A 124,537-nucleotide genomic window follows, 5' to 3' on the forward strand; every position below is an offset into this window, starting at 1 on the left:
GGGGAGTAAAGTCGCAGCAGGACACACTGCTGTTGTACCTCGACAGCGGTACTTTACTCCAGCTGGCCCAGTTACCTGGAATCCCAGGTGCAGTGGGCTAGTGGCTTGACCGTGTCACTTCCTGAACACAGAGTTCTACTGGAAACAAGAAAGCTTGGGATGAAGCCGTGACTCGATTACACCAAAGCACATACTGTACCCTCTCGATAACACTGGCAGAAAGGCTTTGTAATTAATAGCTGGCGGTTTCTTCATTATTGTTGCAATGGCAACCACACACACCATATAGAGTGCTCACAGTTGTAAGGTACGATACCATGCCTCAGTTTCAGTGTCCACCAAAGAGGTTTTTAGCAGTAAGCATGAAGCATTTTTCCTAAAACTGACACATAATGTAAGATCTTTAGCACACGGTTTTCTAATTAATCCGTTTTATTTTGGAATGGAATAAAGAAATTTTAGCATTATTATACATTTGGTTGACCATATACTATATATAAATAGATAATATTATCAAACAGCTTTGTGTAACACTGAACAATTGTAATTAGCACAGGTTTTGCAAAACTTAATACAAAATAATTACTAAACCACTACGAAGCAGAAAGAATGCATAACTCAAAAATACAGTAGAGATGATGATCAGGTGACATTACCTCAGATACAAACAACTGACAAAAAAAATCTATAGTTATCCACTATCCTGTACAAAGCTCTTTACTGGGGGTAGAAACCAAATAAATTCCTCAAAAGAAAACGTGTTACAGATCAAGTCCAAACTTGACAACTTTAATTTCACATCAGATGTTGTAGACTTTCAGAGACTCTCGAGAACACACAGTTAGGGAGTTACTGTAAGACTTTAATGACTGTTAATACATAAATTAGAACTTTATTTTGTATTGCACCGTGATTGTCAACATTACCACAGGCTTCATGCCCATTGTAGTACTGAAAATGCATAGGCCTGACCTTGAGAATCTCTTCACGTTCTCCTAATGCTTTTCATGCAATCGATTATGTAGTCAATTTTCAATGTCAGTCTATTCAGATAACTGCACTGTGAGGCATTGGACTGTACACATTAATTGAGCTCACTAGCACAAGTATGTATAAAGGGTAACTTGACACATCCAAGGTTGTGCAGTACACTCCCAAAGCTGAGTGGACACCAGTGGTGTTCATCTCAGTATGTGTAGTGCCCATCTTCTTATAAATTCAAGTATTGACCTTCTTTTTCCCCCCACTTAGGTCAAATTCACATGGTTTATTACAGGAGAAAAGTTAACACCCGCATATAGCTATTGAGCACAATAGATGTTCTGTTTATTATAAGATCGCTTGGTTGTAAGGTATTGGATTGGGCCAGCCCGATGGATGTTACCTGTCCAGGCATCGGGCAGAGGGATGGGGTTTTAAAGTGTGGCTGTGGAGACAGGCTTGTTGAGCTCTACCTTCCTGGCACTGTGGGTTGCTCATGGCTTCACCAAAGGATCTTCGTGAACGAGGACGTGCAGTCCTGGCTCTTTAGAGACAGTGGGTCTGCAGGTTTTCTAGGTCCCAAGAAAGCAACGGCTCCCAACGTGCAATTGATCCGTGACTGCTTGCAGACACCAGCACTATACCGCCCTGTTCCGGAAGCCTTTTAACACAGCGCTGCACAGGTCCAGGCCGTGACCCGTGCAGGAAAGCTAAATGGGTCCAATAAAGTCTCCGCCGAGTTCTTTCAACCCTGAAGTCTTGTGCAGGACAAAAAATCTGCCGGACAACTGACCTTGAGCAGCAGCCCTGAGAGCCCTGCCCTAGCCCAACACGAAACCTTTTCCTCTCAAAGAAATGAGCTGGTTAAGAAAGCTAAACGCCATTTACCATAAATGACCCAGGGGTGTCCCGAAGTTAACGGCAGGAAAGTAAACAGGAATGTTCTGTACCCAGGACGTTAACTAGGGAAGAAAGAGCAACATGTCCACTCTCACTTGTGTTCTTTGGTTTAACTTTTGGAAACCACTTGTTTTCATTATCGCTCATCGACCACCGTTTGAATAAGCCGGCTCACTTCAGGAGCAGACCGCACTGTAGTCTTGAGAGCATAGGCCACACGCTCTCTCCAACACCGCTCCAGACAGCAGCCTGCGTCCCAGGACAGCGCCCAGTCGGCGGCCAGGTCTTCCTACAGGCGACGGGGCCTGGCCAGTACGAGTACAACTGTGTGACCACAACTGGAGGTAAAGAGAGAGAAACCTGGAAATTACACCCTTTCGCAAGTCTGACACGCGGAGAGCTCGACCCAGGACACACTGATCAAACACACATAAATCTAAATAAAAATCATTTATTATTATCCTAGAGCAAAATTAGGTCCACCATGCCACTTCAATCAGTACTACAATTCTGGAGTCACCTGACCTTCGCAGGGCAATTCAGGTATAATATTTAATAAGAAACGACAGGGAGGGGGGTGGGGTCACACTAGTCCTCTCTTTCTGTACTTCATTCTCCATGCTTGTATTTCTGGGGGAGGGGGGGAGCTGGAGGGCAGGAGGGTGGGACAGTGGGCCGGGTCCCGTGTCTGACGGAGGAGCTTTCGGGTGTGGTTTCGCGGCGCGGTGGCCGCGGCGAGCCGGCGGCGCGGGCGAGCGTGGCCTGGCCTGGCCGGCGGGCCCGGGAGGCTGAAGGACAGGCCGTCCGGTTCCTGTCTGCGGTTGCTTAGCGCCGGTCGTCCTGCCGCTGTACACTTGCGAGGTTTCTTGCCACCGGGGGGGAGGGAGGGAAAGTAGTGAGGTAACAAAATCCGGTCCTGGAAGGAAAAGACACACGAGACCAGTCAAGGGGAGCCAAGCTTCCTCTCTGCCTTCACGCTCAAGACTCAAGGGCCGCTGCGCGGTGTGGACAGCAGCAAGTGTCCGAGGTCAGCGGGGTTTAAGGCCCCAGCATGTGACATCTGCGACCCGATGGCAGCAGAGCTGGGGGAAATTATCTTACCAGCCCAACACAGGACGCAGGAAAAGTCATAATGGCGACACATGGAGCCTATAGTAACGTGATTCCAGTCCTTCTTGTGCAGAATATTGTATCTCTAGGCAGTTTTCACAACACATCTGCTTGACCAAATCATTTTCTAAGCACCTTGTATACCTATAGGAAATAACAAGAATGCTCTCTATAGTCAACACTGCCCTCTACTGGCATTCAAAGGCTACAACCTCCCCTTCACATGCCAAGTTTTAAAGATACTACCAGAAGGGAACTCTAAAGCTCTGTAAATGTTTACATACAACATTAAGCACTCAGTGCTGCAATCAGGTAATTAAACTGTGGTGCGCTCCAGCCATGGCCAAATAAGATCACTGGTGATAAAAAGATAAAGGCATGGCTGTCTTGGGCCTTACAATTCTTCAGTGGCTCACTGGGTTAAACCGTTAGTCCAAAATACAGGATATGCCCTACAAATTGGAGACTGCCAGTTCAAATCCAGGCTGTGCCACAGGAATTTCAAGGAGGGGGTGTTGCAGAATTGACAGGTGTTGCTAAACTAATCTCTGTGGACCTGACTGAGTCAAGCTCCTGGGGGTACTGACAGAGAAGGCAATCTGTCCTTCACTTGGCACCAACTCTCTACAACAGAAATGTACTAATACTGACTTACCGCTCTGTGATACTCAAGACAAGAGCTGTTTTTCAAAAACAGTTTCTCTTTTGGCTAGATATTTCCTTTTGGAGCAGGCAGTGAAAGGAATTCACTAAGGGGTTAGGTTTCTAGGACCGGCGCAGACACGAGGGGCGTGTGCTTCAGTACCTGCTGTCTCACCGGGCAGCAGTGGACCCGCTGGACACGAGGCTGCCGTCACTGTTGGCCAGAGACTGCTCCTTCACCACAGGGTCTAGAGGGAGAGACGGCGCTCAGCATCACACCACACACAAGTCTCACTCCTGAGCCACAGACAGCCTGGGCACGAGAACACCTTACAAAGAGCAGACAGAACTGAAGGGCTTCTGTCCTTCCCTGCCCCCCACCACCTCGTCCAGTCTGAGGCACACTGTTAAAAAAAAATGGGTTTGCTCTGCTCATCCTGCTTCCCACTACCAACCACTGAAACAAGCTTGTCAGGATGAACAAAGGATCAACTCCGAGCTCTTGCACTGCTGCACTCCAGTTGCTGTCTTTGTGTTCTTATGCAAGACAAGGTCTTGTCCATAAAAGAAATGTTTCAACTTTACAAATTTGGAAATAGACATTGAAATCGCTTGTCCATTATTCAAAATAATAAGGTTGATTCTTCAAAACCAGCACTTTCAATTAAAACAGTCAAAAACGCCTGTTGCAGGCTTTCGGTGCAAAACCGCAGATTTGAACTAGGCTGGTAGAGCTGCCAAGTATGTTCTCTGTAGCAGATACAGAAACTGCAACCTTGCAGAGACTGAGAAGGAGAAGCTTTCTGTCCTTCAACCAACAGCTCTAAATATTCGGTTAACCCAACATGCTCTGTTAATTCTGACAAAGTGTGAGAAACCGTCAGGCTTAAACTGCAAAACCATAGCAACAGATGATGAGAGGAGACCTTCCCACAAACCAGGCGGTCTTCTCACCAGCTACCGGCCATCTGTCTGCATGTTAGGAGACCGTCTTCTGCAGAGCTTAGAAAGGGCGTTACGTCGCCGCACTGCGAGCGAGAGAACAGTGGCACCTCTGTGAGTCAGACTCCGTGAGGACAGGCAGAAGGAGACCACAGAAATTCCTTCTCCGCTCGCGTCACATGGCTGGAGGTGGGGGGGAGGGGGGGACAGAAAACTAAGGCAGCAATGAGCAAAAAAACTTGCAGCACTAGAAACAACACCTCCCCAGGTTGCCAAAAAAGTGACACCAGTTTCACTGTAGAAGTTGGCAAGATGTCTTAGTCATCAACATTGCTCAACCCATGAGGTCTTTCTGAAGGGTTTAGAATTACGCTCGGAGGCCTGGAAGCCTACTGCACACTTATCTCAGAGCCTCACTTTGCCTCTCTGCTAGTTATGGAGTGATAGTCGCATTCCCAAATGTTGAAGTCCAAAAAATTAATGAACAATCCCAGATATCGGGCCAAAGACAGGCTAAGAATAAAACAACTGCAGTGAACATGTTGTTTCAGTCATTAATAGCAACTCATTATTCATCCACTAGAGGGAGGTGTTGCAATCTGGCTCATATGCCTGGCTAAGCAGGCACCTGCCATCTAGTCTCGTCGGCGAAGGCTACAGCAGACTTGAGACTTCGCATAATACCATGATTGACCTAAAAACAGACCGGCCGCTCACTGCTAAACTTAAGAACAGCGGTGAACGTGAAACCGTTAAAGTATGCGAGCGAGTGTGAAGAGGGTGTTCGCATCGTTTCCTCCAATAGTTAGGGGTCGGGGGGCACGTCAAAAAGGCTGAAGACCCCTGGGATAGGCCTTGGCTGCGGAAAGCAGGAGGCGAGTGGACGGAGGCCCCAGAGGCCGGACTCACAGAAGTAAGGGTGAGCCATGGCCTCTGTGGCCGTCAGCCTCTGTTGATGGTCGTAGCGCAGCAGCTTGTCCAGCAAGTCGAGGGCCTCTGGGCTCACAAGGTGCTGGTTTTCCGACTGGACAAACTGCTCCCAGCGCTTGCGCGTCTGCCTGCAAGTCAGAAGAAATGTAAAAACCAGCGTTATTTTTTTTAAATAATAATGAATAACGATTAAAATTGTCTACCTACGCCCGAGCTTTCTGGATCAAGAGGACAAGTACATTCCTATACTAGGACAGGGAGCGCAGCAGCCATGAGGGAATAAAGGTTTCTGGTCAAACGAAACTCAGTGCTGCAGACACTGGCTGAGAAAACATGAAACTCAAGCAGCAGATTCAAGAGACAGACTGATTGCAAAAGTTACAATGCCTGGATGGATTGACCATTAAGAAAAAAAAAACAGACTTTCTTCACTCCAGGAGGTACTGCATTACAGTCAAGGAGCTGGACTCTGCTGTATTCTCATGATCGCTGGAGGAACACCAGCACAAACCTGCACTTTCCTGTAAATTGTCAATGCACCATTCCATAACACAATGGATAGAAATCGCAGGGGTAAACTATAGCCCACTCCCTTATTCTCGCCCAATCAGCAGGGACTGCCATCAGCCCCAGAACAGCCCATCAGAGATGAAGAAGACATGCACATCCTATGAAACACATCTATTGGGTTCAGTGCCTCTGTTTGCACTGGCACTGAACCTGCAGCGCTTGCTTGCTGCTCTGTCTGCTACCTGCATGCCCACACCTGACACACAAGCCCCCTGATGAAAAGCACACTCAGTCCAGCCCAGCAGCTCTGGGGGCTGGACTACAGAGACCTGTATGACGCAGAACTCACTGGCCCAGCAGATCCTTGAAGCGTGGGTCCAGCTCTATGTGGTACTTCCGCAGGTAACCAAACAGCTCGTCTGTTCCCAGAACCTTGGCAATGCGGACCAGCTGCAACCCCAAGGACAAAAACAGGTGTGGGAAACAAAAAGCATGAACTATCCCACCTCACAGAGTCTTCCTTTTTTATGAGAAATTATGCTTTAATTCTTAATAATGGAGATATAATTATGTTACATTTCATGGATGGGGAAAAAAAAAAAGAGTATTGTAATAGCAGGGATGAGTGTAGTAATTCAGATCCAAAATGAGTCATACAGGAATATATTTTGGGATCAGTATACTGTATTACTGTGCTGCTGCACATATCTAGATTCTTCTGTGTGTGAAAGGAAGTGTTTAAATAGCGCATTTCAAATCCTGTGTGACCCATTTAAGTGAAAGACCTGTCATGACTCTTTCAACAGTTAAGATCTTGGCAACTGGTTTCATAGAAAAGGGCTGAAAACTATTCCACTTCAGTTTGACAGATGTCAAGCATGGCATTCCACTCCAGCGCCCTTCCTTCAGAACCCTCGCTCTGCCCCCCTGGGCTGGCTGGCAGGAGGAACGCGCGGATCACCTGGTCGTAGTTGTCCTGGCCGTGGAAGAAAGGCTCCTTCTGGAAGATCATGCTGGCTAGCATGCAACCGAGACTCCACATGTCCAGACTGTAGTCATACATCTGGGGGAGAGGGAGGACAGGAGCTCACTTTGACACGCGCTCTGAGCCCTAGCCTCATCAGCGGGCGTTAGCCCCTAAAGTGGGCCGGACTTACCTTTTAGCACTCGGAGAACTAGCATGGTTTAATCTCAGCGATGGTGAAAGTTTTTTATTAACCAATCTTACGGATACTATTGTTTTTCATTTAACTGTCCCCATTACTCAAACTCTGTTGAAAAACTGTTCTTCCACTGTTCTTCCAGTAACGTGGTAGCCAATCTGTCAAAAGTATTCCACCTGTGGTCTTACGCTCCTCAACTCTAACCCCCTTCTCCTGACTTAACTTTAACACTTCTTATAGTGCAACAAGTAAATAAGGAACTCTGCTAAGCAAATAAAATAAACAAGACCCACCTGGTAATCCACCAGCAGCTCAGGCCCCTTGAAATAGCGTGATGCCACCCGAACGTTGTACTCCTGCGCAGGGTGGTAAAACTCTGCCAGCCCCCAGTCTATCAGGCGGAGCTGAAACAACAACACCCAGCCTCACTCGGGGCCCTTTGCAGCACCAAACACTGTTTAAGCAACATTTTGAGACCAAAACAAGCCAGGTTCCAGACGCGAGGATGCCCCTAGGGGCTCCGGGGCCCGTCCCTTCGAAAGCCCTGCAGGTGGCCCTACCTTCCTCATCTGGTGGTCAATCATCACGTTGTGGGGCTTGACGTCGCGGTGCATGATCCCCATGCTGTGACAGTAGTCAAGAGCCTGGAGGTCAGACAGGAACGCAGAGGCACGTTACTTCAAAACAGTGCAGGAGGTGCCAGCAGAGTATGACTGAAGGCACCTAAAGGGTGTGGAACAGGTCGCTGTACAGTAGTTCATAGTACAACTGTGCACCAGGCTCTCGGATCTGTGAAACCTTTCACACAGCCAGGGAGCATCACACAAATTCATCAACTGGTCAGAAGTGTGCAAAGCATGTGCATGTACAGTGTAGGCCCCAACACCAGCAGGGGGCAGCATAAACATCAAAGTCTCTCATGAGGCTTCTTTCCACCATCACCTATAATAATAATTCCTTACACTTATATAGCCTTTTTCTGGACACTCCACTGAAAGCGCTTTACAGGTAATGGGGACTCCCCACCACCACCAACGTGCAGCCCCACCTGGATGATGCGCCAGTCCGCTCCCCACACACCAGCTCTCAGTGGGGAGGAGAGCAGAGTGATGAAGCCAGTTCAGAGATGGGGATTATTAGGAGGCCATGGTTGATAAGGGCTAATGGGAAATCTGGCCATGACACCCCCCCACGCCAGTGATTCCTCGTAATGGGCACCACTTTTCCATTTCCTACTGTTTTCTTTAGCTTCGTGAAAACAACTCATGCCTTTTAAGTCACACGATGTTTGGGTCACTACACTGGTCAGAACTAGAAAGTTTCCGAATGCAGCGGATCAGCGGGCCTGGCCCTGGTCTCCTTACCTTCAGCAGCTCGTACATGTAGTAACGGATGTCAAAATCGGTCAACTTCTGGTACAGTTCCTGCAGAGAGGATGGAAAAAAACGGGATGTGAGGGATCAATATTTTCCTGCACTGTAATAGAGACAGGGACACAAAGAAACCAACAGCTTGAGGAACCTGGGAACCTAGGAAGGATGCTGGTGATGAGAAAAGTGTCACACTCCTAAGGAGGATATCCATTGAGGAGATCCAGATCTCATCACCCAGTGGGGCTTATTAATATGACCAGCAGGAAAGTGAATACAGTGCACCATGAAGCATTATCAGCACAATAATTAAGGAAGAGCTGTTGTTTGAAAAGAAAACGAACCCAGTATTCTGATTACACTACATATTCTACTAACTGCAAATTATTTCTATTATCTGATGAAAACATTATAAAAACTATCAAATTTCTTTTTAATAAATGTTACACTTAATTAGGAAAATATCACAATGAACACACCTACTGTGCTTAATTGAACTCATTTGTACAAAAAAAAAGGTCTGCTGTATAGTTAAAGCTCGTCTTGGGAGAAGAACATACATTTTAATTGACATGGTGATTACAAAGTTTAATCCAAATCACATCGTTTTCACAAATCCAAGAGATTTTAATTTTTAACTAAACTATTACAGTTTTGCCGACACAAATGCTAAGCAGCAAAGAAATAAGAACTGTTAGGAAAGGGAAGACAAAAACAGCGAGGCAGTTAGAACACTCATCTTATGAAAAATCACCAAAAACTCAAGAATAGCTACCTTAAAGTCTGTATTATTGATGTATTCAAAGACCAGCGCTGGTGTTCGGGACTGAAGAGAAACCGAAAAGAGGAGAAACAACACATTAAAACCATTTTGATAGGTGAACACCAAAGCCAAATTAGAAAAACAAAATAATTGCTGTAAAACAAACCAAGAATGATCAATTGGAAAAGGCACATGTTGGATCAATTTACATATAATGATGCCAATAACATCACCAAATACCCCCCCGAGGAGAGGGTCAGGCCCACCACGTGCGCCTGGAATGAAACCAGGCAGGACCTGGGAACTCGAGTGTGGTCTTTTGTCATTTTCCCCAAGTATGACACTTTGTGCTGCATCACAACTTTTCATCTGGCGGTAATGACTTTTTTCGTGGAAATTAGTTACCACCAAAAATCACAAGCCGTAGTGTGGTGGTCAGAGGTGTCCCTGGTTACTCCCATGTGCCCGGTGCCATTTCTCACGCTATGGCTAATTTCAGCGCACGCACGTGCCACTCACTAATTGTGATTATCAATAGTTTAGTGAACAGAACAGACTGCTACATTTTTGTCACAGTGTTGCTTCCAATTTCTCATTATTGCTGGACTAATCTTAACTTACGATCTCCTAGAAAAAAGACCCTCAGACCGTAACAGCAACAAACATTTTTAGTGATTATGTTTATGTTATGACACAAAAATAACGACTTTTCTTTTAAGTCCTGCACCTAATGCAGCTCGACTATCAGATCTCCTTCCACTGGACTACAGAGGTCTTACGGAAGGCTTTAAGGCCTTATTGCAAACTGGACTGGCTCTGGCAGTGTGGTGCGCTGGCCACTCACCACAGGATCCTTCACAGTGTCCACCAGCCGGATGATGTTGGTTCCGCCCCGCAGATTCTCCAAGATCTTAATCTCACGCTTAATCTTCTTCTTCTTGACGGGCTACAGGGTGGGGGGAGACAGGCGGAGGCGAGTCAAAGTGAGCCTCTCGGGAATGAGACAACATCGCATGGGAGGGACACAGCTCCTGCTCTTTTTCTTTCTGCACAACACAGGACCTTTTCGCCAAGGGGCTAAAGGAGACGGCAGATTACTGCTGAGAGCTGGGCCTGCGATTTGGAGAAAAGGAATTTTTCAAGTGCCACGGGTGTAATGCGTTAACAGATAAATCTGTTAAGGCTTATAGCCTCTTATAAAAACAGTGCAGTGCCTACAAAGCCCCTTTTTGTCAAGCAAAAAACTCATTATTACAGGCGGACAAACTGAACAGCGAGTATTTTGAAATAGCCACTGTTTAGTCAGGTCCAACAGAGAACATATCTCCCCCTTGGATATGAAATTGCAAGGTTCCAGATGGATATGCTGGTTCCCATTTATGAATCTGGATGGACAGATGCCTCCTGGGTAAGACAGCAACTCAAAGATACAACAGAGGTGTCCATGGTGTGGACCGAACTCAACTTCAGAGTCCGTCTTGCCTTTGCTACTACTTTAAAACAATTCTTTTTTTAAGATTTAAATTCTAAAAAGCTGGTAACAATATTCACCAAGAACACAGTTACTCAGTGACCCCTGAATTGTGCAGATTAAAGCAAGTACGCCTGTCACAGCAAAAAGGCTGCATCTTGCTGAGACTCAGCATGTGATCCATACTGAAAACCCATGTGGTGAAAAAGGCTGCTTTGAAAACAATCATGTGCTGATCCTAGCGATATTGGAGACGCTACACTTACGTCCCTGGTTTCATGCATTAGGACATATCTGAGAACAGTGAACAAAGAAATGTACCAGATCTCCAAGCCAGAGTTCAGTAACTTAAGATTCAGATTTTTCTACTTAATCAGTTCTGACTGAAACAGTTTAAAGCAAGTAAACTGTTCTTACAATTAGGAAAAAAACTAACTGTTCGATAGCAATGACAAAGTGGCTGCTCACTGGTTAGGGGAGAGAACAGAATATTTCAATACACACAAAGAATGGTCAAATAATCTGTTTTGGCATTTCTGTCTCAGCTGCTGATCCATAAAGATCTCAGAGACATTATGTCAGGTGCATAAATACAATCATGTATGCAAATAATATACATATTTATCTACAGTGCCTATTCCATCGGGTAACAGGAAAAGTAAGGATGGGTGGCTTTATTTGAGTGTTAGCACCTCTTAATTTTCAGGTCTGAGTCTTTTTAGGGCTCAGCAGCTAAAAGGTTAACCCAGGAGATTAGGAGCAAACTCCAATGGTCATTGTGTATTAAAGAAGGCTTGACACAGAGCCAAAACACTCAGCACACCGTGGCAGGGAAAATCAGATCTTCTGTGTGAAGATATAAAGCAAAAGATTATTCCCTCTCAAGCAAGCAGAGCTATAAAATAATTGATAAGACACCTGGCTTCCTACTGCAAAGTCCATCATTAAGAAATTCCAGGCTAATGGGACAGTTACTGCTAAAAATGTACCTGGTAAATTACAATCTGATTGGACATCCTGAAGAGTGTAAAGATGGTTTCTATCAAGACAGCTGCCATTATCAGCGTCAATAACCAGATGTGACCCATTGGGGAAAGCAAAGGGACAAACACATGACAGAAGGGTGCATAATGAGAAACAGGCAAGTGCAAATACCCCTCCAGTTTAATTTCAGTCTGTCTGTCCACCGGTCATCATACCGGGATCAAAGAAGAAATAACAGACCCAGATTGTGATTCACACAGTTTAAGGCACAGGCCTTATTTAAAGCAGAGGAAGATACATTTTTAATAACTGCTAAACTGACGTTCCCAGTGCTTTCAAATTCATCATCGTAAACTATCGCAACAAGTCTATTTGTCCATTTATTTAATCCGGTTCCTTGATGTTCTCTGTTTGCACTGGAAGGCCCCGACACTCCCATAAACACGATTACAAACAGCAGTGTGCAGGGACTACACAAAGCGAGCTGTTTGCTAGCTCCTGTTTCTCAGAGTCTCTACTGCTTTTGGCCTCATCAGATCTGTAGAGCCAGCAAGAATATTAATAAATAAATATACTGCATATATTTAAACACACAGAGGGTACGCATCAACCTCATTGAACTTAAGAAAAGTAAGCATACTTAATGAGCAGATATTGCTCTGTACGTTTCATTTTTTTCACCAGGGCGGAAAACTGTTTCCATCCATGAATTGATCATGTGGATAAGAGTGATATATATAAAATCTCTGCAGCAGTGTGGATCTAATTAAATTCAGGATGATGTCTGCTGTGTAAAGACATCAGCAGTGCCGAGCTGATGGAACAGCTAGAGACATCTGGAGTTTTTTAACATTTCCCTCCTGATACTGTGAGACAGGTGTCAGACAGCAGCAAAACTGCGACTCTGCAACAGTGCAAGTAAAAAGGAGATGCAACTCTGCCAAGCAAATCTCAACACGAAAGGCGGAGCGGTGATTTCAGCTGCAAGCACAGGAAGGTGCAGTCTTGCTGTCCATGTAAGAATCTAATCTTAGGAGCAGGAAAAGACATCAGTTTCCCAGATTTTCCTGGGTGAAATATGGATCAGCGAACAAGATTTACATAATGGCACACAGGAGATTACTGACAAAGTGAGGCCAGTTTAACCATTTGGCCCCTTGCGGTTAGGAGTGCAAAGCTCCAAAAACCACACACACAAACACACACACAGACAGTAACAGCACCACCCACCTTCAGGATCTTCACCACCACCTTCTCGTTGTTGCTGATCTTGATGGCCTCAAACACCTCACTATACTTCCCTCGGCCCAGCTTCCGCACCAGCTGGTACTCGTCCTGGTTGCTGCGAGGAAGCAGAGGTGGGGATGAACGCAGACCGGGGCCGGCAAGATCACTTCCCACCTGGGCTGTACCTGTCCCCACCAGCAGGGGGCGAACCACAGGTGGGGGGTCCCCATGTGCCAAAGGGGCTCGCTTTTACTCCACTGCCTCATCCGGACTGCTCTACACTGCTTTTGCCAGCACTTACTAATGGCACCTCAGGGAGGTGTCGCAGACCCCAGTTAGCAATCTTGCGCAGCCTGATGTTAATTTAAAGCAAATCCCAGAAAAATTACATTCCGCAAAAACAGTCCGCGGTGTTTAATGATCAACTTCAGTCTAATCGACTCATTCGAGGACAAATGGGGGGGGAAAAAAAGGTCTACATAAATATAATCCGTGCCTAATGATTTATACTGTAGTAATCTAAATAATAGACTTACTCTACAAAAAGCTGTCACAAAGCCAAACTAGCAGTGAAGCTCTGCACAACTCCGGTCTTAAAAGCTTAAATAAATACAGTTATCAATGCATCACTCTGTTTTGGGTGATCAAATTATATTGTGTTGCCTTATCTCATTAAAGGACCCTGGAACCCAGCACCGCCAGTATCTCTGGAAACCGACACAAATCTCAGAGCTACTGAGATACTGTGTGGCAGTGTAGGTTATAAAAACATCAAATAACAGCAATCCGATTCAAGTTAGGATTGTTGCAACGGCGTATAGCATTTCTCGGCTTCCAGTTTTTACAGAAGGCAGGTATTTTGTTGCGATGGTTTTGGATGCTGCCTAGAACACTGCCGTCCCCACTGAACTGGTACACAGCACGCTAGATCGGAACCAGGCTGTGGTGGCCATCTTCCACAGGCCAGTTCCTTCCTACGCGTTCCCATGGTAACACAAAGCGACGACATTCATGGGGAATCACAAAGGTTAATATTATCGCTCGTTATTTCACAACTTCAGACTTCATACATACTCCACTCCAGGCATAATACAAAAACTGTTGCAAGCCACATTTCGAACAACAGAACCAGAGTCTGGCTGGGACCACAGGCAATACAAGCCGAGTTGGGTCATAAACTGTAGCTCCGTTTGCAGCATTTACTTATCAACTCATAAGTAAATGCTTCATTAAGATGTACAGATACTAATAGTAGTAGATGGCTCCCGTTTACTATGTAGAAGTCCAGAACAAGCTACCAAGCCAAGATGTTGAAAGCGATATCTTGATTTCTTTCAAGAAACAGAAGGATGAGATCTGTGGATGAAATAAAGGGCTACATGGGTCAAATTGGCTGCCTCTTGCTTTTAATATTTATGATGTTCTTAATCATTCTATCGATGAGATACTCCTGATGAAGCAAACTCAAGCTGTTCGCTGCTAGACAAATGCAACCATTTGTGTTTTTAAACCCACACTGCCCCTGTGCTCTAATGTGTGAAACGAGCCACTTGAGACCTGAAACTCATCACTGACCGAGCAGTCAAATGCTGAGGAACCACGTGCACGCTCACTGAACTGCAGCTTCTCCTCGCTGTGCTAGTTCCCACTCATCAGGCACCCCTGTCACAGCTCACACCATCAATATATCGACTGTACACATATATTCGCCATGCACACAGCTCTTGGCAAAAAAGCAACATCCACAAAGCCCTCAAACCAACATGGGGTCCCTGTAAAAGTCAATATATCTACTTACTGCAGAACTAGGCCGCAAATCTGGTCATCTGCGCTTTAAAAAGCATCTTTTCTTCTTTCGCAGTAGCAGTAGGCTAACCCACCCCACGCTGAGAAGAATTTTGTCACTTCATCAACACCAGTGCTCTCTGGTTTGACATTCTCAAAACATCCAGGACACTTCACAGGAGAGGCGACCCTCACAGGATTCTCGCGACTCTTTATACACTGCCAAGCCCCAGCTGAGCAGGAGGACTTCCTGAGAGTCAGGAAGCAAAATGGAAAGGAGCACACTGACATCTGATCAGCGCTTTGTTTTTTTTCTGTGTGCCTTTGCACAAAAACTTTGTGGACTGGTCAAAATCTCGCAAGCCCACTGCCATGTTAAAATGAGCACTCTTTGTGATCACGTAACACAAGAACCAGACCCGAACCACATGGATAGAGCAGGCACACTGTTCTGGGCCTAATACACAGAACAGCTGGTGCAGAGAGACTACACTACAGGCACAAAAGTAGCGCTCTACACGTATGTGGGTACTTGGTACTTCGGGGACTGCTTGTCTCCGTCTGGCTCTCTTTTATTTACAATCTTCATCACTGCACTGGAACGATCAACGTAGAAAGCAGATGTCAGTGACTGGGAAAAAAGGGAAGGAAAACCCTAAAAAGGTGAACAATGCAGGCCTGCCTCAGGCCACCCTACTGTACCTCAAAGAAGTACACAACAGGCCCAGGCAGCCTAAAGCCAGACACCTGCTGTGAGCTCCCGGTACAGTCATTGGTGCTTTGCAATGTCCTCCATTCAACACAAGGACAATGTGCTTCCTTAATTCCAGTATCTCCCAGTGAAAATCACAAATTTCATTCATTTAAGTGGGTTTTTTTTACATTGAATACCCCCCACGTATACAAAGAAATTAGAAGCTAATCAACAATGCCTTGTTTAAACGCGTTTTTAAAAAACAACAACCACCTACTTTTAAAAAGAATCTTCCAAAAAGACCACACCGCCTGTGCTCTGTGCTCAGCTGTGGTCTTCGGTGACTTTTGGAAGCTCAAGAGCGGCGATTATTTCACAGCCATAAAACCGGACAGAAACAAACCCACACACAGCTCCTGAGGTATAAATAAAATTGGTCTTCCGGGGACTGCGGGTAAGCAAAGAAACTTCACGGCCTGATGGAGATGAGAATTCCTCTGCCATCGATTAGGCAGCACAAATCAGGTGCCAAATTATTCCGACTGTGCGTTGTGCTCTATTTGTCTAGCTGCCTCTACAGCGCCGGTATTACAGTCCCCCCCCAAGAAACAATTCAAGAGTTTAGGTATGACGACGAATTAAGCATTCACGGAGTCCAATTTTAAATGCTCGGCGGTTCAGGAAGCCGCACTGGAAGGCCTTGGCAAAAAGGCTGAAATGGAAACTTTCTAAGCCGGCTGCTGCGCGCTATCTACCGCGTCCAAAACGCCCGGGGTCTCGGGGTCCCGGGGTCTCGGCGCCCCCCGTGTTTTTGTTTTTTTTTCTCCCCCTGCGAGTTTCCTTCCTCACCTCCAGCTGGGCACATGTGCCTCGTAGTCCCAGTACTCCCGGCTCTTCAGAGTGTTCACGTCGGCGTACACCCGAGACTTGCTGCCCGCCGCGGGGCCAGGCATGGCTAGCCGGGGCGAGGGGGTCTGGGGAGCCGCTGCGAACGAGGGACAGCGGGCGGTTATCGGAGCCGAGAGGGGGCCGTCTGAGCAGGGCGGGCGGCTCCCGCCGGGTACCTTCTCCGGGGAGGTCTGGGCGCAGTGTCCGGAGAGCTCACGGCAGGCAGGGATCGTAGCCCGGAGAGCCAGGCAGAGCGGGGACCCAGGCTGCAGGACGCGAACGGCGGCGGCGGCGGGGAGAGGGAGGAGGAGAGGGATCGCCAGGGTAATCAGCCCGGTGAGGAGACGGAGCGGGAGGCGAGCACCTCCGGAGGCGGTGGCGAAACCCGCGCAGTCTGGAGTTTCAGGTTTTGAAAAGTGGGGAGAGGGGGGACGGGGGTGCCGTGAAACTACTGACTGCAGGCGAACCCCCCCATCCCGCTGTGGGCCGCGAAACCCTTGATCCGGAGACAGGGAAGCCCGCTGAGACTCCCCCGGGGTCCAGGCCCTGCGAGAGGCGGAACGGATCCTCGGGTGGAGGGGGGGGGATGGGGATGGCGCCGGTGCCGTGGATGTTGACGAAAAACGGTCTTACAATCCAGTACTACGGGTCTACAGGATGTATTCAACGCAAAGCCGGCGTGTGTGTGTGTGTGAGTTGAGGGGTGGTATGGGAAGGTGTGTGTTTGCGGGTTGGGGGGGGGGAGGAGATGATCGGCGCTCTCGCTGCCCGGTGGTGATCGAGCGGATCGATGGCCGCTTTCCCTCTGCGCCCCGGCCGGCGGGACCCCGAAAGCCTGCGAGCGCCGTCCAAGCCGCTGGAGGAGAGCGGGGAAATCGCTCCGGAGGTCGGATTCGGGGATCTCTATGGGAACCCCCCTCCCCCGGCCAGTACCACAGGCAACCGGATTGCGGCAGATCCACCCGGAAACGATCGCAGCTTCGCGAAGATGGATGCGACCATAGACGAGCGGATTACGACTAGACAGCGCCGGGCCCGACCTTGTGGCGGTGAAGAGCTGCCGACTTCCGGCAGGGCTTGAAGAAGAAGAAGAAGAAGAAGAAGAAGGGGGGGGGGTCTGTACTGCTTCGGTGTGAGCCTTGGAAAAGTGTTTCCTGCAAATGCTCGAATTGAGAATCAGGCTCCGACAGCAATAAAGTTAAACTGGCCGTCAAGCCCCCCTTATCGGTCACTGCATTGAAAGAGGCTGGCAGTGTGTTCAGTAAAGACAGGCGTGTGCATGTCGTCTGGTTCAGAATTTACCGGTTCTCTCGTTTTTTTTTTAAATCTAAACCCAATTCGGAAGCACTCATACGAGGTCAGAGGACGCGTCTAGCTCATGAAGCACGTCGATTTGTTCCAGCTGATCGCATTGCTCCTCTTTAATCCTGGGGCGTTACGAGACGAGCTTTTTAAACCGCCCGAGAAACTGGCTCTTACTGCCGCCTTTCACGGTTTTGGAACAGGATTCAGTTATCACCAACACGGTCATACCTGCAAAAATAAAATAATATTAAATAATATAGTGTTACGCCGTTGTTAAAGTGGCTAGGTACAATTAATAATATACATTTAGCCTTATTCTATTCTTACCTAATAATATTCACCTCTTCATTTAATAAGGCTGTATGGCTTAAAATTATACATTAATTTCGTTTTAAGGGGCATTTTTATAACCCTGACCAGCAGGGTTTTAACATATTGTTAAATATTGTAAATATCCCGTTTTCTCGTGGCTGTACTGATTTATTTTTTTAAAATATATTTTTTTAATGTACTGAAAGTCATTAAACCGCCACAAATACTATGGCTTCCAATGTCCATTTGCTGCATTTTTAATATCTCTTAGTCAACGTTAGAAGCAGAACTGAACTTCGCTGTGTCCCTTTTAGCATGCGCAACCTTGCACGCAATAGTATAATCCTCTCTCTGACAAGAGCAGCGCTACCGGGCTGTCAGTGGCCAACCTTACCGCCGCCTACTGGAAGGGAGGAATCCGGTCTGCAGGTGCTGCAATTAATAATAATAATAATAATGTTAATAATGTTTCTTTATTAGCCCTATACAAGTTCTTGCATTAGGAATTCGTCTTTTCGCATACCCCAGCTTTTCTCCAAGGAGACACAGACACACAGACAGGGAGAAGCTTGGGGTCAGAGCGCAGGGTCTGCCATTGTACGGCGCCCCTGGAGCAGTTGGGGTTAAGGGCCTATTTAGGAGCCCTGGAAATGAAATATATATATATACACGCAGCGCCATTCCTGACATATCAGCTCGAGGCTCTGGAGTAAAGACGTTAGAAACGCGCAGATGGACGGCATCAAGAGTCATTGTATAACAGTATAGAGGGATTTTTCTTTAGCTCACCGGGCTGGGTCCCTGTTGAGTAACGCGGAAGTCCCGGGTTCGAGCCCCCGACGGTGGGGGGCCGACCTAATGCGGCAAGGGCCCCCGCATCGTAAACGGAAGTTTAACACTGGATGCTACATATTGGCAAGATGGAGGGTAATATATTACACTGATTTGAGTTCAAAATGAATAAGACGTTGTTGTTTGTTACCTGGAAACCTGCTTGCTATTGCAAAGGTGTGGCATTATTTATAAGTGACGTGTATCGACCGATTTTATTGATGTATAGCGACACATTATTTTTTTAATGTCCCTATTATTTGTTTCAAGTTGCAATCTTCTCTACCCACACAGTGGGGCAGTAATGTATGATTCAGTGACATTAACTCCTGGTCATGGAGGGCCGGAGTACAAGATACAATGAATCGTGAAATAAGGAAACACTTGAAAAGACCGGCAATATTGACACTAAATTGTCTTGCAAACCGCGGTGGCGTCATCGCCTGACGTCACGCGCCGTGTGTGACGTCTACGCTGGTTGCCAACTTCAGCCTCGCTTGTTTATCCTGGCAACCATGGCGGAGGCAGAGTGCGAGTCCCAGGCAGACGACAATCCGGAGTTTTCCGAGCTCGGGGCGCACGAATTGGTGTTGCTCGTAGAAGAACTCAGGTACTGTAAATAGAGAGAACCAATCGGTGTGGAAAATGTGGACGAGGGGAAGTTCGGATAAGGCGTACACCCTGATGTACACGGGATAGCTTGATCAACAGCTTCTGAAGCTAGTCCAGAGCAAGATTGACGGCTCAGAGGGTACTTTTGTTTTCAAGCGTTAAAAGCTCTCACATTGAAATACCACAATACAAAAACAAAATACCTGCAGCTCCTGCGGTTGGTCTGTCTATCCTACTATTCTGGTTAGGAGCACATAATTCCATGCACACTTATTTTTTAAAAATCACTTCTTTGAGATGTCGTGTTTTCTTTTGAACTGTATACTAGCTGAGCATTCTAATTCAACTTTGCATGCAAGAGAGAAGGCAAGGTACGAACGACAAGGCAGGAGAGGTGCTCGACTAATCTCTAGACTGCACCTCAGCTTCCGATTGCTCGTGTAACCAGGAAAATGCGCACAGCTCGGGTACTGTGTAGACTAACACTAGGCAAATGAAAGTGAGCTGCGCCAAACGGCAAAAACAGGTGTTTAAACGGTTGAGGGCCTTATAACCGCACCGGTGTCGTATCCGGTAATTCTGACCTAAATCCCGTCCGACACATGTGTGACCGCAATACGCAGCACGTCTTGCAATAGATAGATACTTTATGACGCCTACGTGGGCAGAAGGACGTAAAAGTGCGCTACGGGTAGGAAACCAGTAGCGTGAGGTCGCTGAGCTTGAGAGTCACTTCCTAACACCGGAGAACGCACGCGTGAGCAGCCCCTGTCCTGCCTCTTGTGTCGCCAGCCGCTCCAATGGTGTCCTCAAGGCCGAGACGGAGATGTTCCAGAGGTACATCAGCCGCCTGGACCCCAAAGACCTGGCTCCGGCGGCCGCGGCGGAGCCCACCCTGGGCGTGTCCCAGGCGGAGGTCACCCAGGTATGGTGGACATGCCCGTGTGGGGCGCCCCGGCTGTCTCTGCCGCAGTGGGGGGGGTTACTTGGGTCTGTCTCCGATCTTACAGCAGCACCTGTCAGTGAGCCGAGATGTGTCATTTTAGGGATGTCAGAGCCCAGATCTCGTACTCTAGACGTCTTGTTCGGTTTTCTTCTTTATTTTTTAATGACTTTAGTTTTCCATTCTCACCTTAAGCATTTCCCGTGGATTGTGTTGCTGCAGGGAAGGGCTGCTTGCTGCACATAGTGATTATCACACCTGCAAAGCTGTCTGAAAAACGTTAACTTTCTCTTTCCCTTATCCTTGAGGTACAAGGACACCATCATGTACTTGTGGTACATTCACACACACTTTTTAAATTTTGGGGGGTATTTTTGGAGGCAGTTTTTAGTAGAATTGACAACATATATGGAATTAAGACGATAAAGAACAACGTAACCAGAAGCCATCAAAAAGAGCACTACTGAGAGAGCGCAGGGCACGCAAACCCCTAGCAAGCGCTGGAGAATTCAGGTTTCTTATTCAGTTCCTGGCACATTTTGAGTCAGTGAAAACAAGCTGTCGGCATCAATGTGATGTCTTTCACAACACACACGAGGGACTCTGCGAACGTTGCCCCCAAGCTTCGGGACAGTAATGAAACGGTACATCTGTCTGTCCTGACACGCGTGAACCCGCCGCGTTTCGTGGAACGAGAAGAGGCCCGCCGTCGTCATAGCCAGCGCTTCCCACGGCTGGCCCTGACGCGGCTCGGTCTCGTCCGCAGGGCCAGGGCCAGGCCCGGGGCCGGAGCAAGTCCAAGAGCCGCTCGTTCACGGCCGAGCGGCTGCAGCGGCTGACGGTGGAGCAGAAGTGCGACGTGGCCCAGCGGGAGCTGGAGGAGACGAGAGAGGACCTGGGCAGACTGAAAGAGGCCTCGGAGCGAGTTCTCAACAACTACAGGGTAGGAGCTGGGCGCAGTTAAAGCGGGAGGGAGATGTAACGCTATTTTCAGAGTCCGCTGTTAGAATCTGCATGGATGAGCGCATTTCAAACCACAATTAGAGTGCAATGTACACAGTAGCGTGTAAACCTCCAATTTTCTGCACAAAATAGATCCCATGTCTACGTTTGCGCAGCACCATGATCTGCGATTTAGAAGGAGGCGACCAAACTCTGGTGAGGTGAAGCGGCCCCATTACATTGTAAAGAAGCCGGCTTGTGAATACATCTCTAAAGCCAATAGAAATACTGCTCTCGATTTCGAGACAGTTTGCTGAAAATTCAACTTAATTGTTAAACTCTGCACATTGTAGACATTTTATGGAACATCAGATTTCCATTTCTGCGGTAAAATGTCTGCTGCACAACCTGTACGTATTCACTGGTACATCCCATTACATTAGCCATTACAGTGAATAGTGAGCAGGAAGGGCAGCATCATGTCACAATTTGTGGGAACTCGAGTGTGAGTTTATGACAACATCCAGTACTTTCACTAAGTTCACAAATTTGTGCTTAATTCAGAATTTCGACATTTTTCCCCTATAATGTCAATGACTTTATTTTGTTACCGAGATTTAATAACCAGTGTGAGAAACTGGGACTGCAGTTCTCATTAATAACTCGCCTGTGTGCCAGCTGTCCCCTAGGCTGCACAGACCCTGGCTGGTTCTCACTGTGTGTTGTGCTGTGCTACATCAGTGCTTCCGGTTTACACACAGAAACAGCTGCCATGTCCAGCTCTAGGTTATGATATCTGCAGTGCTTTGAGAATCTGCTAGATGAGATGCTGAGTTAACCACAGACATTTTATGGCATAGTAGTGTACAGGACTCCTCTCACAAATCTCTAAGAATGTCGAAGTCAGGGATCTCTGGGCTGGTACTCTGAATGGTAGTTTTTCATGGTTGAGCTCCAACATGCTTATCTCTTGCTGGGGGTGGAGCTGCATGCCTTTGCTTGTGGCTTTTGCCATTTTTTCTTGTTACTGTGTTGACCTCCCAGGCCACTACAGAAGAGGCTGATATCCGGCTGGTGGAAATAAAGAAGGCCACGTATGAATTTGAGCGTGATGTCGCCCGGGTCCTGCAGGAGAAGAGAGGTGTCATGATGGGGGCAGAGAAGGTAGTGCGGTATATCGAGGACAGAACCAGGGCAAAGGTGAGCAGGCACAGGACGTGTGTGAGAACAGGCAGGGTACAAAGACTGGGGTCCCAGCCAATGCAACAGCCTGGCCATTAAGTAGGACCTTGATCTGCAGCTTAAAAGAGAAAAAAAACAGGGTATTTGCACAAAATAGTGCATTTGTGTTATTGCTGCAGATCTTTGAGTGGCATGCCTTTAATTAGTTAATTGTTCAGTTCATCTCTTAGGTTTTTACTCTACAAGTTGGCACGCTTCCATTCCACAGAGTATTAGTGTGTCCTCGAGGCTGCTGTCTTAGTGACATCACGTTGGAATATCCTCGAGGCTAGGGACTGTATCACTCACGGCAACAGGACATACATTATTAACCTTGAGACAATGGCAGCACCTAGGATTGGCAGTTCTCAGCCAAATGGATGTGTGCAGGACCAGACAGAAGTAGCCCTCTCCTTACTCCTGTTGTTGTCCTGACTGCCTCTTCCAGGACACACTGGCAGAGAAACTGCGACTGAAAAATGCAGCCCTGAAGGTGCAGAAGAAGAAACTACAAATGCAGCTCAGACAGGTAGGAGCTCCACGTGTTTGAAGTCTTTTTGACGTTCTTTATGGTCAAGCCGAAAAAGCACAAACAAGAAAAATGGCTGTCTTAACACAGTGTAAGAAGCTCCAATAGCAATGTTAACAATAGGCTAAGAACATCTCAGATCATCTATGTACAGATGAATCATTTACACATTAGTGAAACCATTGTATTTTAAGAAATACTTGTTACTGATATGGTAAATTGTCATATTGGTTATTGTCAGAGTTTTACTATATTTTACCATGTTTTCTTAACAACAGTATAGTACTTCATACTTTACTATGGTTATTACTATTACACACTTTATGCTGTTATGTTAATACACTTTTAAATTGTATTACCTTAGTAAGTTTTAGTCTGTTACAGTATAGCACGTGTCACTACAGTTTAATAGTTACCATAGTGATGTTTTTTATACATGTTCACCTAGGTTAACACTGTTCAACATGGATAACATTCATGTATATGCAGTAGAAACATTCCACATTTGTTTTTACACCCCGCTGAGGGTTTGCACATCAACCGGGCGCGAGTGCACCGTGTTTTTGTGTGGACAGACGAGCCACCCTGATGTGTGTTCTGCCTGATGTAGAAGGAGGAAATGGGTGAGGCTCTGCATGAGGTGGACTTCCAGCAGCTGAAGATCGAGAACAGCCAGTACCTGGAGAAGATAGACGAGAGGAACCAGGACCTCCTGCGCCTCAAGCTGCTGGCTGGGAGCACCCTGCAGGTCCTCAACTCCTTCAAGGTCAGCCCACACCCTGCTGTCCGATGGGCTGTAGGACCAGAGGTCTTTCATCGCAACTCTCAAACTCAGGGGATGTGCACTTAAGACTGAGAAGAGGAGTCACTTTTTTACCCAAAGAGATGATGGGAGTATGAAACAAGCTACCCCGCCATATTTTTGAGGTTGATACCCTGACTTCTATCTAGTTATGGATGATTGAGATCCTTTGATCAATTAGCTGCTAAAAACAAAACAAGCTAGTCAGGCCAAATGGCCATCTCTCATTTACAAAGATTCACACATTTGTTGTACGTAATGCTAGACTCTGCAGTCAGGGTGACAGGACATTCTGTGTTCCAGGATATGGAATTTCCTGCGCAAGATTATAAGAGAATCAAGTCATGTACATCATTTAAAAACTCTACCGTCATTTAGACTTACCTTTTCAAAGATGTTATGAATTTCTAAAGCCGTGTGCAGTGTTTTTCCATGGTTGAAAACAAAGTTGGTCTGCTTTTCCCTTTTTTATTTAAAGCACGTCGGTATTTTGCTATCGAAGAGGTCCTTTCAAATAAAAGAAGTGATTGTTGCCCTGGTGTGTTTCAGAAAAAACTGCAGAGCACCACCCATGAGTCCAACCTGCTTGACAACGAGATTGCCTCCAGGAGAGACATGCTAGTGAAGATAGAGGCTGAAGCGGTGCAGGCAGAGGAGGTGGGTGTAGAGAGAACTGAGCCTAAGGTTAATCTCGCATCACGACAGCCTCTCACGCATTTGCCATAGCAACACTTGCAGTTCCATTGACATGGTGTTGGTCTCAATCTATTGACACTGGACTGGGTGCCTGGTTGAGAAGAGGCATGCCTGACCATGGAAAGCATTGAACAACCAATGAGCTGAGGCCTGGAAAGCACATGAACTCTGCCTAAATTAGTGATTCATTGCACATCAACAGGAAGAAATTATGGCTCTTCGGGTCCAGTTTTCTGGCCTCTGTCTTTGAGGCTGGAGTCACAATGTGACAAGATGCTTCTTTGTACATTGCTAACCTGTATGGGTCATGGGAATGACACTGTAAATGTCATTTCAGATGTACTTTTCTAGTGGTTATGGTCTATGTGACAGGCAAGGAATGTTTAATGTGCAAATAAAACTTTCTGCCGAAGAAACAGAAGTTACAGATGGAAAAAATCCCCTTGTGGCAAGAGAATCTTCAAAGCAGTCACAATATCAAAGTCAATCAGAAAGGACTGGTACCCACCCAAAGTGGACCTACACATGGCAAATTCCATTCAGTGTCAGTGCACAGCATTAATGTAGGAACAGTGAATCTCTGTCAGCAGAGATATTCTGAACGAGGACAGGCGGACTGTGACTCATCTAGAAGCAGGGTCAGAACGAGTGGACAAGTAATAGACAACAGGCCACCCAGATGAGATAAAACATGCTGAATTTAATGAGAGATATAACTAGAACGGTGATACCCCAGTGTACTCCCAGGTACAATTCATGGGCATGCAGTCTTTTTCCACAGCTTGTGAGAGGAAGCAGGCCTCAGTCCAGTTCCCAGACCGGCTGTGCCAGAGCTATAGTCTCACTCGTAGGCTCTGACCCCGTGCCCGTGCGGCTGTCTTGCAGGAGCGAGCCAAAGCCGAGGCCCTGAACAGGAGGCTGCGCGGCCAGCTGTCGGACTACCGCGTCCCCCAAGTCCTGGAGTACGTGCACGGCAAAGTCAGGCACTGCGAGCTGGAGCAGAGCGTGCGGGTGTGGGAGCGCAAGGTGGAGATCTCCGAGGTGAGCCAGGGCTCCTGAATACAGGGAGAGCGCTGCCGGACAGCCAGGCAGGGGAAGATCGAGGGTCCTGGAGCAGAGACACGTCCACACCATATTTAACAGCTGCACAAGTGAGATGCAGTATCACATCTGTATCACACGCCCATGCATATCACTGCTGGGGTTTTAGATGCTCATTCTTGGCTCCTGAGAAAACGTACTCATTCACTTAAGAGAATCTATTAATGCAACCTGGTAAGAAAATGGTAAAACATGCAAAACCAAGTAATTTCCTCTATGTTTGTATGGATATATGGCAGATTTCTCTTTCGATTGATTTCTGTGGAAATAGTTTTGGTGAACAAAAAACATGCATTGTGATTGCCCACAATGAAAAGGTAATGAAAGTACAGTATGCTTGCTTTACAGCAGCACTCATTTCCTTTTTCAATTGTCAGAATCAAGTCAAAATTTCCAAGATGTTTTCTGTCCTTCCATCATCAGATGGCTTTGAAAACGCATCTTAAAGCCTGGAACAAACTGAAAGCCTCCAGTGGGCAGCAGCAGGACTGGGTGCCTGCATAGAGGGGCCGGGGAGAGGAAAAGCAACTGGCGTGTCTTTACAGGAAACCCTTCAGTCTCGACTCAGACAGGCCACCACAGGAAACTGACGCAGCAGCCTGTGGACCGCCTCCCCCGACCTGCAGCGTTTCCAAATAAATTATATCAACTTTGGTTTATCATGAACGTCTCCACTTGTGAACCCTTGTGTATTGGGAGCGTCTTGTTCTGCAAGTTGATCATGGAGGCACTGTTCACTGCGTGCTGCAATGGGGCAGCCCAAAGGGATGGGATTTTGCCACATGTGCTCACACTCCCCATGGGCACGCAGGTGAGGTTTGACTGCCTACTCAGAATTGCCCTCTCTGGTTGGGAGGTTCATGCCCAGTATGATCAGTGCTGCTTAGGTGGCTAAAGTAGAACCGAGTGTGTATGAGCGTCGAAATGCCCTCCTCTCCATCACTTCCGTTCTTCCACGGTGGGGGCAGTTCAGGCTTTGCAACCATTAGCACCACAAGAGGCAGGGCAACTGTAGCCAAGCTGTGGTAGTGGGGATATAGATAGTAGGATGCAACATGAAAAAGAGATGTAGGCCAGTAGCAGAAAAGAGGCCATGTCTCAAGTGGGAAAACGGAGTGAGATTTCCAGCAATTTCAAATTAAAAATGGACATCATGTCCTGAAAGCTCCCTTAGACGTATAGATGAACTTAAAAAAAAAAAGTTTAAAATTAAATGTACATCCTTTGCCGGCTAGACACAGCAGACTGACTAGTAGGGGCCTTTAACACATAATGGGACAGTGCAGAGACACCGATTAACCCAGTCAGTGCGAGTCTTTGAAAGGAGGGAGTAAACCAGTGCACCTAGAAAAAACCCACACACATCCAATGAGGGCATGCAGACTCCACACAGAATGTGCTGTGCAACACCTTCAGCAAAACACCTTAATGATCTTCATGTTGCCTTCTGTAAACACGAGAATCTTTGCTAGTCTGCACCACTAGTGGCAGTTTTTTTTTTACATAGCCAGCGTTTTCCTGTCTTTGTCAAATTGTATCCTGTGCCAGAGCACGGCATGGGGAAACGGATACAGAGGTGCTTTCAAGAACAAGGCAGAAGGGTCTGCAGCTGCCCGGAGTACACCACAAAGCAACAAGGTCACCATTCCCAAGAAGCACCACAAATAAAATCTTTGGATGCATGCTTATAAAATGTCACAAATGTCAAAAATATTTGTCAGGAAAATTTCTAGATGCAAAACACACAAATATTTGAAAAAAACAATGTTTCACCTTATGCTGAATTAGGAACAGGCACATCCATGGTTAGGTTTGCTGCTGTTCATCAATCAACATTTTGAAGAACAATTCTTGACTGAATCTACAATTAACTTACCAAACACTAGTTATCAGATACTTACCAGATACAGTACAATGTGATTTGGAGGAGAAACTCTTAGAAACCAACACTTACCAGATGTAAAAGTCATCTTTTGGAATAATACACATTCTTTTCAATATTAATGAAAAAAAGTTTATTTGTTAGTGCTGTGTATTAAATGCTACATACAGATATTTTAGCTTGAATGTACATCCATTGCCACACATTAGGATCTTAATCACCTTTCACAAACTACAAATTAAAGAAAAAAAGGGAGAAAATACACATTTCATTGCAGAGAAGGGTCTTGTAAGCACATTTACAAGGTACAGGGCAATATAAACTAACAATTTGAGCATGCTCTGGGTAGAAAAATAGAGGTTAGGTCAGGAGGAGGAGTAACGTCACTTATACTGTCCAGGTCAAAGTTGAACAAGTTCTCTGCACTTCAGTAACTTTCACCTAATCCAGTTTCCACTCTCTCTGAAAAGCCCTTAAACCCCCAATGAGAATATATGTCTTGAACAATTAAAAAATTAGATATACAGCACTTAAAAACTTGCATCCAAATATACACAATTTTGATTTTCTTCTCCATCATAGTTTCCAATTCTTGGAGTTTCTAACAAACCCCATATGTCAGGTTTGGTACAGAATCAGAAAAGGAGACCCACAGGAGAGACAAGCTGCAGAGGAGACCCGAGCAGGAGTTCAGTGGTTGTGGTTCTGTGGGCTCCAAGCTAGCGATATTATCAGCCATGTGCCCGATGTCTGGACACCTGTCCCCTCAGTGTCCCCTTCGTAAGGACAAGGAAGGACCGCTGCATCACCCACAAAGATACATACCTTTCCTGGACAAAATGGCCAAGATCAGAAATAAAAATATAACCTCCTCCATGTTAGCAGCTCCTGCCACAGAACAGAAACCGAAGCTGGATCTGCAGGCCTTTTACATTATTCCCACCCATGTGGCGGTGAGCCAACCATATGAAGTGCATCCGGTTTGCCAAGACTGTTCAGCACTCATTTGCACTCTGCTACTGGGTGAACAGAAGTGCTTAAGATCTATGATAGTGTCTTCATCACAGCCTCTGCCGTTCACCATGCACTGGTAAAGAGTAACATGGCAGATGTCAATATGCGCCACCTGCAGATTCAGATTCCAGCCAACCTGCCCACTTAATTACCCTCTAGATAGCACCTATGGATTCCTATTACTCTTCTTCATTGCTGCATCTTCTGCTCCGATAATACTACAGAAAAACAATGCGCTTGCATGATCTGTAAAAGCCTATTTCCAAGTGGTACACTGGGGAAGAAAATACGTCTTGCACAAAGCTATAAAGAATGCCACTTCAGGCATTACTCTTGCAGGCCACGTGCAACACTAAAACTCTTCCCCACAACATCATCCATGCGGGTTTGTACAGTCCTTCCAAATGCCCTTGTGAGCATCACCCACATCTGTATAGCTGGCAAAACAAATGACCAGAACACATTATCAACTACACATCAAGGAAGATGCAAACTTGCAGGAAGAGACACATGACAAATCTCCTTTCATATCCATCAGTTCTGAATATTTAGGAGAGACAGTTTAAGTGCTGCAGTCTGACAGTATTACTATGGCTGTTATTCTGTTTATTTATACAGCACTTCTTATCCCAAGGAACCCCAAAATCTGCTTTCTCCAACACTGAAGTACAGCTCCTACCTGGGGACTGTGCGGCAGCCATTCTGTGCCACAGCCCTGTTTCACAGCAGATCAGGTGAGGAAGTGAGAAACTGCTTCACCAGCTGAATTCACAGGCTAATAGAGGTGGGCCAGACTGTGCAAGCCCAGAGAGGAATCTAGCCAAGACGCCAGGGTTAACACCCCAACTCTTACAATCATCCCCTACACAAGTCATGGTAATTCATTACATGGGCTTGCAGCGAGTACTAGACTTTCAAGAGGTTCCACAACACTGTCTGCAGACAACACTGTCAAGCTGTTCTGCTCATGGAGGTGTTACAACTGTAAAGCGCTGCTAATTCCAGACCTCATTGAGTAATTTATGTATTATCACCCTGTTACCGTAGATAACACTGTTGAAAACCTGGACTGACCCAGTGCTGAAGTATGCATTCAAACTAACGAGCGGCTACCCCTAAAGAAATAAGTTTTATTTTGGCTACCGACTCGAGTTCCACACAGTAAAATGAATGGCTGTTAGGAACATATAAACACCTCGTAGAAAAAGAGCTATAAAAATATATAGATTAAAATGTGTGATTTCATATACTTTTAAAATTGCATAAATATTAAAATTTAGTGCATCTTAGATCATACATCTAATTACAATCCCTCCCAAAGTTATGCTTCAAGCAGCATTGTTAGGATACTCTCATCAATTTTATCGTTCCGGCAAGGAAAGCAGTAAAAGAAAAAGAAGGCAAAGACTGAATTACCATTATAAAGGAACCTCTTGAAACTAATACTCGAGCCTTTTTTTTGTCAGATAATAGGAACAACTAATACATGAGACCTTAAGAAGAACCACCAAGAAAACAGAATGTCATCAAGACTCAGGGACAGCATATTCCATTGTAGTCAACTGAAGTGAAAGAGTCCTCCTCTTGCAACTTTTAAAAACAACATTATTTCTGACTTACACTTAATAAAAAGTAGCTACAGACAAATTTGCAAATGCAATTTATAAACACGCACAATGCATTTCCTACTACATAACTGGTAAACATATTAGCATACATACTATTTATGTACATAATACAAGGGAACCTTAAGCAGGTTTCAGGCTTCGCAGGAAAGATATCGGATGAGCTGTATGTATATGAACAATACATAATAAAGGAAGATATAAACGTGGTGTACTCAATAAAAGCAAGGATGCTTGGTCTTTTCATCAAAACTAGTTTAAGATTCACATCCCTTTGGAATCTGAAACAATGTATTTGGTACTCACTGTAATATTGTTTTCATAGTAAGGTAAACCTGGTGAAGCTTTATTGATTTGATATAACTAGAGGGTTTCTTCAGCTAGGGGCACAGACATTTTCAATATTACACAGCCAGAGACACTTAGGATGGGCCTTTTGCATACCGTGGCTACTGTAACTGTGAAGTACAGCTTGGGGGATATACATATAGGCATTGAGACAGCTTTATACACAAGTCCTGAGCACGGTTTGCTTTGATCACCTTGTCCCTGCAGTGTCCCAGTGCTGGTGACATAAAGGGCCTCTCTGCTCAAACCTGAAAGGTATCTCGATCACAGGAATGTAACTAGAATACAGGCGCGAGGCTTGTTGTTGTGAGGCAGGCAACACCCTACCTTTTCACACCCACATTCCCAAGGGAGAGGGGGTTTTAGTGGCTAAACAAAGCGGGAGTCTGCGACTGGAATGCAGGAAAATAATGCCATGGACGAGATTAAAAATTCTTACATTTTTTCTAATTGGGAGGCCAGATTTTTCCAAGTAATGACCTGCATCGCCCAGCTGCTGAACCCAAGCTGCGCGGAAGCTGTAGGCCCCATCCACAGCCCGGTCTGTACTTCATCCCTGTGCCACCCAGCCAACAAGGTGCAGAAGACTGAACCTTAAGATCCACAGGGGAAGAGCCAAGCTCACCACCCTCCCCCCCCACCCCACACCCAACCGTGAAGGAAACCCCCAGCGGAATCAGACCCATCACAGTGCCAGCGACTTCCACAGAGCAGCTCAAGAGCAGCCGCTGAAGTTCCAGGCCAGCTCTTCGACCGGCGCCACCTGCTGCTCCCGTCACACAGCCTGACCACGAGTGGCAGATCAGAGGTACGAGGTGGATCTCTTCCTGTCGCTGTCCCAGAGATCAGCCCAGGGACCTAAGAGCAGCTCCACAGGGGAATTCAATCCACATCCCTTTTTTTATAACCATCAAAAATATAAATAAGTCTATTTTTATATGGGGGGGGTGCTACGTTTAGAGTTTATTCTTTTCTGACAGGTCAGAAGAGGGGGATCGGGTGGGTGGGTGAATTGGCATACAAAAACAAAAAAATCCGAACGGAAAGCCACTGAAAACCCAGGGAGGGGCAGGGGGTCCCAGTGTTTAATTGACAGAGAAAAGAAAAAGGTTTATAACGTCTACAGCCGAAACCCTTGGATTTTATAGTTTAAAAAAAAAAAAGATACGGCGGCCCCACCTCCTAATAAATACGTTTCGGGACAGAAAGGGAGGTCTTCCCCGAGTTCGAACCAGCGGGAATCAGTCAGCAGAAATGGCAAGTCTACTGCCACGCGGCGAACTCTTGTGTCAGTGCTGCTGCTCGGGGGCGGGGGCTGTGCTGGTTACTGTATACAAGGGGGCACGGAGTACCCCCCCCCCTCGGCGGTGTGCTGGACAGTGTGCTCCTGCAGCGCCCCCAGGTCTCCAAAACGCTCCCCGCACCACACGCACTTGAACTGCGCCTCGCGGGCGTGCACGCTCTGGTGCTTGGCCAGGTGCTCGCGCTGCTTGAAGCCCTTGTCGCAGCTGGGGCACTTGAAGGGCTTCTCCCCCGTGTGCACCCGGCGGTGCCGCTGCAGGTCGGACGAGTACTTGAAGCGCTTCTCGCAGTCCGGGCACTTGAGGGGCTTCTCGCGGGCCGGGTCGCAGCGGTGCTGCACGAACTCCGAGGAGGACAGGAAGCGGCGGTCGCACAGGGTGCACTTGAGCGGCTTCTCGGCGCAGTGGGAATTCTGGTGCCGCTGGAGGGTGGAGGACTTCTTGTAGGCCTTCCCGCAGACGTCGCACTTGTAGGGGCGGTCGGCCGAGGCCAAGGCGGACGCCGAGCCGCTGCACTTGTGCCGCAGAAGGTCCCCGGACTGGCTGAAGCCCTTCTGGCAGGAGGCGCACTTGAAGAGGCTCTCGATGCCGTGGACGTGCTGGTGATAGAGCAGGTGGGAGGGCTGCATGAAGCCCTTGTCGCACAGGTTGCACTTGAAGGGGCGGTCCTGGGTCTTGTGCGTGCGGCGGTGGCGCACCAGGGCGTACTGCTGCTTGAAGCTCATCTGGCACTCCTCGCACTGGAAGGGGCGCTCCTCCGAGTGGGTGCGCTCGTGCTGCCGCAGGTCGGAGGGCCGCTTGAAGCCCTTGCCGCAGGTGGCGCAGCGGAAGGGCCGCTCGCCGGCGGGCGTGCACTGGTGGTGCAGGAGCTCGGAGGACTCCTTGAAGTGCATCTCGCACAGGTTGCACTTGAACAGGTGCTCGCCGGAGTGGGCGTACATGTGGCGCACCAGGTGGGAGCGGTGCTTGAAGCTCTTCTCGCAGGCGGCGCACTTGTAGGGCCGCTCGGCGCTGTGCGTGCGCTGGTGGTGCGCCAGGTGGGAGGACTGGCTGAAGCTCTTGTCGCAGGCGTCGCACTTGTACGGCTTCTCCCCGGTGTGCACGCGCTCGTGCCGCGACAGCTCCGAGAGGTGGCGGAAGCCCTTTTGGCAGATGGAGCACTTGTAAGGCCGGTCCGGGGAGGTGGCCTCGAATTCAGTCTGGGCCGAGGCCCCCACCACCACCCCCCCCGGGCCCGCGCCGGCTGGGGCCCCTACCACGGTCCCCGCTCGGTCGGGGGCCTCCGCTGAGGGCTGCTGGGGGTTGGGAGCAGAGGGAGTGGGGGTGGTGTTCCCTGCCCCGGCAGAGTTAGGCCTGTAGGTCTTCTCGCAGATGGAGCACTTCATGGGATTGCTGCTACTGTGGGCGTTGTGGTGCTGAGCCAGAGACGTGAGGAGGGAGAAGCCCATTTTGCACACCCCGCACACGAAGGGCTTCTGCTCCACCTGCACGCACTGGTGCTCCAGGAGGTCGGTGGCCTGGTGGAAGATCTTGAGGCACTGCGTGCACTGGAAAGAGCGATCCTGGTTCACCATGCACTGATGCTCATGGGGGTTGGCCAAGTGCGAGATGTCGTGGCCGCAGGCTCCGCACTTGTGCACGCTCTCCCCCACTTGCAGGGAGGGCTGCTGGGCCTGGGCCGCGTGTTGCTGCTGCTGTTGCTGTTGCTGTTGCTGGTGCTGCTGCTGCTGTTGTTGCTGCTGCTGCTGCTGCTGCTGGTGCTGCGGCTGCAGCGTGGGGTCAGGCTGCAGGACGATGCCGTAGACGGCGCAGCCCAGCGCGCTCTCCGCTCCGGGGGGGATGGTGTGAACGACGGGGGGAGGGGCCACAGCATGCTGCTGCCATGCCTCCGTCATCCTGACTCCGGTGTAGGGATTCAGCTTCCGAGTTAGTTCTGTATCACGTTATATCATCTGGGGCCAATCGCGGCAGAGACCACTGGGGGTGGGTGGGGCGGGGGTGTTCAGGATTTCTTCCTTCAGCCTCTCTTTAACCTTTGACAAACAGGTGAGCTCCTGAACTCCCTCACTTCTGGGTAGGTATGCCAAAGTGGACGGGCAAGTCGTCGACTCATAAGAAGACTTTCTTTATTAAACCCTTAACTTTAATCTTCTTTGTAGGAACCCTAAACGATAGCTTTCTCTTTGTGGCGCAATCTCAAAAGAGATTTTCAACACACACACACACAACTGTGTGTGCAACTATATGGTAAGACACTGTGTCTGAACAGTCAAGATTGGAAGTTCCAGTGCAGCCCAGTACATTTTGCTATCCTCCTCAGTGAAGTCACCACCAGCAGTGCGCAAATGGATTGCCTGTGAAAAGAGTATTATAAGAGTTAAATCACAGCAGTATTCCTTGGCCACCGGTTACTCCATCCACTACTTTCTTCTGCATTGAATGGAGCACCTCAGAGCAAGCTGTTTGTGTTGCGTGTTGTTCACGCAGGCCCTTGTTCTGCTGTTTCCCTGTGTCAACATTGTTGAGATTACCGCCAACAGCCAATTCTACTGCTGGAGTACACATTCATAATGGTAACCAAACACGCAGTCTTCATTACCAAGGAAGCTCAAATGCCCTCCTGTGTCTGGAAGAAATGTGGACTTCCAGCTTTTGCACAGAGTGACCCCAACACCTCACTCAGATCTGCTTTGCAATAAACACTGAAGCTGGTGCCCTGGCCCCGAATGAAGAATGGTCAATATTGACAGAATTTACCCCTCCAGGTAAGATCAGCTGCTTTGCTCCGTACAAAACTATGATGCCTTTCAGCTGATTTAGCCCTGCACAGCACCTCTGGTTATTGTGGAGAACAGCAGATCCAGAAAAATAAAATCTGTCTTTCCACACAACATAGACTGGATTCCAGCCACAACACTCAACCGATCCTAAGTCTACTACCTAAGGAGAAGCTCCAGAGCGCAGCAGAAATGTCTCTTCTATTTGGTTATATACACTATGTTCTCTGGGATGGAGATCTATTGTCCCTATGGATAAAGTGATTAACACACAACCAGAACTACAGAAAGACTGTGGCTCAAGCAGGAGTAGAGAGCAGCATTTTCATATCACAACTCAAGACCAAACAGTACGTAACTGCAATGCACGTTTTACATTTATTGCTCTCTTATTTTTGCAATGGACATTTTTTTTTGCTCTGAAACTGAAAGAATTTGATCACTTAGGTCTTCCAGTAAAATGAACTGGAGTAAATAATTTGATATTTGCTGTATTATACCCTAGCTTTTTATATGTATGCACTTATCCAACAGAGAAAAATTTGAATATCAGTGCTTGATAAAGCACAAATTTAAAATAAACTGCTAACAGAACACTGTAGACTTAATATATCTCCATCACTGCTCAGGATATTAATAGGGATTGAAAAATATGAGGCATCTGCCTATTGGATCAATACTGTTAAACAAGAACGTGAGAAGCAAGGGCTTTTCCAATTTCATGTTTAGTAAAAATCTTCACAATAAATGTGACGAACTATATTTGTACAGAATATATGCTGTACCTCAAAGAATAAAATCTGCTGTTGCAAAAGCATGTCTGAAGGTCATCTAAATAAAGCTGCTGCAAAAACAAACCCCATTTTACAGCTCAAGAAATGCCCTCAAAAGACACCACACTGCAAAGCTCTCAAAATAATCTTATTATCATAAGTCAACACGGGAAATTCACCTGGAAAGGGTCTACACAGAGTTTCAAAACTGCACAAACTCTTTTTTTGTTTTGGCTGCTGTCACTACAGTGCCTGTCTGGTGCTTTTGATTAACATTTAAAATCTGTATTTAAATAGCAGGAAGGGAGAAGTTCAATTTTGAAAATGGTTTCATTACATATGGTTTTAAATAGTGCATTTGAAAAATGTTACACAAAACTGGCATTTTTAGGCAAATGAGTTTTGGAACTGCTCTACAAATGAAAAGGTGGTTTTCATTCATCATGATGTGCATGGGACTGCAAGCAGATACGCATGACTGATTCACCTGACAAGGGAGAAAATATTTTTTTAGACTGTACTTGTGCACTCTAATTAAACACAAAATGTATGTTTTTTTAAAATGGACTTCTATAATTGTGATGATCTAATAACCACAGAACACACAGGAAATACAATGTGCAGCTGTGGTTATAGTTCACTTCATCTTTAAGGACGTTTATGGTGCAAATCTCAAAATCTTACAATCAAATGTGCTGCCTGGATGTTTTTCAAAGAACTAGGGACTTGCAGGTTGTACCAAATAAAATCAAAATATGTCAGCATTTTGCAGGAGAATTGTGCCCTTGAAGAGATCCAGTCAGTAGTGTGTTCTTTGCATCTCTCTTGGGGCTGCTTCAGTGTTAACACCCAATACCTAATTCTCTGAACTGAATGCTGACGTTGGCTTGAATTCAGACACTTAAGGCCAAGAAACAGAGGCAACAAAATTCTTCTCAAGTTATGGCATGAACGTGGGAGAAAGGAGGAAGAACAAAGCAGAACTTGAGTCTTCAATAAAGTGGGAAGAACCTGTACACTAATGCAATAGCTGGTTATGACTTCATTGAGCTTTTCTTTCATCTTTTCAGCTTTTGCATCATCTATGAATCTGGATAAGCGTCTGAACCCAACAATATGAACAGGACATCTTACTGAGGGGTTTTGGCTTCTGAAAACCCAGTACTGTGCTCACATGCAGCAACAAAGCACTTCTAATTAATTCAGATTTTATATGACAAGGACAAAAATCACATGCAATCAAAGTATAAAAAAACATAAGTCTCACGCTCACCAGGGATTTGAACAGGACAGATCTAGAGACAGGGGACAGTCCTGAGCTCTTGTAGTGCACAGTGGACACTGTCCAGCTCGTCTTCTGCAGCATTCTGATGGCATGCAGATTCTGACAGTTTATGAAAGTGAGGCGACACTATTCTGGGGGAGCCCCATCAGGCCATGTTTCTCCCAGTACTGACACACTGGAGTATGACTCTGCTGGGAGCTTTATTTAAACAACCTGAAATATGCTCACCCTTGCTTCACATAATACCCTCCCTGTTCTTGGACATTAACCCGATACCACCCCTTTCATTTCTGACACAAATGAAATTAAACAACAATAAAATTCTCCCTTCCCTTCTGCTGAACTCCTATTAGTGTGTGGACTCCATCATTTTCTCCTTTCACCCCAGAGAGAAGAGCTCCTTTAGAAAGGGTCCTTTTTTGAATGGGGCTCAGAACACTACTTCGTGTAAAACACCAGGCATTTCTGCAAAAGCAGGGAACTTACCCTGCTTACTTTCCTAATTCCCTGAATCACACAGTGCTGCCGTTTTACTACGGTAGAAATGAAAAGAAACAGGCAAGGAGCTCAATCACGTCTTAAGACAGCTTTGTCTCTCTATCCTTGTTTCCAATTAGGTGCAACTTCAAAGAGCGTTTGTTAGGGACAAGTTAAAACACATGTTAAATCAGATTCGGCGAAGCTTCTCGGGTATCTCACACGCAGAAGCCCTCTGCTAGCTAGAACAAGTCCCGAACACAGCGGGGTCTGATTGTTCACAACAGTACGTGATCAGCCTTCACCGTGCCCCTATGCAAAACCATCACTGAAATCAAAAAGGTGACAATTTTCTAACTTTTGAGGCGCGGCGGTGCTTCCTGTGAGCGTCCAAGGCAGTGTGCGCCGCGCACCGGGGCACGTGTGCCGAAGGGGGAAAAAAAATGTTTTGCAAGGCTTGTTGACAAAAGACCTGGGCTTCGTGTTTCAGGGCAGACTGGCGTTTGTAACTGTCGCCCTGCTACCTCGGCGCTGCCCGAGCGACTTCCATTCAGGGCGATCGATCTCTCTGTCTCTCTCTTTCCCTCCCGATTGATCAGCAACAACGGAACGGGCAGACCCCGCATGTACGGAAAACACATTAGGGTCCGTCCGGCAGAGCGCTGTCTCTACCAAAACCGACTCAAGCATTGGGGTGAAAAGGGCAATCGGACAAACCCCCCCCCTTTTTCGAAGCCGCCTGGAACGAAAGATACATACGTGGACACTACGACCCCCCCAACCCGATACTGAACAGAGAATATTGTGTCGCTGTGCTCCAGCCTTTCGCGATAGCAAACGGCGGCGGCGGACTGTCCATTCCCTCCGTTTCTCCCGGCTTTGTGCAAATTCCCAGATTCAAGCTGTCACAACGAGGAAAGGACCTGACAGCAGCTTACTGCTCCTAAATCCGAGCGACGATGCTTATCGGCACACACCGGAACCTTCGAAGAGGCGAACGGGGTTGGTGCACAATTTGAATTTCTCTGGTGCAACTTCCTTTTTCGATACCAAAATGATCAATTCGAAATGCATACATAATTCCACCTATTTGGCGTTTTCGGAAGTAAAAAAAAACAACAACAACAACAACAACAAAACAAACAAGCCCCCCCAAATAAATAAAAACACGAGCAAATTTAAACGCAGCACATCCCGCTACTCAAACGAACAGGAACAAAAAAAAAATACTATAAGCCGTCTGTTAACGATCGGCGAATGCAATATAATCACATCATACACGTCACTTTCTGTAATATTTCGGGGGAGGGGGGTTGGTGGAGGCCGGCTGCAAATTCGCCGTTAAAGCCCAACTGTTCTCAGGGCGCCCGGCTCGGTGATTACCTGCCCGCTCGGTCTGCGCGCCCTGGCGGCCGGCGTGTCCTGATTTCTGCCCGATTGCAACAGCGGATGGTGGCCGCGGCTGCCGAAGGGCAGAGCCGAGGCCTGTGGCGCTGGGTCGGCTGCAGGTCTAGGCCTCTCTCTCTCTCTCTCCCTCCCTCCCTCCACAAAGCGAGGGCTTCCCCACAAAAGCGCAGCTCCTCCGAAGAACGAAATAAAAAGACGTTATTTTCTTCCGCCGAAGTCTCCAGCACTTTTGATTTCCCCGGAAGCTTGAGGTTGCCCCCTTTTTTTTTTCCACTCCCCCCCCCCCTGCCTTTCTCTCCCGGTTCAAGGAGCCCACTTCTTAAAAAAAAAAACACAACGTCGAGTACGGGAACCTGAGTAGTCAATGCTGTCCGTCACCGCGCACACCGGAAACTGAGGCAGCCCGGCCCCGGGGGAGTCCCTGAGCGGCGCACACGGCCCGGCTGGGTTCGCGGGACGTTTTTGAGACGTTCAAGACATTTTAAGGAACCCGTTTCCTCGCCAGAAATGCAACCAAGTGCTTGAGGGCTATCAAACGCTCTGTGAAGCGACACCATGTAGAAGCGTGAGGTGCCAGTGCCGAAGGAGTTAATGGCAATCGTGAGGCGTGTATGCAAAGTGCTTGCGTGCACAGTAGCAGTTACACACAGGATGCGGAGACTTTATACTTCCATATACGTGAAAAAAACACACACACAAGCCTGTCTCCATGCGCTCACGCGTTTCTGTTTGGCTCTCCCACACACACACATACACAAACGTGTAGTGTTAGTTACGAGCAAAGTAGCCGTTTAAGCTTCCGTCTGGTTTATAGTTACACAAGACATGCCCCGAGATAACCCGAGGTACAGTATGTATGAAATCTGAAGCCTCAGGATGATTGTCAACACGTTTGGTCCACGTGTTGCAAAATCTTTCGCAGAATCAATCGTCTGCAGACAGCTTCTGCTTCCTAACTTTATAAAATAATTGCCAATTAAAATCCAATACACACATACATGGATATTACATATCTATCTCACACACATCAGAAAAGCTGGTCATCACATCTATCTTTTCTAGAATTGATTACTTCAATGCCCTACTTACTGTAGTGTCTTAATCCACACTGAACAAACTCCAGTATGCTTAGAATTCAGCAGCCAGAATCCTGACCAGGTTGCGTGCAAGCGATCACATTACTCCTGTCCTGGAGTCCTTGCACTGGCTTCCTATCAGGTTCTGAGTCGACTTCACAATCCTAAGGCTCACCCACAAGGCTCTACATGGGTTGGAAGCTCAGTACCGCTCTTACTTTTTATCTGTCTACTCCCCAAGTCATAACCTTCGTTTGTCTGACTCTGGTCTTTTATATGTCCCCCAAGCTCATTTTCACTCTGTACGTGACAGAGCCATCTCTTGCTGTGCCCAGAGTTCTGGAGTTTTAACCCAGAGGATATCAGAGAGTCACCTTTACTACAATTGATCTGCAACAATATCCATAGAACAGTGTAAGGAAAGTATGTGATATCACAGACAACAGACATCTGCTTGTCCGTTTCAGATAATCCTTACATTTCTTATAATTAAACGACAAATGAGTAGACATTTATTGCAGGAGGTGTCCTTGACAATTTGTAGCTAAATGGGGGGGTGAAAATAAACACAAATTCACAAAATCTTATAAAGCACGCTTGTGGTCACATTGTTTAATGTGCGAGAAATATCTTCGTGTTTATGTATCAGTGTTGCTGTCTGTACCATCAAAACCAGGTGCTCAGCTGCCTGTGTTACACCTATACCCAGGCCGGCGTCGGACGCAAAGCGGAACTATTAGTGCGGGGTGTGTTGGTACACGGGAAGTTCAAAGCCTGAGCAATTTCGGAGCTCAGTGGGGCGGAAGTGTGTCTGGGTTAGAATTTATTTTAAAAGTATGAATCTGTATCCATGATTTGATGAGTGAAGAGTTTTGAATATTGTTATTCGACTGAAAGTGCTTAAGACTTTTTCTGGTAGTTCGCATTTGATGTTAAGATATTTTCCTTCGTCGGCGGTGGCATGTTGGTTGGTTATAGCAGCAGCTCAGAAGAAGAGGAGGACAGCTTAGCTGTGAAAAAGCGAAAAAGTGAAACTCTCCTAAACGATAGCGCTTCAGATTTAAAACGGCCGAAATTTACTCCAACACCTCTGTAAGTAACCCCTGTTGTCGAAATCGTGGTACTAATTTTGTTCACGGTTTTGTGGTGTGTATTAGTAAAAGTGCCTTGAACACGGTTTCTAAAATATGGTTTAAGTTTTAAGAACGGTCTGTTATAAAAGAACAGGTCAAGTTTTATACCCATTCTGAAAAGGTATACAGAAGGGTGTTGAGCCTTCTTCAGGTGTGATACCTGAAGTGTGACCGCTGTTCATTGTAGCAGTGGGATAAAGCGACTCACTAAACGGTCATGAAGGCGAATGGACGCACTTTCACTCGAGTGTAGTGTGACAGTCCTGACACAGCCTCTTACACAGATCTACACCTATGCAGTACACTGCCGTGTATCTGGAATTCAGTTTATTGTGACAAATTTGCCTCGGCTCTTTGCAGTGCTGTTCTTATTACTGTTTAACATAATTAGATTTTTTTTTTATTGAGACACGTTATCCGGTCCGTACCACATTCTGCCTTTTAATGGGGTTTGTTTTGCTCCTATTTCACTGGGAGATTGGCGTTTAGATAATAGATAAATAAGATATACAAGGGTACAGAATGTATGAATGGCTTCTACCTCGTCAGTATGGAGCAGGATGCCGTTGACAGGAAAGCCAGACTTCGTCTTGAGTTGTCAGTTTTACTGCTTTTGTAATACACTACATGATCTGAGCAGGATTAACAACAAAAACATTTACATGACAAGTAGGCATGCGGCGGAGACTGCTGCTGAACAGTGGTGTGATTTATTCCAGAGTTTACCGGCTCCTTTACGAATGGTATAGATGATAAAAACAAATGGAGTGGGTTAGGGCCTAGTTTCATTGAACTTGCATTTTCCTCCTTCGCAACTTTAAACAGGTGCTTTAGCCTTGGTTGTGTTTCTGGTGGCTCGGCTTTAGCGGGCTGCAGGTTAGGAAGCCCGAGCTGGCTCGTGACGCCATGCAGTGAGTTTTATTGTCATCCCCACTGCTGCCAGAAAAGCAAGGGGGCGGGCAGCCCTTCCTCGCCCTCGTCACTGCCTCCTGTGTCTGCTGCCCCGCGCCAGTGAGAGTGCTTCCGCTTTGCCACCCCCCTCCAGAGAGCCGGGATCCTTCCAGCAGCAGGAGTCCGGCGCCCGCGGCCCCCGCCGCCCGGGAGAGAGCGATGAGGTGCCCTCCCCTGGACGTCATGCCCGTTTGCCCGTGCCGGGGAGCGTGCTGGACATGTTCAAGGGGTCGGAGGAGGAGGCTCTGCCGGATCCCTCCAGGCATGGGGGTCGGATGCGCTCTTTCGGCCACGAGCGCGGGAACTGGGCCACCTACGTGTACCTGCCGTGTAAGTGGACGGGGGGAAGGCTGACTTTATCCCCCACTCTCGCGCTCCCCTTGGCATTTGTGTGACCTTCGAATCCGCCATGACACCTGCAATGTCAGGTTCTCTACTGCCATTGTCTAAGCAGCAGGCACTGGGAAAGAAAAGCTTTCCAGCACTACTCTCAGAGTATGCTCTTATTTCCTCCTTGCACTCATACACCCACCCTTGGCACATCCGCTGAAGGCAGATGGGAGAAATGCAGTAGCCAGCCAGCCCTTGGCCTGTTCAGGCTTGGCTAGGCGTTTCTATAGTTGACAAGTGCCACTGAAGATGAAGGGTAAAGGGGTAAAAATGGATCAAGGGGCTCCTTGAGAGCTTCCTAAGAGCCCAGGATTTAGAGCTGCATGTGTTCAAGCCTGGACTGTGTTATTAGCCCACTGTGACTGCATTTGCCCAAGGTATTGAGTCTGGTTCATCAAGCCCTGCCAAAGCTGGGTTAGATCCAGTTGGCCAATGCAGCAATGACTCTTCTGTGACTTGATATATGCCTGGTAGGTTGTCTGTGACAGCCTTTGCTCATTGAGTTTTAATCTTTAATCACATGGGTCATTGTCACTCAAAACACCATCCCAGAAACATCGGATCAGTGTATCAGGAGTCGTTTCCTGAAGCCTTTGTTCTCTTCTATCCAGACTCCCCAGACGAGAGCTTCCTGGAGCTGGTAGAGGTCCTGGCCCGGGCGGCACAGGGTCATGGGGTGGTGCTGAAGAGAGCGGACGAGTTTCACATCAGCCTCTCGCAGACCGTTGTCCTGCGCCATCACTGGATAGATCCCTTTGTACTGTCTCTCAAGAAAGAGCTTGCAAACTGCCAGAAGTAAGTCTTAACTTAACGGACCATTCTGTGGGTGTTCCTGGGATGGGGTTAGAAGGGCCCTGCTTGACATGATCAGGGCTTAAAAACTATTAAAAAAGTAACATAAGTGCAGCAATTGATCGTTTAGCATGCATTGGGAATAACAACAGTGACTGAGTGTACTGCCGAGAAAGAGGGAGAGGTGTTTCTTCACCGATACAGTGACCAGATTTTCTCTGGTTGACTGCTCTTGCCCATGGTTTGAGTGTGCCATGTAACTGTGTTCCTATGGTCTAGACAGTGAGAGCTGCATCATTGTTCCGGTTGATTCTAACTCTCCTGTAATTCACTATAAAGCTCACAATCTGTCAAGTAGCAAACAGATCAATAATGGATGTTTCAGAGGAGTGTTGGAACAGTTCTAGGTAATGGTTCACAGCTGTCCTGTTATTTAGCCCTGTACTTGGAAATAAATCTACTTGCCCTCCAGACAGCCTAGCTAACTTAATCAGTGATGTTTTTCTTACAGATAGGATTTTATATTCGTGATGTAAGGTCTTGATCTGCCGTGTAATCTTTTGGCAGGTTTATGTGCGTGGCGGACAGAGTGAATGTTTACACCAACCAGGAGAAGAGCAGGTAGGGCCTGTTTTGAAGGGTAGGGCTGTCAAGACTCACTTGAGACCTGCTGTGTTAATGTGAGCACCCCTGACAATATGGCAATTATTCTGATCACCTGAAATACCTGTTCTAAACACCTGTCTTCTGGTTAGCCAACTGCTTTTCCCTCTGCGTGCAGGCTTTTCTTGACTGTGATTTACTGCAGTGTTAAGACTGAAACTCAGTGTTGTAAAGAACAGTTAAAGTCACAGTTAAAAATGATATCACCATCTAGTAGCTTGGAAATCCTTCCCTGGTTTTGGAGGCTGCATGTGGTTTCCTCACAAAGGGGAGGAGTGAAGAAGGCTTCTGGTGAAACGCTCCACATGCTTGACTTCTCGACCTTCAAGCTTGCCAGAGATGGGCATGCTGGTAACACAGTAAAGTGAACAGGGGGAGGAAGGGACAATTAACCCTGAGAGCAGGAAGGGCTGTCTCACTCCCACTGCTGCGCTTGAACAAGTGGGCTTGTTCACTTCACGGTGATACTGGGTAATTCTCCAGCTTGCAGACTGGTAGGTACTGCTTGTCAGTGGTGATCGCAACATGATTTATCACAATCAGGTCTTGCATGTCAAGTAATTCAGACAAACGGCAATATGAAACCCAGAGGAACCTAATATTTATAAGGTTGTGTTAGATATCTTTGCTGTTTCCACATTAGACTTTAAATTGCTGGATTGTAATTGTGCATAGGGTGGTACATTGTGAGCTTGCAGTCTTGCTGGTCAGACCTCTCTCGACCTCGGTGCTGTTTCTGCAGGACCTTCCTGGGTGTGGAGGTGTCCGCCGGACACCCGCAGCTGCTGGAGGTGGTGAGAGCAATTGACAGGACCCTGCAGGAGTTCCGCCTCAGCACCTTCTACCAGGTCAGGACCTCTCCCAGCCCCCCAGCACAGTGACAGAGTATTTCAGATCTTTTGGTTCCAAAGCTTTGCAGCTCGTAAAACCTGAATATAGTTTTCGGCTTCGGTCTGTATCTATACTGCTCTGAAATTTAAAAGGTATAAGGCTTACCTACTTTTTACTGCAGGTAGCTCTGTCGTGACAGCAGGGTGCAAGGAATTGAGAATTGGGTGCAGTAATTTGTAAAGGACACAAGAGGGCAATATTACAGCGCATCACTTTTCTAAACACGGATGCAATCTTAGGTCAAGTGTTTGCTTTATGAATGTAAGCGTGTAAAATGTCATTATTGTCATTTTTGTATGAAACATTTACAATATTCAGTATTCATTGGCTCATGTTTGTTCGTTTGTGAAAAACAGATTAGTATTCAGTTGTGAAGGTGTAAATCCAGCTGGGCTTTGACTTGTTTGGGGCAGAAACCATCGTTCCACGTGAGCCTGGCCTGGTGCGTGGGAGACTACACAGAGACACTGAGAGGAATGTGCTGTCAGGAGCTGCAGGTAATCCTCTTGCCCGGACTTCATGTGCAGGATGCAGTGGAGAGGGGTATCCCATTGGCACACATACAAACTCTCTTCAGCACGTACTGTAGAGGCAAGCCTTGTCACTGTGAAGTGAGCCCAGGTGCTAAAGGAGGTGTGTTTGTCCTCTGGCATCCTTCAAGGCTGTAGTCTTTGCACCCTCAGTTGGTTTGTACTTTGAATTACTGTTACAAGGCAGGTGCTTTAGTTAAAGTAATAGGTTAGGATAGGGGAATACCTTACACAGTTAAGTGGGCCTGGTGTTGTTTATCCAATTGGACTTAGGCAGGACATTAAGAGTTACGCTTGGAGTTATGTAAAAAGAGGGTGTTGTATAAATTAAAATGAAACTTAAAAAGAGAAACGTAATACCTAAACATTAGAGAGGGTCAACACTGATCCAGATAATATAGCTCAGTCCCTGTTTGGAAGGGCAGACTTCCTATGTGGGACCAGTGTCCTAGGAACTAGGCTTTCTTATCCATTATTAATGGTTTCCTGCATCTCTAGAGAAACATCAACATGCTTCTTGCTAAAGGCGAAGTGTGTTGAGATGAAAGAACAGGTCATTAGCAATTTAAGCATATTTGTCCAGGATAAACCTGCAAAAGTTAACTTAATATCTAGTATATGACATTAATTGTTTTTTTAGCGTTTACTTTGGTAACCTGGCTTCATATTTGTATTTTTGTATGGAGATTTACAGCAGTTTTACAGGAAGATCATTTCTGGAGCTCTGGAGTAAGGCCGGGGATTTTAAGGGGGGGCGGGGTTAAGGTTGAGGGCAGGCCTGGCCTGTGTGTGTGGTGGCATTGCTCCTGCAGTTCTGCCAGGCATCCTGATGGGTACAGACTCCTCTCACAGCAGACTGCCTAGCTCTTACAGAAGGAGAGGGAGAAGCCTGTACACAGTCCGAGAGCATTAAGAGTTTCACTATTGGAAGACAAGACTGGCACAGGAAGGTTACAGGGCGATCGTGGCTGCATTGTAGTTTTTCTGCCAGTTTTGTGTTTCCGCAGGTCCTAAGACTAAGGGCAGTGCTTGAAATTCTTTCTGTAGACCATCCTTGACAAATATGAAGACGGTGCCTTCCAGCTCACAGTGCCCTGTGAGGACATCCGCTGCAAGTCTGGAAACAAGGTCTTCTCCTTCCCACTGCGCTGAGAGGAGGAGTCTGGATCTCCTGAGGATGTGGGATGTGGATCTTCCAGCTTCCATTCATCTACTCTCCCAACGCCCAATGGTTGGAAACGCTTTTTCCAAAGAGCGGAGCAGGCAGTCCTTGCCCTGAGCACTTCTTTTATCTGCGTGACAAACTGTTGAGAGAATATGGACGATAAAATTGCCCAAATATTCTCTCTCACCGGTTTGTTAGATCTGGGATTTCCCAGTCACTTTAGATGTAGAATATTTTTTAAAGAACAAGTTTACTTAGTTCAGAAGTAAAATCTGGCTAAAATCTACAGTTATTGTAAGTAAGTTGTGAACTTGAAAACATTAAAAGCAAACCTGCAGGTGCACAGGTGAACCTGACATATCCACTGTGAAACGGAGGGTAAACCCCCTTTCAGATAAACTGGCATCCATGTAACCAATGACTATATTTCATTACATAATAGAGTATATTTTCAATTTGCTTAGTAATAAATGTTACTTTTTATACAGAAAAGATGTCCGCTGCTTCTCTAATCATTTATTAAGGTCATGTTGTACGTTTTCTGTTCTTAAGTGAGTTGATGTAGTTGCTGGTCTCTCGCCAGCTCCTGAGCCTTTGCTCAATACTGCCAAAATCACCCTTTCTTAATTCTTCATACAAATTGTATTCACATCTCAGGTGGGGCTGTGGGATTTTGTAAAGCCTAGGTGTAGATCGAGGCAATCAATTGTGTAACTGAACGTAACTCTGAATGATGCGCAACAAACTGCATGCTACTGCTTTGTCCACAATTAAGACACTAGTTACACAACATTTGTGCACATGGAGCTTCTTGTGTTATTTGCCGTGACTCTAGTAGTTCCCCTTTGCAGTATCTTTTACCCATGGGTTCGCTAAATGTACTAAATAAAGTATGTGTTTCGTTCTGCTGTAACACTCATATCTCAGTTGGCCTGAGCTGGGATGTTTTTTGTGATATAGCTCATTGCTTATTTTCCACAGTGTTCGGTAACTGGCTCATGTTGGTGGAGGAGATTTGTCTGGAAGTAGAGTGCAGGAACATACACAATCATCTTAGTTAAATATGCCGAGTTATTAGTAGTAAACACGACTACAGGAAGTGTGTTATCAAATTTCATTAATGAAAAGAGTTTGAAATGGTTAGAACATGATCAGTTTTTAGGATGTGGTAGACCTGGAAGTAAAAGAAGGAATTTTACATCCTTGTGGCTTTTGTTATGTTTTTTCTGCCAGGATTGTCATTGTAGTGGTAGATTTTTCCCCATAGTAACTCTTTTTCATTAGTATTGCTTAACAAGCAATAAACCCGAGCCGTTGCTTGGGGGAGGGGGGCGTTTCCGTTGCATTTCCAGGTATTGCACTAAGCCTGTCACAATGACGGATGGCTTCAAAACCATTCCGCCACGAGGTGGAACTGGCACTTCTGCAGCCACAGCAGCTGTGTCACATGAGAGAGCCGGGGGTTTTTTGAGACCACAATTTAATGTGAGGAATGTGCATGTGCTTCACCTCACTTAAGAGATACCAGATTCCAAAAACATCTTTACATCATGCGATTACAGCTGTTTTTAAAAACGCAACCCTTTTTTTTTTTTTAAACGCTGTAGCGCAGGTCTGACGAGAAGGTCAGCAGCCAAGGCCATACGCGAATGGACCAATCAAAACAGGACTACTTCAGCCCATCTCTCTCTTTGAGGTCATCTGCTCATGCTTCTTCCCACCGTGGAGACTTGTGGTCTTAACCCTTGTGGTCTTTGACGATGAAGTTAGGTTTTGGTGCATTAATAGGACAGATTTTCCCACTCTACAAAGAAGCAGACCCGAGGCTGGAAAAAGACTAAAACGAGAGAAAACTGAATGGTTATTCTGGAAGACTAAGTTGGAGAGGTCACACTTATATTATCGTTATCATTTCAGCTGTTCAATATAACAAAATGGTGAGAAATGCTTTTATTAGTTTTTAAATGAATTAATGGCACCTGTGCAGCTCTGCCAGCTCGTTTCACCTCATTTTTGTACCCCAACAGCACTGTTGGTGTTACTACAGACATGTCCTGTCTGTTTTAAAAGTGAACTCTGCAACAGTCATATTCATAGCTTCTTCCTTATTATCTTGCTCTTTATCTGTTGTACAGTACTACATTTCCTGTCTCAGTGGGTGATGCTGTGAGCTTAACTTTACATAATCATTTCCCTATGTAACATACCTAGTCCATCCTGATGTGATGATGATATTTTATGCAAGGAGACATCTTAGACATTATAATTTATCACATATATAACAAGTTTAATTTTCTTTCTATTGTCATTAATCACTTAAAAAACAAACATATCTCATTACATAGAAAATGTTTTGAAAGCAGAAATGGCAGTTCTGTCCCAATTCCCAAACGTTTTTAAAATTAAATTTATCAACAAGACTTGACGTAGGAAGAGTTCTGAATTCATACCAGTTTAATATTGTAAAGGAAACATCTGTCCTGATTACAGCACATCTGGCATTGCACTTAGCCCAACAAAGAGGGGAAAAAAAGCTCAATACCCCTAGTAAAGACAGCTTTATGTTGTTACAAAAGATGTGAAAAAATAGACAAGGCACATGGTTTGTGAACAGTACAGCAATTATATCGCAGTGGAGTGGAAATAACTGCCATTTTGACACAGTTATCCCTTCCATGTAACAGACATATCTAGGGCACAGTGAATAAAGGTAAGAACATCTTTACAACCACCAAGAAAAGCTGTCTAGTAGAGTAAACGCTTAAATACTGTACAGTCTACATTATAATCCAAAATACAGCCTCGCTGACGCAAAAACAAGGGTCTAAAAGCAAAAGATGACTGCTGAGATTTCTTAAATGATGAGCTCGTTTACACAAGCTACTGTATGTCAATGAAACTGGAGAGGGTGAAACAAGAGCCCTGAACATGCATACTACAAAAGGGAGACTTTTGCTTCCAAATCCTTTCCAACAGCAGTAGTCTAATGCAGAACTGAACAACTACAGACAAACTGAAGCTCTGTATATTACACACAGTACTCTCTGTACAGTTTTTGCTACTGGTGTTGTAGCTTCTAGAGCTGTAATCCGATGCGATGGAGCCACCTACAGGATCTCTTGTCTACGTGACCACTGTAAGCACTCGGATCTCTGCAATGTGCGAAGTTAGTTGCAGGTTTTTTCATGACCCGGCAAATGGGATAAGATATATCTTCTCTCGCTGGAATCCAGAACTTGCTACAGCCTTTTACGGTGAGAAAGTAAAAAGCACACATATCCTGAAATAAACATCAGAGAGGGGAAGTGCTCCCAGACTGCAAAGATGAAACATCTGCAGAGAGTCTGATCCGCTTTCTAGGGCTTTTTCAGACATGTTCCCCAACACCCATGGTGCCGGACTGGACTGGGTGAGCCACTCATGGCAGCCGATTTGAATCCAGGTCATTTTCACCTACGGGGAGGCTACATCACTCATTACTGAGGTTCCAAAAGTGGCCATGAACGAAAAACATACATTTTTAAATTCCCCTTGACAACCTCCTGTATATGCAGCAAAAATTGGTTACAAGCCTCTAGAAAGCAATTGGGAGTGGAACAGGACACGATTAAGGATAGTTTAAAAACTAATTTGGAGCATCTCGTGTCAATAATTAAAATATAACTGACATATTGCTATGGCATAAAATCATCACATACATTTTTCATTTAGTAGTGTCCTGAGCACAGTAATACCAAACAGAATTCTGGTATTTTTGCACAATAGCTAGAGATCATTCTCATTGTATTTCATAAAAGAAAAAGTTAAGGGATTCTCTTGTATTAAACCATTTGTTTTTCTAAATTGGTGGTAACAAGGGTGCTTTTAACCACTTCAAATGAGTAACCTCTCCACATTAATCTAGAGCATTCAAGCCACACAGCACAATTAGTTGAATTTGACTATGATCAACAGTTTATACACATTAATAAAGAAATTTGTTCAATGTGAAAAGGTGCAGAGAATAAAAATTAAAAACCAACACAGAGGCAACAAAAGCCCTGTCACTCCTTTTTACTAGATAAGAAAGTAGAAAAAGGTTCAGTGGAAAGACCTTTGCAAAACAGAAAAGTATCATTGCAGCAGAATGAATGTGTAAAAAGCTAATTGCTTGACATGGGTGAACTCTAGTGCATGTTAGATGCACTACTTGGACTTATTCAAACAGGGAAATAAAGACAGAAATAAAATCAAATTCTGCACAGTGGCATTAAAGTGCAACACTCTCTCTAGGCTGTGAAAAGATAATAAATTATTGTGTATTTATAAATGTACATCACTGCATGGCTAGTGGGGCTGTAATTGAAGCACTGCAGAAAGGCACACAGATCCCACCCCCAGCAGTACGTGACAAGAGTTCAAGTGCGAACACTCAGAAGAAGTGTGGTCAGAAATTGGCAGTGGATATTTAAAAAGTGAATGTGAATGCCAAGTGCTCGGTGGAGGAATGACATCTCAGGACACCGCAGCTGCCACAGTGCCTTCTGGGAAGAAAGGAGCGCTCACCACTGGCGGGCCTGATGCGACTCCTCACAGACCCCTTAGACACAGTTTTCACCAACATCACCGAACTGACAACCCCGCCGCAGACTGTGCCGCCAGCGCACTCGACTAACGATTTCCCGTATAAGGAAAGGTAGGAAAAAAAAAACAAGAGAGAAGAAATTGGATGAACCAAACACTTTGTATAATTTAGTCAAAAGCGCAGGTAAGAGTCTCGGCACTGGATTAGTAAATGAGGAAAAGGAGAAACAATGCTTGGAGCTCACTCGGAGTGTTCCTCTGTAAAGGAAATTCCTTAAAAACTTTTTTTTTTGTTGCTTTTCTGCTGAAAATTTGATAATGTCCACCAACAGATTGCATCAGATCTCCAAAATATCATGTGCTAAAATGTCCAATACCGCAGTTTAATCTTCTGTAGCTTTGTGGGACTGCAGCTCAAACACCTTCTGTGCTGAAATGACACTCTAGAGAGAATGGCTTCATCTGCGATTAAATTTGCAACCCGAAACACACACAACATAGTTTCACCCCCCCTGTGCTTCACCCTGTTACAGCTGGAGATGCGTCTTCAGCTTCTTGAGGCGTGGAAGTCGTGGCATGACAGAGATTTGGCAAAGTTAGCTGTGCTGAGGCGCGTCTGCGTCGACGTACAGGGAAATCTGTAAATCCGACAAATGGAATCGAATACAAAAAGCATCAAAACAGGCCTTGGCAACTACGGGCTTGGAAAGAGGCATCGTTTGAGGAACGATGTACCGGAGGCACTGGAGAACACACGGCTGTTTGCGCTTCACCGTGACAGATGGTTTGACCTGGCCGGGCGTCAGTGCTGGTCTGACACCGGGCCCTCAGGGCGAGAAGAGCACCTTCTTGATGTAGCTGACCGTGGTCTCGTTCTGGAGCATAGCGATGTGCTCGTTGCCCCTCAGCTCCTGCAGCTCCACGGGCTGTTTTTGGCGCCCCACCCAGCGCCGGCACTGCGTGGCGCTGAGCAGGTTGACGGTGCCGTCGCCGTCCCCGAACAGCACCTTGGGCTCCCGGTCGGGGAAGTCCGCGTAGACGAAGGACTCGGGCGTGTCCACGCCGCTGCCGTACAGGCAGTGCAGGGCCACCCCCGGGGGGTCCAGGCCGCTCACCAGCGGCTCCGTCTCCTGCCGCATCCGCCAGCCATCCTCGAAGTCCAGGTCGCGGTAGAAGCGCTGGTAGTCCCGCAGGGTGTAGTTGGTGGCGGGAGTGGTCACGAACACCTTGTCCGAGGGCCAGGTGTGGCTGTAGGGCAGCAGCCAGTTGGTGGAGACGGCCGAGCGCTGCTGAGCCCGGATCTTTAGGGGGCTGATCACCGGAATCCGGTTGTTGTCTCCTGAAGAAGAACACAGGAGAATGTCAGGTGGATGGAGACACACATAACCAAATCATCATCATCATCGTCGTCGTCGTCAAGTACGATGTTTGACCTCTCCCTCAGGTAGCACGTTTGGAAACCCTGCTTTGAGTTTGTTTTGGATTTCTTTCTTAAAGACTCATCCAACCCCTTGGTTTCGCACTTCTCTCTGTACTGGAGCTCTGGAGAATAACCAGTGCTGGCTCTCCTGTAAGCTGTGTGGAGCGCACGACTGGGACAAAGAGCTGGCGAGTGAGCTGGAGCTCCCTGCACCTGCCCACTTCCTGCCCTTTCCGTAAAAGCGTGTTTGCAGTAAGCTGACATGATCCGAAACCGGCAAGCCCGATCTGGGAGTGCATTCAAATAAAAAAATCGAACTAGAATAAGTGACATCCAGAATATTGTTCTTTGCAGTCTGATAATCTCTCTTCACTTTCAATACACCACATAGTGATGAATTCACCGTTGCTGAACTTAGCACAATCACCTCTACTTCTGTCTAACATAATACCCATTCAGTAGTAAAGAATGCAATGTCAAAAACAAATCATACAAAGCACATGCCTATACAAGAACAGATCTTAATAGCAGAGAAGTAATGACTTTACGATAATGTAATGGTGCATCTTGAAAGAACGAGACTGAAAAATGCTAGCGTCTGTAATAGTTTAAAACTACTCGACTTTCCCAGTCCTGAGCTGCCCAGGAAGCTGGTGCGAAGTCCTCCAGGAGCGCAGGCTCTGCTCGATGTACCTGTGGCCACCACGCGCAGGGTCTTGGCCACCCCTCCCCAGGGCGGCCCCAGCGCCACGTAGGCCTTGATGTACCGGTCCTTCCAGGCCTGCGGCTGCTGGTTGAGGAAGTAGAGGGTGTACATGTTGCCCATGCTGTGAGCAATCAGGACCACTGGGCCTCCGAAGTGCTCCGCCATCTCCTCGATCATCTTCTTCAGGGCGACAAAGTAGTCCTGGTTCTCATCTATGGGGGGAGCATAAGACTTTACATAGCACAGCTTCCTCGTGAAAAAACAAACCAACGTGCTGTGATGGACAGCGACTTGGTGACACCAGCCATGATCCATCTCAGCACTTAAGGACATCTGCTTGTGAAAATGAGTAAATAGACACTGACTGGAGGTCAGACTTACGGGTTCCTTTCTGGAAAGCACGAAGTCATTTTTTTTTTTTTTTTACAGGTTCCTAGTCTAGAATGTGCTGTAGGAAATAAATGTTACACATCGGACAGCCGGGCCATGTCTGTGTGAGAACTGCCAGAGAAAAGCCTGTAAGACACAGGAACACCTGTCAAGGTGTCACTCCGGCTTAGAAAACGCCTGTCAAGGTGCTCCCTCCATTTAAGTGTTCATGGGAAAGAAAACGGTATCTTTCAAAGAGAAAGAAACAGCTCCAACTACGGCAAATAATACATTTTTTTCCCCTCAAAATGTAAAAATAGGCCTAAGCAAATTAACATTGGCCAGTTTTTCAAAACGCTTTTGTATTTGTTCTCCTGGCAAGAGTGGATTGTCATTCACAATTGACGTGGGTAACAGCTGCCCTGTGGAGGGACTGCTATGCCAACAGAACCGGCAGACAGGACATCCACAGAGATGATACGTATAAATGATTCACCAACGGGCTTGTGTAGGGGACAGGCAGGTCAGTAAAGGTAGTACCCACTCTTACTCTAATTTAGTGCAGTTTTTGTTTTGGTTATTTTGGTAACTTGTTGATGAGCTGGAGATAAACGATGTGCTACAGAGATGCGATATTCACTGTTCAACAAAGTCTCACAGTATTAAATTGTTGTCATTAACCCATGAACCCAGATGCATATTCCAGCCCAGGGCTTCACTTTCCCTTCAGTTCACATGGAACCAGTCTGGTGTGAACCGATGCCAACCGGTTTGAAAATAAACCTGCTCTCTCAGTTTTAACCACAATTCTTGCTTCTCTTTATTCTGCTATATAAAACACTGCCACATGGTGCTAGCAAAAGCTGACTGACATCAGTTCCCTTGCTTCTATCCTTAACATACAGCCCAAGACTTCACAACTGTCCAGCAGAGAAATCAATCTAAGCTTGTTCTGGACATCTGTTGTATGTCAATAATACACCACAGCACTCCATTTCATGCTGTGTTAACGAGCAAATGGCCACTGTCTAATACCTACAGCCGGTAATAAGCAACAGCCATCTCCTTGTTCACACAAAACAGAACTACAATTTGGAGCTACTTATAATGCGACTCAGGGGTGCTGAATGACCAGTCAACATCTGGGCCAGCTGCACCGGCCCCACTACTCACTGGGAGCCTTCCTCCAGTCATACGGGGCGCCGCGCACGTCGTAGTCCCGAGTGTATCCCCAGCCCACCAGCGACTGCACGATTGTGTAGAAGTACATGCCTGGAACAGAAATACAGCTCCATAAGTCATGGGTCTCACTTGCTTTACCAACTCAGTCACCTCCTCTGGGGACCGACATCAAGTTACAGATGAACACTGTAAAAATAAAAAAAGGGGGGTTGGAGTGGTGGCTCTGTGGCTCAGGATCTGCGCCTGTGGCTGGAAGGTTGCCGGTTCAAATCCAGCAGCCGGCAAAGGAATCCTACTCTGTTGGGCTCCTGAGCAAGGCCCTTAACCCCAGCTGCTCCAGGGGCGCTGTACAATGGCTGACCCCGCCCTTTGACCCCAGGCTTCTCTCCCTGTCTGTGTGTCTCATGGAGAGCAAGCTTTGGTATGCGAAAAGACAAAATCCTAATGCGAGAAATTGTATAGGGCTCCAAATGAGATCTTATCTTATCTTACACACACCAGCAGAAATCGGGCCTATCCCTTTGCAGTGCATTCTGGGTCAGACCGCCACTGCTGCAGTCCTCTGGCGCGCGGAGGTGAGGCCCACTTACCCAGAGCGTGCTTGCTGGGGTCCAGGTACTCCAGCGGATAGGTCTGCCCAAACCCCGGCACCCGGACATCCACTCCGGGGGGGGCTTCTGTCCTGTTGCTGGTTCGGTTGTAGATCAGCCTGAATGTGGGCAACAAGTCGCACCCTTCCGTCACTCAAGCAGCAACATTCCTGTTCATCTTCTTCCGTCTCAGGCTACCCCCCACCCCTCAGCGAGCTTTCCAAGTGCATGCAAACGGATATATTTATCAGTTATATGTTGCATATTTAGGTGTCAAAAATACGTGTCTGTTGAAGAGACAGACACATGCAGAGGGCAGCGTGCTGGGACCCAAGTCACACTGCCTGCTGCACAGCACCTTCAAGACCATTTTCTTGACAAGACCAGCTCGCTTCTTTTTAAATAAAATCCCACATTTCCATGGAAGTTAGCAGGAAAGCACAATCCACAAAGGTTTAGGCTAATTTAAGGAAACTAAAAGTGCCAGGAGAAGACCAGAGGATCCACCTTCAATCACTTAAAAAAGGCAGGTTACAGTCTCTAGATCTTGGCTCTTCATTCTACTTCATTTACACACTCAGGCTCTACATGACAGAGGTAATCTTGCCTAAATCAATCCATTACAGGCACATGTGGTTTCAATCAAGCAATAAGACTCACGTGGGAGCCTTATGACTTTTCCATTTGCTGTTTTTTTGCTGCAGGGCAAGAAAGCTTTCCACTGCCCCTAGTCATGTGACACCGTGCATAATCAAACAGCACATGTTGGGTTTCTGGATTCCTTCTGTGCTGGGAAGACGTATGATCCTTTAATCACAGCTTTGAAAAGCATGACTTATGAAATTTGCATTTGTAACTGAACATGGTGAACAGATAAAAGGCACACTGCATCTAGTTGCTCGAACATTTTGTAGGCTCACGTACCTCATTGAACCTCTTGTTGTGAACAGTCAGTATTCCCTTGCCTATTTTAGCTGGATAGTTTTCAGGTAGTTCCTTAGATCTTCAGTGATACTCTGAGGATCTGTTACCATTTTGCACTGAGAGAAGCAGAAATAACATCTGTCTCTGTCTTTGCTTAATGTCCTAACTATTCACAGAAACTGACCAAACCTGACTGACACCCATTACCCACAGCACAGCTATGTCATTTCTGCAGGTTCACAATGTTGCAGCTCCTCTTGTTGCACCAAAGTGTGATCATGTCACTCTTGTGTGAGCCACACTGCACTGGCTTCCTGCCAGTATCTGAGTTGGGTTTAAAATGTCAGCTTCTATGTAGTCTACAAGCATCTTCGGCACATCACACCTTTGTTCCTGCACCCTCTTTGTTCTCTCAGACCTTCTGATGTTAGTCCACCAACTGACTGGTGGTCAGTAAACCAGGAGCAGAGGGAAAGCAAACATTTTTTTACACCTCTGAAAGTCTTCTCCCTAGGAGATACCAAAACGTTCCCATATTCAATAATGTTCCCTTAATCTGCTGGGCTGTAGGTCTTTCCTGCTCTCCCAGACTACTGTGTGAAAGTCTGGGGGAGAAAGGAAGCCAGTTGATTTGATAAATCCTGAGACAAAGAGCTGCTCCTCACCAGTCTGCCGTAGAAGCATGAGGGAGCTGGGAGCAATATCAGACTGGCCTCAACTGACACAGGGCTTTCTAGTTTTCATCTCACAGGTCCTCCCAGAGTCCTAACTGAACTAATTACTCATACACTTGTCAGTCATGCCTAAGGGTTTATCTGCCATGGTGTTACAGAGAATTGGAAAGCCTGCCATCACTTGCCCACACAGCTTCTGACCATAATCTGCACAGCCTGTGTTTTTGGTACATTGATTGTAACATCATTTTAAAACCTTTACTTTGATTTCTGACTTCCTCTCCCAAAACCACAGTCTCTGAGGTCAATGCGTCTTACTTAGGTATTACATCCTACTAAAAAGTTTCAGAAAAGAGCTCCAGGGAAATCCATAATGTAATCAAGATAGAAAATCCATTTCATTGAGGGCTTAATGAAATTAGAGTTAGTGTAGGAAATGAAATGTGCTAGACCTGGATCTTGAGAAAGAACTCAAAAACTAAGCTTTGAGAGTGCTGGTTGTGATATCAGGGTGTTAGTTGCACACATCTCTGTTGTGTTCCTGACAAAAAGAAGGGTTTTAATATAGTGAATTGGACCGAGATACTCTGCGGATAGATTGTTGTGCCTAAAATAAATTATAACAGAGGTTTATGAAGTATGAAAAGTTTTTAAGTGTAAACATGAACAGGCGAGAATAATTTACTTGTGCATTTTTGAAGACACTCTGACAACGCCAACCAACAATGTTTTTCCATAGGAGCACTGTGGTCATGATTCACATCAGATCTTTATAAGTGGTTGAGTACTGGCCTGGGTGACGACAGATTGCAAAAGACAAGCCCAGATGTACACATCAGCCAAAAATAGGGGAACTATCTGACCATCTGCAAGCTGCTGTGCAAATTCCGAGAGAACAGAACGAAATGAGCCTCTGCATCACGCAGATAACACAGTATCGATTTTAGAACTGGTAAATATGAAAAGCTACAGAGAATTACAGCAGATATAAGAAATCGAAAACCTATATTCTGAAAGATGATGAAATATAGCACAGGCAAGGCATTGTTACGATGTACAAAGCCTGCGTTAGATAATCTTACAAATTAATTTTCACTTCAGGACACCGTAGAAAACTGATACCAGCGCCTCAGAGAAAGCAAACCAGATTTATTGCATGGCTAGACAGCATCAGTTATTATGAAACAGCATAGATGTGCAGATAATCCCATCTCCCATCTGGCAACGGGCAGGCGGGGTTATTTTTTTCAGACCACAACTATCTCCACATATCTGGTGACATATCAGGCCTGTATTACATCACTGCCTGAAATACCTTTGGTATGTTGTTGTTCTTTTGCAACAGACTTCCATCACGGTTGACAAAACATGACCACACGGAAAGTTACAGTGGAACTACTCTAGCAACTAACCAGTAAATCTGTCTGGTACATTTACCGTCTGCTGTAAAACACAGTATAAATACTGTGGACAAAGCAACCAAATACTTCTTCAATCAACAGCCAAACTGTTAGCAACCACAAAGGACAGTGCCAGTAGCAGGCAATGAGCAGTAGCAGAATGGGGTGGGACTGGGTTACAAATGGTTCAGGATCTACAAAACATGGACAATGTCCTGTTAGAGCTGTCCCTTCCGCTTGCAGAGGCCTAGTGTCACACAGTGGTAGTTCCTAACATTAGCCAGTGTATGCGCTGTCGTGGCCTAACCTTCCACAGATTACCAGGGTTTTGTATGGGCCCCTAGTGAGAGGACGGCCTCAGGATCGCTCTCACCGTATGTTGTCAATCCAGCAGTCGATGGCGAAAGGGACAAGAAGCTCCAGGTTCAGCCAGAGAGTGAAGTAGTCCTCCGTCTTCTTGTAGCAGACATAGTGCACCACACTGGGCTTGTCCAGCTTGGCCTCCAGCTGGTTTCCCAGGTCACCCGGGACTGAAAGGCACAATAACACAAGACAAGTGAGGGGTTCCAATCGAGCAGAGGGCCGCTGGCAAGTCTTGCTCGTATGGCTGCTCGGAGCTTGAAGAATGCACAGGATAGATCCCAGAAAAACTGCTATAACACAAAACATCTGCCTTATCTAACAGGATTAAGGCAAGAGTGACATGACTGTACCTCTGTTTTAGTTCATCAGTACACAACTACAGGTGCAAATACTGGAGCCCCATATCTTTCATTACTACACTAGAGCACCTTCAGCACCTTCTTTTAGGACAAATGACTCTTAATGTTAAATTGAAGAGGCATCACTGAAAAAAGTACATCTGACTGTTGACTATGCTACCTGAGTGAATATGCTGGTTACACAGGGTAACACGTTAGGTGTCAGAACTATGTTCTACCTTTCTCGGTATTAAATTTAACAGGGTATACGCAAGAGTTCAAGACCAAGGTAATAAAAAACAAAACTCACATTTAAATAAAATTCCAACTCCGCCCTCTCAAATATCAGTGGCCTGTATGTCTACAGCCAGTTATTTGAGAATTAATCTTTTATGAGGAACTATCAAAAGCCTTCTGATTATAAAGAGAATCAGTCAGCTGAGCTGGAACCAGGCTGCATGAAAACACTGTTACACAACCAGTTTGCCTAGACCGGCTCTTTGCTTTCCTGACTTCCCAAATTCCAAGATCCTTTTGCTAAAAGGAGCTCACAACCCAGGTGCTTGAACTCAAAATAAAATGCAAAATATATACCGCATCACACCCAAAACCACTTGGACTCAAGCAAATGCTTAACAGCAGAAGGTCAGACTATGGTTTTTAGGTTGCTCCTGAAATATTCTGAACTTTCTACCTCAGCTGATTACAACATCTGGCCTGTTTACCTGCATGAGCTCTGCAAAATATTGCATAAAAATGTGCTGAATCTGCTTTCACTGAAGTGTACTTGGACCTTCTCTTAAACAGCAATGTAACCTCACAGAGGTCATTCGTTTTCTTTTCACAGAAGATCCCTCGCAAAACAAATTCAGAGACATCCAAATTTCACACGGGGATTTTCCAAGACCCTTGCTCACAGCAAAACAGTCACCTGTCTTTTGTGAAAATCACTATAAAGATTAAGGGTGCAATCTAGCATTGGGTACTCAAAAAACATTTAAGAAGTATTTCAGATTCGATTTTGATTGTATTTGGAAACCAGAAAAGACGCACTTGTACTGCCAAAGAGGTAAAAATGGTCCTATCTTTAGATTATGGTTTATAAATAAAGGTTTAACATATTTCTCTAATTGTACATTTTTATGAGCTGTACATTTTCAGCACTGATGAGCCCAAAACTCAAAACAAAACTGAAAGGAAGCAATTTCCAGCAATGAATGCAACATGATTGCTCAAGGCATTTCTTTTTGGGGAATCATTACCCAACACTGGAAAACGCTAAAAAAAAATCCATTTCAGTCTTTCAGAACTTTTCTTGTAATTCACAGGGGCTAACCAGGACCTTGACGACTGCAGGGACCAGAGCTACCGCAGATGATCCACCACTGTTCCCCCTGGAGGGGAACGGACTCCCACACCAGGCCACAAGGACCAACAAGAGGAACAGCACTGCAACTCCTACCCACAGGACAGGAGGAGAGCACTGGAGAGAGGAACTCACAGCACGGAAGACTTTCATAAAGGCTGCAGGAAACAGTCATTCGGCGTGGAAGGTGGAATTGAAAAGGACTGGCAAATTTGGGGAGGATTGTGAACGGATAAGGCTGAGGGTTGCAATCAAGCAAGTGACTATTTTAGTTAGAAATCTGTGATTTATGCAAGAACAAGCAATTAACAACTGAATACACAAGGCAAGATTTCTTCTCTGTTCTGCCAGATGGGGGGCTTTCACTTCTTCCCATCAAGATGAACCACAACAGGAAGGGCACAGGCATCAGCTGATTGCTTGGCCCATCTGGTCTGTTAAGTAGCTAGCAGCTAATTGATCAAAAGATCTCATCCATGTTTTTTTTTTGAGTGAAGCCAATGTATCAGCTTCAAGCACATGGCTGGGCAGCTCGTTCAGATACTCCCACTACCCTTGGGGTGGAAAAAAAAAAAAGATACAGGAGGTATCACTGGTGGCTCATTACCACTCCCTTCACGGGGACAGCAATAGAAAGTCGTCACAGGGCTTGGACGTGTAGTTGAAGTAGCAGAATTTAATTCCAGGGATGTTAAATTTATGCCCGCATGGTGGTACAGTGGCCTGTTTTGCTGCCTGGAGCTCTTGCTTCTATTCCACACCTGGAATGCTATCTGTGTGGAGTGTGAATGTTCTTCCCCCCATGTTTGTGCAAGTTCCCTCCAGGTGCTCCGGCTTCCTCCCACAATCCTAGGACATGCTGGTAGGTTAACGGGCTTGTCTGCCTGCTTGCTGGGGCACACTCTGGCACCCCTAACTTCTGATCGGGAGACGAGGTTAGAAAACGGATAGATGGATGCTTAAGTTACACAAAATTCGAGAAAGTTAAAGTAAAACAAAATTAAAATGACAAGTCTGTGGGAGAGCTAAGTGAACCCCTCTTGTTTCTTAAGTTTTAAAATACCAGTTATTCTTCTACAACCTCTGACAGTTGTACCTCTGTGCCACCCCCGTTCCAATATAACTGAGCTGAAGTGTCTTCTCTGCAGCTCTGGGAGGCGCAGAAAATTTCACTTCTGCTTGGAGAGGAAGCTGAACTTCAGATGAAGAGGAACATGCAGTTAATGGTCCCAGGCCTGTGTAAACCGCTACACAAATATTAAACCACACAGCCAAAGGCAGGAGCTGCTCAAAGCTATCAGGTGCATAACAACCCACTGAGTATTTACAATAGCATGTAACTATTTGCTTGATAAGAAACCTTGGAAAGATTCCGCCAGACACTTTCAACAGCTCTTGAGGAACTGTGGTATTTCAATTAAACTCGAGTTCGAGGACATGAGAATTTCTCACGCCATTTAAACTATACAAGAGTCATACAGGGTGTATTTAATACGACGATGGCGGAGAGCAGGAACAATAAAACAGGATATATTACATATTTTCTTGAGAGTTGAGTTCTGAGAAGTGTTGGGGTGAAAAGCACCGTCAAACACTTCTCTGTACCTGGGAGGCAACTGCTGACAAACCTGGCATCTATTTTCTATTTCGTCACATTTGTGGCAATGTGTTTGTGTGTAAGGTTGTGTGTGAGGGAGGGAACTTGGCCTCAAAAAGCAGGTGTGCTAATAAACACATAAGGCGAGTTACACAACACCCCCCTCACCAAAGCACGGGCAGCGGACAGCAGTGCCGCAGCTGGTAGTCTTCATGTTCCAGAGCCACGGCCTGCAAGCCGAGGGGTTTCAGGTTGTGAACATATCGGAAACTAAGGACGGCGTCCGTGTCCTGATAAAAGTGGTAGCCAGTTAGAAACAGCCGACTAGAGAACCCAGTTGCGTTAGCTAGACACGCACCACAAAAAAAAAGAACTTTAATGACCCTATAACGAAGTTATACAGAGAAAACGTTTAGAAAGATCGTTTAGATGAGGTTTAATCGTCTCTCCCACCCCGTCCTTCCGTAAACAGCTCTCTGACAATGCACCATGCTGCGATCAGGAAACCCGAATGTAATTAAGAGTTACCAGTACATTTCTCCCGGGGACAGTCATATGACTAGCCCCGAGCTGCCAGACATCTGCCCAGGGAGAAACATTATTACCTTCCGAGTTAGAGACAACCTGTAGGGGAAACTTTTCATCCACGAAGACATTATGAAGAGGGGGTAGATACTGTAGTTCCCACCCTCAACCTGAAACTCTCTGTCCCTCATTAACAGAGCAACTAAATATACAGTCACTCTTAACCTCCGTGTTTCTCTATGGTAAAGTCTCAGAAGTAGACGACACTCCTGCTGTGTTACACAACTTGAAGCAGAAAACTCCGCTCCGCAGACCGTTTCTTTGTGTGAAGACGGTATAAAACACAACGATATAATTGATACTCACTCAGAACTACAGGCGGCCGCTCCGAACACACGTCGCCAGAGCATTTCCGAACAGGACTACCGACACATGATGAGACAAAAAACACGTTAATCAAGAGCAGAATCACCGCAGGACTGGACACCATCTCTTCCTCAGGCACATACCGCGGTAGTTATAACACACCGGGTATTGTTAAATCCAAAGACCGAACCTCGCTACTGTGTGTCAAGCACGTTTGCTTGAGCAGACGGGACAGTCAAAACCCGTGATCGGCCGGTCTCCACTAAGAAGCAACAAGACTAAATTACTGACCCAACCCGCTGAGGTTGTCAGGCTAAGAGTGAACAACACCGCTGAATTTGTACTGGGTACCCGTCCGACAAGTCTCCACTAGACTCCCGCAGAGAGCATCGAGCGTGCAGATGGTGGAGGGGGGGGAGGAGGAAAAGCAATCGATACCAAATATCCTTTTTTAAACAGGTATACGTAACCAAGGGAAAACGATGGAATAATAACTCTTCATTGAATGATTAATTATACACGTATCGTTCCAGAAGATATCTGTCTCCTGATTCTATGTGGAGCTCTTCATTCCCTTACCTTTCTCCATATACACGATGCAGTCAGTGCATTGTACACAGACAGATGGCAGCCTTGATTTTTTTGTTGACAGTCTTCCCTGTTTCTGCTTTCCCTTCACTGCAATAAATGTGATTCCCTGTTAAGGCATCGTCATCTCACAGCAGAGTACATTGATTTCACGGTCTCATCCTCACCCCCTCACCCCCCCACCGTTAAGCAATTTGTAAGATTTACAGCACCAGGGTATGCTGTAGTCTCTGCATCACCAAGTGCAAAAAGAGAATCACTCTCTTCTTGGGCTGTGGGATGCCCCAGCCCGTTTCAGACTCACCCATGGCAGCAGCTGGTACCCACCTGCACCGCTGGAGTGCCCAGAAGGCACTCATGTACAATTCAAGTCCACGACCCTAGTGGAATTGAGTCTTGATGACAATTTTAAAAGTTAACCAAAGATCTGAAACTGTACTTAATTCAAGTTAACAAAAATATAGAGGTCATTGTGTGAAATTAAGACTCCTCTAGGTCACAGCAATGTTACTAAGCTCACCTGTGTATCTTATATGTGACAAACTATATTGTTGCATTTATTAGAGTGTAAACATACTGTACAAGAATTTGAGCTAAGGTGTCTACAAGAACTATCGCCAGCAGCCATATCACCCTGCAACTGGCAGCCCCCTAAAGCTCAGCAGCCTGGTCAGTACCTAGATGGGAGACCTCCTGGGAAAGACTAAGGTTGCTGCTGGAAGATGTATTAGTGGGTCCAGTAAGGGGTACTCACTCTGCAGTCTGTGTGTCCTAATGCCTTAGTATCGTGACAGAGACACGATACTTTAAAAAGGCGTCATCCTTTGGATGAGATGTAAAACAGAGGTCCTGACTCTGTGGTCATGAAAAATCCCAGGGTGTTTCTTGAAAACAGAGTTATCCTTTTCCTAGCCAAATTCCCCATTGGTCTTTACCAATTGGCCTCCAGATAATCCCCATGTATGAGTTGGCTTGTTACTCATGTATGAGTTGGCTTCATCACTCTGCTCTCCTCCCCACTGATAGCTGGTGTGTGGTGAGAGTACTGGTGCACTATGGCTGCCACATCATCCAGGTGGGGCTGCACATTGGTGGTGGTGGAGGGGATCCCCATTACCTGTAAAGCGCTTTGAGTGGAGTGTCCAGAAAAGCACTATATAAGTGTAAGGAATTATTATTATATGTGTACACAAGAATGTTTGTGATTCCTCTGTTTTTTGCTAAGTGGGTTTGTGCTGGAAAGATGGAAAAACACTATCAAAATTACGTTGCAAAAAACAACTTCAAGAGACTTCATCAGTACTCCACACTCTGCTCCTCCACTGTCCCAGGACAGAAAACTGTTCTGTCGCTGCAAATTTTACTATGTGTCTCAACAAAATACAACATTCTAAAAATATTTTATTTGAATAATTACAGTTTAGACCTATTACATCGTTCGGAGCCCTGGGGCTATGGCCCTTTGTACTTCCCTTCCAGGATCTCCTGGATTAAGGTGAGGGCTCTGTCGTTAAAGACAATGTCCAGGTGAGCCATGCCCTTCAGCTCGATAATGTGGACCGGCTCCTCTTGCTTTCCCACCCAACGCTTGCAGAGCTCCATGCTGCGGCTGTCGACGGTGTCGTCGCCGTCGTCGTAGACGATGTCCACGGGATCCGCGTTGGGGAAGTTCTCGTCATAGATATAGGTGACCGGGGTGGGTAAGCCCACTCCGTACATGCAGTACACCTCCACGCCAGGAGGGGGCAGCCAGGCTGTGAGGTTCCTGGTGTCTTCCCACATGTGCCAGCCGTCTTCAAAGTGGATGTCCTTGAAGAAGCGCTGGTAGTCCCGGTAGGTGTAGTTGTAGCTGGGTGTGGAGATGAAGGCGTGGTCGGTCGGCCAAGCCTGGTCCGTGGGGATCATCCAGGGGTTGGTAGTTGTCATCCTCTGCTCTTCGCGGATTTTGATATTGGATACCAGAGGAATCCCATCGTTTTCTCCTGCCAAGACAAACCTCTGTCAGCGCTTCAAATGCCTTTGTGTTTTAGTTAAACAACTTTATAAAGTGTGAGTATGAAACCAAGGAAAATAAAGAAGTTTAGTGTGTACTAAATTCTCTGCATTCAAATCCAGGCTCATATTCGACTCTCCTGATCTAAAAGAGCCTTTCATTTCAGTACAGGCTAGTACACAAAGTATCTCCTTAAGGTTAAACTACACTGGTATTCGTGGAGCTGCACTTTTAATGTGCTGTGTTGTCTATTGGTCTTTCAGCCAACAAAGACAGGAAACAAATTATTTCTGAAGGATTTCAAGCACATTTTTAAGTATAAATATCAAGAAGATAAATGGGTGACTAGTGGAAATTGAATATACTGAAGCTAATAAAGATAGGGTAAGACTTCTTCTTTTTTTTCTATTCATTTTCATCAAAATTCTAAGCAGTTACCAATTACATTGCCTGGTTCTCTATTTTGCTGTGGTGAGGGCAAACTGGCCATCTTTGCCATAGTGCAGGTAGCTCATCCACAGAGGATTAAAGATGAACGTCATGTGGATTCATGCAGAGATATTTTCAAGCATTTCCATAGTCAGCTGAGCTGATTGTGACCATATACTGTACATGACAAGACACGTTGGTGCCAAACATACACCAGGATGTCTCAGTGTCAGCCGTGGTTAGTGGTTTAGTCATAGATGTGAATGTTCCTGTTTTGGGAAGAGAGCCCCAGTCCAGACCAGGCGGTCAGGCCTGAGGCGCCACCCCAGTCGTCTGTCTTTGACCCACCTGAAGCAAGGACGCGGAGGGGCTTCACTGCGCCCCCCCAGGGGGCCCCCAGCGAGATGAAGCCCTTAATGTAGCGATCCTTCCAGTGCTGCGGCTGCTCGTTCAGGAAGTATAGGATGTAGTTGCTGCCCATGCTGTGTCCCAGCAGGTAGACAGGCTGCTGGTACTCAGAGTACATCTGCTCCACCAGCTCTTTCAGTTTTGCAAAGTACTCCTCTTGCTCATCTATCAGGCACAAACCAGACACCTGACAATCACCCAGCTGGACCAACAGTTTTCTTCTAGCATTTTACTTTGGGTTCCTGACCTTCATTTCAATAATTATCCCTCTAGAGTAATTCTCAGTGGGAATCACTTAGTTCTTAGTACATCAGCTGCATTTCTTAAAGGCACTGGCATTGCTCTTTGTGAAGGGATGATAAAGTTACTCATTTCATTAAACAGCACTTCTATCCAATGATGCCAGTAAAAACAATTGATTAAAACTATCAATATTATTTCATCACGAATTTAGAAGGCTGGCACATTTATCCAAGACAAGTCGCTTGAATTAGTACAATTGAACTGGGTATTGCCAGGCTGACCATAGCGACCTCTGGTGGTAAGTAGTAGTGGCAAGGCTATTTCATGTTCACAAGTAGTCAAGCCCTCAGCAACCCTCACTTCCCAGTGCCAGGTGTTCAGGAATTGCGGAGGGTGATATAATGTAGATGGCAGAATGTACAGTGACAGATGTTGTATAAAATATATTATACTGTGAATTAAGCACAAGATGTGCGATTCATAATCACAGCAAACCTCTCCTTCTCTGAGATTTTTATGTGCCGTGGGGGTTCAGTACTGCATTGAGGCCTGACACTCACTGGGCGCAATTCTCCAGTCGTACGGCGCTGCACGAATGGTCTCATTCCGGACGTATCCAAAATTCACCAGGTGCTCCACCATGGTGTGGAAATAACCTGCAAGACAACAGATTTGTGGTCACAGTCCATTCTCATATGACAAATGCAAAAGGTGATCAATTAATTAGTCTGTGGAAGTTCTCAAAAGGGCATGTCATTTGCTTGAATTCCCCTGTTAAATGTCCAAGAGGAAATACAGGCTATTCACCATATGAGGCTATTTAACCCTTCATTATCTGAATGTATTTCTGACACTCCTTGAAAAATATGTACCTAAATAATATAATACCTAAAATATACCCATAAATGCATTTGGTTTTAACATGTCCGTTGGTATGTTTTTCCAGTCCTATCTAAAATATTGTAATGGTGTATAACAATTGTATCATTGTATTGTATTGTATTGTATGTAGAGCTGCACACCTGTTAGCTTGTTGGTGTCCAGAAATTCCACAGGGTAGGTCTGGCCAAATCCGGGTACTCGAATCTCTACTCCAGGGGCATTGGAGCTTTTCCGGGTTGTCCTGTTGTACACAATCCTGAAATGACACAGATTCTGATCAGTCAGAGGAAGGCTGGTCTGTTTCTGTTGATGTAGGCAGATGCAGATGCAAAGTAACTTAAGGCACTTGTTTTGAGGTGGAGGTGAAGCTTGGATTGGGATTCACTGGTGGTTTCACCCAGCTGTCTGATCACCAGTGAGGCGTGGTTCAAGAGAAGCCTCCGTGCTTGGATCAATTCTGATCAGAACTGAAGGTGCAATGAGTGGGAAGAGGGACAATGTCTCAGATTTCTGGTTCCTGGTTTTGGGCTCTCTTGAGTGAAGAGGCAGATGAGAGCAGTGGGTGTTTGTTGACAATGAGCCCTTTTCCCCTGACGAAAGGCAACACAAATGGTGAGGTTGGTGGCAACAAAGTGAGAGCTACGACACGACGGTGCTACTGTACCGGATGTTATCTATCCAGCAGTCGATGCCAATGGGCATAAACATGTTGAGATCGATCCAGATGGTGAAGAAGTTCTCCGTCTTCCTGTAGCACAGCCAGTGCACCAGGCTGGGCTTGTCAATCCTGGCTTCCAGCCGGTTTCCCAGGTTTCCTGGCACTGTGCAGTGGTAAGAGGTCACAGGTCAGAATGCTTTACATGCCTCCTTTCAATTTATTCCCCTATTTTTGGAGTGAGTTACTGTAAATGATTCATCGTGATTCTCGTTCCCAGTTTTTCCCTTGTGTCTAACTTTAAAAAAGAATGCAAGGACAGAGGGTGATCACAACTAAAGGAGGTTAACTCCCATCTTATTTGTTGGACTTAAAGTAGAACTGTGTGACTGAGTCTTATCCAGATGTATCCTAGGGAGCCAGTTAGGAGGGACAGGTGGTAAATCTCTGAGCAAAAAAGTATCTTCTACTTTCAGTCTAAATAGGTCCATCATCTACTCTGAACTTCCTTACACAGATTTGTCCAAAAGTGCAACAGTATAGTACAGCATGCTGTATGAGACACCCCTGGCAAGCTGTGCTCACAGCTTATCAGTGCAAATGAAACCTGAACAGTCAAGTGTTAAAAATGCAGGCCGAAACCGGGGTCATGTCCAACTGATAGTATCTCCACTCTGAGAAAAGCTTTGACTACAGGTCTGTATAATAATAGTATCTTCAGAGGCTATTTTAGAAGCTGTTGTATAGTGCAGGATATTTGTTGTGGTGAATGATAAATGAAGTAGAAACAACCAATTCTCAGTCTGAGTTCACTATTCATAGAACACCCACTGGAATCGCAAAGATGCATACGATATTCCCTACTTTTCACAAAACACATGTTCCCAAAACAAAAACCTATTTCTGAAACCTAACAGCAGGCCTTTGTGTCATTATTTAACGCTCCTGACTGCATTAACAAACCAGCTGAAAGAGCACGGCTTTCGGTAGGTTTGAATGCATACTTTCGAAAAATGCTCCTGGAATACAAAAAGGCCGCCACTCCTCCGGAGACCCGGAACCCGACTGCCCTCCCTGACACTCACCTAGGATGAGAGGCGGGGTGCTGTTCGTCTGGGACTCTCTGGGCTCGACGCTGGGAGGAAAGATGACATTGAAGAGCCAGAATCCGGGCGAAGGCCGGGGGAAGACACCCAGAACCAGCAGCAGAAGCAGAGGCGACACAGAGGTGCGGCGGCCCATGATTCTCTCTCTCGCTGCTGCGCTGATGAGCCTCTGCAGCTGTCTTATCAGGGCCAATGGAGAAAAAGGCTGCGAGGGCAGAGTCTCTGGCAGAAGCTCTCCCACGCTGGAAGCCCAGTGTACGCACTCAGCACCCTGTAGGCCAGTGGAATGCTCCAGTCAGATCTCACCACCACCTGAATACTGATGAGACTCCGGCTTTAGACATCGTTGACAAATCACAAGCTTTTTATCTGAGCTCTGGCTAGAGTAAACAATTTCTATGCAATGTTTTACACCGAGGGGCAAGCCTAGCCTTTCAGAGGAGGACAGTGGGCCAAAAAGGAATCACTCTGTGCTAGAAATCTTCTGCCTGGGATGGGCAAGTCCAGACTTTAAGGGTTACAGATGCTTCTCGCAATAATTTGACCTCATCTCTCAATTACTCCTCTCAGCTTTTTTATTTGGTTAAAAAATAAAAAAGTATTTTATTTATTTCAAATAAAACAGGTATTTTATTAGGTATTTTTGGTATTAAATACTTATTTTATACAAGCTGTTATTTTGCTCCATTCTGACATTATTCAATTAACTCTGAATGTTGTTTTAATGCAGTCACTCAGAACAATGCTATCTTGTCTCAAGTTGAAGAAATGCGCTCCAGGTTTACTGGTGAATTACTGGAATATTGAATTGAATATATATGTAACTGCTAATTGTGTGGCCCGGTGGACTTGAATGTGGTAAAGAGCTTGTTGAGTCATTACAATGTGAGTTCAACCTCTTGATCAGAGTGGCCTCCGCTACAGTGTTATAGTCCCTTTCAATCCTGGGGGAGCCAGGGATCCCATTGCCACCATGAGTGGCAGGTTAGGAGGAGCAACAGTGCACTTACCCCAGCAAGACTCAGTTTGAAGGAAGAAGCAGTGTGTGTATTTGGACCCTGTACTTGAACTGTCATCACTTGAGCCTCAATTGCACAGTCCAGACCAGACAAGTGACATAACTCTTACAGTAAGAGACCTATTACACACGGCACCACTGAAGTCCAGCGTCCTGTACGAGAGCCGGGTATCTATGGCTGCACCGCAGGACCAATTGTGTCAACATTGCAGTTCTATTATTGTCTGCAAATTGATGCAATAAGGTGCAAATCCTGAGCCTATGATGAAAATGTTGTTGACTGAAGTGCCAGACAGTGTGAGGACTGTGTCAGAGTTTAGTCATTTGCCTTGAAATCAAATCAAGACTGGCTGATATGTCATCAGCGGCCTTGTTTTGTTACCATTGTTTGTGAAAGGATAGGATATCAAATCCAATCCTCTGCATCTGCTTAAAGATCCCAGCCACTGTTCCTCTGTCGGGTAAGTTACTCAGGCATGAGCAAGCATTGTTTGCAACCAGATACGCTTCTGGAATAGAAAGCTACTGTCTGTTTTGATTTAGCTTGCACTTACAAGTTGTGTCCTATACTGAATCAGAGAAGTTCTTCTACAGGGGAAGTTCCCTAAGAATATGTTTCTTTTCTGTCTGATGGATTGGTGAACAGAAACATTATCTAATTCACCTATGAACTATTGATCCCCTAACCAGCTAAACAGTTGATGTGTACTATATGAACATTGTGAAACATTAACAGCAGTCACACAGAGATTGCAAGTGCAGACCTGTTTTGTAATACAGATGGAAAAAGGTAGAAAGTTCAAATTTCCCCAAAATACAGGCAGCTGCATACTTTCAAACTGTTATCCATTTCAATTCATTGGATTATTCCCTATCTGTAGAAGACAACTTTTTATTTTCATGCAGAACAATAGGTTACTTTAGTAAATATTTGGAAATCTGATGTCTTCGTACCAAATATTTCACTATCTTTATTTGCTGGCAGACACTCGGCACCCAGGGTAATTTGCAATGTAGTTATCCAATGATTACATAGTGTGGAACATTGCAGACTCTGGTAACATTGGTCAAACAACCTTTGCACATAGAACTCTCCAACACTGATGGGACATGAGTGGTCTATGTGGTGATCCTGACTTTGAGAGTTTTAACAAAGTTACAACCGCTAACTGCTTTATCGAGTCCAGGGTGGTGGGGGAGACGGAGCCAATCCCAGCAAGCAACTGGCCCACAGCGTGATACACCCTGGATGAGAGAGACCAGTCCATCACAGAAAAGCACTCCTGTTTAAACCCCACTTCTAGTGAACCATGAATCCCATGTGAGATTGTCTGCGTTCCAGGACAATGATCAAAACTATCAGTTCATATACTGTAGGTGAGACCAGTCCTTTGAAGCAATTCTGGCGACCTCTAGTTGTATGACTGTGTCACTACAGACTTTTCAATGGACAACCTTCGTAAGTGAACTACTCCAGGAGAGTATTTCCCCATTGATTTTATAAGTATGCACATGTGTAGTTGTCCAATCCTCCCGCCTGTTCCTGGGCTCAGTTTTCCTCTGAAGGCGTAAATGTGATACAAAGTGGGTGACTGTTTAATATTCAAGAGAAATCCATCCATCCATTTTCTAACCACTTCAGCCCATACAGGGTCAGAAGGGAGCCGGAGACTATCTCAGCAAACAACAGGCATGAGGCAGGATACACCCTGGACAGGACACCAGTCTATCGCAGGGCACACACGGATACAACCACGCACACAAACACTCTCACCAGGGCCAAATCTTCCCTGAAACCAATTCACCTACCAGCATGTCTTTGGACTGAAGGGGGAAATCAGAGCACCTGGAATTGACCCACACAATCGTAGGGGAGCACAGACTCCACACAGAGAGCACCCCGGGTCCAGAATGGAACCCAGGGCCACAGCAATACGATCCACTGCGCCGACGTGACAACCGAGGGAGCTACATTTGAAACGTATATGGTCTGGTCTGGTCTAGTCTAGTCTGGTTTTTATTTCTGGTGAGAATCTGGTTTCCGGAATCCGCACTCAACAGATCAATGTTTTTAGCATTTAGATTGTTTTCATGAGTTCCCCCCCAAGCAATTGCTGTTTCCAAAAGGTGGGGGTTAATTAATTAATAGAAGATTTCTAGAACTTGAGATCATCAAGTCTTAGAATACTTTCTGCTTTTTAAGGGTCGGGGCTCGGTCAGGTATTTAAGAGCGTAGCCTGTACATGAAGATACAGAAGATAAAAGGAAGATGTGGCCTTATTTTTTTTGTTGTTATTTGGTAATTGTTTTTCACGTGCAAAATCGAAAATGAAACCGTAGGAGTCCTTTAAGATCTATATCTTCAAGTAGCACTAGTCAGATGTAGAAAATGTCCGCGCTTTTCAATAGTTCAAACCAGGAGAAACCCGCAGCTCGTCTCCTCACGCTGCTTACGCAAGGGGCGGGGCCACGGAACAGCGTGATCCAGCGCTGCCGTGGCCATGGAGACGGTCGTAAACGGGACGGTCGTTCAGAGGTACTGTGATGGGGAATGGTGCGATTAATCTTTTATTTCAATATCTACATGTTTAAAAATGAAACAAGGGGTAAAAAACAATCAGTGACAGTAGAATGTACCTGTTGATTATGCGGCTGAGTAAATAAACAATGTGATTTATGAAAACAGGGGTTAGAAGTTTCAGAAACTGTTTATAAACTATAGTTAAACTATCGTATACTAAACCGTAAATAAATTATGAAACCGGATAAACTATTTAGTTTTGTATACTGAACGGAAAATGGTCGAGCTTCCTTAAATATTTAGCAGCTGCAGTAAGGATATATTTACACTGTTCTGTGGCACGACGTAAACTTGTAATTGTTAAATGTATTTAACATAAAATGTCAAGGTGTACTGTGTTACACTGTTTTCTCTTGGTAATTACAGTAGATAATTTAATTCTGTGCCTTCTGTTTCAATAAGCACAAGGCACACAATAAGCACAAGGAATCCTCCTTAACAGGAGGAATCTGATGCCTCCTACTGTATATATTTATAGATATATTTAGGGTAATTCAAATAAAGAATGGATAGAACAATTATATGATTATATGATTATAAAGAATAGTAAAACAAAAATATGATGTAATTGATATTGATAGACATTTTGTTGCCAGCAACTACTGCTATAATATAATAATAATAATAATAATAATAATAATAATAATAATAATAACTGCACGCTGTATTATTGTGCATTTGATAAATAAACTCTGATTGATTGATAGTTCTGTCCCTTTGAAGACAGGGTGAGAGGTGATCCTGTGGAGTTCAGGTTGTCCTCCTCTTTCTCATTTTCAGTCCTGTAAGAAATGGAGACGCTGCCAGAGGAGCAGTTGTCTGAGGCTGGAGAGTGGAAGGGGGAGGAGGAGGCAGGGGATGAAGATCTGAATACAGAGCTGCAGGATCTGGAGGAGACACTGTCCAAAATACACATCACTACCCCTGCCAGCCCGCAGTGAGTACAAACCTCATGTCAACATTACTGTACTTACTTTATTGTCCCAAATGGGAAATTTGCTTTGCAAGCAGGTAACTGACATAACACAGTACGCAATACATTTAACACAACATGGACCCATTCACAAATAAGACATACATGTACCATAAGAAAATAAATATGTATCTAAAAGTAAAATGTACAGTTAATTATCCAAATTGAGCAGGTTAACAGCTGTGGGAGTAAAACAATGACATTGTTCTATTGCTTTTGAATCTGGGTAATCTGGGTCTTGAATCAATGATTGTATCATTGTCATTGCTTGATGTAGAAGTCTGGAAGCTGTAGTTCTAGTTGCCCACAATGAGTAGATATGTCCTTTAGCCCACAGTAAGTACAGCTTTTCATGATGTTTAGTTTTTTCTAGTGGATGCTAGACAGAAGTCTTCTTGAACTTCAAAGATTTCTTCCTGAACTTCAGTGGGCTCCTATGTCTTGTGTTTCACACTGATTGAGCCTTTGACATTCAATATATGGGTGTGCAGTGTGTGCACACAATAATGACTATAATAATAATGACTGACTTGTCCATCTTTTCAGACCAGTGACTAAGTCGTCCATAGATCTCTCTGAATTCCCCTCCTCGTACAAGGAGAACTCCTCCCAGGAGAAGCTGCTGCTGGCCATTGCTGATAATTTCCGCTCTCAATATGCTCACCTGTATCCTGACCGCAAACCTCTGTTCCTGAATCCCCTCAATGAGTGTGGGGTTGAGGTACGTGTGCTAGGCAGGACTTTTGGGTCAGGAAATGGATGAGGTAGAGGAGGTGACTCTTGTACAGAACTTGCAATTGCATGAAAACTGTATTGCTCTTCTACATCTCGTATGGCACAGATATTGATTATGTCCTGCCAGGAGCCTAATTTTGCTCAGTAGCTGCTTAGCCTCAACCAAATCTTCTCACTGTCAGGGTGCAGAACAGCCACAGGTTTGGTGCATCTTTGGGATGGTCAGTAAAAAAACCTGAATGCTACTAAATTACATTAAAACTACAGAACTGTTTGATAGCCTGAGTACAACAGTGAGCAGCAGTTCCCCTCATTGCCACTGGTGCTGAGCACTTGTATAAGCTTTGGATTGTAAGGTTGTCTTCTTGTACTGGGCACTGAGCTTCTTTATTTGTGTAGGATATCAAGGTTGCCTTTTTAAAGAAATGGTGAGTCTTACAAGAGGTTACAAATGAGTGAAGTCTATTCTCTTACTCACTTTTTGTCTCTTGTTCCCTGCACAGAAGTTTGTGAGCACCACGCTGCGCCCAACACTGCTGTCCTACCCTGAACTGTACAGCTGGGGTGGCTGTGCGTGTTTTGTATCTGAGTATCTCTCTGTCGAGCCTCTGGATCCCCCTGTAGATCTGGTAAGTCAAGGCAACAGCACCGAAAAATACAACTAGAATCCGTAGTGGGAGAAAATAGGTCATCTGACCACTATAGCATGGCTGGCTATGTTAATTGTTTTTTATAAATTGTGCCTGTGACGGACTGCATTTGGAATTTGAATGTTTAATCTCGGGTATGACTGCCTACTCTACCAATCTTAATCCTCCTCAGCCCCAGTGCCTTCGTTCTCCTACCTGGGTGCTGAAGTGCCAGCGTGGGACCTGCTTCGAGTTCGCAAACCTGCTATGCTCCCTGCTGCTTGGGGCGGGCTATGATGCATACTGCGTCAGCGGCTACGCAGCGAAGGAGCTCTGTCTGCTGGACCAGACACACCAGCAGTGCCCCCTGCTGGTGAACCAGGAGAAGGTGAGCATTTAGGCAATGGAAAAAAACAGACTTCCCTGCACCTGCTGTGTGTTGGAACTGACTCCTTTTTACAATAATGCAGGCAAATGGGGGTGAGATCATGGATCTATTTAAAAGACTGAAGTCTGCTCTTTGAGAGTAACAAAGAATCAAAGGAAAAGTCTTAGGGAACCTAAGTGGCACCTAAGGTTTCTTAATGCAGAAAAGGCAGTTGCATAATGTAACCTTTTGTCTAAACAATTTTACACAATATGCATCTAACTGTCTTTGAGTAATATAAATGATGTATATTAAAAGCTATTCATTATTTCAATTGTCAGTTTAAGAATAATGTGTTTTTTAATTCAGTAAAATGCATTTTATATTGCGATTACTGGTCAATAACGCTTACTATATTGCAATAAATGGAAAATTGTGGTAATTGTGTTTTTTAGTGGGATATTCTCTATCCAGGTGATTTGTGAGAGATGGTTTGTGAGCAAAACAACATTGAATGGGTCAGTGTGAATTCAAAGTCAAACATTCCACTATTAAGAGAGTGACAAAAGAAACAAAAGAAAAGAACTGTGTGTACCTATATAAGAAAAACTGTGTAAATGGGGCCATTCTGTTCATTGTGTGCTAAGAGGTTGTTGATCTGATGAGCTCTTGTCCTTTCTGAAGAATACCAGGGACTCTGCTTCAGCAATATTGCTTGATTGCTTGGGCACTACTCTGAAGACTTATGTGGGTGTCTGCATGCACTGTAGCAAACTGTGGAATAAAAGGTGTGTAAGCTGTGAATAAAAAGTAGTATTTTCCAGGGCAAACTGCCAGAGCAGAGAGCCCCTCAGAAGAAGTATACTGTGAAGCCCCCCAGAGACCTGCGCAGTGCCTTTGAACAGCAGCAAGAGCAGAGGAAGCAGGCAGAGATCCTGGCCGCTCAGGAGAAGAGGCGCAAGGAAACAGAGAGAGAAGAAGCTGTGAGTTGAGCACAGACAGCTGGGGGCTGGGCTGGTTTACTGCACATTTTCTAACATATAGATGCAGAAAGAAACTGTCACAGGATTCACTGTGTCCTTTAAGTCATTTCTGTTCTAAACAGATTTTTTATTCATCTGATTAGTTTGATAATAATGTGATGTAATGTGAAATAAAATAGAAGTTCTTAAGCAACAAACTCTGAAGTAAGGTACTCAGTGGGGATCCCATCAACTATAGAATTAACTGGACAATACAGGGAAGACGGATTGTAAATGGCACTCATTCTTGTTGGCTTTATCACTTTGACAATTAACATTATCCTGCAAAAAAATGCTGAGTCTGCTTTGGGTGAGTTTGTGGGCTACTCTTTGACAGTGTCCCATTAGGGTAACAAATATCTCAGCATAGAGAAGGGTGTCATGCTGCGTCCTTCCGGGGGCAAATGCTGTGTTTCAGGAGCGGGAGCGACCTCCTCCCGACCCGCTGATGGGCCTCCGTGTGCACTGCTGGGTCCTGGTTCTGGCTGGGAGGCGTGAGGTCCCCGAGAACTTCTTCATCGACCCGCTGGGCGGAAAGAGCTTCAGCACTACGGACGAGAGGTTTCTGGGAATCGAGAGCCTCTGGAACCATCAGAACTACTGGGTCAATATGCAGGACTGCAGGAACGGCTGTAGGGTGAGCGCATTCCAGTACAGGTCTTTTCTCTTTGGAGCCACAGCGTTAATGAAAATGTCCGGCTCCCATGGTCTCACTCGTGGATCTTCAGCTACTGGGTCACATGGTTTTTAGATATTTGAATATTTATTGAAGACACTCAATTACTCCTAAGGTTTACCAATCCTTTAATTTATTAAAGTAAAATCCCCAAAGTCTACACTTTCTTTCAAAGTGGCATGCTTGTACACACGGAGTGAATAATGTTTCCCAAGTGCAATAGTAGGTAGAACTGGATCATGCAGTATACAATTTATAGCACATTAACAGCAATGGCATTGCTTTGTGTGCTGTATAAGAATTGAAATTTGAAAACGAAAAAACACAAATTTATAGGTATTGGCATCCCTTTCTTTCTGTTTTTTATGTTTTCAAATATTGAAGATCACTATGCAAAATGATGAACCTGATATTCCAAATCAGGTCCCTCTAGTACAAGCAACTGAATATAAAGAGTGAATTCAACATGGCATATGTGAGATACTAACTCAAGACTGCTGCCAGGCATGTACCAAATACCTTGTTTACACAGCATGGAAAGTTATTCTGGAATCCTAATTGCATGTAAAACTAGATACTTTTCACATTAAACAGCACACATTAATATGAATAAGACCTGTGTTAAAAAACTGAGAAACACAGAGGCCTTACCTTTAATCTCTTTTCAGGACTTGACGTTTGACTTGGGTGATGCTGTGAAATGGGAGTTCCTGCTCTTTGGAAGGGGCAAACCCTTGTTATTGATCCCAGACATGAAGAACCAAGAGGATCTGGAGGAGGAGGTGTGTGTGTCAGGCTCTGATAAGAATAGAAGCAGTGGGAAGCACAGAGAGTTACACAGTCTGATTGGTTAGAGCTGTTATGTTGATGGTATAATTTTGTGACGTATATTACCCCATTTAAGTGTAGGAGTGTGCTGTGCCTTGTTAGTGTTTTATCTTCTTAGACAGCATAAGTGCATTTTTCCTTTTCCCACTTTTCAGTCAACATGAAATCTAGTCAGTATGTAACTAGTTAACGATCACCGAAGAAAGCTGTCATTGTTTACTGCCTGCGTGGAAGGCTTATAAAACTTGCACTGGAGGTATGGAAGTGTTCATACTCTGTTTTGTACATCTGTAGGAGGAGAAAGAGGAGCCAGTGGTGTTTGAGATGCCTCCCTCATGGGTCGAGAAAATTGACATTTCCTCAAAAGGTAGCTCTGCCTAGAATATGCTTCCACAGACATATTAGTGATAGTTAAACAATCGCCAGGTTTTAATAAAATACAGATGTGTTATGTGATATATTTGTATCTTTATTCCCTCTTATGTCTGAATTGCAAAATTCAGATGAGCTCCATCAGTGCCAGTGTGGCACTGTTGGCATCATCACAGTTGTGTCCAGATTTCTCTTTTCATTTCTCTTTTCCTCTGTAGATATGGAGACTCGCTGCCCTGAGGGGAAGAAAGTTATCCAGTACCGGAAGGCTAAGCTGGAGAAATTTGCTCCTTATCTGATGAAGGATGGACTAGTGACTCGGCTCACTGTCTACCAGGACTTGGAATGTAAGGCTGTGTTAAGTGAAATCATTCTTAATTATTTGTTAATTAAATTAATTCTATTTCATTGGACAGTTCAATTTTCAGCCTGAAATCCTGTGTGGGTTGAATACCTCAATGGTTAAAGCAAACTGTTGTGTGAATAAGTATGAATTGGATGATTTATGACAATTGATATCACTTTTGTCTTTTAGTCATTTTCAGATCTCTTCTTGTTTGGGTACAATTTTGGCAGTTGGAAAGGATACTTATCTCATCAATGAAAGGATATTTTAGTGAAAGAGCATTTCTTATAGTATGAATTGAATTTCCTTGTTGTTGGATGTGTATAGTGCTAATTGGTGCCTTAGTAATATAAAGCAGAAGCTACAGATGCAAATATGGGAACACCTTTAAGTTAATTCACCTGGAATCTTCGGTGATTTTATTTATGTTGAAGCGGTTGAATAAACCTTACTATTCTAAGATAATTAGTACTATTACTAGTACTAGGATACTATTCAGATATATGTTAGCTTTTAGTGACCATTTTACTAAATTAGCAAGTGTGTAACAATGTTTAAAATAATAGGGTAACAATATTTTTTATTTGTTAGTTTGCTGACTCTGTGCTGTAGTATGTATATGTACTGTATATACTACACCTTGTGTGGAATCACACTATCCACTGTCCACTCTTTGTTTGCAGGTAAACAGGTCTCAGACGTGAAGGAGTGGTTCAGACACAGACATGACCATTTGGAAATGAGGGAGCTGAAGAAAGGAAGCAATGAGACTTTGGAACATTTCAGTCCAGGAAGATCACACGCACTAAAGAGTAACAATATACACATTACATTATCCATGAGGGTGGTCATTTGCATAGCTTCTGTAGCCAGTGATCAGTGATTTCCTTAACTTTTAACTTGGAGAGTTACAGGTTCTTTTGAAGACTTAGACTTGTCTCAGTATCTTATATACAGCAGATACATTCTAATGATTTCTATACCAATAATGTAAAATGTTTACAGGGTGCTGAGTTAGTTGGTCATTTCAAACAATCGCACAATGAAAACTGGGCACTTCACACAAAGAGTGAAGAAATTGTGTACACGTACAAACCATAGTGAATTTTATTATGGACAATTACAATAAAAAAAGCATACAATACTAACATCAATGGCATCTACCAGAGAATGCACACAAGCCATCATCGATACTAGGTGCACTGCACTGTGTTATATCGCCAACAACAGGCCCATTTCTCACCATAAAGGCGGCTGAAAAGCCCATCTGACTTTACAGGCATTCTCGACATGTACTGTAAGGCCCCAAATTCTTGGTGCTTCTAGAACACAAAAGTGTCTAGGTGAGAATGGATTTCGTATCACCTAGAACATGTAACAAATGCATAATGTGCCCGTTTCCTGTGTATATCCTGCCCGAAGCTCACAGGTACATCACGCTGGAGCCAGAAACAGAGCGGCAGATGGAGTTCTACAGCCATGCTCGGGTTGACGGGCTGGCTAAGCGCGTGGAGATTCCATTTGAGATGACGGAGACCTTTGAGGCCAGACCGGACGGCTTGTACCACAGGCACGTGATCTTTGGGAAGCGACTGAAGATGCCAATGGCCGCCAATGCCCAGGATCCAAACAGCAGGCCTGTACTGGTAAATCAACAGTGAGCTAACTGATGTGAAGTTCTGCTGTGTGCGTGGCACATAGAGGTGGTAGATAACAGTCTGATAGAATTGATAAAAACACTTTTCATTATCCAAAACAAATAAAAAATAAATAAATAAAATCACACTGATCACGGTGATTGGTGAATCATAGATCAACAGACAAACTGGAAGTTTAGGTTAAACAACCAAAAAGATAAAAAGGGCTTGAAGGCCTGTTCTCCTTTGCCATTTTTCTTATATTCGTATTGATTTTTTCAAGGTTTTTATCATTCTTCACTAAAATGCTCTTTGCTTAACTGTGCCTATATTGTGCACATAACATATGAACGGTTCCTGCTCAGAAATTAACATGATCATTAGAAGAAATCGGGGGTTACTCCTTTTGCTCAGTCACTGGCCATAGATCCTTAGCTATGCAACTTACCTTTAAGGCAAGTTATGTATCAACCTGTCTCACCCCTTGACCCTTGTAACTTTACACAGACTCCCCATTCATAATCAAACCCACAGACAACCTCTCTGTCACTACACCACAGAGATAAGAGTCTGCAATTAAGATTTTGTTGAACAGATCAGAGTAGTTGTTAAACACTGTATAGGCAGAACGACTGCTTTCTTCTCTGGCTGTAGAAAATCACTGAGCGTTACCATCGCAATCGAGACAGAAAGGCCAGTGAGGATGTGGCCGAGAGAGTGTTCCTGATCGCAGAGCAGCGCATCCAGCTGACCTACCACCGAGAGGACGACTGCATCATCCCCTCCTGGAGGGAGTTCGTCAAGCCACGCGTCACTGGAGACAAACATGACCAGCGCATGGTCTTCACCCCGGACATGGTCACCGCCTACCAGGTACTGAGCCCAGAACAGAAAAGACAAGGAAGGGAGATTAACTCGGGCTCTGTATGTTTAGCTTTACTTTTCTGTAATAAAATGTTTGTTGTTTTTTATTTAGCAGTGCAGACTTATTATTGAGTTATTATTTTACAGCTTTAAGGACCTCTTATGAGATTATCTTTTATTCAGCTAGCTAAAATATCTGTTAAGATTCCTTAATCTAATTAATAAATGGACCAGTTGTGTTACAAGAATTTCAAGATACCTGTGTCTGCATGTTAGTTACTATTTACTATGTCTTAAAACATTTTAGGCAGTTCTTTACATAATTGTCTCTTTTTTAAAACATTTAAAATTTAGTTTCTTTAAGGTCACACTGTACTTATCAAATCAGTCATTCAGATTTAGAAGTTCCTAAAACAGTATAAAATCTTACATACTCTGTAACAGAGTATCTACACAGGTAATTAATATCTATGAATTAAAGAAAACTAGGATGGTCATTGACAGCATTCTTGTACACTGTTCTGTGGGCAGGTTGACCCCAATGAGAAACCCAGCAAGAACCTGTTTTTGTATGAGATACTGATGTCCCTGATGCAGGAAGAGGAAATTGTCAAGCAGCGAGTGAAAGAGTCAGAGAAAGAGGTACAGATCACTCCTGTCAGCAACTGATGTTTGATTTCTGACTGGCTCACAGTAGAAACCTATGTACAATGCATAACATTTATGTCTTCATTTGTGTCTGAAACTTAAGGGCTTTGTTCTGCTAACAGATTTATTTGCAAAAACGGGTTTCTTGAGTAAAGTGCAAGACAGCTGAAGAGATAAACCTTTGGTGCAGTAAAATAAATCCAAGTTTTTAAAGTATATAAAGTTCTGAGATTGTAATACTGTATAGTACTGAAAGCCAGAGTTCCAGCTGGACTGTGTGTTGTCCTGAGCATTGCAAAAGGGATGAACTATCTCTCGTGTCCTGTCCTTGTCCTTTGCAGACTAGAGCCATCTTGTCCCTTCGAGCTCAAGAAGACATTGGGACTGAGCTACTTATTTCAGTCTATGACACAGCCAGGAATGAAAAGGCCCGTAAAAACAGAGAAGACATGGTGAGCAGATTGTCGTTTAATGATTCTTGATGGCTGTCAGCTGTACTTATTCAGTGTAAGAATGTGCATTCAGGTACTGCTTTAACGATGTTCATACCATATATTTACTTTGTTTTGCTGTGTTTTTTGCTTTATCATATGTCTTTGTGCTTTACCATGTATTTGCTACAATTTATTCAGTATATTATACACTTTATTTACCTTAGTAAAGCAAAACAAACTTTTCTATTCATCTGGATATGTTATCTTAAAGCACACTAAATGTTTTCTGAATTCTTTTTCTCCCTGATACTTAGATTTCCCAGTTAAAGACTGAACTGTTGTGCATGTTTAGCCAAAGATATTACTATGTAAAATGGGCAAAAACAAGGAAAAGGTGTTGCTATTAGTAGTGATTTTTCTCTTTAGATTCTGCTGTTTGAAAGCATAAAACATTGCAAATGAGACCAGTGCACCTAAACCTATCCTCTCTGAGTTTTTCACTCTGTTTCAAATATGACAGAGGTTCTGAATCTGCCCTTGTTTTTTCGGCAGGAGCGCTCTGCCAAGGAGGAGAAATTGCGGAAAGCAGAGAAGGAGCTGGATTACTTGGCTCCCTTCCTGGCGCAGCTGGGAGACCCAGACGCCCTGACCCGCAAGATGGCCCTGCAGCTGCGAGAAGACTGCCTGTCCGACCTCAAGCAGCGTCTGATCGACAAAGCAAACCTCATTCAGGCTCACTTCGAAAAGGTGACACCAGGCTTTTCTCCATCAGCTTGAAGTTCAAATAGCTGTATATTAACGTGTTCTTATCATTGTCATCCAGTTTTGCGAAGATTAGACAATGGTCCCAGAATTCTCAGTTATTTGGTAGCAAATGTCTGGTGCTCATCTTCATTGGAGCTCATTGGTGCGTGGTCACGAAAAAGTACTGGTGATGTCAGAGAAGAAAGCACACTTGGCAGTCTTCAATTTGGTAGAACAGCTGTGTACAATCTGAACAGGTCTGGTAAGGGAACAGGTGGACCACACTACCTCAAGAAACCGTCATTAATCATTATTGTCATCAGTCTGCATGACAATAATACATAATACTACATCCTGCATGGGCAACAAGAAAAAGACCAAATTGTCTTGCTTCAATAAATAATATAAACACTTTCAAGAGTATCCTTCGAGCTGAAATGCTGCGATTTGTCTTCAGGAGACACAGGAGTTACAGAAGAAGCAGCAGTGGTATCAGCAGAACCAGCTGTCCCTGACCAAGGATGATGAGGAGACCTACCTGTCCTACTGCTCAGAAGCCATGTTCCGCATCCACATACTGGAGCTGCGCCTCAACAGGTAAGTAACTATCCTGAGCTGGGGATGGTGTCACCTGTGGAAACTCAGCTGGAACTAGTATATTGGTTGAAATTCAGTGCTATGAAGTGGTGTGTATAGTGATATGAGAAGGAACATCCTCATGTCATACACTTAACATTTAACAGCACAACATTTATTCCAGTGTTTTCACACTGTATTAATTCAGTTGTCAACAAATTAAAGTCAAGACGGTTCAGAATCTCAGAACCTGGTTGGTTTGAAGAGATAGCCAAACCAGACTTGTTATGTGATGGAGGTTGAAGGCAGTTTGGACTCCCTAGATGTGTGACCAAGGGCAGCACACTGGGGTGAACTAATGCAAAGAGGGGAAGATATCCACTGTATGTTTACCCTTGACAGAAGGTTAGGGCTCACTTTCCATCTTAAGACATTATTTCTACAGTCCATTATACTCCATTAGTGTTAAAATGTGGTGGAGTCATTTAATGTTATTTTGTGAAAGCCATTAAACACATTTTATGGATAACCAGAATTATATCATGCTAATGCTGGTTTTATAAGGGTGTTAACAGAGAGCTATCCTGCTTTATATACTGTGTGCAAAAACAGTCATTATTTGTCATTATAGGCACAAGGAGAAAGCACCCCAAAAGTACCTGGCATTGGAAGAGAAACTGCGAAGGGACCCCAGGCTGTCTGAGTACCTGTGGTGACCTCACCGAAGACAGCTGTGACCTCATACCTCGCCTTCTACTCCACAAACACAGCCGTGACCTCATACCTCCCCAGTATACCCCACAAAGATTCCCTTTACCACTCTTTCTTATACCACATTAACTATTCCTCTTACTCCACATGGATATCTAAAATCCATTGATTTTGAATTCAGTGAACTGGTAAAATCTCATCCCATAACCAGCTTTCAAGAACACTTTACTGTGAGTGTCAGCAACAAGCCATGTTTTTGCAACAAACAGTGTTTAGATTGGTACACATTAAATAGGATTTTCCTTTTATTTAGTAATGGATGAAAGTTTCTTTCAAGGTTAACACTATTGAGTTGATGTATCACTGCTCAATCTCAAACTACTTACTTATTTCTCTAAATTATTTTACTGTATGATAAAGAGAATTAAATAAACTAGTTTGGAAACCTCTTTAAAGCCTATGAAATCTACATTTTTATGTTGTTTGGAATAAATAAATGTTTTGGATGAATATAACCTCCTGTCTCATATCATTTTTGATAGTGAAACAAAAAATTAACATTTTGTTTTTGCTTATTATCAGAGAAGGATAATTAAATAGATTTAATATAGAACATAATCTACTTTTGAGAGGTCGCTTGGAAGATCTAGGTTCCTCGTTTTTAGCGGTTTAGTAATAGTAATAAACCTTAATTTATATAGCGTCTTTAAAGGTGGCTTCTCACAGCGCTTTGCAGAAGTACTTTAAGGGGTTGCTTGTTTCAGATTACCACAATCCTTCGAGTAAAGAAGTGCCTCCTGTCTAAGATCCAGTCTTATAGCTGAAAGCGTGTAAACATATTAATGGAATATTTCACTTATTTTTCTTACTGTGTGTTAGCATCCCTCTCAAATGCAGCTGCTGTTTCAATACACACTTCTCGCTACGGGTACGATCAGAAGCGACGTCTTGTCTAGTCCTCCTCGCCTGCAGGGGGCGATGCACAGCCACGGGGCCGGTTCCCGCCGCCGCTGTTTCTTGCCTTCATCGGAGGCCTCGGCTGTCTTCAGCTCCGTCCCGAACTCCTCCGTGGAAACCGCACACTTGTCTCCACAATGGCACTGGTGGGGTCCCTCCGGAAAGAGCTGGCCCAGTCCGTCTCCAGCTGCCGGGTCCTGGTGGTGGGAGCCGGCGGGATCGGCTGCGAGCTGCTGAAGAACCTCGTCCTGACCGGCTTCACCAACATCGACGTGGTAAGAGCTGGTGGACCCGAGGAGGGGGGCGTCTTGCTCCGCTCTCGCTTTGTGTGGCCTGGGCCAGGCTTGTAATTGATGAATGAAAGAGCAAGCGGAAAACGCGATGGGGATGCGTGAGAACTGTAGTTGCGTTAGGAAGACCGATATGGGCTGCCTGCCGGTCCGCTGCCGTGCCCGCCGGGAATGAGCCCATTGTCTCAGATTACCGCCTACACCCGGTAAGGGTACCCGCCGTCTGGCGCACACACAACGGGCGCCTGATTCAGAAACCGACCGGCGTGTATTTGTTAGGCCGGCAACCGGGAGAAAGTCCCGGGCTCGGTGGAGGACATGCAGACTCCACACGGAACGCGCTGATTTCCGGAATCCAGCCTCAGCCTCTCTTTGCAATGTGCAGCCTGCAGGGGTGGTACCTGGCAGCCCTTGAGCTCGCCAGCCCCCAAGTGTCCCGCTGCTCGGGTTTCGCTCTCTCCAGAACCGGTGGGACGGCAGGACGGGCCGGAGCGTGCCTTTTCTGCCGGCCGGCCGGCCGCCGGGCTTGGTGGGCACGGAGTGACCGCCCCGCCGCTCACGGAGAAGTGTTTTCTCAGTTTTTCGAAAAGATTTTACCCGCCAGGCGTCTCGCCGGGGCCGAGAGCAGAGCGCAAGACCGGTGACGTTTTACACACGGTGCCCTGTTGCTGTTGTTGAGGGTACTGGGAGCAGACGGAGCGCGTCACGGCGTGGGGTTTTAAATGGGCAAAGCTGGGTCTTGTACCCCTTGAGGCAAATTGAGATGCTGAAATAGAAGCCTTCGCTGTGGTCTGTGCTGGAGGGTTGTGTTTCTTCAGCTCGGTGTGGTAGCGATCATTATCCCTGCCCCATACTGTGGTTGGTATCGTGCCTTTACCCTGTGAGCTCAGACTTGTCTTGCTGGAGCCGAGGAAGGCACGTTTTCTAACACCCAGCACGTCAGTCCGACCCACGAGTATGTTCTCTGATCGAAGGTGATCAAATTCAGAATGGAAATCTGAATTTGGTTCTTAAATTTGAAGTCGAAGGGGACGTGCGTAGCTCCACTCCGAACTCTGATGTACACACAACTGCGGATGCAGTTCGGTTTGAAAACCAATGAGGGGCCAAATTTAAATGAACGATAAAACACCTGGCATGCATTATTAAAAAAAGGTGGAGTTGCGATACGGTGCTGTTTAGTTTCTGTTCCGAAACACATCCTGTGATTCTTCCCCAGATCGATCTTGACACCATTGACGTGAGCAACCTCAACAGACAGTTCCTGTTCCAGAAGAAGCATGTGGGAAAGTCTAAGGCTCAGGTGAGGCAGGACGTGGGCCCCGATCTCCTTTCCTCCCACCCATAGCGGTGATGGCAACAGAGGCTTGTTCGTTATTCTTGTTTGTAATGGAAGTCGTGTGAAGCAGGTTTGCGTTGATGGCTGACGGAAAATGACGAATGTTTGCAAAATGCAGACAATATTCAGTTCCTGGTCCCGGCGTTCTGTGTGATCATCTCTCGTTCTAATGCTTTTATTTTACTTTTAGCTTTTAGAAGTTTTAATTTAGCACAGCAGGGCAAAGGAGCTCGAGCTGCCTAGCAGATCTTCGGAGAGTCACATGCCTCAGTGCCTTCCCCCATCTCACTGGGACATGGTCTGCTATAGAGCCATTTCCTCAGGGTCCTGTGCTGTGGCTGGGGAATAGGGTACTTTCTCCTATCTAAAGATTTGGAATCTCTGAACTATTTTCAGTTTGACACATACCCAGTGTGGAATCAACAGCTACTATAGGGCACATGCAGTGTGACACACCCACCTGTCACAGCTTGAGCCCGCCTGCGTCCGGACGGCAGGGTGTGATGCAGCCATGTTTTCGAACTGAAAATAAAGGTGGAACTGGGTATTTTTGCATATCTTTCATATGCTTATGCTTACATATAAATAATTTGTTTGTAGTGTTCATTAATGCTTTACTTCGTTTTAAAGGCACAAGGTGAGCAGAATAATAAATAGTTCTGAGGCTGATGGCAGTGACTGGAGAATAAGTTCAGCTGAATTGCATCGTCTGCATAGTGTGTGGTTTTTCTTATCCTACACTGTCTTTGTACATTGAATTTTTCTGCAACTTTTGTTCACAGGTGGCTAAGGAGAGTGTGTTGCAGTTCAGCCCCAAAGCCAACATCACAGCTTACCATGACAGCATTATGAAGTAAGATTGTGCTATTTCTTTTTTCTGTGTTTGAAGCAATTTATATTTGAAATCAAATGTGCAGAAAGGAAAGCATCTTATTGTGAAGAGTACAACAGTGGGCCATCCCCAGACTAATTATTGTAGTTCTGACTAGTCTTTTGTAACGTCCATTACATTTCCATGAGAGTTCCTCTCCTCTCTCTCAGTTTGTAGGTATGTTCATTACTTAAGTCTGAGTTTCTTTTTGGGTAGAAGAACTTAATCTGGAGCGATTAAATGTTTTAGTGGTGAGTTTTAATAATCATTACTGCAATTTTGTCTGTCATTAAAGCCCATTACAAATGTCTATGAGGACAGAGTTTTAGAAGAATATTTCAAGTTGTTTCAAACCAACCTAGGCTTTGTTTTTGAAAACCTTATTTTGTTAGAAATACTTTAATCTTCTGAATCAAATCTGCATGTCCAGTGTACTTTGTGTACATTTAAATTATATCTCTTAAAATCGTTTAATTTTCTTTTTTGTGTTTGTTATTCCCTCCAGCCCTGACTACAACGTGGAGTTTTTCAGGAATTTTGTGCTGGTCATGAATGCTTTGGACAATCGAGGTAAGGTGATTTTATTTAACTATTAACAACGAAACACTAAAAAAATATTTTAACAGCATTTCAACACCTGTCTTCAGAGTTCTGTTGCACTCGAAAAAATATTCTCTCATTGGGGAAAAGTGCAGCAGGGTCCTGGTTATACGCGAATTTTGCTGTTTGCAACTGTTCTCTGCACTGAATGCTTGAGAATGTCGAGACCCTACTGTATTTTTAGTAGTTCTTCAAACAGTATAGTTTCTGATGTTTCTCCTACATCTGATTTCTTTAAAAATTGTAATCAAACAGCATGACCTGATTGTGATTGAGGTACAGTTCAACAGGAACGCGCAACTGTTCAGTACTTCTGTATCGCTTCATATTTATAGTTTAGAGCAAGCCATCCATCCAACACCCTGGCTTCCCTGAAGAAGTGGCTGGATGAGATCTGTGGATCAATGAATTAGATGGGTTGAATAGCCTCTTCATATTTGTATCTGTTCTTATGTATAAGCTAGTGGCTACAGAAATGAAACCTGGTTACAGTGTGATTTCAGTTCATCACCATGGCTGTTATTTTAGTGGATATATTCATATATTCAAATAGATGCTTTCGCTGTGGTCTGTGCAGGAGGCTTGTGTTTCTTCAGTTCGGTGTGGGAGCGATCATTATTTCACAGAAATGGCTTCCTTGCTACTATCAAACAAGAAACAGCTATTGTTCTTTTAAAAGTTGTGTTCTGAAAGTTGTTCTAGCACAGAGAATGTCTTAGTTAAGCAGTAATCCACTTCAGCGTGTTGGTTCGGGAGAATCTGCTACACTTTTGCCTGGAAGATGATAACTGCATTTGTTCTTAAGAGCTGTGATTGTGTCTTTGTGGTTTCGGTGTTCACGGGAACTTCAATAAAGTGAAAATGGAAACTTGTTAGAAGATGAACACCTTTAAAAACTGCTATCAAAACATGTTTTAAAAAATTCAGAAGTCATTGACCTGAGCCACTGGGTTTGTGTTAACATTAAGTGTGTGCGTAGAGCTCGGTGTCTGATCGCCTGGCACCATCAGGATCAGGTCTGGTTTTCTTTGGCTCCGGGAGTCAGTGCTGTCCTCTCGCTGCAGCTGCCCGTAACCATGTGAACAGGATGTGCTTGGCCGCAGACGTCCCTCTGATAGAGAGCGGAACAGCAGGCTACCTGGGACAGGTCACGGTCATCAAGAAGGTGAGACTTTTAGCCCTACATTTCTCGAGAGGATTGGGATATTTTCCAGTGTTAGTTCCCTAAATGTTGAGCCTAACAAGGATCTGCATATCACTGGGACAGATATTTTCTTCTGAAACCATTCGATGTTTCTTTACCACATATGAATCACAGGTGTTTAGAATTTTGTCAGGAATTTTCACCACAAACATTTGCAAGTACTGTTACTCAGGAAACTCCGGAAAACAAAGTAATGAGGCTCAAGAGCAAAGTCACTTTGGAGGCTTGGCTAGCTGGCAGTCTCTGAACACCTGGATCTCAAAGATGGAGAGCAATGTTGCAGTGTTTTGTACTCAGTGTTGTCCTTATAGAGTTAAAAGCGTCTTTTTCTATTGTAGGTGTGTCTGTGTGTCTCATGGAGAGCAAGTTGGGGTATGCGAAAAGACAAATTCCTAATACAAGAAATTCTTACGGCCAATAAAGTGATCTTATCTTAGGTTTGGGTCATTTGCCTCCACATTTAAAGGTTTTCTAATTCGAATGGCCTTATTTGCCAACCTGACGTGAGCTGCGCGTAATCTTTTCTCTGTTACCGATAAGGCACCTTTTTTCACAGTTCCTTAATTGTTGTATTCCTTAAGAGATGACCCAGTGGAACAGTGCCACCCGTTCTGGACTGTTTTCTGTTCACTGCACAGGGGCTGACCGAGTGTTATGAGTGCCAGCCCAAGCCCACCCAGAAGACTTTCCCAGGATGCACCATTCGCAACACTCCGTCTGAGCCTATCCACTGCATAGTCTGGGCCAAATACCTCTACAAGTAAGGGAGGCAGGCTGAGAGAGCCTTCTTACTGTTTTTAATATGCAAGCAACAACTTTCTGTATGACTGCTCACCCCAGGATGCACCAGTGCTACTAAACACTGTGTTTTTAGCCTAGTGGTTCACCTGTAAAGAAAGACGTATGGTGCGATATTTGAGTACTGGTTTCCAGTGGCTCTCAGTGTTGTATTTTTAGCATCTATACTTTGCCTAGCCTTAATCTGGGCAGAAAACACAGCTTTTTTTCTCAAATGCTGATTGAGTTTGTCTTCTTTTGAGTTGGGTGCCCAAGTTTCAAAATGTCTGAATTTTTCCAGCCAGCTGTTCGGAGAGGAGGATGCAGACCAAGAGGTCTCTCCGGACACGGCTGACCCAGAAGCTGCCTGTAGGTTTCTTCTTTTCATTTTTCCCTCATGGCATTTTTAATAACTTAACGTGTCAGTGGTGCTGCGTCGTTATGCTTTTTAGCCTGTGGGGATATCCACGACAGTCTGAAGTTTAGCCTCTGGTGGAAACAAAAAAACACCTTCCCCTGAGCTCACAATCTTAGTGGTGAACAGAAAAACCGTTGCATACAGTAATTATGATCAGAACTACCTGGTATTATTTTTACTTTATTCACTCTGTGTTGTTTTCCGAAGAGCAGTTTTAAGCATGGTCTTCAGATGCATTGCAATGATTTCCAGAGGAATTATCAGTAGTGATGGACGAATCCGGCCAGGAGTCCTGTGTGCGGGGTTTCACCCCTGTAGGGCTGTAACCTCACAGGGCCTGAATCCCCAGTTAAATTGCTGTTTCTGCACTGGTTTGCCAGGGGATCCGGCGGAGACTGCAGCCAGAGCAGGAGCCTCCAATCAGGATGGAGACATAAAGCGCGTGTCCACCAAGGAATGGGCAAAGTCCACCGGCTATGACCCCATCAAGCTCTTCAACAAGGTACTGGGAGCAGAGCACCTTCTGGAAGAGAGGGTGCCTGTTTCTGTCTCGTGAGGGTCCCAGACCGAGCAGGGACTGATTCATGTGTATGGCCACTAACTGCAATACTGGGTATCCCCTCATCTCAGCACAACCTCAGCTGATTCTGCTCGAAGAATGGAACATGACTGGGGCAGGAAATAGTTCAAACCAAATATTCAAGCAGTTATTGGTGCTCACAGTGGCCAGTGAGGGAATATAATCGGCACAGTCTCTAGATTAATTCCTCTTCTAAGTGTACCTGTATCCCACAATGTTATTTTTTTTTCAGAAGTTAGCTGAGATCTAACGGGCAGGAGGAGCATTTCGTTTCCAAACATATTATGTTTCTGTTATGGTAGGCATGTTATATGGTAAGTGCAATAAGATGCCTTGTTGTCCTTACAGCTTTTTAAAGACGACATCAAGTACTTGCTGACAATGGACAAGCTGTGGAGGAAGAGGAAGCCGCCTGTTCCGTTAGACTGGAATGAGGTTCATAATATGGGTAAGGGAACATGGGCAGAGGAGAGGAACTGTAAAACTTTGTATTCACAGATTATATAAATGGCGACCTGAAAAGTGTCTTCGACTGCTTTAATACAAGCATAGTTCCTGCATTAACAATAGGTTTATCAGTTTTTTTCATATAATTTTTTTTGCTTATTACAGTCAGCTGTTTAGTTGCTTAGATCTCTTGCATCTCAAGGATAATGCTCAGGTCACCTGCTTGTCTACCATCTATGGGGATGTCTCCTTTTTGCATGCTCGGGAGGTGGGGTGGCCTGTGCCCGTCAGTCTGATCTTGTCTGTTCCTGTCGGGTCAGAGAGCAGCGGGGCGCAGGAGGGGGCCCCCAGCGCGGGCCTGAAGGACCAGCAGGTCCTGGGGCTGAAGAGCTGTGCCCAGCTGTTCTCCCGGAGTGTGGAGACCCTCCGGATGCAGCTGGCAGAGAAGGGAGACGGAGCGGAGCTGGTGTGGGACAAGGTGAGCCGGGAGCCTGGACAGAACCCCCTTTCTCCTGCTGAAAGTTACCGTGAGCGTGAAATAGCCTCGCCAGTCTGCGGAGTTGCTTCTGTGTGCTTATAAACTTATGCAACAATGAGGTTGGACTCTGTCAAACACACAGCAAAGCTGTGGCTGAACAGGGACCAGGATGCGTGGTCCTAACTTGACAGATGCCGCCTCCAGCGTTGGAGCTTGCTGGCATGCCAGACGTGAACAGAGTACCTGACGGGTGGATTTTCAAACTGGGTCTCAGTTAACGAAGACTGGGGGCCATAATAGTGTTGCAGATGTACACCAGTGCACGTTGCAGTAGTCCTGTGAGCTTTCCCGAGGGATTTCAGAGCCCGTCCTTGCACCCCTGCTGATCGCGACTTGGATCCCTCTTGCAGGACGACCCCCCAGCGATGGACTTTGTGACGGCCGCCGCTAATCTGCGGATGCACATCTTCAGCATGAGCACCAAGAGCCGATTCGACGTGAAGTGTAAGTGGTGCGGCCTGGGGAGCCCAGGAGGGGGGCGCTCACGCACATGGCTGAGCTTGTTCTGCAGTGCGGTCTGTGTGTTCACAACTGGGGTCGACTGGGGGAAACCAAAGCGGCCAGCAGATACAATAATTCTTATCAGTAACTTTTCCTGATGTCGTATTAAGGTCACTATTATTGTAAATGTTATGATTTTTTTATTACTTGTATATTATGGGAATAGAAAGAGACAGACATATTTTATGATTATAGTAAGAACAGCTTTTATAGGAAAGGTCATTCAGGGCAGTATTCAGCAATCTGATAAGAGAGTTATTGACGTCCTGTCAGAATTTTTCAGCTGGTTTTATTCAGTGTCGACAGTTTTATACATATGGCAGGTTGAACACTCCTCTGGTTTTGTGTCCAGGTGTTTTGTGCCTTATCACAGTTTTTGGTTTTGCATAGCACAGTTTCTGACATTCCAGTACACCCTTAAAAAAATATACCTGAGAACACTGCAGGAGAAAGTTAAATGCATATCTCGCTCCATAGTTTGCACATTATTGTCTTTTTCTTCCTAATGAATTGGATTTTCTTTCCTCAGCCATGGCAGGGAATATAATTCCAGCCATTGCCACTACCAATGCGGTGATAGCAGGCCTGATAGTGCTGGAGGCTCTGAAGATTCTGTCAGGCAGCATTGACCAGTGTAAAACCGTGAGTAACTTCAACACCAGTTTACATTCCTCTATAGCCACAGTACCTGTTTCTATCCATCGTGTCCTGCTGAGGGTTGTGGTGTATATAGGAATGTAAGGTAACTTGTTGTGCTAACATTGCAAACGTTTTACATGTAAAAGTGAAGCTACCAGCAGAAAACTGGCACAGCTGTTTAAATAAAACTTGTATTGTTAGTACTTGTTAGTATCCCGGTGTCCTAAACAGTCGCATGACTGGAGAGTTGGTTCCCTGTTTTTCGGTCTTCAATGGTGCTAATCTTAAATTTCCACGTCTCTAGGTCCTTGTGTTGGTGTTCATTTTGACGTCCTCTGACTTGGTCAACGTCTTTCGTGATTTTGAGTGCCAGGCGTTACATTTTCTTGCCAAAACATTTTAAGGACCATTTTTATTTTTTATGCACATTTACCATCCTGTACATTTATATTGCCCATCCTGAAGTAACAAGTTCACCAACAGTTAAGAACGTTACATGTTAATTTCCATTTGTAGTTCTTGAATTAAATTTATATGTAATATCTTTCTTTGTTTTCAGCTCGTATTCAATATATAGAAAATTTGCCCTTAACACATGATATTAAAATATTGCTGTTGTTTCTTTAGGTCTTCCTGAACAAGCAGCCCAACCCCAGAAAGAAGTTGCTGGTGCCCTGTGCTCTAGACCCTCCTAATGCCAACTGCTATGTGTGTGCCAGTAAGCCAGAGGTCACAGTCAAGCTCAGTGTTCACAAAGTCACAGTGCTGAGCTTACAGGACAAGGTAGGGCTGTCCTGATGTGCGTGCTGTAATTTATTTAGAGAAGGTTTGGCCTGCCGTGATTCTGGAGAGCCAAAGTCCACCACCTCTTATCGGTCACCTTTAAATCATGAATTTGCAAGGACTTGAAACCTTTAGATTCAGATTTTAACAGTTCATATGACAGTTTGAAATATTCATATGAAACAAACACGGGTTCTTAAAAAGAAAGTGTCGCAAGTGTTTTAAAAAAACTGTGATTCTTGGGGGTAGCCCAGATAGATTGTGACTCTCTGGGGACAGGGGTGGCTAGTCTGTCAATCTGAGGCTGTACCACAGTTCTTGGGGGAGCCCCCACACCTACACTCACACCAAAACAAAAGCTTCCAGCTGTCAGTGCCTTTTCATAACTCCATTCTCTACTCCTTGCCCTCATTTGTGCCTTTCATCCAAATGATTTATAGTCGTAGCTCCTTCTGTCCCAGTATACACTTCCTGTGAGCTGTAACTTTCCTCCCCAGCTGTGCCCTTCCTCAGCTTGTCCATGTTTGTTTCAGATTCTGAAAGAGAAGTTCGGCATGGTGGCCCCAGATGTGCAGATTGAGGATGGCAAAGGGACTATTCTGATTTCTTCTGAAGAAGGAGAAACTGAAGGTGAGGGTCTGACCTCCTTTCTTGGACGGGAACGTTGGGTCTTTTGTGTAAACTTATCCAACAGTAGATGACCCAAACAGAGGGACATTAATATGGAATAAATGAAACGTGCTATAGAGAACTGCCCATCCAATTTGGCTTTTTTGTGACTGTTAAATATTGCCTGAAAAAGTCAAACGTAAAACAAAATCTAAATTTTTGTTTAACTTAATACTGCTGTAAATTGCCACATCAATCGTGTCATCGGTCTGGCCAGCAGGGGGGGTATCTGTCCATGTTAATTGTTTTTTTTTTTTTCCACTGGCAGGAAATAATAACAAGTGTCTCTCTGAGTTTGGAATTCGCAATGGAAGCAGGCTCCAGGTCGATGATTTCTTGCAGGAGTACACGCTACTAGTGAACATCCTACACTGGTGAGTACTGTCATGCATTGCCCATGGAAGGATTCAAAGCTGTCGGTAGTCAACCATGAGTTAGGGTGCTGAAAAGATGTTTGACACACCAGTTTAATTAAATCAAGGGGTCATGCTCTGAGAATGAGGACATGAATGGCCTTCTTAAGGAAACAGGTTCTGTCTGCAATTTTGGAGACACATTAGCAAATTGAATATTTAAAGATGATGTTGAGCTCTTGGCTCTTGGTAGTGGTGGAGTTATGCATTTTACAGTGCTTCACCTGCATGGTTTTTGCCATGGATTGCACCTGTGCAGCTGGTGATGTTTCAGTGCTTTGGAACACTGACCCTTGACAGGCCCAGTACCGTGCCAGCTGACATCAGAAGGCATCGTCCTGGGGTCAACTAGCTGATTGCTCTGCCCAGGCACTCCAAAGGTGGAAATCAACAGGGAAATAACACATCAAACAGATTTAAACTGGAAGGATTGCTATGCATTTGTTTTCCTTTGTATATCAAATGGAAAAGAGGAGTTTAAATGAGAGAAAATAAATTAAATGTCAGTTTTTGCAACTGTTGAGTGACCGATGGTGAGATAAACTCAGATCTGGGGTGCGGAAAAGTGATAATGAGAGGTGTGGGCTGCAAGACTGAGCTCCCCCTGCAGATGATCCTCTTGTGTAATGAATATGATATTTTACCCTGATTACTTCACTGCATCCTGTTTAAATAGGAAGCAACATTGCTGGGTGCAGCCATTCTGTGGACTAGTGTTTCACCCAGTTGGAATCGCACATGCTCTCGATTTGATTAATGCTCGGATGACACTGGCCCCCTGAGCCACGTTTCTTAGATATGGACTAGACCAGTCGCAGAACAAGTCTCTCCGCCCCGTCTCTGTACAGTGAGGACCTGGAGAAGGACGTGGAGTTTGAGGTGGTTGGGGACACCCCCGAGAAGCCCCCCCAGTCGAGCGCGGCCGAGCCAGGGAATAACATGGCCAACGGCAGCGACGACGGCGCCCAGCCCTCCACCTCGAAAGGTAAGGGACTCCTGGGCTCTGGCACCTGCCCAGGTTCCTGCAGTAGCATCGCATTGTGAACGTCGAATAATGACGCTCCTACTGAGGAGAACAGCGCGTGAGGAACGTGGCTAATCCCTAGCCTCGTTTAGTAGAACGGAGTATCCTTGGTTTTCCACATTCCCTTCCCGAAAGGAAGCCCGTTTCATTCTGCGCAGATGGCTCGCCTCAGCCATGTCTGTCAGCATGTACAGTGACACTCTCAGGGTTTTAAAAGACGCTGGGAAACGTGGCTGACACCCCCCCCCGGCTGTTCTCCCTCCGCTCAGCTCCGGAGCAGGACGACGTGCTCATCGTGGACTCGGACGAGGAGCCCTCCTGCAGCGCCGCGGACGTCCACGCGGAGGGCGGCGGCCACAAGCGGAAGCTGGATGAGCCGGAGGGCGAGGCCGCCGCCAAGCGCAGACGCCAGGAGCAGCCCGCCGCCGACGAAGACGACGACATCATAGCATTGGACTAAGCCCCGCCTCTCAGCTCCCGGGATCCGCGTTTCCTGTGCAGTGTACATAACGGTCAAGGCTGAACAGTTCTGTCAGAAAAGTCACCCGTGGGTCGAGAAGCAAGGGAAAGGCAATATTATGCCTTTTTTGCTTAAGTTCAGTCAGAAACCAGGTTCGTGTGAGGGCCTTGGGCCTATTCATTTGTGCACATTTTTGTAGTCTGTCCTAGAGGGTCAAATGAAGGCTTCAAGAGACAGGGATGGGGGGGGGTTTAATGCAAGTCAAGAGCGTTTCTACGTACTGTACTTCTCGGACACAGATCTGGTTTGATCCAAATCATTTTTATCGAAAATCTACTTGTTTCAGGGGTTGTTTGACTGTTTTATCAGAACAAATACATTTCAATTAAAATATATATATATTTCTTTAGACATTTTATATAATTGAATAACTTGATAAAAAGGAGTTTGGAGATGGAATTGGAATAGGCAGCCTGCAGCTGAAGTGATTTGCGCAGTGGTCGTTTTGGGAGACGCAGCAAAATGCCACACGTTCACTCCTTCCAGTTGCTTGAAATTTAGAAAAGAGCTCAAGTTTGCAAACCCACTGGGAATGGGTTCTTGAGTGATTTGCAGATACCAGTTAGAATTAACCCAGTCTGTACACCATATATTTCTATAAAACACCTTTATTAACAGGTGGCTTTGTTTGTGCCCTCCATTCAGTGTACACTGCCTGGTTACAGTGATTTAAGAAACGTTTTTTGTGCGTATTGTTACAGTTTGCAATTATTTATATTTGACATGTTTTGTAAGAGATCACGTTATACTGTAACTTTCATGGACCAAATAAAGGAATATTGGATATAGCTGCAATGATGGTAAACTAGATACGAATACAAGAATAATATGACCTCGTGAACAGCTTCACATTTTTAGTTTGGATCATGTTTCAAGCAGGCGTCTCAGATCGCCCTCATTATAGGCAACCCTCACTGCAACTGAGCTGTAATTCACAAATGTGTGTTTTTGATTACGAAAGGCTAAAGAAATGCTTTTTCTTTTTTTTTAAATAAAAATTTTTAATTTCCTAGGTGGTACTCCTTTAAAGCCTCTCACTTCTGCCCGTACAAATTCTGATGAGTGTTCTGATTCAAGTCGCAGGCCAGTGAGTCCATTGTGATGGTTATTAATAGGGATCCAAGGTGTGCCATGTCCAAGCTCTTGCTCAGAAGGGTTGATTGGAGTGGTAGATGGAGACATAGCATGTGATCCTGCTTGTGAGTCGTGGCTATGGGCTGGGAGTCGATGTTACATTGCCAAGGCAGATAAAACAGTCTCCTGCTGTATTCCAGAACGTTAAGCACTATATTGGAAAACACTCAAATGAAGTGAGACAATCACAGCCTCCAAATCTGAGCATCGACGTGTTATTCAGTATACTTCATTAGGTTACATTTGCAGCACCTGCTGGTGCTCTGGATGAAGATGTGGTATCCTAAAATGCAAAAGCTACAGATGTGATAGCGGTTTAGCAAATGTACAAAAAAAGATGGGAAATATACTAGAAATCATAACCAGAATAATGTTTGCTGCTTATATTGCACAGCAGAACATTCTCTCCTTGTTTTAGACGTATTTGGGTTTAACGTTTAACAGACCTCACCTTGGGACATTGCCTGTTGCTGGAAGTGTGTCCTCCCTGAGCTCCTGCAAGATGTCAGGTTTTTGGCACTCTCCTCTTCGTGCTCATCTGCTGGTCACGAACCTTGTTTTCAGGCACCTAAATCATGACCCAGTAAATTGCACCTCTAATGGCGAAATGCGGTGAACGTGCTTGAGCGCTCTTAATGTTTTTGTACCTAGCAGGAAAACAACAGCTGTGCCCTAGCAAATATTGTGTCCTGCCTGCGTAATTAGGAGCAGAGTCCGGCAAACGGAGCTGCGTTCATATGGTGTTTGCAGACGTCAACTTGTACTGTTACCTTTGGCCTAATTACACTTTCTAGCACAACACATGGAAAACAGCTCAGTTTTGTGCCCAACTGTCTCTGTAGACATTCAGGTGACCGTGAAGGTAGGAGTGATGATTTGTTTAAGAATCTGCATTCAGTCTTGGATATTCCAATTGGAGGGGTCCGTTTCTTTTCAAAAGATCCCCGAAAAGGCGTTTTGACCTATCTTGCATTTCTTTTTGCAAGATTTGACCTGTTTCTCCTAAGAAGTATCGGAGCGTCTTGAATTGGTTTCTCTGAAACAAGTTTAATCGCTGTGGACTGAACGCAGATCGTAAGGTTCTGAAGTACTTCCGCCCCCGATTTTGAATACTGTTGAAAACTGACTGTCAAAAGTGGTAGAACGGGCAAATTCAATTCTGCTCATTGCATTGCATTCTGAAGGCAGTCCTCTAGCACTGGGATGTTATTGGTCCACAGATATTTCAGAACCTTGCAGAATACAGACCATCTTGTTCAGGCTGTCTTTTCTGTTCACAGAGGCCCGGCATGTTATTCTGTGGGAGTCCTGCTGTTTTTTCTATTGAGTGAAGAAAACATTTTAGAAAGTGACAGGGAACGCAGATACAGTATGTGGAAACCTGATACTGAGGCTTCAGACTTTTCCTTTGTGAAACGATTTTAAGGGTGTCCCTGGCAGGGACTTCATAGGACTTAGGGGGACTCTCGGGTGAATCTAGAAATGCGTTACGGGTTTGATTTTTTCCATCGTATGTGATTTGCTATTGTCTCGCTGTATCTTTTGTGACCAATAAGAAAATTATGTAAATATCTTGGGGCGGTGTATGCGAAGCCGTAGTCTAATTGGCTATCGTTATAGGTTTTTTGTTTTTTAGCCAACATGGCAAAACAAAAGCATATATCTACGTTTTTCAAAAAGCCGCCTGTAGATGCCCAGACCAGTCCCAAAACAAATACGACACACGAGATGCTATAGGCATCTTGGGTTTTAAGGAGAACAGCCTGGCTTCCCGAATACAAGTGTTTCTGGACCGCAAGCGGCAGTGCACGCGTTTGCTTGTAGCAGCTCGATACCTGTAGGAGTTAAGCGCGCAGAGGTTCTAAACTTTCTCCTGGTAACAAATTACAAGCTTTGAAATGCATGAATAACATTAAGATAATATTGATGCGAGTGTGCATTTTACAGATAACTATTCAGATCGCCTCTAAATGCCCTGCAGTTTAAGTGAACGACGTTTACAGAGCTAAAATACATCCAAAGTATGTATTTGACGCTTTTATTAGCAGGCCATTCTTGCAATTAAAGGTACGATGAATTGGTTAGCACTGTAATGCGACTATAACAATTCAGTGTTAAAGTCTTGTGGGAAGTCATGAATTTCCAAAGTAGGTGTATTTTGGAATCGATAATAGAATACTAATTTCGTGGGTACGAAGTTTAAAAGCATCATGAAGGATCGAACAAGATCTTCAGAACTTCATATTTTAATATCTTCGCAGTTGTTATTCTCAAGGCGCCTCGCTCGTTATTACCCTTGGTGCGATGCATTTACTCCAACCTCTGAAACCCATACGTGCGAGCACGTTCTTCTGGGATGTTATGCTCATATCAGTTTTCCTTTCTTTCCCTACCGTGACACGCTGTTGCCAAACATAACTGTGGGATACCATCGTGACAAGACCTCCGCAGCCTGTCATGATAGGGACCCCATGTATATGGCATGTTTATCGTGGCAGTGTATATCACGACTGGCGCCTTGCTTCCATGCCACCCCGGCACCGCTGTCACAATAAAGGTCTCATGTCAGGACATGATATACCCAAATAGGACGCGTCGGGATATATGGGCTTTGTGTCGCGAAATGGGGTCAGAATATCCTGTCAGGTATGTCCTATGGCAACATATGGACTCCATGTCATGAGATGGGGGTGGGACATTTTGTCGGGGTATGTCATATCGCGATTTACGGGCTTTATGTCGCGACATGGGGGTGGGCGTTTTGGCTGGGCATGTCATATCGCGATATAGGATCTATCATGTCGCGATATGGGGCGGGGCATTTTTGCCGGGCGGGTGTCATATCGCGATATGCGGGCTTCATGTCGCGACATGGGGGCAGGGGCGTTTTGCCGGGGTATGTTATATCGCGATATATGGACTTAATGTCGCAACAGTGCTGCGCCAATCGCAATGGGTATCGCGATGTGATCGTGATGCGCAGACTCCTATCGTGACATGCTATCGGAGTCGTGAACGCGCTGTGGACGCCATGACATTCTTTGTCTGCTATTCAGTTTTGACCGCAGTGCGACATCTCTTAGATTGATCAGTAATTGGAAACCAATGGATGTGTTACTGTATATCCAGCGTGCTCATACAGCACACACCGTTAACCGGGGCTACAGTATTTGGACCAGGAAGATCATCCATCACCTGTGTATCTACATGTTCTCAGAACTTCCGCTGTGGCGCTTTACCCAATCAGAGTGTCGATTCTCACTCTTCACCCAATCGCGGCCCGACCTGTTCGGGGGTTTAGCCAATCACGGGTCTGAGAGCTGTTCAAGCCAGCAGCGCCAGGTGGATCGGCTTGTTTACTGTGAATGAGAATCTATTTTTAAAATGCTTTACTTATTTGCAAAATAACTACATCGGCTTATTTTTTTAACGTCTTTATTGATTCACAATATTCCGCACTCTTTGAAATAAATACATTTTTTATTTGCAATGTAACTGTCTCCGCTGCTTTCTGTAATGAATACATGGTATTTGAACAATTTTAATCGTATATTTAAGGTAGGGGAAACATCACAGCAAGGAAAAGAAGGCGTTATATTGAAACATATTGAAACATCCACCCCACCCGACCAGACAGACTCGGAAAACCAGTTGCCCCCATTGTTTTCATCACAATCAGGAGTTCAAGTACCGAGTTTGTTGGTACCTGTAAACTTCCTTGTAGATAGTCGCGTGATTACCCGAGTAAACAAGGCGCTATATCTCGGAAACGAAAGCAGCACAAACGCTACTTACAGCGACACAAACCGGCACAAACGCAGCACTAACGATTGCGGTGAGTTTCGTCGTTTGTGCTGTTCGACGGGCGGGTGGGCAAACATTTCTGGGTCATTACATTGTAAACTGCAGAAGACTCGACTTCACTTGAGGATCTATACACAGTCCAGTACTTTGAAGACTCAAAGACGTTTGCAAAAGAACCGACTAACCCCCCTACTAGCTTATCTAGGTCACTAGACGAAACGCAGGTTGTGTTGTGCCAATGGGTGCACAAACTCGGCCTTTCTTCCTCCCTGCACTGTACCCCCCAGTTCCGAAAGAGCCTCACGAATCCGCCCCCTTCATACGCGCACCTGATTGGACGACACCACATACCCGCGACTCTGGTTACTGTTAGGGGTCTTTATCTTTTCTTCGGTTTGTTTGGTCATTGCAGTCCAAAGCGCAGGCTGGCGTTTGCACGCCTCACGCCTACGATTACGTCACAGAGGAAGAGGACGCTGGCCACGGGCGAGAAGAGACGCACGTGCTCCTTCGCTTCAATAGTAAACACGAGTCTCCCTCGAGCCAGCCCTTCTTCCTCTGAGCAGCCAATCAGGGGCCGGCGCTGCCTTGTTTGCCTGGGTTACGCAACGGGAGCCGTAGGGCTCCTACAAACATGGACCCGGGCTGCTCACTTGTAGGTAGCGAGCAGTCAGTGCGGGCTGGGCGTGCTTTTCATCCGGCTCCAGGGGCGTTTTAACGAGTCTTGGCGTTTTGTTTTCCACCCGTGTCTTTCCAAGAAGGGGAGTCGTCGAGCCCGGCCGCTTGTCAGGACAAAACATGGTGCTACTGACGGCGTTGGTGTCTCCTGTGGTCCGGCGCCTGAGCCTGCAGCTCCGCTGTCATCGCCGCGCCCCGGTGAGGCGATGCAACCTGACGGCTTGCTCCAGCAGGCTGGCGCTGTCCCAGGGTGAGTACGTCCCGGGACACCGGCTGTGTGAGCAGGCGGGCTGAGCTCCGGGCCCGGTCTACTCCTTTTCCGGGTGTGGTGGGGTTTCCTTTGAATGGGCTGGGAGCGCAGGTTTCGCGTGTGATTGCAAGTTGAATGCTATCGTGAGAAAACGATCGTGACTTAGTAGAAATACTTAGAGATAAGAGACACAGGTAGCCCGCGGACCATGACTTAGTTTCGCCGGCTGGAAGCTCCTTTTACAGTGCAAGCAAATGCCGGAGTCGAGCTGGTCTCGGTGCTGACCCAGATAGAGCCATTGAGCTTCAAAGCGCCCGGGCCAAGAGCAACGACCAAGATCTTTTAATTCAGCCAGCTGACAGGACTCCATGTAAACAACTAAGAATTCGACTGCAAAGGAACAAGTAAGAGGTTTCTTCCATGCTGAAAAAAAGAGGAAAACAACACAACACCTGAAGAAGGCTCCACGGCCGAAACGTTGTTTTCTTACTTCTTTTTTTCAGCACTGAATAAACCTGTTACTTGTTCCTTTGCAGCCTACGCATGCTGACGCAGCTCCCCACCGGAACTAAAAATGAGATTTTCCAGTTGCCAACCTCCGTCAATTTCTGTTGCCAGATGAGCTTCACTGAGAACAAGACTGAACTTCCAAATGTTTACAGCTGTAACTCTGATCTACTACTGATAGTATCTGCTGCTACTACTGCCCCCCTCCTTTAATCGGTAAACTACAGCTCTCGAGGTGTTTATCAAACGGAATTTACATGAAATAGCCAGCAATAAAACTTGATAGCCAAATAGGGGTCTTTGTTCCGGCAGTGTGGATACAGTGGTCAGAATTGAGAAAAAAAACTTCTATTTAAATGTTTTTGCATCTTTGCGAAGTAGTGAAATTCAGCTCGTAGTCCTACAGCTGCCGAGAAGCTGTTGCGTCAGTGTCTTTCTCGTTCTGACGTTCCTCCTGTTTTCACCGGAGCTCAGTTATTAAGAAGGGTGTTACGCAACCGACGACGTCGTTAGTTGGAAGCTCCTTGGTAGAGTCCATCCCTGACGCTCTGGAGTCAACATTCACACACAGTACGAACTGTAGGATCCACCACGGTCAGTTGTCAGTGTCCAAGCACTATAGCAGAGTCCGACTTGAAAGAAGTGCAGGCGGTCGGGCGGCAGAGGGGGGAAATTCAAGTGTGTTTTGGTGACGTCATTTAGTCACTATGTTAGTATGAGGGGCTCGTGAATGTAGCCGGTCCATTCAAGTGGTTCAGTGACCGCAGGCCCCAGAGGTCACCAGACACGCCACACCACAGAGCGAGAGATGCAATGCCCACGATCTCTTGGGAACGTTAAAGATCATACGATTTGATTTAAGAATGCCGTTTGAAAACCGAGCCTCTCAGTGCCTGAGTGCCTCACGTCGGCTTGCTATTCTGTGCGGTACAGAGCTGTCCGGTCCCACAGGTGTGCAATGACTCCAGAGCGGAGACCAGGTGTCTCTCCCCACACTGCGGAGGCCGGTCACAGATCGGTGCAGCAATGGCATCATATTAGCAGGGGATGACAGCAAGATGTATGGGGTGGTGCCAATACAGGACACTGGCGGCTCAAGGCCATTATTCTGTTTGTCCGAAAGACAAGATCGTGATTTTTAATAGATCGTGAGTGGTTAGATCCTCAAGTGAAGAACCTTTCACATGTCAGTCCGTAAATCCTTAGTTAATCCGAGCCACACTTAATACGGTTATCGAGAGAGATTTAATCTACATTTTAATGAGTAATACACCTCTAACTAAGAATTGTTATGAAGGTAAAGGTTTTTCGATAAAAAAAAAAACTTAGTATACATTGGCGTGTATCACGCGTTTACCATTCAGATTTTTTTTTTCGGCGACACCCTCAGCTGTGAAGGAAGTATAACTTGAGAAGTTCCAAAGAAGCTGGTGGAGAAAGTGTTGTTTTTCCCTGCGATGTGCGCTGCCCCCGAACCCGTCTTTGTGCTGACGTGTCTGGGTGCAAACCGCCCCACAGATGATTATAAAGTAGCCAAACCGCTTCCCCCTGAAACAGATGTGTTGCAGTTAAACAAGGGAGCGGAGGGCGAGGGAGACGCCGGGGCTCCTGCTTCGCTTGTAGCAGCAGAGCCAATTGCGTTGGTGTGTCAGAGTGCCAAAGCTTTTCTAATATAAAGTTCCCTGGGCGTCCACCGCCTTCAGAGCCTCGTACGAGTCAGGGGAGGTTAGTCCTCCAGGGGATTAGTGAGGCTGGAGTAAACTACAGCAGCGAAGTTCTCTCAGCAGTCCGGTCACTTTTCTTCTCTCTCTCTCTCGTCTGCCGTACGGAATACAGCATGAACCGTATGTCTCCGTCTCCTGGCTCTCGTTGTCTCTTTCCCTTCCCCTTCCGAGCGCCGTTTTCCTCTTCCTGATTTGCCAAGGGTGCCTTCGGTCTTGTGTTTCAGTGCACCCCATGTGGCAGACTCCGCTGGCCGTGCCCGGAGGGAGTCGGCAGTCCCCCATCGACATCGCCCCGAAGGACAGCGTGTTCGACCCCCACCTGCAGCCCCTGAAGATCAAATACGACCCCAAAACCTGTCAGCAGATCTGGAACAACGGCTACTCCTTCCTGGTGGAGTACGATGACACTTCCGACAAATCCAGTAAGAAAACTTTGACCCTTTCGCGCTTGATTCTTCTTTGTGAGTAAAGCCTGAAGTAGTTTAATTATTAATTTGAATTTGTGTCGATAGCAGCAGCCGTGTTGACTCATGCATGTTCTATATTACATATTCAAAGCCTTTTGCTGTCCAGTATTGTGTTGCTCAGTCAGCTGAGCTGATTTCTGATCTGATCAGAATGATTCATCTGCAACTTACCCCCTTAAAAATATGTACTGTAGCAAGGAGTCAAGTATAATGTTCCCTGTATAGCCAGTTATGTGACAGAAAAAATATCATAACAGATGATTTAAAATCCACATCTGTAAAATGTTAAGTCTGAGGATCATTCTTGGCTCAGAGTACAGTTCTAACTTTGACTCATAATCCACAGAACCTTTTTAAGAAACAGAGCTCTGCCTTAGACAAACCCTTAAAGGAAGGATGTGTTTTATCCCAAAAGTGTGAAATACAGAATATTGGCACTGTTTTATCATGAAACTTCGGGTTGTGCACGCAGTGGTTATTTTAGTTTCTTGAAGGCTTGCGGTTTGTAGTTTTGCAATTTTCGTGACAATCTGCTCCGATTTACTTTGTCCAGAAAACCAGAAGAAAAGTGCTCCTTGTCGCAACAGTTGTCTACAATGCCTGCGCAACTAGCAGTAGTCTTGAAAATTCTGCAAAAAACACTTAAGCTGTTCAGCAGTCCTGCCTCTGCTGCTTAGTGGACAGTGTTCCCCAGTGACCGGTGTCCTGTCACCTCTGTGTCTGTGTCCTGTCCAGTCCTCAGTGTGACACTGTCTTGTAGCGGTGCAGCTGAATCAGAGTGTTGATGAGTCTGGACAAGTCCCCCCCCCAGACTCTCTTCAAAACCATTAAAATTATGTCCTCAGGCTAGTGCTCCCTGTCTTTTACATCTAGAAACAGTTTGTCTCATTCTGTCTCTATATTCTTTATACCTTTTTACTGTTGATGTTCTACCTCCACTGTAAAGAGTTTTTAATGTCAGGACTTCACAAGTGCATTAGGAAATTGTGTTCTAAGGCCATTCAAGATCTGATTAGATGATAATAATTTTACTACACATAACTTTACTGAAATAAACCCATGTCCTCTACTACATAACAAGAATAATAAAATGGAAACATTTGCTCTCGTGCTGCTCTTTGGTAGGGAAGTTTCTGCAGATCACCACAATAGCCAGTGGCGTGGGTATAGCCAGAGAGCAGAGGTCATTCTAAGGATGTTATTGGGGAACAGTACAATGAAAGGGCCAGGAGTTTAAATTTTTTTCATTTTACAGTTTGCATCACATGACCAATTAATGCTTCTTGTTTCTGCTGGCCTGAGCAATGGACTGCAATATGGCTCACCAGTTTACCCCTGATGGCTCAGGCTGTTCGTGAAGGAAAAGATTGGCTTTGCTTCTGTCCTACCACCTCCCTCTGCTCCCAGCTCTCTTTCTGTGTTGGTGCTGTATCACAAGTTGCAAAGAAAACTTGAATTTCCCAGTTGTCTTTGGCACCTCTGTGCACAATTAGCTGTCAAAAGATATCTGCATGTGCTGAACTCTTTGCCATAAATTGTTACACTCCCTTTATTGAGGCATTTGAATCTTTAAGGTTTCATCTTCTCATTGCTCCATTCCTATTTTGTTTCTTATTGGTGGCACCTCTTTAATTGCTCCTCATCAGGCCAGATGTTTTCATAGGATTGGGTGTGTCACTTCTGCACCCTGAGGGGTGGGGTATGGGTGTGAAACCGTCAGCTGGCATAGTATGTTGTTGGTACAGTGGAAACTATATAGAAATGTTCATCTCCCCAGAAATCACAGCCCGGTTGTGCTCTTCCACAGCTCTGCTTGAAATATGAGGGAGTGTTTATGATCTACTGTTTTGCAGCCAGGATTGAGAAGGCAGTTCCCCATTGTGATCCATTCATCTTCCTGAAAAGCAGTGGAAGAGAGCTGTGCCACTCATGTCACATTCTGCTTGTGTAATGTCAGGATATTTAAAACTGTCCTGATTAAGTCACTTATTTGTTTTAAACATTTTAAAGAATTTAAAGAGTTTAAGGAATTATAATGGAGTTTAGAGTGTGCATCCTACTCTTTTAAATGTCAGGATAAATTGACCTAGAAGAGTCTAAATTTTGGACAGCAAGTCACATTGTGGTTTTTAGGGACTGCAGTTTGGTTCAGGTCAAGACACGTTTGACCCTCAGTATATTGCAGTATGGATCCTCATTAACATTTTGCGTATTTTCCCCCCTTGACGGGCTCTTCCTGGTCCATGGCTTTTTATGTTGCATGTTCAGTGTACTCAGGACTCGTACTGTTTCATCGTTCAGGGTTTCATGTTTCTCTGTGCTTTGAGCATGGTAGCACTATACAGGAGCTCCTGGTTAAATTGGCAAGCCAGCATTGCATTAGAGTAAATTCACAATGTGCTCAGTGCAATCTGCTGAATAATAATGAACTGCACTGCTGCTTTTGTGCAGTAGGTTATTGTAATTTTCATTCCCTGCTCATGTAAGATTAATGCCTCTTTAGCCTAGGAAGCTTAGTGGTCCAGTGGTTATAATACAGCCTTTATTACCAGGAGTATCCTGGTTCAAGTCCAGTGGCTGTGTCCCTGATTCACAATCTGTTCCCCTGTCCAAAGATTGGAGCTGTACGTTAATGCGTATATTTTGTATTTATTATTATACTCCATCCTTTTAGAAGAGAATCACGATCCTCTTGTCGCTAACTAGGTGGGAATAGTTACTGATGCCATAAATGACCCTGTGCTGCCTTGGGAACAAGGGCTACTGATTGGCTAATTATAATTAAAACGGCATTTCGTAAGTTCAGCACTATAAGGTATTACCAGACTCATTTTCACCAAGTTTCATTTCAGCTGATGCCAAAGAAATGCAATTAAAAGTGGTTTTTAACTGGAGGCCTGCCATACATTCTTTGCAACATTAAAGCCAGCTGATGCAGAGACTTGTTGCTAGTTTGTTACTGCTTATCTCAGATAAAAAGAACTGTACTATTTTACTGCTGCTTGGGGACATTTGAGACTTCCTACACTAAGAACAGAACTATTTTACAGGAAAAAAACTGTGACTTATGCCTTCCAACATGTCAACAAAGACTTGACAGGAATCACCTGTCCTGCTTGTAATTGTTTTTAAAGGCAGTCTCTTTATTTTGATACACCAAAGTTAATCAGATATCCATTCAATACATATAATATTTTGAATACATGTCTTTTTTTTCACCACTAGGTTACAAGTAGTCACTTGTTCAGTTCAGCATTTTTGAGTTTCAGTAAATTGAATGCAAAGGCTTAGGTTTCTTGTTCTTATTGAGAAAATGTCTTTTATATTGTTCTCCACAGGAATGCACTCGGGGAGTTGTCTGAATAATTAAGTTAATGTATAACTCTGTTCAAATGACTCCAGAGCTGAGGTTGTTATTGTGCCCTTCTGCTGAGGCTGAGGAGGTGAAGTGGTACACTGCTGCTCCTGTGGGTCTTGTGCTTTCAGCGGCCTGTCGAACGAGCTTGTTTCTGTCATGTCAGCTGCTGCTTGTGAGATCTCGGTGTCGCCTGTGGGTGTGGGAGCTGGGGAGCAGCGGCGTGCCTGAATGGCTGTGCTTGTACAGAGAAGCTGGTGGTGATGGGGGGGAAAACACTCTTTTTCTGGATACACCCAGCAAGATTGTTGCAGGAAGACCCGGCCTGTTCCTCTGCAGCAAAAGCATTTTCATTTTTCTTTTTTCCCCTCCACCGTCTGATTGTTTTTTATGTCAAGGACCTTTCGAAATATGGGATGTGGAAACATATTGTTGTGGGTATCTCCTTTCACGAGGAGTGTGGTGCACATGGACTGATGTATTGGAAAACCGCAAGAGCTAAAGCACCAGTATGTCATCCAGTAGCATGAAAGCTGTGTGCCCAGTTTGAAAGGCTAGGCTACGGTGCTTTAGCACAGAGAGGCCGGCTTCAGTTTCTCTCAGCTAGGAGTCGCCAGTTGGTGGTTACACCCCCCGAAATTGGGTGAGGAGAATGTGGTCTGGCTGGTACCATCCTCCGGCATGCCTACCTATGCCTGATGTCATTGCAGTCTTCATAAGCAAACAAGGAGTCTTTGCACGCCAAGCCACTAGTGCTCTGCCAGTGGGGACTCAAGTGTCTGCCCAGCTCTGGAGGGTGTTGGCCATTGCGTGCCTCTGCTTGAGGAATTCTGGTCACAGCTGGCCAGTAACATGACTCGTGTAGGACCACAGTGGGATACACATGAGCCCCTTTAAATAGATTTTCAGCGTCTCGCGTTGTTTCATTATAGTTGATGTATAAATGCACTAATGCTTCAGCCTGGTGCATCCCACCTAGGAGAAATCAGCAGAGCTCTTAATGCCACTTGTGCTCTGACCGGCACTGGCAGAGAGGCTCCCTGATATTGTGAAACCAGAGCAGAGGTGACACTTTCTGGATCCACTGATGTCTCACAATGCACAAAATTGTAGTTCTGGAGACCTATGTGCTTTTATAAATCTCTCAAAGCTGGAATAACAGTGAACACTCAAGTCTGGAAGGCTTCTGTGTAAGTTGTAGTATTTAAAGTTGTTCTGTTGTCTAGTTGCCAGGCCTTTGAGGGGTTCAGTCCCCAATAATGAACATACAACTTATTTTTCCTGTGCCAGCTATCAGTGGGGGCCCCCTGAAGGACCAGTACAGGCTGTGCCAGTTCCATTTCCACTGGGGGGAGAACAACGCCTGGGGCTCTGAGCACACCATCGACCGGAAGCTGTTCTCAGCGGAGGTAGGCCACCCCTCAGCAGGTGTTGTGACGCCACACAGACCCTGCGGAGCAGTGTGGTGGCACAAGGACGGTGGTGGCAGCCACTTTCCTGTAGCTGTTGGTGCATTAGCTGTGTATTCATGCTTGTCCTCTGACCTGCTTCATTATTTCACCTCCTTGCATAACACCTGGAACATGTGCTGCTGCTGTTTTATCTGTTAAATTGTTTTTTTAAGATAAGAAATGGAAAAGATTTTTTTTTTGTTCAATGAATTCCAAGTAGAGAAGTTATTCTAGTTCTTAGCTGTATAATCCTTAAAAGCTGCTTGTGAAATTCCTATTATCTAAAATCAAACCATTGGGGAAACTGGCTGTGTCAGGATATTTGGGTGGATGTTACAGCAGTTCTTTGTGCTTGTTGGGGTAGTGTTACAGGTCGGGTATCAGCAAAAAATCAGCAGGTCAGTCCGATACTTGAGCCACTGTAATGTTCACTGCACCCAATTTCTTTTTCACTCTTAACGCAAAAAAATACAAGAGCTCATTCATTCAAACAAGGTTAGCCACCCATGTTACTACAGAGAACATGCTAGAATTACTGTTTATCTGCAGTTTAAATGCCAGCTTGCAGCAGCCAGCTCAGCAGAATAATAGGCCCAGCTTTTATTTTACAGTGCAGTTGACTAAGTGACTCTTTTCTTCAGCTCCATCTAGTGCACTGGAATGCAGACAAGTACAGTCTCTTTGAAGAAGCAGTCATGGAAGATGATGGCCTTGCTGTAGTAGCTGTGTTTCTGAAGGTAAATCGACTCATGCCTTGGCCCCCTGAGTGAAATCGGTGTGGGCTCAGGCAGGCGGAGAGGCTGACGCTGGGTTCCTGTCTGTTTCACAGATCGGTAAAAGGCACGAGGGTCTTCAGAAGCTGGTGGATGCTCTGCCCACTGTTCGTCACAAGGTGAGTGGAGGAGAATTGAAGGGAGCTCTGGACACAGCCTGATGGTATCCAGACTCCCATTGCACTGTACCTCATCCATTTCAGGTTTTACTAATTTACAAATGATTCTGCTAGTTGCAGACTAGGAGTACCCTGCAGATGATCTTGTCCTATAGGGTCCCTATATACAGATCTACAGGATATTCTTCACTGGTTTTCCCAAACTGTATTGAGAGAAGCCTGTCTGTACAGGGTATTCCCAAATGTTTTAATCCTACGTTTGCTAATCACTCCTAGATTCATTAATATCTTTGCCGTGGTCTCTTTTTATCAAGCTAAAGGGGTAAGCCAGTGAACTGCTGCTTGTATTTTCAGAAATTTTAAGCCTTAAGACCTTTACAATAATCAGAATAAAAATAATGAAGAACTTGTAGATATAAATATAAGGTGTTTACAAATGTTTCTGACAGAAGCACGTAAGCTACTCTGTTCCTGGGGTTAATACTTGAGTTGGGCAAAAAAGAGCAATGCTCATTAATTTCTCTCCTTTTTCTCCATCATTTAATCCTGGCGCCTGTCCATCACATCTTTGAATTCATTTGTTGAGTAAATCAAGCAGAGTTGTGATGCAATCACATGCTTTCAAATACAATACACGCATTAAACATGAGTGTCAGACCTAATGCTTATCTTTGTTGCAGAGCATATTGGAAAAACTACAAAAACTTGTCTCCTAGTCTGTTTAAGCAAAGTCATGTGAGGGATTAAAGCCGTTTAATGTAGAAATAATTGCTTAACGTCAGGATGATAACACTCAACCACTTGAAAGTTATCACACTTAATAGATTAGCTCCCTTCTCCGATTGATAACGGCCAGTAGGTGTAAGTGGTTGTTTGTAGGTCTCTTAAAATAAAAAAGGGAGTGCTGTTGTGGGTGATTTTAAAGCAGTTACATCTTTTTAATTGTTTTGAAACTATCCTGGGCTCTCTGGGCATATTTTGACTTAAATTCCCCAGCATGGCCACTGTTTTCAGCGTCTCTGACTCAGGCTGGAAAATCTAGTTGGTTTTTTTTTCCCAGTGTTTCATGTTGGAATTCTCCTTCACGACCCATGTGGATTAGAATTCCATTGTGGGTATTTGAAATCCTTCACAATAACTCCTTTAATTACTTTTGTCTGGAGTGCAGAGACGCCATTTCCTCAGTGAATCTATTTTAAAAAGTTTTAATATGAGATGATTACCTTCCCATACCCACACTTTCCTAAACCATTGCTGCAACGGGCATTGAAATTGTACACATTGAAAATGTATTTCTCCCCCTCCAGCAGAGCTGAAGATTCCCACTCGGCTAACTGATGAAATAATTTGGTTTCCTTTTGCGCTTAAGTCTCTTAAGTCCTTTCAAAATGTCTGTTCTGAGTTTATTTAAAATCCTTTAGTGTGGGGTGGGGCTTATAATTTGTCTTAATACTGATATTAAGCAGAGGTTGGGTTATTCAGTACCACTATCAGGGTGTACGAAATGTCTGGAAACTAAGCATCTGATTTCCCAGTGGTGAGTAGAGATTGTGCAACTAGTCTCACTTCATGCTGAAATCATTCATGATGCGCTGTTTATTTCTCCACAAACTAAACAGAACCTTTTTCTTGCTTCATGCTTTCGATACTTGATTTCAGCTGGCCCAGCATACACCTAGGTTTGTTCCTGTGCTGTCATTCAATCGGCTCAGTGCAGTGGGAGGGGGAGGGACCAGTCAACTCTACAGTTAACCAGTTCTAACCGCAGATGGGGAAATACACATGGCTTGCATTTTATTAATAAGAATTATTCCTTACATTTATATGTAACTTTTCATTCCAATGCAAGGATAATTTGAATTTCAGACATTTTTCGGTGGTTTAACATACAATCTTCAAAGTTATTAAACAATCGGAATAACTGTGGCAATCTGATAGGACTTCTCTTTGTAATTATTTGCGTTCTATGGAATTTATTTTTCTGCTGTGCAAATTAAAATTCTGCATAAATGGAGATAGTCATTCTTGTCCACATTGTCGTGTTTTGTCAGATTTACTTTAGTTTGCTTGCTGTTCCAACAGCATTTTATTCCAAGTGTAAATAAAACTGAAACTGGGTCTGGAACTCAGATCTGATCTTTCATTTGATCTAAACTGGTTTTGAGCACTCCTCTCCAGAAACTGGCTTGAGTAAGTGCTGCATTTTATTTTTATTCCCAGTGATATACATGGAAGACAACCAATTCTGGAACTTTAAATAACAGAGCATGTTTTGTGGTCTATATAACCAGGTGTGAATGGACCAGAGCTCTTTGTGAACCAACCTCTGTATCTCCCCCTTTCCAGGATAGTGTGGTAGAGTTCACTCGGTTTGACGCCGCCTGCCTGCTGCCCACCTGTCAGGACTACTGGACGTACCCTGGGTCTCTGACTACACCCCCCCTCACCGAATCTGTGGCCTGGATCGTCATGAAGCAGCCCATCGAAGTCAGCCATGACCAGGTGAGCACTCTGCTTCTTCTGCCGACCGACAGGGTGGGGTGAATGGGTTCTTTCTGAACGTTCACCAAGTAATTCTAAAACTTCTCTTTTTACTGGTGCTGTGATGGGGGATCTGAATGGATTGTGCTGCATTTATATAGTGCTTTCCTCCCAGAGACGTTCCAAAGCCTAGGAGCGACCCACTGAAGCAGAACCCCACCTGGGTGGCGCTCAGCAGCCCCACTGCGCAGCGGGTCAGGCCCACACGTGACAAGATGCCTCACAAGTTGAGTTAAGGGCAACATTAGGGAGGCAGGAATCTACAAACCCAAAAGTGGCGTTGACCCAGGACACGGCTGCTACCTCCTCCATTCCTCCGAGTTCCCCTGGAGTGACGTGAGATCTAGTGTTTTGACAGCAGTGCCACCCCTCCCATGTGCACAGCCTACTGCTGTTGTGTTCCTTGCTCTCCCTGTTCAGTACATGGGTTATAGGGGAAAGCTGAGCTGATGGGCTGCTGCTGCCAATTTCAAATTTGGCAATTTCCATTTAGTACATTTTCATGTCCTTTATTTTGGTTGTCCGTTAGTCCGTGAGCAGAGCATCCAGTGCTCGCTGTGAAATGAAAAGTAAGGTCTTGTAATGTCAGTACTGTCACACAGAGTTAACTTGGCTAGAAAAGTCTGTAAATCAGAGCTGTAGACTGTGCTGTTCCTCTGTAGTGGTTGTGTGGCTCAGTTGTGCCCTCTTGTGTTTGATAGAGCACACTGCAAACTGGAATTCTTTATGCCTACTTGGACAACTGTATACACTCACTATATGGCCATTATTACATTGTGACAAAAGGATCACTGGTCAAAATATTAGGAACCCCCACTGATTAACCTGCTGGGCCCCTGGCAGCAGTATAGACAGACTGGACACCACCTGCCATGCCTCTCACAGGGCTCTGAACTGTATTTGCAGTTCAACCCCGTCCTGCTGTTCCAGCTGAGGTGCTGATGAGTGTAGTGTTGTGTAGAACTGGACGGGACGTCCCACACGTGCTCGGCAGGACTGAGATCTGGGACTGTTCTGGCCAGGGAAGGCGGTGGAGGACTATTTCATCCTGCTCCCTTCAGCCGTGCCCCTCTTGCAGCCGAAGAGATCTATTCATTGGCCTGGGGGCTCCTAATATTTTGGCTATTTGTGACTGTATCCATATTTTTACAAAAGAGTCCTCCTTTTCACAACGTTATCATGCATGTATTTTCGGATCTGGTTTGCCGCTTAAAGTTCCTGATGTCACCATAAATACGTGTTAATTTTTTTTAAAATTAGTTCCTCTCCTGAATGGAGAAGTTCAGCTTAATATTTGTGAGTCTGTCTGCCATCACTGTTGTTCTGTGTTCTTAATTGACTCATTTCTGCAGCTGCCTTTAGTTTCTAGCAAACCGACAGTGCATGCTTTGTTCTCATTTGTTTGCAGTAAGAGCATCTGTTAAGGAAGTGAAATGAAACATCTAGCTTTTATATTGGCGCCGTAAAGAGACAAAGGTTTCCCGAGTTTGCGCCTCAGGAATGATGTAAGCCGTGTCTGAAGGCAGTTCTCCCTGCCCAGCTCCGTCAGCCTCCAGCTGACTGGCTGAGTGTCACACTGTAGTTCAGTGGCCATGGCGACGCGTGGGAACAATGGGGAATGGTCTCAGGTGACAGCATAATCGGAGCTGAAGAGCTGTTTTGTCAGCAAGAGCAGTGCTGTTAGTGCAGTCACATGTGGAAACCTGTTCAGCAGTCACACGCTGACCAAAAAGCTGAAAAAGAAAATTATTCGTGGAAAAAGGACAACCGGAAACTACACTGCAGAAAAAAGGGTTTAAAAATTAATCCGCTCCTGCCCTGGCCTGCCCTCTCTCGCAGAACGACCGAGGAGAGGGCTACAGCAGTTCTAATCACGCTGCTGGAGCTCACACGGGAGCAGAGCTGGAGACGGATGGAATTCCAAACCCTTGGAAATCACAACAGAGATTTTGCAAAAGGCTGTAGACGTTAACAGGCCATTACAGCCCAATTATACTGCATGGATTATTTGAGCTTTCTGCCTTAGTTGTTTTATCTGTTGAGATAGATTGCTGATAGTTTGGATATTCTTTTAACTTCTAACGTTGCATTCCAGCTGAACTGGTTTATTTGTTTACGTTATTTTCTCGTTATTTTTGAGGAATCCTTTTCTAAGCCAGGGTTGTTGGAGTAGTTGCTCCCATAGGGCAGTTGAAATTGAAGCAGATGTGATGATAATCCTTACGCTTATAAAGTGGTTTTCTGGACACTCCACTCAAAGCGCTTTACAGGAAATGGGGTTCCCCTCCACCACCAGTGTGCGGCCCCACCTGGATCGAGAGTGCGCCAGTACTCTCACCACACACCAGCTCTCAGTGGGGAGGAGAACAGAGTGATGAGGCCAGTTCAGAGATGGGGATTATTAGGAGGCCATGATTGGTAAGGGCCAGGGGGAAATTTGGCCAGGACACCGAGTTTCACTCCCTTATCTTTTCGAGACACACCCTGGGGTTTTTAATGACCACAGAGACGCAGGGCCTTGATTTTAACTCCCTTTCGAAGGACAGTGCCTTTTCACAGTATCATGTCCCTGTCGCTATGCTGGGCCATTAGGACCCACACATTTGGCAGGGTGAGCGCCCCCTGCTGGTCCCACTAACACCTCCTCCGGCAGCAGCCTTCTCTTTCCCAGGAGGCTGCTGGCGGGGTGCAAGCGGAGCCGGTGCCGGCGCAGGGCAGGCGAGTAACGAGCCCCCCCCTCTCTTCCCGGCAGCTGGCGGTGTTCCGGAGCCTGCTGTTCACGGCGGCGGAGGAGGAGGTGCAGAAGAGCATGGTGAACAACTTCCGCACGCAGCAGCCCCTCAAGCAGCGCACCGTGCGCTCCTCCTTCACGCCCTTCCTGCCGGACGCCCCGCCCGGCGCGGCCCAGCACTGACCCCCACCGGCCGCGCGGTCGTCCCTTCGCCTCCTCCCCGGCTCCCGCAGGGCAGCCTCTCCGGAACGCCGGGGGTGGCGCGGCACCTGCCTCCAAACAAGATGGCGGCCGGGCGTGGCCGCTGGCGCCCCTTTTCATCTCTGCAGCCGCCGCTGCCTTTCCGAAGTAGCTTCATTTCAGCCCCAGCAAGTGCTAATCATGTTTACTCTTGGCTGCTTACTGTGCAGTATGTGCACCCACAGCTCATTTGGCTGAGAGATGTAGCAATTATTTCAGCAATGGCATATATTGCGTTACCTTTATTTTCTACGTGACTTTAAATTCCTGTATTTTTTTTTTTTTTTAACGAGACGGATGAGTGGAAGCCGTCGGATGACCCGGCTGTCATTTTTAAGTGGGTCATCTGCTGAGAGGCCGTCGCAGGGCTCTGGCGAGGCTGCCTGCGAGGACGGTTCCAGATGTTTGGGCACAGCTGGGGGAGGCTGTGGAAGAGCTGTACTGCCGTTTGCTGGAAGGGGGGGGGGGGGTTGTTTGGGGTGCAGTTACACACAGACGGGGCTGTGTTTAAGGGGATGGGGACTCGACTGCCTTACGAATATTTAACATGCTGTGAGATCTTGCGGTGAGCTGTGCCGTTCTGGGACTGGAACCCTACTGTGGAATTGCATGGATGGTAGAGAGGGGTTATTTCACCCTAGAGGGGGCAACAGTTTGATATGTCAAGTCAAAATTTTAAAAATCACAGGGGGTTTCTATAATATACAGTAAAACTATAAAAGCCACAGTGATGCCCCCTGATATTGGCATTAATATCCATTGTATTCACGTTTACACTATAGGACCAGAGGCAGTTACATGTGCAGCTGGTCAGTACTTCAGTCCTCACATTCCAAAGTTACAGTTTACAGTAACGTGTGTCTAAGTAGTCCACACCCAGAAGGAGTGGCCTTGGACTTCTTTTTCACTCTGCCACTGGTGTCTGTGCAATATTGCAGTCAGGCTTCCAGTCCTGTGGCTTCTAATTCTCCTTGTAACGTCTGTAAAAGAGAAGTGCCTTTTCTGCAGAGGAAAGTGCAAGTGAACAGTGCTGAGATGATTGTCACACAAGAGTTTAGCAGTATTCACATTACGCTTGTATCATGTACACCATCCTCCATAACTTCTGACTGTCAGAACTCTGTCCCTCTCCCTAAATATCATGGTTATTATTAAATGTATTATCATTTCTAAGGAGTCATTTAAAAGGCATATGTAATCTAGACTGTTTAAGAAAAACGCTGCTGCGGTGTCATTTCAGAGTAACTGTGTTGTTTTTCCAATTGTGTTGTGTTTCTTAATTAATGTTGGTTATTTCCCAGTGCACTGCACTGCTAACAGAAAGTACTGTACTTTGATGTAAAAACAGTTTGCATTCCTTCCAGCCTTACAATCCATCGCTCCTTTTTAAAGGTCTCGCAATATTGCTTTAGTAAAAAACCAATTCATTCAAGGCTGCTGCAGTAATGCCTAGATGCGGGAACAGCAAACACTGTCACTGCAATTCTAAGCATAGCTGTCCTTTAATACCTGATTAACGTCATCGGTGGAATAGAGATCTTTGCCTCACTTGTCTGTAGAAATAGCCATAATTAGAGGGTTGTGCTGTATGTTTTAGTGTAACTTAAATTGTCCATTTAAGCGGGAAATCTGTTGTTCTGAATTCTTCAGGAACATTTGGAGTGGTGAGATTATTTTTTTGGATGGGGCAAGAATGGGTACTGTGGGCATATCCCTGCTCTCTGCTGGGTCTCTGCACCCTCATTGTAACCCGTTGAACGGGCCTCAACTGCCACACTGCCTGCAGCTGAGCGTGCTTTGTTCTTGGCTCTAATGAGGCGTGTCTGAGGTGTTAGCAGCGCTTCCGTTTTTCCTCAGTCTCCACGTTGAGCAGACTGTATGGAAATTACCCATCGCAGAATCAACAACCTGGGCACAAAATTATAATACTTGTCTTAAAAGCTTTAATGTTCGTTAGTAACTTAGCTACCGAAACCCTGCTTTGCATGTGATGTGAGGCAGCCAGCTCATCACTGGTCTGTGAGACGGGCCCTCTGTGTGGCATATGGGCTCAAGGTGTTTTCTTTCCTTTGTGCCCTGCATCGGATCACACTGTCAAGGCCTTTCAGCTTTCAATACCAGCCGCATAGGCCTCTGTTAGAATAACGATGGTGGTGATACAGCAAAACCGCATGCTTCTGGTAAGCCATGCTAGGATACTGTGGTTGTTTTAAAAAGAGTTTCCGTTTTATATCCTCAGCCAGCAGTTTCTACATGGACTGACTTCTCCACTGTCTCAGCCCATGTGTGCGGGAGGGTGCACTACCTCTGTGGCTCTGTCACATGCGGGCATTTTTTCAGAGGTGTCATGAAATGAATAGAAGCTTTCAGTGCCTCGGAGACGAGAGCCATTGGGAGCTCGGTTTACAATACCCTCAGACAAACTGGCACCAGCGCCGACTTGCCCCTGAAAAGCTGCCAGGGATGAACAGGGTCACGTGCAGGATGGCCTCCCACTAACCTGGGTGGAAAGCCAGGAATCTGCTGCTCTCCTGCTTGGCAGGATCACCTCTTTGAAGCCCTCCAGAAGACTGTCGAATAGGTCAAATGGCGTCTCCCTCTTTGGATGGGATGTGTGGGCTGTGTTCTGACAGGGCAGGGCTGTCACGCTACAGGGGCGTGACCCTATCCGGACATGTAGGTTCAGGCCGGATCAGAGGTGCCCTGGGCATTACCATGGAAGAGCTGGTGGCTCCACCCTGTCTTTAAGAAGGGTTGGCAGGTTCAGTCTTAAGAGGCTTGGAAACTAATGGAGCACTGCAATTAACAAGAGAAAGGAAGGGAAAGCTTTTGAAATTAGGTGCACACATGCTCTCACGGTCCAGATTTTGAATGTATAATATGACACAGGAGCAAGAACTTTATTCATAAGGTGTTGCGATGTCTGTAAATATACTCAACTCGCTAGGTTGGCACAACTGCAGAAAAGAACAAGCCCTTTCAGACCAAAAGTCCTGTGAGGCAGATTTCAGGGAGGTAGCATTGAAGCTTTACTTTACAGGCAGCTGTGAAATTATAGGCTTATTTAATTGCTGGGGGCTTTGCTGAGTGCAGGTTTTGTGTGTGAAGTGTGGTGTTGACTTACAGAGGAAAACTTTTGTTTCCTTGGACAAGGTAATTAAGCCCTTAGAAGTGATAAGTCAGGTGATGTACCAGTAAAACTGCTTAACTCTCTGTGAAGACAAACCACAGTAACATGTCTCGTTAATGCCCTAAATCTCTCAACAGTCAACTCTCATTTTATTTTTTTATTTTGTTGGAATTGCTCACTAAATGAATCTGATGTTTTTTTTTTCTCTTAGGAAATATATGTAGATTGTAATGCTCCCTGTTGTACAGTACATGTCCTCCAGCCATGTCAAAAGAGGTTTGAGAGGCCTGTGAGCAGAGCATGTCACGCCACCACAGAGTTTCTGAAAGGAGGGCGACCTGGAAGTTTTCCAGAAGGTTTGCATGGTTAAGGGAGGCCTGGAGACTGATGGAGACTTGGAGCTGCCCTGGAGCGGTTTCCCTGGCAGTGGCTCTGTGCCGTTTGGGATTCTTGCCCGTTTTTACATTAAAGAGATTCATTAGATAGCTCAACGGGAAGTACATCTTTTAGTCACGCACAACCTTGAGAAACTCTAACAAACCATGTTGTTTGACGCATTAATCTGTTATTTACTTAAAGTATATGTTGTTTTTGTGGAAGTATTTAAAAGAGGGTTCTGATTTTCAATGTAAAGGTCTAGTGGCTCCCCACTGGAAAAAGAAAATTCATATTTGTTTGTAGCTGTTCTTAGTTTTTAGCATATACTCAAATATAAGTCCCTATGTTTTCAGTGGAGAAGTAAGAATCACTCCTATTTTATTTTACTCCAGAGGTTATTCTCTCCCTGTCTGAGTGAATCACTATACAGTGTATGAAGATACTCACATGTGTAAATATCTAAATTTTTAACAGTGTGCAGCCTCTGGTGCCTCTTGGGTGTCCTGAGCAGCTTGACCGGTTTGCAAGATGTGCTGCCATTCGGAACAAGCTGGATGTTCTGCACACTCTAATATAGCACTAATTGTATCCAGGTTTATCTGACTTACAGTGCTGAACAAAATGCACAACCCAGGCATGTTCCCCTTAGTTTGTATTAGCGTTTTGTATTTTTTATTAAAGAAATATGAAATAAATCTCAAGTAGATCATTTACTTGTCCTGTTGTGGTTTGTTTTTATTCAATATTTTTATTATTACTACCATTATGACTACTTTTTATATTTGGGGTGCTGAGCTTGAAGATCCTTGTGATTGATCTTGCCGTCTCTGACCATCCTAATTCCTCTTCCCTACCCCTTCCACTGCCCCCATCGTCATCTTGGCATCTCCTGTGTTTTCTCTCTGATCTCTCCCTGCCTTTTCTCCAAGGCTGGCATCACCTGGAAGGGGTGTCAGCCTTTCTGGCTGTGTGGCACTCCTGTCTCTTTCCCCAGTGTGTTTAAATTCTGTTGTATACGTGATATTAAGCCATTGTGCTCCTGTGTACAAAAAACATTGAAATATAGGCCAGTGTTACCGCAGTGAGGTGTGGGGGTGCTTTTGCACTGGATGGGCAGGTGGAGGACGTCTGAGCAATCGCAGAAAAGCCTAACGCGCACCTGTTGAAGAAGCATGTAACACATCCCACACCTACTTGTGTGAACAGAACATTCAGTTACATAAGCCTGCGCACATGGTGCGTGTGTCGAGCCCCCTGCAGACCTTTCCCATGCAGTTCGTACAGTCTGCGGCTCTGTCCGCCCCCTTCATTTCCCTTGTGCCCGGCCTGATTTTTTTTTCCCATCAAAGATCTGCAAACAAAAAGGGTTTATTTGTTTTGTTTTGGGGTTTTTGTGTAGGGTAGGAAGGTGGGGGGTCCAGTCTTGAGAGATGTTTATCCGAGCTCGCTTCTTCAGGTGGACCGTGGCCGCGTACGCAGCGATGGAATCCTGTCGAGACCGGGACAGTGGCGCTGGAGCCTGGGCTCATTGTTCAGCCCTATGGGGGGGCCTCAGACCGGCTCCCCGCCCAGGGCGATGTATCCCTTCTGGGTGACGGCTCCTTGTTGTCAGCCAGCGTGCGGAGGCTGATAGCACCGCCAAAGTGACAGATATTATCTTTGAAGACCTTCTGAGTGTTTTTTTTTTTTGACTGGAGGATCAGGAAACAGGTTTGTTTGTTGGTGCAGGTTGTGCTGTGCGGTGAGCTTCTGAACTCCTGTTTGCTTTTCTTTGCTGTGCGGCCCTGACGTGCGAACGGGAGTCTATTGTGTGGGGAGACCTTCTGGTTCCGTCCATTGTGGGGGATGAGAGGCGCCTACTGGGCTTTGAACTTCGGGCATTTCGCTTTCATGTCGATCTCGGTGGACACAGCCAGAGCCAGAGTTATGTAATTGTTTTTCAATCCTTACCCTTAGTTGTAGCAAGGTTAATGGTTTAGCTGGGAGTACCATTATTCCCCAGGTTGTAACCATGCTGTATAAGTTGTGCCGGTAAAATGGATGAACCTACTGCTGTATTTTTGGGTATCATGCATCTTTTTCTATTTCTTTCAGCTTTGTCTGCTGCTTACAAAGGGTTATGGAAGGAATTTTTGCATGGGGAAATGGAGCAAACTTTGTCCCCCAGGAAGTACTCTGAGCAATTCTTTCGTCACACAATGTTTCTGTGGCAGCAGTGGGTGGTTGCCTTTTTTTTTTCTCTTGCTTTATAAATATCGTCTTTAGAAAGCAATTATTTTCACTTTTTAGACCAGCGAACCTTTTGTCCGATCACATAGACTCGTTGTGAAAAGCAACAGGGAGCCTGTTGTGAGATGGGTGCCTCGTTCGAGGGGACAAGTCACCTGCAGAAAGCAAAAGCTTCAGTAAGACTCTGCCAGTGCAGCAGTTTTATTGATTCTGGTTTGGGGTTTCACTGATGAAGCACCAGGGCGAACTCACTCAACAGATCTTTCCATGAGAAATGTGGTGAAATTAAGTGACAGTTACCTGTCACTGGCTTATATAGAAAAACTTTAGTATTCAAAGCTTGAAATTGAAGTTTGACCACACGGCTGCAGCCTCCTGCTGTATAGTACTGTTTGTCCAACAAACTCTGGTCCTGGACGCTCAGGTTGCTGGACTTGCCTGCTGTTTCCCCTCAAACCTCGCACAACTGTGATATAAACAGATTTCTGCAGGAGCATCTATGTCAGACCCTGTATGACTCACGCCAAGCCTACAGCAGGTGTGGCAGTATTTGTGTTTGCTCTAGTCAGCACGAGATTATCCTCTGCTTGTTCCCTGACGTGTATTATCTCATTGGTAATGCAGCTCCTTTCAGTGTGACAGAGGAGTATCCTTAAGCATTCCATACTAGCTTTATTGCGGAAGACTTGCAGCTGTGGATGGATAATGCAGCTTTGTTTCATATGCTGTTCTCAGTTTCCTTTTTCTCTGGTTTTTAAGGGAAACAATCTGGGACAGGAATACATCCAAGCAAGATGTTTGTGTCTTTCCACACCCCCTGTTTCTAATTAAAAAACCTATGATGAGAATTGGGATTAATCTGATTCATACCCACCTGCTCGTGGGCCTTTCTGATTAAACTGTTTTGTGCTTGCCAAAATGTCTTGATCATAAAGTTAAATGACACGGGGTGAGAGCCAATAAAAAAAAAGGATAAGTATTTGCTGAACTGACCATGTCAGCTGTAATGCTGTCTTTCTGGCGATGGTACCCTTTTGTTGATCTGTGGTGGAACTCCACCTTCACACAAACCGGGCGATTTCCATTTTTAGTAGAAGGTGCACCTTGAATCAATGGTTAAGGTTTTCTTGTCATTCCCATTTTCTGACGATCCATGCATTTCAATGTACAGTGCAGGATGCTGGAAACGGAGCAGCAAGAACCAGTGGAGCCTCACAATGATGCTAATGGGACAGTAAGGAATATAACTCCAAGAATAATGATGGTACATCCCAGAATGTAACACATCAGTACTGGTACTCTACACTCTCAGCACACACCAGAAGCCCTTGTTAGGCACCAGTGATGTTATTAGTGTGTACTATTGTCTATGAAATATGTTCCCTTTGGTTACACAGACTGTTAACATTGTTATATGACACATAGCCATAGAGCAATAAATATTCCACTCTAAAAACAATGCACTATGTGTTGGGAGTAAAATGAGTCTGTATTGGGACGGTCATAGTCTTACTCTCCAGTGCAAGTGAATGATGCATAAGAATACAAAGTTGCACCATTACAAAGATACAGCATAGGCATTTGCATAACCTTGTCACCCTCCAGCAGCAAAAGCAGAGATCCAGTCACACTAGCTAGCAGAGCTCATGTCGCATATTGGCCAGGTGAGATACTGCTTTTGGAATAGGCTGCCCTTTTTTGGGGTCATTCAATTGGTAACCCTAGTTCCATTCAAGCAGAAACGTTTAATTCTTTCTCATTGCTGTACGTACAGGTCAATTGCCCTTGTGTGATAAAAGCAGCGATAAAAATGCCTGTGCTCTCAGTGGTTTGTCTGAGCTGGGTGTCTGCCTCTCGGTTGGCTGTGTGTGGAGTTTCTTAGGTAATTCCATCAGTATGTGGCAGAGGAGAGCACAGACTGTTTCAGTTGTGCTTCGCAATGCCCACGGCAGAAAATAACCCCGGCCTGTTTTTATTACAGAAAATTATGTAAATTCCAGATGTTCTTTCTGTAGGCTCGAGTGGAAGTATACAGCAATGAACCAAGTTTCACAAAGACAACTTGACTCGCCTCGACTCGCCTTGCTTAAAAGTATTCTCCTGTTTTCTAAGCGCTTCAGAAGTTGGTGAATTAGGTTATAGCTGTCCCCCAGGGTAAGGGGGTGACCCCACAATCCCTCATCCACCTGAGCAGCTGTCTGATTTTTCAAATGGCCAGGTCGAACAGTCACACAATTCTACACTTTATTGTTTTGCGCATATTTTCCTAAAAGGGATATTTTAGTTTTGTATTCCACAAAACAAGAGGACATTTAGTTTTAGCTTTTATACCAGTATGAATCTATTTTATGAATTAAAAGTAATATAATCAACTTGAAAGGGTAGTATTTTTAGCAAGTGTTGTACTTCACAGCTCAGGCCACGGGGAAACCGTTTTCGTTTTAGCCGAGCTGTTAATCACCGGTACTGAGCTG

At 45.3% G+C, this 124,537-nt stretch overlaps 9 protein-coding genes and 1 long non-coding RNA gene across 15 annotated transcripts; 5 read left to right on the top strand and 5 right to left on the bottom strand.

Annotated features, from left to right (window-relative positions):
* Window positions 1–2,316: 2,316 nt before the first annotated feature.
* On the bottom strand, window positions 2,317–18,388 carry csnk2a2b (casein kinase 2, alpha prime polypeptide b). Of its 2 annotated transcripts, XM_006641192.3 has the most exons (14): window positions 18,372–18,388; window positions 16,537–17,893; window positions 16,322–16,457; window positions 12,997–13,108; window positions 10,156–10,257; window positions 9,324–9,374; window positions 8,543–8,602; window positions 7,739–7,822; window positions 7,472–7,582; window positions 6,977–7,078; window positions 6,365–6,465; window positions 5,485–5,633; window positions 3,797–3,881; window positions 2,317–2,797 (listed from the first exon to the last, which is right to left on the bottom strand). In XM_006641192.3, exons 3-13 carry the CDS (start codon window positions 16,423–16,425, stop codon window positions 3,805–3,807), a joined length of 1,053 nt encoding a protein of 350 aa, XP_006641255.1. In that variant the 5' UTR covers window positions 16,426–16,457; window positions 16,537–17,893; window positions 18,372–18,388; the 3' UTR covers window positions 2,317–2,797; window positions 3,797–3,804. The 2 variants fall into 2 exon arrangements, with proteins under 2 accessions (XP_006641255.1, XP_015223755.1); XM_015368269.2 differs by having other exon boundaries at window positions 16,322–17,893; window positions 18,372–18,387.
* A 707-nt stretch (window positions 18,389–19,095) lies between these two features.
* On the top strand, window positions 19,096–26,316 carry cfap263 (cilia and flagella associated protein 263). The gene is made up of 9 exons (XM_015367946.2): window positions 19,096–19,418; window positions 20,213–20,345; window positions 21,130–21,306; window positions 22,350–22,505; window positions 22,975–23,055; window positions 23,666–23,821; window positions 24,407–24,514; window positions 25,439–25,594; window positions 26,078–26,316. The coding sequence occupies exons 1-9, from the start codon at window positions 19,324–19,326 to the stop codon at window positions 26,156–26,158; spliced, it is 1,143 nt and encodes a 380-aa protein (XP_015223432.1). The 5' UTR covers window positions 19,096–19,323; the 3' UTR covers window positions 26,159–26,316.
* Window positions 26,317–27,654: 1,338 nt separating this feature from the next.
* Window positions 27,655–39,098, bottom strand: znf319b (zinc finger protein 319b). Of its 2 annotated transcripts, none has more exons than XM_015339821.2 (2): window positions 38,520–39,098; window positions 27,655–34,178 (listed from the first exon to the last, which is right to left on the bottom strand). In XM_015339821.2, the coding sequence occupies exon 2, from the start codon at window positions 33,717–33,719 to the stop codon at window positions 31,848–31,850; it is 1,872 nt and encodes a 623-aa protein (XP_015195307.2). In that variant the 5' UTR covers window positions 33,720–34,178; window positions 38,520–39,098; the 3' UTR covers window positions 27,655–31,847. The 2 variants fall into 2 exon arrangements, with proteins under 2 accessions (XP_015195307.2, XP_015195308.2); XM_015339822.2 differs by lacking the exon at window positions 38,520–39,098 and adding an exon at window positions 36,648–38,509.
* Window positions 39,099–40,374: 1,276 nt separating this feature from the next.
* On the top strand, window positions 40,375–47,047 carry usb1 (U6 snRNA biogenesis 1). Of its 2 annotated transcripts, XM_015339817.2 has the most exons (7): window positions 40,376–40,711; window positions 41,798–42,033; window positions 42,705–42,888; window positions 43,453–43,506; window positions 44,291–44,396; window positions 44,853–44,936; window positions 46,017–47,047. In XM_015339817.2, the coding sequence occupies exons 1-7, from the start codon at window positions 40,581–40,583 to the stop codon at window positions 46,119–46,121; spliced, it is 900 nt and encodes a 299-aa protein (XP_015195303.1). In that variant the 5' UTR covers window positions 40,376–40,580; the 3' UTR covers window positions 46,122–47,047. The 2 variants fall into 2 exon arrangements, with proteins under 2 accessions (XP_015195304.1, XP_015195303.1); XM_015339818.2 differs by lacking the exon at window positions 46,017–47,047 and having other exon boundaries at window positions 40,375–40,711; window positions 44,796–44,882.
* A 4,390-nt stretch (window positions 47,048–51,437) lies between these two features.
* pla2g15 (phospholipase A2, group XV) lies at window positions 51,438–62,884 on the bottom strand. Its single transcript, XM_015339820.2, has 6 exons — window positions 62,518–62,884; window positions 58,336–58,492; window positions 54,965–55,083; window positions 54,366–54,464; window positions 52,811–53,035; window positions 51,438–52,036 (listed from the first exon to the last, which is right to left on the bottom strand). Exons 1-6 carry the CDS (start codon window positions 62,639–62,641, stop codon window positions 51,525–51,527), a joined length of 1,236 nt encoding a protein of 411 aa, XP_015195306.1. The 5' UTR covers window positions 62,642–62,884; the 3' UTR covers window positions 51,438–51,524.
* A 1,605-nt stretch (window positions 62,885–64,489) lies between these two features.
* Window positions 64,490–69,165, bottom strand: lcat (lecithin-cholesterol acyltransferase). Its single transcript, XM_006641321.3, has 6 exons — window positions 68,801–69,165; window positions 67,725–67,881; window positions 67,201–67,316; window positions 66,739–66,834; window positions 65,876–66,100; window positions 64,490–65,087 (listed from the first exon to the last, which is right to left on the bottom strand). The coding sequence occupies exons 1-6, from the start codon at window positions 68,955–68,957 to the stop codon at window positions 64,558–64,560; spliced, it is 1,281 nt and encodes a 426-aa protein (XP_006641384.2). The 5' UTR covers window positions 68,958–69,165; the 3' UTR covers window positions 64,490–64,557.
* A 3,152-nt stretch (window positions 69,166–72,317) lies between these two features.
* On the top strand, window positions 72,318–84,431 carry ccdc135 (coiled-coil domain containing 135). 2 transcript variants are annotated; one of them, XM_006641320.3, is made up of 18 exons: window positions 72,318–72,375; window positions 73,201–73,357; window positions 73,940–74,114; window positions 74,632–74,757; window positions 74,951–75,145; window positions 75,949–76,107; window positions 76,565–76,783; window positions 77,491–77,604; window positions 77,945–78,017; window positions 78,241–78,369; window positions 79,052–79,180; window positions 79,791–80,014; window positions 80,660–80,878; window positions 81,401–81,511; window positions 81,859–81,969; window positions 82,504–82,698; window positions 83,153–83,292; window positions 83,903–84,431. In XM_006641320.3, the coding sequence occupies exons 2-18, from the start codon at window positions 73,212–73,214 to the stop codon at window positions 83,985–83,987; spliced, it is 2,550 nt and encodes an 849-aa protein (XP_006641383.1). In that variant the 5' UTR covers window positions 72,318–72,375; window positions 73,201–73,211; the 3' UTR covers window positions 83,988–84,431. The 2 variants fall into 2 exon arrangements, with proteins under 2 accessions (XP_006641383.1, XP_015223713.1); XM_015368227.2 differs by having other exon boundaries at window positions 72,346–72,393.
* A 316-nt stretch (window positions 84,432–84,747) lies between these two features.
* On the top strand, window positions 84,748–97,564 carry uba2 (ubiquitin-like modifier activating enzyme 2). Its single transcript, XM_015368228.2, has 17 exons — window positions 84,748–85,214; window positions 86,449–86,532; window positions 87,351–87,421; window positions 87,945–88,009; window positions 89,104–89,204; window positions 89,882–90,003; window positions 90,322–90,389; window positions 90,819–90,940; window positions 91,367–91,466; window positions 91,786–91,943; window positions 92,354–92,447; window positions 93,034–93,146; window positions 93,771–93,926; window positions 94,460–94,556; window positions 94,864–94,969; window positions 95,857–95,993; window positions 96,302–97,564. The coding sequence occupies exons 1-17, from the start codon at window positions 85,077–85,079 to the stop codon at window positions 96,490–96,492; spliced, it is 1,923 nt and encodes a 640-aa protein (XP_015223714.2). The 5' UTR covers window positions 84,748–85,076; the 3' UTR covers window positions 96,493–97,564.
* A 1,291-nt stretch (window positions 97,565–98,855) lies between these two features.
* LOC138224378 (uncharacterized) lies at window positions 98,856–101,923 on the bottom strand. Its single transcript, XR_011182852.1, has 3 exons — window positions 101,842–101,923; window positions 100,882–101,045; window positions 98,856–99,006 (listed from the first exon to the last, which is right to left on the bottom strand). It is a non-coding gene; the product is annotated as an uncharacterized lncRNA (long non-coding RNA).
* Window positions 101,924–102,086: 163 nt separating this feature from the next.
* ca5a (carbonic anhydrase Va) lies at window positions 102,087–120,543 on the top strand. Of its 2 annotated transcripts, none has more exons than XM_006641319.3 (7): window positions 102,087–102,418; window positions 104,874–105,071; window positions 109,762–109,880; window positions 110,564–110,659; window positions 110,752–110,814; window positions 113,161–113,316; window positions 116,108–120,543. In XM_006641319.3, the coding sequence occupies exons 1-7, from the start codon at window positions 102,289–102,291 to the stop codon at window positions 116,267–116,269; spliced, it is 924 nt and encodes a 307-aa protein (XP_006641382.1). In that variant the 5' UTR covers window positions 102,087–102,288; the 3' UTR covers window positions 116,270–120,543. The 2 variants fall into 2 exon arrangements, with proteins under 2 accessions (XP_006641382.1, XP_015223702.1); XM_015368216.2 differs by lacking the exon at window positions 102,087–102,418 and adding an exon at window positions 104,668–104,769.
* Window positions 120,544–124,537: the final 3,994 nt, after the last annotated feature.

This window comes from Lepisosteus oculatus, chromosome 20, assembly GCF_040954835.1.
Source record: "Lepisosteus oculatus isolate fLepOcu1 chromosome 20, fLepOcu1.hap2, whole genome shotgun sequence".
In the NCBI taxonomy this organism is placed as follows: domain Eukaryota; kingdom Metazoa; phylum Chordata; class Actinopteri; order Semionotiformes; family Lepisosteidae; genus Lepisosteus; species Lepisosteus oculatus.

Excerpts from the sequence above, each read along its gene's own strand:
- csnk2a2b (XM_006641192.3), bottom strand. The coding sequence starts at position 16,425 with ATGCCTGGCCCCGCGGCGGGCAGCAAGTCTCGGGTGTACGCCGACGTG. Across the intron at positions 7,583-7,738 it reads TTGACCACCAGATGAGGAAG|CTCCGCCTGATAGACTGGGG; the intron begins GTAGGGCCACCT and ends TTGTTGTTTCAG. Across the intron at positions 5,634-6,364 it reads TTCAAGGATCTGCTGGGCCA|GCAGACGCGCAAGCGCTGGG; the intron begins GTGAGTTCTGCG and ends TCTGACTTGCAG.
- cfap263 (XM_015367946.2), top strand. The coding sequence starts at position 19,324 with ATGGCGGAGGCAGAGTGCGAGTCCCAGGCAGACGACAATCCGGAGTTT. Across the intron at positions 21,307-22,349 it reads GAGTTCTCAACAACTACAGG|GCCACTACAGAAGAGGCTGA; the intron begins GTAGGAGCTGGG and ends TTGACCTCCCAG. Across the intron at positions 24,515-25,438 it reads AAGCGGTGCAGGCAGAGGAG|GAGCGAGCCAAAGCCGAGGC; the intron begins GTGGGTGTAGAG and ends GCTGTCTTGCAG.
- znf319b (XM_015339821.2), bottom strand. The coding sequence starts at position 33,719 with ATGACGGAGGCATGGCAGCAGCATGCTGTGGCCCCTCCCCCCGTCGTT.
- usb1 (XM_015339817.2), top strand. The coding sequence starts at position 40,581 with ATGTTGGTTGGTTATAGCAGCAGCTCAGAAGAAGAGGAGGACAGCTTA. Across the intron at positions 40,712-41,797 it reads AAATTTACTCCAACACCTCT|AGAGCCGGGATCCTTCCAGC; the intron begins GTAAGTAACCCC and ends ACCCCCCTCCAG. Across the intron at positions 42,889-43,452 it reads GAGCTTGCAAACTGCCAGAA|GTTTATGTGCGTGGCGGACA; the intron begins GTAAGTCTTAAC and ends ATCTTTTGGCAG.
- pla2g15 (XM_015339820.2), bottom strand. The coding sequence starts at position 62,641 with ATGGTGTCCAGTCCTGCGGTGATTCTGCTCTTGATTAACGTGTTTTTT. Across the intron at positions 54,465-54,964 it reads CCCCAGCAAGCACGCTCTGG|GCATGTACTTCTACACAATC; the intron begins GTAAGTGGGCCT and ends TTTCTGTTCCAG. Across the intron at positions 52,037-52,810 it reads CCTGCGCGTGGTGGCCACAG|GAGACAACAACCGGATTCCG; the intron begins GTACATCGAGCA and ends GTTCTTCTTCAG.
- lcat (XM_006641321.3), bottom strand. The coding sequence starts at position 68,957 with ATGGGCCGCCGCACCTCTGTGTCGCCTCTGCTTCTGCTGCTGGTTCTG. Across the intron at positions 66,835-67,200 it reads GGACACCAACAAGCTAACAG|GTTATTTCCACACCATGGTG; the intron begins GTGTGCAGCTCT and ends GTTGTCTTGCAG. Across the intron at positions 66,101-66,738 it reads CGACTGGAGAATTGCGCCCA|ATGAGCAAGAGGAGTACTTT; the intron begins GTGAGTGTCAGG and ends TGTGCCTGATAG.
- ccdc135 (XM_006641320.3), top strand. The coding sequence starts at position 73,212 with ATGGAGACGCTGCCAGAGGAGCAGTTGTCTGAGGCTGGAGAGTGGAAG. Across the intron at positions 81,512-81,858 it reads TGAAAGAGTCAGAGAAAGAG|ACTAGAGCCATCTTGTCCCT; the intron begins GTACAGATCACT and ends TGTCCTTTGCAG. Across the intron at positions 81,970-82,503 it reads GTAAAAACAGAGAAGACATG|GAGCGCTCTGCCAAGGAGGA; the intron begins GTGAGCAGATTG and ends TTTTTTCGGCAG.
- uba2 (XM_015368228.2), top strand. The coding sequence starts at position 85,077 with ATGGCACTGGTGGGGTCCCTCCGGAAAGAGCTGGCCCAGTCCGTCTCC. Across the intron at positions 85,215-86,448 it reads GCTTCACCAACATCGACGTG|ATCGATCTTGACACCATTGA; the intron begins GTAAGAGCTGGT and ends ATTCTTCCCCAG. Across the intron at positions 91,944-92,353 it reads CGGAGCTGGTGTGGGACAAG|GACGACCCCCCAGCGATGGA; the intron begins GTGAGCCGGGAG and ends TCCCTCTTGCAG.
- ca5a (XM_006641319.3), top strand. The coding sequence starts at position 102,289 with ATGGTGCTACTGACGGCGTTGGTGTCTCCTGTGGTCCGGCGCCTGAGC. Across the intron at positions 110,660-110,751 it reads TAGTAGCTGTGTTTCTGAAG|ATCGGTAAAAGGCACGAGGG; the intron begins GTAAATCGACTC and ends TCTGTTTCACAG. Across the intron at positions 110,815-113,160 it reads TGCCCACTGTTCGTCACAAG|GATAGTGTGGTAGAGTTCAC; the intron begins GTGAGTGGAGGA and ends CCCCCTTTCCAG.